The sequence below is a fragment of the Gordionus sp. m RMFG-2023 genome, chromosome 1 (genome assembly GCF_954871325.1).
Source record: "Gordionus sp. m RMFG-2023 chromosome 1, tfGorSpeb1-WG-v2, whole genome shotgun sequence".
Classification (NCBI taxonomy): domain Eukaryota; kingdom Metazoa; phylum Nematomorpha; class Gordioida; order Chordodea; family Parachordodidae; genus Gordionus; species Gordionus sp. m RMFG-2023.
In genome coordinates, this window is record NC_088775.1 from 3,605,152 (window position 1) to 3,749,330 (window position 144,179).

Consider the following 144,179-nt stretch of genomic DNA (forward strand, 5'->3'; position numbering starts at 1 on the left):
ATTGACCTCGCTTCCAGGGAATTTGAGAGATCCTGTCAGGGCGTTTCCCATCAGATCTGAAAAGACCAGAGGGTTAGAGAACAAAAGGAATTTGAGCGGATCTCAGAGCTCTAAGAATTATAGAATTGCAAATGTTATGTCTAACGATGCGGCCTTTACATGAACGACAATGTAGACTATGCCTTCCATTACTCAAAACAGCAGAACTGCAGCCGGCACAGATGTGGGGTTGGGTTACTAAGCAATTTAAACGTATGCCTATAGCATGAGTTAGCTCATTTCGGGTCAATTGTAATTGTAAGTTCGCGGATGGAATGGCTTCGAGAAACTCATTTCCAGAACCATTAAGCAGAAAGGAGAATAAGGGACGGTCCAATGATTGCATACTGGAAAGGAGAGATTCGACGCAGCTTGCAATAATGGGCTTATCCCAGTCCTTCTGCTTGTTCGTTTCTGGAATTGGGTGGTCGGCAATGAATCGAGATTTCCATTCAATGATGGCACTATCAAAGGAAGAGTCAGAATTTAAGGAATTAGGATTGACTAAATTTTTGGTTAAAAGACAGCTCGATATAAAGGCAGTTAAGGCAAGATCGGAAGGGGATCTGATGCCTAGTCCTCCCATCTTGGTAGGAAGGGTGGCTTGTGTCCACGCTAATTCATGGAATTTTAGATTAAGGATACTTTCAATTAGGACTTTAATCCCATTTTCATAAATGCGTAAGGAAGTGGGAAATTTAAAAATAGGCGTAAAGAATTTTTGGGATATTGAAGAAATTTTTCAGGAGAAAAAAGGCTTTATGAGAGGGGAGAAAGGAAAATAGGTTAGCCAACTCATTAAGGGTTTCGAGTGTAGATTGTAGGAAGGATGATATGGCTGTGTGTCCACCAACGGGAGCACCTAAGTGAGATAATTCCTCCTGAGTAATCTGTTTGAAATTATAAAAATTGTTTTCTGATGAATTAATTGTAATGAATTCTGATTTTTCATGGTTGATTGATAGACCAATGGATAGCCCTGCATCCTTGATTATCATTACAGCTTTATTGATTTCGTCGTTTGGACCACAAAGGATTCCATCATCGATGTACCATGCATGCAATGATAATGAACATGCCTCGTTAATAGATTTAACAATTTCATTGATCCCTAAACAGAAAAATAAAGAACCTAGAGGATCTCCCTGTTGTATGCCCTCAATCGAAGGAATTTATAGGTATCAAATTGGAGAGTGGAAGGCTGTTGATAGCATGAATAAAAGAATTTAGTGTAACCAGGAAAGAGAATACTCGATGAGCTCAGAAAGGAATTCCTAGAAAGAGTGTTATAAACATTGTTGAAGTCGATTTTGACTAAAGATTCGTTGGTTGGTTGGGTTTCTAAGTGTATTCTCGTTAGATGAACAACAGCTTCACAGCCGCCAGGTATACCAACACCAAGTTGGAAAGGACTTAGTATATTTGAAGCTTTATGCTTTATTCGAGAGGAAATCATTTTAGCTACTAAACGACGAAAGGAGCCAATTGCAATCGGTCTTAAATCATTATTGGGTTTTTGAAGGGCTATTAGCCTGGCACCGAAAAGAATAGGGGAAACAAAGGTTGGCACATCACCTTTTAAGATTTTGTTGCAAAAGTTTGTAATTTTGGAAAGAATTGAGGTTTGAGAACATATTGAGGGGGAAGTAATGTCCTGGAGAAATATAGGACGGATTCCATCAAGGCCATGTGCTGAATCTCGATGAAAGGAAATGATAGCTTTCCTCTCTTCATCAGTGGTAAATTGTAATGCGCATGTAGAGTGAGGCTGTAGAGATATAGGGGTTATAGTTGTTGAAGGGTGTTTTTTTCAGAGCTTCAAGTATGTGTCGTTTGAAGGTTCGGCGAGGGAGTCTTGAGTAGAAACCAATCTAAGTGCACCTTTGATGTTAAGATTGTCAATTTTTTTAGTGATTAAATTGGCCTTCAGCTCGATAGCAGAGGGTTTCATTTTATTTTTGACAACAGATGCCTTCCCGTGTTCGTATAGATGAGGGACAACTATTGAAGCAGAATCCTTGATTTGCTGGGTTAGGGATTTATGTGAAGTTTTGTCTGGCACCTTGAAAGCATTATAGCCATAGAAAAGAAATTTAAGCCATTCGTTTTCATTACTAAAGTTTAACAATAGGGATGATAGACAGTCTGTAAAGGATTTGGCCACAGTCAATCTTGCACCTTTGGGGATCCTTGAAATAATGTTAGGTTTTGGATGATCAAGGAAAAAATCTGAAAAGCTTGAATTCGAATTTTGAGGAGGCGGAACGATATTTGCGGAAATAAAAGTAGAATTGTTGATAATGGAATGTGGAGGAAGGCCGGAGTATTGACATCTAGCAGAAGGAGAACCATGAATTTGTAAGCATCCGTCCTTTCTAAGATGTATCAGTTTTTGACATGAAGGACAGGTATGCCAAGAAGACATTTGGGATTTAATATTAATTAAATATGTGTCAAAAGCAAATACTTATATAAAATATATTAGTTATAAAATTTTAAGGAAGTGAATTGACGAATATTTAATATTCTAAAATTAGAAAAGGAAATTTATTTTTATTTGGCGTGGTGCCAGCTAGACGTCTTATATGTTAAAAAAAATTTTCATTTTCTTCATTGTTAGGGAGATATTAATTATTATTTTTTTAACCTTCCCCCTTTTCTTATATGGGGGATTCATGTATTTTAACTTATATATACTTTAAAAGTTATTCATAAATAATTTTTGTAAATTATCATTTTTAGCTCCTAAAATCCAAGGAGTTCTTGTATGTTATAATAATGATTGTCTAATGTAAAATGGTATGACAACAATACCTTGGCCCCTCGGCAAATCACTCATATGGGACTACACGTGTGTCTCATCATTCCCTTCAAACATAAATTTCAATTTAATAACACAGGCATAAATTAAAAAGACAAAACAAATACAAAAATTTTAGAAACTTCATATTCACTCCCTTCGCCTTCAACATTTATGTTTTTAAAAAATCTGGGTAATAAAATACGACTTTTCACAAATGAACCCAGAGAATTCCTTTTTATTCGACAAAAAATTCAAAATAGAAATTTTTAGACACAATTATGGTTCCTTTTTGGGGACTCAATTTTAGAATTTATTTTTAATTATATAATTATAAATTATAATTTTTTTTAATTAGGTTTTATGTAAAAAAAAACTTTTTTAATAATATAAAATAAAGAATAAAGTTGAAAAAATTGTAAAATGTAGAGAAGTCAAAAGGACCTTCCAGGCAGCTAAAATTTAAAAATATAAGAATACTTATTTAATAGTTAGAATTTTAACTTATATACACTTAAAAGTTATGCATAACTTATTTTTGTAAATAATCATTTTTAGCCCCCATAGAAGAAAAATCCAAGAAGTTTGTATGTTATAATGAAAATAAAGATTGTCTAATATATATATGATGGAAGGCAACAGGACCTTCCTGGCAGCTAAAATTTAAAATTATAAGAATACCTATTTAAAAGTTTGAATTTTAACTTATATACACTTAAAAGTTATGCATAACTTATTTTTGTAAATTATCATTTTTAGCCCCCCATAGAAGAAAAATCGAAGGGGTTGTATGTTATAATAATTATTGTCTAATATATATATGATGATGTATCAGTTAGTTCTAAGATGAATGAATATATCAGTTCAGTTGTTAGTTATAGTATATATATGATAATGTGTCAGTTGTGTCTAAATTTGAGGCAAAAATTTACTGTTAAGGATCTTGAAACAATAATACATTGCTCTTGATTTTCAGTACTCCAATTTGATTGTTGATTTTTATTATCTTTTTGTTGAATGGTATCTTGTGCAGAAATCTACAAACATAATATAATGTATCAGTTATGTCTAAATTGTAACAAAAATTTACTGTCAAGGATCTTGAAACAATAATACATTGCTCTTGATTTTCAGTACTACAATTTGATTATTGATTTTCATTATGTTTTTGTTGAATGGTATCTTGTGCAGGAATCTACAAACATAATATAATGTATCAGTTATGTCTAAATTGTAACAAAAATTTACTGTCAAGGATCTTGAAACAATAATACATTGCTCTTGATTTTCAGTACTACAATTTGATTATTGATTTTCATTATGTTTTGGTTGAATGGTATCTTGTGCAGGAATCTACAAACATAATATAATGTATCAGTTATGTCTAAATTGTAACAAAAATATTACTGTCAAGGATCTTGAAACAATAATACATTGCTCTTGATTTTCAGTACTACAATTTGATTTGATTTTCATTATGTTTTTGTTGAATGGTATCTTGGGCAGGAATCTAAAAATATAATAAAATAGTAAATTAAATCAAAAAATTTACCATTGCCTTAGATATAACCTTAAAATCCTTTCAAAAATATGAATTCTGTTTCGTGTACCTTCTAAAAAAAATGAAAATCAAAGGAGCCGTTAAAAACTATATATAAATTATGTATAATTGTGTAAAAATATCTATAATATATCAGTTCAGATATATATATAGTGTTGTAAAAGAACGCGTTCAAAATGAACGCGTTAGTGAACGAAGTTGGTTTTTTTTGAAAAAAATAATGAACGGCGTTCCTTTTATTTTTGACGAATTTTTAATAAAACACTTTTTATTTTTATTTATTCGAAAATTAATATTAATCCGAATTTTTTAAGAAAAAAGTATTATTAATATTTTTTAAATATTTAAGAAAATAATATTATTTATATTTTTTAATCGGCTGTATTTCCTTTTCACATTTCAATTTTTTTAACACGCCATTTTTGTAATTTATTAATTTGAATATTATTGTTTATATTTTAGTTTAATAGATTAGCATAAGCATGGATATTATTATTTAATCCTCATCATCTGATTCTGAAAATCCGAAATCAAATAAATTAACATTACCATGGCCAAATATGATAAACGTTTCACAGTAACATCCTATATTGAAGGAACTAATTCAATGCTCACCAAGTGTAAAATGTGCCCAAAAATTATTATATCAATGTCAAAATCTTCAAGTTACAATTTAAAACGACATTTGATTGTAATATTAATTATTTTATTTTATATAATATAACTAAGTAAAATTATTAAATTTGAAGAAAATATGCATTTGGAATGAACACAACAATAACCATAGTTATTTTAAAATTAGAAAAAATTAGTGGCCTCAAATATGGTCAACTATTGATAGACGCAGTATTAAATGGGATTAACAAAAAGTATTAAAGCTATCACTCAAGTAATTACATATATTTTTTCTTTTTTAAAAGATTTGAACATATATATGGTGAATTCCATATCAAATAACAAGGTTTCAACCCACCCCTTTCAATTTTTCTTTAATTTTATATACTGGTAGTATATACTATAACTAAGAAAAAATGAAATTTTACCTTCCAACACTGTTTACCCGCTAAGATATGGCCGTTTAAAGCGCGGAAAAATGGTACATTTTTGACAAAATGCACCTCAATTATTTTCAAATATCTCGAGTAATAATTAAGTTAGAAAAATAATTAAAATTTTATTTTGTAGCTTAATAAAGGTTCTTTAAAATGACATAAAAATAAATATAATGGACATTTTGTTATTATCAAAAACCGGATGTGTAAAACCAAAAATGGCCATAGAAAAAACAAGGTGTTTTTTTTTCAAATTTTTTTTTTGTAGATATCACAATGCTTTATATTTGTACAAAATCCTAGACTGGGATGAACATGGGTTTAGAAGTTATCACTCTTTATATGGCTAAAATTGAACAAATTTAACATTAATATCATATTTTAATTTAATGAATAGTTATGAAATAATGTTAATTTAAAAATTATGTTTTTTATCTTTATAAAAAATTTTGAGAGGTGGCTGGGATAATGAGCTGTTTAAAACTTTAGTTAAATTTTATCTCGAAATTAAAATTACTTGACAATATAATTTTAAATATTTTATTTAGCATAAATTATATTTCCATTTGTTTCCTTCTTTTGTTTATTGGACAGGTATCCTTAGCACCCGGCTGTCCAGGCCTGTCGGTGACCGGGGTGTCATCTCTAAGCTCCGAAATTTATCTTACCATATGTCTTTACATATCAGTCATCGAAGAAAAACTTGAATGTTTTTATGCTCCTTACCAGGATTGAACCTGCGTCCTTCTTTGTCCTTCTTTTTCTAAGCATACATCTAACCCATTAGGCCCTTAATAATCTACCAAAATTGAAATTCAACAATAAATTTTCCCCCAAAAATTAAAAGAAAGACTTAATATATTATTTGACGAGAATTCTATAGATTATAAAACATTCAAACAATGGATAGCAGTTGATCGAAATACCCTCGAAACACTGACAAAATCCGCTGACGAATTTGTAGATTATTTAATTGAATAATTAACAATTTAATTCCTCACTTGTTTATAGCTTCAAGATAATCATTAATTCAAAACTTTTTAAAATTCAATTTAAATGTTGGCGAATTCTTAATTATTGCAGACTTTTCAGAAAATTATGCATTTGTAATGCAGAACCATATACAAGGATTAAATCAGACCAATAATCAAGCCACTATTAACTCTTATAATTTATTACCGTGAGAACAATATAATAAAACATGTAAATTTACTGGTTATATCAGATTGTTTAAAGCACAACGCATGTGCATTTTATTTATTTTAAAAATTGATCATATTCTTGGAGGAAAGATTTAATAGAGTAGCTAAAATTTATTATTTTTCTGGTGGAGCAGTAACCAATATAATAATAAAATATTTCATTAATCTCTACAATCATGAAAATGATTTTGGGATAAAGGCTGAATGACATTTTTTGAAACCGCACAAGATAAAAGTCCATGCAACATTTTGGGGGCCGTTACTAAAGGGTTAGCAGCTTGAGCAAGCTTGCAACGTCCATATGAACATCACATATTGTTTTTTGTCGAGGAAGTAGAGAATGGATTGGAGGAGGATAACTTATCTCAATTTTTTGAAGCAAATAACAAAACAATAAATGTTTTTAATAAATTCCCCACGTTAAAAGAGTTATATATTAAGCATAGTACAGCAATCCCATCATCTACCCTTGAGCGCGTTTTTATTATAGCTAATGCCGTATTAACTGGCAAGCGTTTCTGTCTATCAGATGCAAATTTTGAAAAATATTATTGTTAAAAATTAATAAGAAAAATTTTTTATAAATAAAAATATCATTTTATTTGCTATATTACAAGGCTATTAATATTGTGTTAAAAAAAATAAAAGACATTTATTTATATTAGATTAAATTTAAAAAAAAAATATTATAAAATTTTGAACGGTTCATGAACGTGAATGCCTTCCTTTTTTTTTGAAAGTGAACTTGAACGTGAACGCGTTCGTGTCAATGAACGTTGAACGCGTTCGATATTTTTAGAAATGCTTACAGCACTAGATATATACGATAATGTATCAGTTAGTTTCAGTTCAGTTGTTTGATGTATCAGTTAGTTCTTATTTGTTTTGTGGTAATGGAAGATGAATGAATGTTTAATATGATTTCTGTGGGATTTTTAAAAAGAATGTAAAAATTTTAAAAATATCAGAATACCTAATTAATAGTTTGAATTTTTAAGTATCTACAAACTTTGAATCGTATCTTCTATTAGATTAATTTTGCCAGATTAAGAAAAAAAAATAATTTTGCCAGATTAAGCGAAAAAAACTTTTGCCGGGATTGGAATCTAAGTCCATTAGTCGATTAGATATGTAAGCGACGTTCTTGCCGATTGGGTCACAGGCACTTTTCAAAATTAACGATTTTTTAAAATATATATATTATAGATGAAAGTGTGTCCGTGACAGCGTAACGGTAACAATGTGACAAGGCTAAAAATCACCACAGAATCATATTAAACATTCATTCATCTTCCGCTACCAGAAAACAAGTAAGAACTAACTGATACATCAAACAACTGAACTGAAACTAACTGATACATCATCATATATATCTGAACTGATATATTATAGATATTCTTACTATATAGCTTTTAACCGCTCTTTTGATTTTCATTTTTTTAGAAGGTACACGAAACAAAATCATATTTTTGAAAGGATTTTAAGGTTATATCTAAGGCAATGGTAAATTTTTTGATTTAATTTACTATTTTATTATATTTTTAGATTCCTGCCCAAGATACCATTCAACAAAAAGGTATTGAAAATCAACCATCAAATTGTAGTAGTAGTGAAAATCAAGAGGAAGGTATTATTGCTTCAACATCCTTAACAGTAAAACCATTACCATTTTATACATCAACAACGCATATATACTAGAACTAACTGATATATTATAGATATTCATACTATTTAATAGGTATATATTTTTAAATTTTAATAACATATCAAACCTGGGAGAAAGCCAGACGGAAACAGAAACTTTGTCGAAGCAAGAAAAGGCAAGAGCAAAGTTTTTATTGCTTTAACATCCAACCATTTTAAAGATACTGCAAATAAACAATTAAATTGTTCCACTGAACACCACTTGTGGGCCATTAAATGTTCTATGCTCATATTGTAAATCATTAGATTTTATTTCTGAAAAACCAATAGATGGACAATTTAAAAATTGCTGCCACAAGGGTCGTGTTTTATTGCCTTCTCTACAATATCCAAATTTTTTAAAAGATTTGCTTTCAAATTTGGATTATAAAAATTTCTCTCATAATATTCGTTTATACAACAGTTCCTTGGCTTTTACTTCGATAGGAGCTAAAAATGATAATTTATTGAATAAAGGCCCATACTGTTTAGGGTTCATGGTCAAATTTACATCGAACTTCACATTTATATCCTCCTAATGGCATTTCCCCAAAATATGCAGTTCATGAAACATCTCAGGCTATTGAAAATCGTTTACTTTTAAAAGAAAATTCAGCCTGATATTCATTTTTTAAAAAAAACTTGATATTTTAATTGGTCAAATAAATCCTTATGCTATTAGCTTTAAAAACCGAAGAAATGAAGTCTCAGTTAGAAAGCTGTCCTATATCAAAGGTAAATATGATTTTTCGCCGTGATCGTGCCAATGATAGAAGAAGATTTAATATTCCTACTAGTGATCTGCATAGGGCCTACTTTTCATGCCCGGCCCGGCCCGAAATTTTTTAAATATATAAATTAATTTTTACAATTACTCAAAATAAAAGTTTGCAGATCTCTAATTCCTACTATTGATGAAGGAGCAATGATTTTTAACAACGATGATGGAGAACCACCTTTTCAACGTGATGTTAAAGTTTATCCACGAAATGATGATTCAATTTTAGTCATGTTAAATATTCTTAACAAATTTAGATCCTATGGTGTATCCTTTACTATTTCCTTATGGCATGGATGGCATACTGATACGAAATTTAATGGGCCATTTAAAAAGGGAATAAGATCATAACTATGTTACAATTTAAAATATCAAGATTAGCTATTCGTGCTGACATTTTTTAATGCTGGGCGATTATTTCACCAATATGTTGTTGATTCTAATCTCCAAGTCGAAGCTAATAATTTGAATAATATAAAATTAAACCAACCAATCAAAATTATGTGTAGAAGATTATTCAGGGCTTATGGATCATATTTCTAAAGCATATGATAATATTAATTTACCTATAGGAAAGTGTCTTCTTCTTTTCAGGGGTCTGGGAATTGTTTCCAAGTTTGGTAAGCCAGATTTATTTATAACATTTTCATGCAATCCCAATTGGAGAGAAATCAAAGAAAATATTTATAAAGGAGAGGATTACCTCATGCTCATTTGCTCATTATATTACGCGAAAATAATAAAATTGAAACAGCTGAGTGTATAGATAATTTTGTTCGAGCTTAAATCCCAGATAAAAATGTCGAACCCCGATTATATGATATTGTAACTCGCTTTATGATACATGGACCCCTGTGGTACTTTAAATCCACACTCACCATCCATGGAAAATGGTTCTGCCAAGCGTTCCTTATCAGATGAAAATTTTTTGAACGAACGTGAGAAAGTTCCTTCTTTTTTTTTGAAAGTGAACGTGTTATATTTTTGTCATAAGCGTTAAACGCGAACGCGTTAGTTTTAAGAAATGTTTTACAATTCTACTAATAGTTAATATTTTTTAAAAATTGAAATCAGGAAAAATTAGTTTTCTTAAAAAAAAACGTAAAATAATAAGTAGAAAATACATCCATAATATAATATTTATTAAATAGATGGCGTTAAATATGTTAAGGCTTATTGTCATTTATATATATTATCTAAAGTCTGATCAGTTAGGTTCATTAAAATATTTATATTAATTGATATTGTTACTGTGAGTTACGTTTGTAAAAGTGGATGTATAGCTAATATTTTATAACCAAATAGAAAAAAATCAAACTATATGCCTAAAACAATATTTAACATATAAAATAAGTTCTTAAATAAAATTTATATCCATCTTCAATAACGGATGTTTGCTATAATTCTAAAATATAGAATATTATAATTTTTTTTATCTTATTATAAACTTATTTTCAATAAAATTTATGGCAAATGGCTTTTTTATTCTTAATTACAATAAATGAATATTTTTTTTTAACAAAATGTTGGAGATATTTGAATATCCTGATGTTCATAATTTATTCTCTTCAAAACTTATTATATAAATCTTATTTAAATTAAATAACCTCATCTTGCAAAGTCGGCAGATCACTGAAACTGGATATTGGATGAGAAGATAGTATAATTTGAGAATTTTCAATAATGGATGCTCTAAAGAGTAGTTAAAATATGTTTACTTACAAAAAAACTTATATTTAATAACAAATATTCAAAGCATTCTGGTAAAATTTTAGATGAAGAATTTAGTTTTATTGTAATTACAATAATAAATAAAAAAAATTTACTTTTTTAAGTATAATGTTATTGATTTTTTTTTTGTAACTAGGTATCAATCAATTCCATTTGTGATATTGCATGGAATAAAAGGATTAGTGATCTGCATCGAGCCTAATTTTTCAAGCCCGGCCGGGCCCCCGAATTTTTTTTTAGAAAAGTTTTGCCGGCCCGGCTCGAACTTGAAATTTTTTTAAAAAGTTTTGCCGGCCCGGCCAGAACCCAAATTTTAAAAAAATTTACCGACCCAGCTCGGCCCGAATTTATTTAAATATAGAATTTAATCTTTATAATTACTCGAAATACAAATATAATAAAATATTTTTATTTTACATAAAAAAATGAAATATAAAATTGATAAATTTAAAAGGTCCGACCCGACCCGGCCGGATTTTTTTTTAAATGTTAGGCCCGGCCCGACCCGAACCTGAACCCGATTTTTTAAAATAGACATTTGGATCGGGCCGGACTCAAGCCGGGTACGGGTCTGGCCTGACTTTGCAGATCTCTAATAAGGATACCCAATTATTATTATCATTTTTTTGATGGCGATCTTTCTAAATTTGATCTCGCCTGGCTTGACATGAGGATATAATGTTCATTTATCTTGTCACTTCTTATTTTAAAAGTTTTACAATTAATGTAATCACATTTCACTTTAAATAAGGTTCCGTTAACTTGGCATCTAGAAATTAAATAAATATTCGATTATTAATTCAATATTATACTTTTTTACTATTTTTCGCCTGACACTTTAAGGTGTATGTTTTATGCATAATTATATCAATAATTCCTCGGGAAAAAAATAATAAGATATTAAAAAATTACATAATTAATAAAATAGGAAGAAAAAAAAAATTCTTTATAAATATATCCATGGAATAAAAATCCTCAAACAATATATTTAAAAATTTTGAGAAAATTATTTCCGGAGAATTATTTTCATATTTAATTCTGGTATCCCTACTGTTGTAGCAGCTGAAAAAAAGAAGAAATAAATTTAATATAATATACTAAATGTCAGTCATTTTATGACATGAACAATTAATTTTCCTTGGGGGGAAGAAGGAAGAAGGAGAGATCAGAAGATGCCAGCTGTGCAAGAACAAAGAATTTTGGGATTGGAACTATTTTTATGAATATGAAACATTTGTAAATTATTTTGATGTGAACATAAAAAATATGGTATAACATGAAATTAAACAATGTGGTTGCCCTAGTTGGTAATGTTTATTGTTGGTATTTATTTAATTATTAGAAAAGGATTGTTTGGGATTGATAAGTTATATTTTTTAAAGGGAAGAGTTGAGAGTAAGGGGCATTCTTCTATACCTACATTGTGGAGGATAGGGGAACCAGTTTATTGGAAGCTAGAAATTTATATATATTTTTTCCAATATATTTCTAAGCTGTTTATCTTCTCCTGATTTATCATGATATCCATAGTGTTAAAAGGAATATTATTCTTCTTCATAACAAACACAAAATTAATTTGTTCAAACTACGAATGTTCAACACCAACGTAATAATTAACTAAATCTTATATAGCCAAAAATATGTTAATTCCAGAAATTTTATTAGTTACTTTATGATATAATAAGAGATTTATAGGAATCGAATAGGGCGACAAAAATGTTAATTTAAGATCACATTTGTTTATATATAAATATTGGATAAGGAAGAAAGAAAGAAAAAAAGATATTCTAGGTGCTAGAGGAATATAAAAAAAAACATGTGTTTTTAAAGATTATTTTTCTTAAAAAAAAGAATTGAGAATAGTAAATATTTTATAAAAATTGAAAACAGGAAAAATTAGTTTTCGGTATCTTAAAAGGATTACATTGATTTAATAGGTGAATTGAAAATAAGATAATTAATTTTAGATAATATTATAACAATATATATATATAGATGGCGTTAAAAAATATGATGAATATTGTCACTTATAAATATTATCTAAAGACTTGATTAAGTAGGTTCATTAAAATATTTAGATTAATTTATACTATAATATACGTTTGTGAAAGTGGAATTACAGCTAAAATTTTATAACCAATTCTATTATAAATAGAGAAAAATCCACTATATGTCTAAAACAATATTTAACATATATTAGAAACGTAGAAACATCTAATGATAATATGAGAACGAGAACGGTTTAGAATTTATGATGACAAATCGTCTTTATTTAAAGAATTTCTTCATTTAATCAATTAGATATAAAAATCTGTTACTCAATTTATATAAAAATAACTCATTAATCTTATAAAAAAATAATCTCTTTTTATATATATATAACGTAAATGAATTGTTTCCAATCACGTTATCCAAATTTACAACATGTAATATATTATTACAATCGCCTTAACCCTTATACAATAAAAAAAATATGTTAATATAAACAAAAATACATGGTACAAACATTTAACAACATATAAAACGAGTTTATAAATACAAGGTACCTTATCTTTTATAACTCCTACATAAACACGTATAATTTATTTATATTTAATGTTAAAATTTTTATTGGTTTTCCATGGGTTGTTTATTATTTTTATTCAGGTCCATTCATTTACAAATAAATTTTTTATATTGTAAGAATAATTTTGTGTTTTCTTTATATAAACTATAAATAATGCACAAATTAATTCTAATATTTACTTGCAGCTATTTATTTTTTAGACAATATTTGGTTTTATTTTAAATCAATACACTGTTTATAATTCCACCAGATAAATGAAATTAATTAATAATTATTTAAATTTGTAATATTTTTTTAAAAAAAATTGTATTAAAATATATTTAGATTTTATAATACTTTTTTTTATAAACAAAGGAGGACCCTCCAAATTTATAAAATCTTGAGGACCCGTGGAAGATTTTTCCAACTAGACTTTGGGGCCAGTCCGCCCCTCTGTACCTCTAACATTGTAATTTGAAGTTAACTTTTTAACTTTGGGATAAGCTTTAATTTAGAACTTGAATATAGTTTTCCCAATAAGCGCTGTTTGTCTTCTCCAGATTTTTATCGTGCTAGAATATGAAAGAAAAAAAATATTTCGGAATTCCATATTATCCGTATTTTTTGAAAAGGGAATATTATTCTCTACAAAAAATCGCAAAATTAATTTGTTAAGAAATTCCTTTTCCTATATACACTACTAAGTTTTTTTGGTATATCTTAGCTCTCTCCATTTCCAATTAATTCTGATTTCTTCTAACATGATTTTTTTTTTAAATTGGCTATAAAAAAAAATAAATATATCTCATGATTTTCATGCATTTGTTATATAGTTGCAGTGTGAAGGCTAAAATATCTATTACACTTTTTTTTACTTGGGCCACTTACATTGGAGCTTAATTCTAACAGGCTCTTAGTATTAATGGAAGAACTTATCTATAGATGTATCAACTGAGGAACCAGACATTTCTACGATTCATATTAATGTCTTGATCATCCAAAATATCATGGTTATATGCAAGGTCCTTCTACACACATTTTAAATTACAAAATATATACAACCGTAAAAATTGTTAAATAATTTTACCTTCGACTCAAGGCTCCATGTTATCTAGTAGAGGGTTGCTGTTATCTTCATCACCTTCTAGGTATGACATTTTAGTATTGAAAGGATTATTTTTTTTCTAATTAATAATATGTAAACAATATACAAAATTAATTATGTAAAAAAAATTTATTATTATTAAAATAATTTATAAGAAATAAGTAATTAAAAATTAATAAATAAAATGTATATTTCATTTACTTTTATTAACAATTTTATTTCTATTATTTTAATTAATTTTTTTAGTTAAAATGTATTATAAACAAATTTCTCCCCAATCAATTCATATTATTCAAATTTTATCTTTATTAATAAGATTTAAAAAAAAATTGGTTATTTAAAATAATAATCAATAAGAAATAAGAAATAAAAAAATACTATAAATTTTTTGATTTTATTTACAATTGTAAATTATAGAAATTATTTTGCCAAATAATGTTATAAATATGTTAAAAATTATTTTGCCACGTAATTTTAAGAAAAAATTTAACCAAAATGTTCAAATAAACCACATCCTACCCCCCATAAATATAAAAAATTAAATAACTTGAAACTATAAATGTTTTATTCCATATTAAATCAACCAAAAAAAAGAAAAACTAGATTTTCAATCAGACACTCCTTCGATGTTTTAAAAAATTTTGGTGCAGTATATATGTTGGGGTCCATGTGAGTTTTCGGGCAATGTGTTAGTTTTTTTTTCTAAATTTAAAAATCTAATTTTACTGGAAATAAATTCCGCCATCTTACTAATTTCAGAATATTTTTCCTTTAACTTTTAAAGTCATTTATAATTTCTATGAAAAATCTAGGTTAATGATGCTTACTACCTTAAGGTACTACCTATCAAATTTGAATTTTGTTTATTTTTCATTTGGATAGGCACTACCAAATATATTTATAATATATATATGAAAAATCGTGATTTTTGGAAAGCCTCTATGGCCTAGTAGACAAGAGCTTCGCTTACTATGGTCGCGGGTTCGAATCCCGGGAATGGTCATGTTTTTTTTTCTTAATCTAACTTGGGGTTCCATCCTAGTGGGGATGATATAGAAGGCCGGACTCGACCCCGTGATTTCGTTATAATATATTAAATAATAAGGGTCTTATTACATTTTTATAAATTCTGGTCGGTATTTAGCAAATTAGGTTGGTATTTAGAATATTTCCATTCATTCACTTGGTAGTAAGCATCATTAACCAAAAATCTACGGAAAAACGAATATAAATTATAATAAGTGTAAAAGTTCATGACAAAAGATTTTTAAATTCACAAGGGTAGTTATTCCAAACATGGTGAAATGCATTTCCGGTATAAAATTTGAAAAAAAGCGCGCTCAAAATAAATTTAAGGATATAAAAATAACACGTTGTTGCCCGGTAAAAAAAACATAATGATATTAAGATATACAGTAATATAAATGTGAAAATTTTACTTTTCAAATAGGCTCACTTGATGAAATATAGCCATCTTTAGGAACGCGAGAATTTTCAAAATACACTATATTTAATTTTAAATCCCTCAAAAAAAGAAATTAAGATATAAACAAACATCATTTTGATTACGTTAAATAGCTCTAAATTAGCTCATTAATATGATATGAAATTTACTTAATTGAGAATAAGTCTATTATCAAAAACTGGAAATGACTATAAAATAAAATTTTTTTTTACAGATAATATGCTTTCTTAATATTCGTACAAAATTCCTAGAATTATTACACTTTATTTATAAGAAGTATGGCTTAAATTCTAATATTATACCAAATATAAAGTAATTTATAATCCGATTAATATATCAATTTAAATGTATTATTGATATCATATTTAAAAATTTAGGTCGGACCCAAAACTTTTTAAAAAAATATTCGGCCCCAACCGAAATTAAATTTTACAAAATATTCCAACTAATAAAATATATAAATCGAATGTAGGTTTATACGTAAAAGTATTCGAACCGGTTTTTAGAGGTTCGAACCGGTTTTTAGAGGTTCGAACCGGTTTTTAGAGGTTCGAACCGGTTTTTAGAGGTTTGAACTGAACCTATATTTTTATTTTTTAAGAACTGAACCCGAAATTTAAATCGCTATTTTTGTAACGAACATGAACCAAAACCGAACCGATATTAGGTTCGATTCGGATCTCTGCTGCCAAGCGTTCTTGGCTATCAGAATGAAAAATTTTGAAAAATTTTGAAAAACAAAAGAAAATTTTTTTTTTAAATAAAAATATATTTTTATTCGCTATATTTTATTTTGTATTTATAATTTTGTATTTTTTAAAGTAGCTAATATATTGTGTTAAAATAAAATTATATTAAAACATTTATTTATATTAAATTTAAATAAAAAATTTATTATAAAATTTTTGACCTAACGTGAACGCGTTTCCTTTTTTTTTGAACGTAAACGCGTTCGATTTTTGTCGATGAGCGTTAAACGCGAACATCTTCCATCTTTTTATAAATGTTTACAGCTCTACTAATAGTTTAAAAAAAAATTTTTATAAATTGAAAAGCAGGAAAAATTAGTTTTCCTAATAAAAAAACGTGAAATAATAAGTAGAAAATACATCCATAAGTGAATTAAATATAATATGATATTTATTATATAGATGGCCAAATATTTGAGTGTATATTGTTTATTTATATTATATATTATCTAAAGCCTCTAATAGTTTATGTTCGTTAAAATGTTTAGATTTATTTTATGTTTGTTACTGTTGTTCATATACTTTGTAAAAGGGGAATTATAGCTAAAATTATATAACCGATTCTTATATAATATAGAAAAAAAATCAACTATAAGTATTTAACATTATAAAACAAGTTCATTGTAATTTTGATATATTTCTTTCTTTCTTTCTTTCTTTCTTTCTTTCTTTCTTTCTTTCTTTCTTTCTTTCTTTCTTTCTTTCTTTCTTTCTTTCTTTCTTTCTTTCTTTCTTTCTTTCTTTCTTTCTTTCTTTCTTTCTTTCTTTCTTTCTTTCTTTCTTTCTTTCTTTCTTTCTTTCTTTCTTTCTTTCTTTCTTTCTTTCTTTCTTTCTTTCTTTCTTTCTTTCTTTCTTTCTTTCTTTCTTTCTTTCTTTCTTTCTTTCTTTCTTTCTTTCTTTCTTTCTTCCTTTCTTTCTTTCATTATAATTTTTGTTAAAAATATTTACCCGCTTGTCCCCATTTATCCATAAATTTTGTTTATAACGCGCTCGCCTAATGTTTAAAAATTATTTTAACGAGCTGGTTTGGTTCCCTATTTATTTATTTAAAATGTATTTTTTTAATTAAACATATATATAATAATGCAATATTATGAAATAAAACTATTATTTTTAATAAATAACAAGTCTGTTCCTCTCATTTCCCCTGAATAATATCGAAAACTCACCCGCCCATCACTTTAAAAAAAATTTTAATCGCCCTATTAATTCTTATAATTACTTTATATAAATATTGATAAAGTCGGTAACGTTTTATAATTTCAAATTAGGCAATATTTTTCAAAATAGTTAATATTTTATATTTAGTTTTAATTTCTACGTCTTTGTAGTGGAGTTACTTTATTTATATAATATATAAAAGTAAATAATTTGATCAAATGATGCAAATTTTTTCAAAATAATATCTTTATTAATAAAATAACATTTTTATTTATTAAAATATATTAATTTTATAATAAAAAAAATTTAACGATCTTTTCAGATATAAAGAATATAAACAAAATAAAATATATTAATTTTTTTATGCGAATGTATAAATATGGTTTTATATAAATATGACAAAAATATGGAAAATTAAATAGTTTATAGTTATAATATTAATTATATCTAATTTAAGATTTAAATACTGGAACTTAACGTTTACCGTCGTTATGGAGATATTTATAAAATTGCTGTCATGACATATTATGATTTTGTTTAACCATTAGCTCTGTCTCTAATGTTGTTAGAGCAATCCAATTTCTCTCCTTTCTCCAGGCAGTCCTCATCAGGCTAAAAATGCGATTGGATGAGGCATTAGAATGAGGTAAGGAGAAAACATACTCCATTTTGATAAATTTACTGCCCAAAAATTCATAGCTTTTATAATACTTGATATTAATGAGTTTAAAATTTTTTTAAAAAAAATTCCTCACTAAGTAACAAAAACATAATAATAGAAATTTATACTACGAATCAGATTCTGGAAGATTTTCTGATATAGCTGTTGTAGTAGTATAGTATTTGATAAATGCTGTAATGTTGTTTATTCTTAAATATAACATGTAATTTTTAATAAATTATTTGGACATAAAAATTATTTTCAATAAGAACTGCAATCTTATTCCATTTTTGATATATTATTTGATTGGGATTGGTAAAATTTAATTTGTATTTATAGCCTATTGAATTATGTTTAAAAAAAAAATATAAAATGTTTTTATTATAATTAATCAAATTTATCCAAAATTCAAAATTATCTAAATAAAATAGAATGTGGAAGAGATGGTAATTCATAAATTTTTAATATGTATAAAACTGATATATTATAGAAAATATAAATACCCCATAAAAAAAATTTTAAAATTATAAATAAATATTTGTTAGATGGCGTAATATATTTAAAAGTTAGTTTTTTTATTAAAAATAATCCCGAATACCAAATTTTTTTAAAAAAATGTTTTGCCGACCCCGGTACGTCCCGAAATTATTTAAATAGAGAAATTAATTTTTTTTTATAATTACTCAAAATAAAAGATATGTATTATATAGCGTCTAGTTTCTATATTAATAAAATAAAATATTTTTATTTTACATAAAAAATTCAAAATAATTGATAAATTTAGAAACTTCTCTTCTCTTCTCTTCTCTTCTCTTCTCTTCTCTTCTCTTCTCTTCTCTTCTCTTCTCTTCTCTTCTCTTCTCTTCTCTTCTTCTTCTCTTCTCTTCTCTTCTCTTCTCTTCTCTTCTCTTCTCTTCTCTTCTCTTCTCTTCTCTTCTCTTCTCTTCTCTTCTCTTTTTAAAAAACTTCCAAAGCACGACCCAACGCCCCATATTTTTTTTAAAAATATTATACCCTACCTGGCCCGAACCCGATTCTTTAAAAAAATTATCCCCGAACCCGGCCCGAAACCCGTTCGGTCCAGATCTCTAATTAAATTAATATCATTTTTTTTTTCCATTTATGATTATATGTAAAGGAGTTTTTTTTTTTCCAATCTAATTTTTATTTTATTACATGATTTATACTTTTTACAATTATTGTTGGTGTAGGGGTGATAAAAATTAATTGATTTTTTAAAGATAATATTCCATCTTTATTTTAAAATAAAATTTATAATTATGTTTACAATTTTTAATTTTAAACTCCTACTTTATTAGTTAAATAAATGTATTAAAATTTATTTAATGTGTTCAGTACAAAAAAAGATGTGTTGAATTTAAATTTCTACGCAAGGCCTATGCCATCCCCAATTCTCCGTCACTCCCAAAAATTAATTTATTAATGGGTATATGACCTTTTTTCTTAAAAATTTATTTTATGTTAAAAGTTTGGTAATTCGAATTACCGTTTAAAAATATGGGTCCAAAGTAAAATTGGGTGATGGTGTAAACGGTGAGTTTTTTAAATCTATCTGTGTTTAAAAAGGGTGCTTGTGACAAACAATTCTCCTAAATTACAAGTTTTATCTATACTTATATTGGGTAGGATTATCATTTGTGCATATTTATTTAATGTTATCTATCATGAGGGGAGTATACAAAATAAGAGATATCACTTAATCGGGGCTGTTATCAACCTTTTGTACCAATGGGTATTTAAACATGTTTTTCAAAAATATCAAGAGTTTGATCAGCAAAGTTAGACAAGTATCCTAAATTCACTTTTTACTTAAAAGATTATATATATTTAAAATTAGGCATTTATTTTAAATTTCGAGGGCTTTATCATATCACGATTTTCATTTAGTAATTCTTGGTAGATATTACAAGGCAGTGGCGTAGCTAGGAATTTTCCTTAGAGGGGGTCCATACATATAAAATCCTGGGGGCTTCGCCCCCAGACCCCTTTAACGGGCCTTCGGCCCTTTTGCTCGGCCTTCGACCGGGTTTATCTTAAAAAACCACATTTTCGACAATATATAATAAATATTTTTTTTAAATGCATGAATAATATGTTATTATAATTTAGTAGATTATTCTCAATGACTTTATAATAATACTACCCATAATAATTTCAATAGTAATATAATAATATCCTTTCACGAACATCAAAACCAGAAAAATATAAATATTAATGGTATTTATTTGATACAAAGTCACTTTTATGTCTTTTGATCGTATAATCTAAAAAAAAAAATTTGCTCTGGGAGGGGTCCAAACCCGAAAACCACCCCCGTAGCTACGCCATTGTTACAAGGTGTTTGGTAATTTAACTTTAATTAACAATTGTTTTGAAATTTTTTAAACATTATATTGAAATGAATCGATCCTCTTGGCTTTCTGGTCTAGGCTCCGCAATTATCCTCATAGACTGACTTTTCTCCAACATTTTTAAATTGATTATTTATTACATAAACTTTATTTATTTTTTTTTACCCTATAATGGGTATTAAATCCAAAACTTTTAGAAATAATGATGTAAACCCTAAATTTTCTTTTTAATGTTTACATAAGTTAGTTAGTTTACACAAAATGAGTCAAAAAAAATAATATATTTTTTAAAAACCCAAATATCTAAATAAAAAAAATGACTAAACTGAAAATGGAGCGCATAACTTCAATGATGGAAACTTCAAATTTTTTTTTTACTTTTATGATTATATAAGTTTTTACCAAATAAATTAATCCCATAGCAAAGAATTATGCTTCTATAATTTTTACTATTTTTAATTTAAAAACTAAATTTTATATATGTCACGCCATCTAACGGGATTTTATTTATGATTTTAATTTTTTATTATTGGGTTTTATATTTTTTATATAATATATCCAGAAATGGTCGAAGCCAAAAAATTGGGCTGTCCAACTATTGGGGAGGGAGAGAGATCGACTGGGTTGGATGTACCATGGGTTTTTGGAGAGGGGGACTGGGGGATTAGATGTCATCTTACAATGGATTAATCGCAAATGCATATTAAATTAATCCCCGATGACATATTTTACAATTCTTATTTAATAAAAATTTTGTTGACAATCCATCCTTAAAACTGTCTAGGACCAGTAAATATTTTTCAAAAATTTTATAATGAATATCCAAAAATCTTACCTCATTTTATAAGCAATATCAGTAAATCATCATCTATGTTATAACATAAAAAAAAGTATATAAAACTTTCCTTATAATACAACTTGCACAATCAAACATCATTTTCGAAGGCTAGGGATGCACTTAGGGTGAATCCACCTTCTATAAAAATCCCAACTTCAATCATTCCAACATTTAGACTACATGATGTAATACACAAATCGGTCATCATCTATATAATAACTAATAAAAATTGTGCAGAATTTTAAATATAAATATTTTAATAAATTTAAATTGTATTTATTTATTAATTCATTTAAGATATTGCTATATTTATCACATTTATAACCTTATAATGCACAAAGATGTTAGCTTGATATTTAATGATTTAAATATTTTAAATATACAATAAAATTATATATATATAAATTAAAACATTATTTTGATAAAGTTTACATATAAAATTTATTATAAAGTATGAAATATCCTATTGTTCAACTAGCCCCTATTTTAATTAAAATGTTTTGATAATTTTATAGAATTTCTCGTGAGATACAAGTATAATCATAAATTAGCCAAAGATAAAATATTAATTATAAAATTTATAATTAGTTACTTCTAAATGCTAATATAGTAGAGAATTATAAAGATATCGATACAAAATTACTTTATTTTAAATTTATTTATTATAAAATATAACTAACTCACTATTAACCTAATAAATTCTATATATATACTTTTCAAAAGTAAATAACAATCATTGTAACTATTAGATTAATATTATGTTAAGTGAAAGAAATAATATAACAAGTCCGTAAGGTAAAATTTAAGTTAATATAATTCAAATATATGAACGCTAAAATAATTTTATACGCAGATTTACACCATTGAAATCTATAATAGGATAAGGTTTAAATTCTTAATTTTATGTCTAACATGTCCTGTGGTTCAACTAGCCCCTATATTAATTAAAATGTTTTGATACTTTATAGATTTTCTCGTGAGACACAAGTATAATCATAAAATAGTTAAAGATGAAATATAAAAATTAACTGTTATTGAGTTGAGAAAATATATATAACACACACTATAACAATGTAAACTAAATATAAGATGGATTTAAATTAATGTATATATTTTTTTGGAATATTTAAAGAATACATTTATAATTTTATTCAAAATTTGAAAAATCTGTAATATTAATTCAGAGATAAATCCTTTCTAAAAATAATTCTTGTTGTGCAACAATATAAGTAATTAATTATAATAATACAATAAAGTTTTCTCCAATTTTATTATAAAATTGTTATCATTATAAAACTCGAAAATTAGAAACTAATAATAACAAATAATCTTGCTTGTTTTTTTTAGATACTTGAAGTCCCACTTCCGTTTTTATGTTTTATTTTTTTTGAATTTCCTTATTTATTACATAAATATCCTAAACTAAATTAGTAATTAAATTAGACCGGAACCAGATTCCTACAAAAAACATTTGTAAGGTCTAGCAAAAAAAAAATGAGTAAGACCCTTTATATCCTAATTTACCCAAGATAAGAAATAATTTAAAAAAAAGGGAAATTGTTTATTTTTAAAATAGGATTAGTGAATAAGAAGTTTGGAATGTGACATATGTATACATCGAGCTGTAAACATTTTTAAAAATTAAGGAATTCGTTAGCCATAGTCGTTCATTAACAGCATTGCAAGATAAAAATCATTATATTGTGATAGGTTTGTAATCTGAGAATGGACAAACTTAATAAATTTTCCTATATTTTTTAACAATTATCGATCCTCCTGGCTTTTAATTCATATTTTTAAGATTAATTATGTGCTAGAAAGAGGCCTTCTAATATTTTTATCAAAATTATAAGATTTGTGGAATATTGCTATCTTTAATTGATTTAAAGATTTTATATATATTGATTATATTTAAAAGCAAGGAAGGTCTTGCCATGTGAATTGTTATACTCTCTCTATTAGTCGGTATTGGGAGAAATTAGCTTGTAGAATGGTGATTAGTCTGTGTAGAAAATTTCACTCGCCTCAAGAAGTCAATAATATTGATCTGGAATGAATATATTATAAAACTAAAAAATAATATGATTTTTTTTATTAAGATATAAAACTTATATCGCAATATTTATATAATATACTATATATATTCGGTATTAATTTATCGCCTCAAGTAAACATTTTGTCAAAAAGTAATATAAATTGATTTCGGTAAATAGAAGTGATACTAAAAAGAAAAGGTAATATTAATATAATACTCAAATTGATTAAGAAAACACAATTTGTTACTAATCTGTAACAGATTATTGTCATAATGATGGAAATTTGTATCTAGGTTATTATACCCCAACAATAACACAGATACTTATATGCTGGGAGATGTTCAAGAATTAAAATATTGTCAATCTTTAAAGGATGCTATATTAGATAGTATATTGAAAAAAGGTAACTTAAATTAAATAATTATTTATAAATTAATGGTATAGGTTTCGTGATCTTTATGATAATGACAACATAATTGCTGCTATTCTTCATCCACTATTGAAAACTGGTCTTGGATAAGGCAAGAAAAGAGTAGAACAAAAATGATAGAAATTTTAAATTTAATAAATACTTTGATACCTAATAGTGAATCTAACACAAATGACTCATGTTCGCAACCAACATCATTTGATGTAGTTAATTTTTTTGACTTTATTGATAATGAATTTATAGAAAATTTTATTAAATCCAATAACAAAACATTATCTTTATATGACGATTTTCCAAATTTAAAATTACTCTTTACTAAATATAATGTTGTTATTACATCAAGTGCTCCTGTAAAAAGCGTTTATTCAGTCTAGGGAAGCTCATTTTTGAAGAAAAACGAGCGCGTCTCCTTGATAAAAATTTTGAAATCAATTTGTTGTTAAAAGCAAATACACATTTATTAAACTTTAATTTTTAAGAAAAATAAATGTTTTTTTTTCAATGCAAATATATAGTATATTTTTATTTTATGTAAACATGAATATTCTATTTTCCGATATTTTTTCGGTTTAATTATTTTTTTATATAAATAAATTACAGATTTTTTTAAACAAATGATTATAATTTGTATATCCTAATTTATTTATATTAAATAATTTCGTTCAGTAAATAAATGCGTTATATGAATGATGTATAAAGTAACTTATAATGTAACTAGTTACTTATGAAAAATAACTGTAACTAATAAATAGTTGCATTTTTGCCAATTAACTAGTAACTGTAACTAGTTATGTTTCAAAAGTAACTTTAACAACACTAAAAATTACTATAGACAATTTAATGGATAACATTAAATCTCTTAATATATTAAAGACTTTTAAATAAAATGAATGAACACTATTTAACAACGTTTATAAAAATAAAATTTTAATAATGAAATTTATTTAATTAACGATTTAGTCTGCATTCATAGTGGAGACGGATCAGTTTTTTTACATCCGTTCCGTCAGAAGTCAATCTCATTAAAAATGATATAAATAAATGTTCATAGTACGTCCGTTCCGATACCTTGCGTCTTAAAAGCGGATCCGGCAAATTTATAAGTCAAAACATTTTGACTTTTTGATCCGGCAACGACAAATATTGCAGATAGAAATCCTGAAATCCCTATTTCCCAACCTCATAGGATCATCCTATGCCTATCATTTTTTTCAGTTACTTATAATTTTTCTAAAATGAAAATCAATATATATGATTTAAGCCAAATTTATATATGATAATAATTATATAGATTCAAATAAGAAATCACTATTTTTGGATTAATCTTGGTTTGCAATTTGGTCAATCAGGTATTATAACTTTATAAATATAACATATATAATTTTTTAAGTATATATTGTTATGTTTTATTAAAACTAAATTATCTCATTAGATATTTATATAAGAAGTAGATTAGGCTTAATTTTTTTTTTTGAAATTGGTTTTACAATCAATAACTTTCAATGAAGTAAACTTAATTTTTTAATTAAATTGAACACTTTCAATAATCGAGCAAACAATATGATCATTTATATTATAAATTTTTTAGGTGATGACTTTTAAAGATTCTTATAGATTATCAAAATCAATAATATAAAAAAATAATGGTTTAATATAACTGTTAAAACATATTATAAATTTTTTTATTACAAAATTTTGTATAAACTTTATATTACAAAATATTGAAAAATTTTTATAAAATAAACTATTTAAATTAATTCTTTTTTTTAATCAAATTTATTATTATTTCTTTATATCTAAAAACATAGTATATATATAAAAAAAGTTAATTTGAACATATTAAACAATCAACGTTAATATATTTTAAAAATAAATAATATTCAAATAAGACTAATCAACATTTTCCCTCTTCTACAAAGATCAAAGCTTCTTCTCAGCAGTCATCGAGAGCTTGTTGTCCTAGAAGTTTTTCCTGTTTCGATTGTACTTGGTTTTATCTTGGCTAGCGCATAAGTCTCAAATGTTCTCGTAGGTTTGATTCTATCACGTAGGTTTGATAAAATCGTTTATTAGAGTTGCGTGAGTTTGTACGTTTTTTGTAGGCTTGATATCCTTATCGTATGTTGTTCACATTTCTCAAAATTATTATTATCATGTTTCATAATTAATCCAGTCGAATATTGGAATTTGGAATAAATCGGAATATGTAATTTGAAATAGTTGATCAAATCAAATATATGAATAATATGCACGAATAAAATTTTGAATTTCGGAACAATAAAATATGTAATAAGGAATGATAATTTATGGAATAAGGAATAAAATCCAGAATAAGGAATGATAAATCATAACGATTATTATACTTTTAGCGTTTTAAGCGTTTTATATTTTTAGCGTTTTATATTTTTAGCGTTTTATATTTTTAGCGTTTTATATTTAAATTTTAAGCACGTAATCTTTTAAGTAATCAGGTTTATTTTTAATTCTTATTGGTCTAGTTATTGGTATCTTAATCTCATTCTTCGTGTCCACACTTCCCCCCTTAGAGGAATTTTTAGGGTCAATTTCATAATATTTTAAACTGTTGTAACATTCGCTTTTCCTTAACTGATCAAGATGCCTACTTACTATCCCTTTATCAGTATAAACTTGAAACATGGTGTTACTCTCTTTAAGCTTGATGCTGCCTTTGCACCACGTATCATCACCCTGTTTCTTATACCAAACATAGTCTCCTCTATTAAAAGTTCGATTTCGTGGTAACGACATGAAGACTTCACCAACTTTATCCTCCAAAGGTTTTAATAAATCTCACTTTATTCTAATGTCGCGGTTAAACATTCTCTTGGACGGTGTAACTCCCGTAGTGTCATTCGGCGTGTTTCTATAGTTGAACAAAAATCTGTCCAACGCAGTTTCTAAGTCAATCTTTATGTTTCTTTTCATATGAGCTTTAAATGTTCTCACCATACGTTCAGCTTGTCCATTAGATTGCTGATGGTAGGCCGACGTTAGTACATGTTTTATACAATAATTGCTACAAAATTTTTCAAAATCTTTGCTCGTGAAATTGGTATTATCTGTAACAATGGTTTCAGGTATACCAAATAGTGAAATTGTTTTATAAATTTCCTTTAACGTGAATTCAGTCGTAATACTCTTTACCGGAACTATAACCGGAAATTTACTGTAAGCATCAACGATTATCAACCAATTCTTTGTAAAAAACGGACCCGCATAATCTATGTGTATCCTTTCAAATGGTTTAGTTGCTGCTACCCATGGATTTTGTATTTTCTTTGGATTGTCATGATAAATATTACAATCATCGCAACTTTTGACTTCCAAATCAATGTCGTTGACCATACCAGACCACCATACGATCTTTGGCTAAGGATTTAATTTTACCTGCTCCCAAATGACCTTCGTGTAACGCCTTCAGTATGTTCTTTCTCAGACTTGACGGAATTATTATTTTGTCGCTTTTGTACAGACAATCTTTAATGATACTTAGCTCGTGTTCAATATTTTCATAAATTTTATTTTGGATAGGCACATTATTTCTTATGTCATTCATAACTTGAGATAATTCAAAATCTTTGGATGTTTCATCACGTATTCGGTCAAAACTAAGAGGTATATCGCCAAAGTCATTTATAATCGCGATATCATCAATAACGTCATCATCACTTGTGGTAGTCTTGAGAGGCAATCGGGAACAACATTGTATTTACCAGCTTTATATCTGATGTTAAAGTCGTAACCCCCCAAAATTATACTCCACTTCTGTAACCTTAATGACATGGTGCTATTATCTTTGAGCCCTTTGGTGAAAATATGGATTAGCGGCTTGTGATCCGTTCCAATAGTGAACTTAGTCCCTATCAAGTATTCTTGAAATCTCTTGATAGCAAACATAATGGCCAGAGCTTCACGCTCAATATTGGTACAGTTTGTTTCGGATTTTGCTAAAGTTCTTGATGCAAAAGCTATCGGTTTTTCCTTGCCATCTTTTTCAGTGTGAAACAAAACAGCTCCTAAACTTCTTTTAGATGCATCAGTCGCAATTCCGATAGGTAGTTCAGGATTAAAGTACGTCAAAGCTGGAGAAAGACTAATCAATGTCTTTAGATCATCAAAACTTTTGGAGTGTTCCAAATTCCACTCCCATTTTTCTTTGTTAACAATCTTGTATAAAGGATCAGCTATTTCAGCGAAGTTGTTCAAAAATTTTCTGTAGTACCCGGCCATACCTAGAAACGTTGACAATTCCGCGGCTGATTTTGGTTCCGGCATTTTAACGATCGCCTCGATCTTGTCATGGTTTGGATCCCCTTGGCGTCGATGTCGTGTCCTAAGAACCTTAGACTTTTTTTGAAAAATAAGCTTTTTGCAAAATTAGGCACTAAACCATGAGATAGTATTCTTTCAAAAACCTTCTTTATGTTGTTGAAATGAACTTCGTCACAACTTCCCGTAATTAGTAGATCATCAATATAAAATATAACATCTTTCATATCACTGAAAATTTGATCCATAATTTGTTGAAAAATAACAGATGAAGTCTTTAACCCAAAAGGAAGTCTGGTAAACCGGTAGTACCCCCTGTGTGTAGATATAGTTAATATGTCTCTGCAGGTTTCGTCGATGGGAATTTGTAGGAACGCATCCTTGAAATCTATCTTGGTGAACTTCTTCCCTTCCTTGAGCTTAGCGATAAGATCATTTATTCTTGGAAGTGGGTATCTGAAGTCCTCAAGGGCTGAGTTGACAGTGTCTTTGAAGTCGGCGCAAACCCTAAGGCTTCCATTATCCTTGTAGACAGCGGTTATCGGACTTGCCCATCGGACATCTGTTACCGGCTCAATGACTCCATCTCCTATCAATCTCATAAGTTCTCTAGTAACAGCGTCTATCTTTGAATAAGGTAACCGTCTAGGTGGTATGATTTTCGGTTTGGCGTCGTTACGTAGATATATCTTGACATTCCCTTTATTGATCGGTTTTTTAGTCAGTTTAGATTCGCAATCTTTTATTAATTTCTTTATTTCATCTTCATAGTTGGTATCAATGTTTGCTATAAATTTGTTCAAAATACTAAAGGCATTAATCCACATACGTCACAATAACGCATTTTTATTAGATTTAACGACCACGGCTTGCAAGTGTTTGGTGATACCTTCGTAGGTTATTTTAACTTGAGTGACGCCAATAATTTTGATTAAGTTTCCATCATAAGCTGTGAGTTGTAGAGTGGACTTTTTAAGATCTTTAATAACTATTTGTTTAGCCATATCATGAGGTATAATTGTAAACTTGGATCCCGTATCAACCTGCATAGTAACAGCAGCATCATTTACTTTTAAAGTAGTCATGAACGCATTATCATTAAGTTTAAACTCAGTTAAATTGTTGATATTAAAATCACTACCATTATTATTTTGTGTAGGGTTATTTTTTTTTCAACAATCTCTTCAATGTTCATGTTACAATTTATGTTACTTTGATTCATGTCATTATATTGTAATGGTTTTCTTTGATTAATATTTTGATTATAATTTTTCCACGTATTATTTTCTCCATTATTGTTGTTATTGTAGGATTGATATTGATAACCATATCGATTATTATATTGACTCTGATTTCTTTGATTGTTGTAAGACCAGGAATTGTTTCTCCCATTATATTTATTGTTTTGCCAAGTACCTCTACCATAATTGTTTGAATTGTTATTGTATTGCCAGGCATTGTTTCTATCATAATTGTTTTCATTATTGTTGTTGTGCCACATGGAGTTTCTTCCGTAATAGTTTGAGTTGTTATTCGAAGATTGGTTATTACGAAAATTTCTAGAGTTACCCTCACTGTCTCGAAAAATATTGTTTTGATAGTTTCGGCTAGCACTATTATTAGGCCTAAAATCATTATAATTCCTCTTCTTAAAATCAAAATTTTCCCTAAGAGTGTTACGTCCATTATAATTAAAATTATTTTCTTTAAAATTATTATGTTCATAATCATTAGAATTATTCTCATTATTACTAAAAGTACTTTTGCATGGTATTTTATCCATGTTTAAATTGTAAAATTTTTTATTTTTATCCAATTTTTTATCATTGTCTACATAATTTGTATCGCTAACGTCTGGTTTAATATTGCTGCCATCTAACTCCACTCCTAATTTCATCATCTTATCTAAACCTTCGTGCTTATGTTTATTTAACTTCCTTCTGATATTATCATTTAAAGAACAAGTTATAATTTCTCAATCATTCTTGTATCGTTATCAAAAAATAAAAAGTATGGAAGGACTCCTCGGCACCTTGTACCGCTAAGTTAAAGTTCTTTATATTTACATTAATATCCTCACTTGGAATTAACAGTTTCAATTTACCAAAAACAATATTAAAGTCTTTTAACTGTGCTTTAGAACATATCGACGTAACTTGGTCTACAATCTCAATTGGTAAGCTACATAGTAGTGTCCTAACTTTAGATGAGTCTGACTCAATATGTCCTTCAAAGTATGTTTCTATTAAGTTAAGATAAGTCTCAGATAATTTTCCTGATAACTTGGGAAATTTAGGAACATATTTAGTGTGTGTAAGAGTTAATTTTTCCTCCATGTTATAATTTTATTTGAGTAAAGTAAACTTTCAATATTTAAAATCGTAAAAGCAAAACATTGTAGTTCATTAAAATCAAATTTAAGTTGTCTAAAAATTTTAATTTTAATCAAGAGAATATGGTCCACCAAGTTTTAATAGTTTATCTATAAAAATTCTAATTCAAATTCGTAAAGAGGATTTAATCCACTAAGTTTCAAAATAATTTGTCTGTGAAAAATTTAATACTAATTCGTAACTAAGTTTTAGAAGGAAAATTAAAAAAATTTTATTGATATTCTATAGGTTAAACATCGCGTAAATTTATATTTAATAACGTAATATAGGGAAAATTTTCTTTACCCTATAAATATAGTATGTCAAATATGTAAAGCGTAAAGATATTTAAATTTTAATATTTCGTAATTTCACAAGATATAAAAATGAAATTATTGTCATCAAAAATATAGGGCTTCCCATTTAGAGACATATAAGCATCAATCATCTTTCGTAAGGATTTGAAATAAAAGACAATTTCATTCGTTCTATTATCACGGACATAAGAAAATTCATTACATACTCCCATTTCTTTCAACATTTTATCAATAATAATGCATTGAGGTATATTATAAGCTTTTATAATTTTGTAAATTTGGATAAAATTTTGACTATCGAAAAGAAAAGTCAAAAAATTTTATTTGTCCTTTTATCATCTCCCATATCGAACGACGAATTTGATAAGTAATTCCTTTACCTTTTATTTTTACAAAAGAATTCAAGGTAAGGATATTTTAAATTTTTATTATTTTACTTTGTTTTATTTTTTTTTTTAAAGAGAAAGAAAAACGAAAAAACGTACCACCGTAACCGGGGCACCATAAAATAAACTATTTAAATTAATTCTTTTTTTTAATCAAATTTATTATTTCTTTATATCTAAAAACATAGTATATATATAAAAAAAATTAATTTGAACATATTAAACAATCAACGTTAATATATTTTTAAAATAAATAATATTCAAATAAGACTAATCAACATTTTAATATTTATATATGTAGTTTTTATTATTCCAAGAATCTAGTTGGATTTAATATTTTATGAGGGAAGAAACTTCAATTATTTTAACTTGAAAGTTGAATTTTATCATAAAGAATAAATATTTTATAATTTTAAATATCACCTGTATGGGTTACTATTCTGTTGAATTATTATGTTTGCAACTAAATATAACATATACAAATAGAATGCCATCTATTTTAAATTTAATTATCGATAAAATTATTTATTAACTAGGAAAATTTCAAAAATAATAATGAACATAAATATTTCCAATAAATTAGGGGTATTTTAATATCTTTTAGATAATATTTGTTTGTGCTTTTGTTGTTTTAAATTATGATTCGCATTTAGGAATATTTGTCATATTGGTAGTTCAAAAATAAGATATTCATATTTTGCCTATAATATAAGTCATAATAAAAATAATATAACTATATTATGGTTCTTTCACAAAAAGTTTTCAAATATATTACTTTTTATTTTGAAATATAATAAAATATATGTACTGAAAAATTATAAAAAAAATCATAATAACCCAGCTGAAGACGGAATCTGCAATTCAAAGAAATGTTTTAATTGGATGATATTAATATATAGCTGTACAAGTAAAGGTTAGAAAGATATTAGATAATTAAGAGTTTAAGAGGTATGGGTTAGATAGAGATAAGATATATTTTAGAAGGTTTTAATAAATTCTATTTATTTTATAAAAACTTATATCTGACAGGTCGTGTGAATAATAATTTCCTTAAGCTGGACCATAAAAAGAAATAGTCGTGATTTATAAAATAGAAATTCCAAAACTAATGGAATGGGTCAAACCTAAATTTAAAAATATTAAATGATTTAAGAAAGCATATTTTTAAATGCATACAAGATTAATTGAATCAAATGTCTTATGGATTGTTGGAACTATATGTCTTAAAATAAATTTTTTTATTGAAATTATCGAAGAGCATGACAAATGTGAAGTGTTACCAAATATTTATTATGATTTCACCATTATATAAATATAATTGTAATTATTTTAAGTTTGCGAAATATATTTTATTTATTAGTATTTCATATAATATATTTATATATAATTGAGTAATAAAAGATTGCAAAATGCATCATATGCCAAATATTATATAATAACTATTAGAATAATAAATAAGGGTTTATCATAATTTAATCAAAAACTATAAACTAAAGCTAAGCCTGAAAATTTAGTGTATAGTAAGTGGTGTATTAAAAAAATATATTTGTTTAAATGGTACATTCTGTCTGGTTAGTTAAGGTCAGCGTCAACATGAGCGGAAGGGGTGTTTGCATCCTATTTTTTGAGGGGGTAGGGGGTAAGCTGCTTTAATGGGGGTAGGATAATTTTTTTGGGGGGTTATTTATTAAATTTTGAGATAAAATAGGACAAAATTTATTGCTGTAAAAATTAATACTTTTATTATAGAATTATTATAATACAATTATCGACCAAATCTATATATTGCAAACAATCATACACATTGTTTTCCAGATAAAACTTTCTGCTATCTTTTTAAATGTAATTTAAAAGGTTTAGATATATCAGCAAGCTCATAATGCCATAAAAATTAATTCATTGTAAATAATGGAGGTTTTGATTGAATTTATTATCTATAAAATAAATTCTTTATAATCACAAAATATCGATAGTTGGTAGTAGAGGATAGAATAATTTAAGTTATCTTTATAAATTCTCTGAAGAGAGTATCAATATAATTATAAAAGTCAAAATAAAAATATAGAGACGCGGGGATTTTTTAGAGGGGTAGGTAAAGGTTTTTGAAGGGGGTTTGCATCCAATGAAAATCCTGTCATGTAGACGCTGGTTAAGGTTAATATAAAGATATCAGTTCATAAGAAATACAAATACTTAATTTTATTAGACATCAATCCCATGTAAATTGGGAAAATTTAGATTAATTTCAGAACTCACCATTTGGTCAGTTACAAAATTAAGCCATCTCGCTAAATTGTCATAATTAGTTTATTTATAAAATTGAATATTAAAAACAAATTTATATTTCATTCACATTTTATAAAATATCTATTATTTTTTGCTTGGAAGATTTTTCAGAATCTTACAATCGTCTGCCTAATAGTTTTTCTAGAAATGAATGGATGTTGAACGTGACATTACAAAAGATATGTTGTTTCCCATATCAGAATTCCAGGAACTTAAACGAGTTACAAAAGTTTTTTTTAGCGTATAATAATTTTCAACTTACGAATAATATAAACGCTTAAATTGTAAATTTTTTTAAAAAAATTTTTACATTTCCTTTTATTTATAATAAATATTGCATACAATTCCATATATTCCCATTTGTGCGAATATGAAATTTACAATTATTGGAAAAAAATAATATAATATTTAGTAAATCATAATTAAATAAAGTCATTAATTCTCACTATCATTTATTGATTAAGATTCAAGTCTTTTAGCGTTAACATTATAATTAGGAGCAAAAATAGGTCCAATATGAAATATTTTAAAATAAATTCATAAGGATTCAGTAAGTGGAAGATAATTCGCAGGAAAAAAAAACCGCTCAATTTTTTTTTTTTGCTGAGGTGAGAAGGGTTATTTATTTTATATATTTTTTCGAGGAATTATCTTCGCCGACAGAGATTCATACTACAATATTTCAGCCTTAGATATTCTCATTTTTTTAACACCCAAATATATAACTCACTGAACTCTAATTAATTTGCATATTTTAAAAGCTTATTTTCCAGAAGCTTAATATAATATTGGGTAGATCACTGCAGCCATAATATTGTGATCCTTGTTAAAGCGAAGAAATTCCATATTAAAGAAATGCAATTTTTTTTTTAATTAGGTTTCTAATAAGGCAAAATACTTACCGAGCAGAGAAAAGGATAAAGGGTTTTGTATGATTACGATAATCTTCCCAATTGAAATTTTTAAACGGTTTAGTTCCACTAGGTTTATTTTTTTAAACTCGTTCTTTATCAGTGATGAATACGATTCATTCAACAAATGCATTTAAAAGTTACAGTGATAGGAATCGGCCGTAACGCCATTTATGTGGTTTCGCGCCTCGATTAAATGATATTAATGCGCATTAATATAATGATAAATAAAGACAATTAATCGAAGGACGAACCACAAAATGGCGCTACAGCTGACTCCTATGTATGGAGACACTTTCATTAATGAAACGCTATTTTAGCTAAAATAATAATATGTAAGCAGAGATTTGGCAAATAGATGTCCAAGCATTTCTGGCAGCTATGTGCAAAATCTTTAGGCAAACATAATGTTATTTCGGTGTTGATCGGGCTTTTTAAAAACACTAGTATATACAACTAATTTTTTAAAATTAATCATCATAATTATATTAAATTATATTTTAATTTTACCAGGATTTGGTTTAATTTCTCATATTTTAAAGGACAATGCCAACAAAAAAATTCACCTTTGGCCATTTTAGCATAATCTATGCTATAAACAAAGGTTTTTGGATGCTCCTAGGCCAAATATGGTTAAATTTTAGCAAAAATCACTCGTCTTTTAAGCAGAAAATTAAGAAAGAGAGGGCGCTTAATTTATTATCTTTTTTTAAAAGTTTTAGAGCTAATCAAAATCAATTATTTTTTTTGTCATTTGTTTATTAAAATATATATGTTATGCTACAAAAAACTAGAATTTATAATGTATATACAATTATTCACAAAGGATAATTCATGAGGACATCTTGTTTAGCGAGTTCCAACAACATAGGATCGTCGAAAAATTTGTTGATGCTTACATCCTCACTTAGGCCCTGGATATAAAATTAAAATGGATCAAAAAAGATGATAAATATTAATTTAAACTTTTCTCCTTCTAGTTTTGATCATAAATTCTCTAGCCAAATGAGTCGCCGGTTGAGGTTCCAAAGGCCGAATCACGATCGATTTGTCTAAAGGATCCCCCGGAACTATCTGCATTTTTTTTGCGATACAAAAATAAAATGTAATCGATATTTTTTATACACGTCAATCAGTTTAAAGATGCCAAGAACACGGATCAAGAGTATTTTTGTGTTCGCGTTCTAACGGGTTATGAAGTGTTCCTACTGATTTAAAAAAAATTAGAATCAAAGACTGTGCTTATGCCGGTATCAAATACCGGATATGGGGTCGATATTTACAGTTTTCAAAAAATCGGATTGGACCGTTATTTACAAAAATCTATAAACCGGAAACCCATATTTTAGGCTGCCGTTCAGTGGGGTATGATACTTCCGACGAGATTTAGAACCAATAAATCTAAGAATTATTGATTTTAATAAAAGAAAATTTGATCTCATACGCAGATTTTATTAAAAATCGATCAGCTGTTAAATAGCGCCGAATCATCCCACCGTGAATGACAGTCTTAAAGTTCATTATCCAGAACCGAAAACCGTTTAAAAAATTTCCAGGAAACAGGATTTAACCAAGCCGAAGTAATACTGTTTTAAAGATGTGCGCGATTCGTTTTAAAAGGGGTTTGTTTATTATTTAAATAATTTGATTAGCATTTTTTATTTATTTTGTAAACGAATTTTAGGTCCAAAAAAATGTTTTCCAGCGAGAAATACCGGGAAAAAAAACAGAGACAAACATGTTATAAAACGGAATGAATTATAACTAACTTTCGAATATACCACGTGTTCCAAAAGTAGAATCGCAAGTTAAATATATTAATATTTTTTCTTCGAGTAGTGACGTGACAGCAAAGGAAGAATCATTGTGGATTAGAAAAAAAATATATATGGTGCTTAAGTATAAAACAGGCGCAAAAAAGGAGGGAGGGAAAAAAATAAGGGATTTTCGGAAAGGAAGTTGAGTGATTAAGTTTGGTGAATGAATAGCAATAAATCAGTTATCTGACGATTAATCTAATAATATGAAGAAAAAAAAACCTGTGATTAATGGAACGAATCGAGTTTTAATTTACCAGGAAAAGGGCATCAAGGAATGATTAATATTAAAAATTCAAGATTTCTTGGGTTCTAAGATTCAAATTCCCAAAATCTAGTTTTTGAAGATCGAAGAATTATATAATACAACAGTCAAGAAATATATTACCTGCCAATGATGGAAGATAGAAAGACAAAAGGCCTGTCCTTGGGTGTGAATTCTGAGATCGGTTTCGAACCCGAAGGAATCGATGGCGGGAATAAAGGCCTTGATGGTATAAAGTGGAGAACCAGGTATCGGAGCGTCTTGCGTTACGTGACCCCTTATTAAAAAAATAATAATTTCCTTTAAAAAATATTTTGAAATAATTGTACAAAAAAATATTAGAGAATGGCGGAGGGTTACCTTCTCCTGGCCAGTACGGTATAAATGGCGGAAACGCAATCGGCCGGCGCCTGAACGTGGACGGCCAAATAAGGTTCGGTGAGACGCGGCGCCGCCATTAGGAAGGCGGAATAGGCGGCTCGTCTGGCAGTGGGTATAATTTGGCCTCCGCTGCGATTAACGGGCTCCGCGGCGACGGAAGCGTCGAGCAGTTTGAATTTTACGTTACGCATGGCTAATTTAAAAAAAAAAATTTTAAATAAAGATGGCATGGCTTGATGTATCGGGTAGGATCTCCAATAAATATTAACAATGCAAATTAATATCTTTATTGTTGATTTGGAAGAATATACTACAGAAGAATTGATTTGTCGAAAAATGTATTTTGAAAAAAATGTGGACATAGAACATCATAACACTCGGCCGACGATATATTTAAAGTTTTTATAATAGTTGATCGCTTTTTTAACAATTAAAAAGAGGAAAATAATAAATAGAAAATTCTTTTCTTTCTATTCGATCCCCTTCGCAAATAGGGATTCATTTACATATAGTATCTATTTTATCTAATATATATATATATATATATACACACACACTATATAATATTACGTTCGTCACACAAGGGGCCCTCCCTACTGCCCCACTGAAAGCCTTGAACCACGCTATCCTTAATTTTTGCCAACAAGCCCTTGTCCACTTCGGAAGGAAGAGTGTCGTCCACCAATATGTTAGGTCCACAAGCGGGGTCAGGTCCGAAGGCCCATATGGAGCGAGCGGAAAGCAGATCCCAATCGTATTTAGATTGGAAAAATTCCCCGAGTCGTTTCCTGGTTGGAATCAAACGATTTAAAAAAAATATATGTATTAATAAAATATTAGGATGATCACGTGGTACATATACCAGCGAATGGTATCCAATATCAGTTCAGATTTTAAAAAAGAGCTCATGGTCGAGACTAGGTTTTTGTATATAACGGTTAAAACCTTTTATCAGAATAATGGTAAGGAGAAGCAAGTTTTTAAAAAATTTTTAACATCAATATTTTCCTAAAAAAAAATAAAACTTGGGCAATCAATCAGATTGACTTCTGTCAAATTATCTTCTAAATAGAAAAAATAAAATTAATCGAGAATTACCTACTTACATAGGCTAACTTGGTTAGCTGTAACCGCTAAATAGCGTAAAATGTCTAAAAAAAATAATTACTGTACCAATCAAATGATTACTAATTAACTATAAATGTGTTAAAAGGATATCTAATTTTTCTACACCCCACATCCTCCATTTTGGTTTGAAATAATGCGATAATAAAAACCAGACGATATTTATTAAATTTAAATTAGAAAATGATTGCGGTTGTAAGTTCGTTTATAATATATTTGATAAATGTCTCTCTGCAAAAATAAGGAGTATAAAATGAATGCGTGATTATGTAAACCTGTCCCAGGTGATTTGTACCACTTCATTTTCGATATCCTCGGCTAGACCCTTTTCTAAAGGTTCGGCTATCATCGTTATCTTATTCCTTACATGTAAAAATAATAATATATATTCTTGGAAATCTTAAACCAACCCAAGATTTTGCGATATGATAAATTTAAAAAGGTTTAATTTAAAAAGGTTTTTTTTTTAATACGATAAATAATCAAACGCGTATAAAACTTTTTGTTAGGGGTCTCAGCGAAGCATTTGAGGGAAGACGTTTCGACTACAGTCTCGCAAAACGTTACAACTGGATCTGCCACCTTGATATCTTTATTTTTTATAAAATAATCGAATATGAAGATTATTTTGATATTTCTACCAGCTGTGTACTTTATTTTATGAAACATATCGATTTTTTAAAATAATTCTCCCCTCTACCAAAAAAAATGATTTTTACCAGAGTTGTTAAAAGATACTTTTTAAATGGATCTAGATACAGATACATAGTCTCAAAAGTTATCTAGATACAGATACGAGCGATACAGCGTCTAAAAAGTTATCAAGATACAGATACAATTTTTAAATGTATCTGTATACAGATATATTTTTTTATGCTCTTATAGGTTTGCATAAACCTAAATTAATATTATATTGTGAAAATTCATGAAATGAGCTAAAAATTTATTGACGCGATATAACATTTATCAGAATATAACCAAAATTATAATTTTAATATAATATATGAAAATATATGATTAAATAATTATTAGATTTCAGTAATAAAATATTTTCAAAATTTTGATCATTTAGGCATCCTCGTTTATCTGTGAAGATATTTTTAGCAACACTAAATAATCTTTCCACAGGGGCGCTTGAAGGAATTGTAGTGTTATATTTAATAAATAACAATTTTATATCAGTTCTTTAAAAATGCTAAAATCTCTACATTTATTTTTGAAAAAGTTATTTAAAATTTGTTGATTATCAAAATTTAAATCATTATTAGAAATTATATCTGCTGTAGGGTACTGAAAAAAATCTGAAATTAAATTATTTGTTTTTTTTGGCAGGTTATTTGCTTGCAGTCAGTTGATGACTTTGATAATTCACCAGCTAATCTTTGTATCAATTGTTTTCTTTTATAATGGCTGCATGCCATCTATAATAAAAGCAATAATTAAATCATCTAAAGTGCCTTGAGTTAAAGTCAAAGGTCTTTTAGCAAAAATATTATTGTAGGATGAGCCTTGCCAATATTTTCTTTAGTATTTTATTTTCCTTCCCCTTTTTTATTTTTGTTAACAAGGTTGGATATTTTCTCTTAAAATTTTAATTAGAATTTTAAATATATAATATCTATACCCTTATGTGCTTCATGATATTGCACGTTGAAGTCATACTGACGGATATTTTTGTATTTTTAGGTAGACACGGCAAACCTTTTACCATCAGAGAATTAATTGTTTTCTTTGTTTTGAGATATTATTTTAAAATATGCTCAATTTGGCCATGGTAAAGCAATAGAACTTGTTGCTTCCTCTTCTTCATCGATATAGATCTAAATAAATATATAAACTTAAAAATTTAGTTATAAAATAAAATTTACCATTTCCATATTGTAATATTAAAATTTGTATAGTTTATTGATAAACTCGGACATAATATTTAAATTAATGAATATTTATATATATTTTTTATATATAGTTTTAATATTTTATGTATATATAATTCTTTATTATAGTATTAATAAATATTAATATATAATATATATATTTATTTATTTCATAAGCTCATATGAAATAAAATAAATTTTACAGTCAAATATTTTTATTTACAATAAAAAAAGGGGTATATAAAATGTATCTTAAAAAGTATCTAAAAACAGATACAGATACCTCTAAAAAAATATCTAGATACAGATACAGATACCTTTCTAAAAAATCTATCTTGATACAGATACAGATACTACATTTTTATATCTAGATACAGTATCTAGATACTTGTATCTAGATACTTTAACAACTCTGATTTTTACTAATAGGTAATGTATGGTTGGAAGCGTTACCGAGTTATCAGATGATAGGAACTAGACCTGCCATAGGTCCCGCTATCCTAAAAAAAACATATTGGTAACCCCCCGCAGCTCAACCTCACTAAAAACTTTTTCGGCTTTTTTTAAAGAAATCAATATAGGTCTATGTATCCTAAGCCAATTTACAGGATGCCACAATTACTAGCCCCTTTTGGATAATCTTCTTAAATAATGATTTTTTACAGTCTTCTACTCACGTACGTACCAAACCATAATATCGAAAGAGGTAATTAGATAATTTTACTCTAAATTATTTCTCTGTATATTATATTAATCGTGCAATGGCAAATAGAAAAATAAAATGTATAATTTTTCATCTTTGACATAAAGAATAAATATAAAATATATTTTAAAATTAAATGATTTCAACAAGTCATTTATCGACACTTTATCTTTATAATAAAATGTAAGTTATAAAATTATCGTAAATTGTAATAAATATTTGTTACGGGCATTAGAATATAGCTTTCTTAAATTTTTCCCATTAAATTCATTTTTTAAAAAAATCTTCAAATTTATGGATAAAGACTAACACTAAATCATATATATACATATATAAATTCTAACATAAAAAACAGATATTAAAGATAAAAAACAATGAATAAGTTAAAATTTTTATTTAATAATGTAAATCCGTGTTTTATTTTAAATATAATTCTTGCTTATATGAAGGAAGATTAATTTAAACGTCAATTTGTTTCATAAAATCATCACCTTACTATAATTTTTCCTGTACTATTCTTTAATATCAGCAATAAAAATGTAATTTAGAATAATCCTTAATTTACATTATTACATTGTGATCTGCTATTAAAAAAAATTACATGAAATATGATTTCTTTAAAAATGTGTTTCCTGAATTCATTTATTCTCATCTTTTTGTGAAAAAAAAATTAACTCACTATGGCTAAAACATTGTTCAAATTTATGGCGCAAGGAACTAAGATTGAAAAATAAATTTTCCAAAAAATTATTTTTAAATTTTGCCTGAAAATTGGGATTAAAAGAAAAAATCTTTTATAAAAGTGAATATTTTGGGATTTTCATGCATAAAAATACTCTATGGATTTATAATCACAATTTTTTTTTTCAAACTATGATAAGGAAAATGAGATTTATTTTCCTTTTTGCTCCCAAATAAATAGGAAATTAGAGGCAAAGTTTCTCAAAAAATAGCAGATAACTATAAAATTAGAAATTTAAGGGAACGATGATAACAGAATAAATGAATATAACACTTATTAATTATTATACAATTTCTCTAACATATAATGTTACCACCTTAGAAGGGATTTCGTTAAATAATATATGTATAATAATAATAACTACAAGTGGTAATGAGAAGAAATAGACTAAGTTGGTTTTGGAATGTTGAGCGCAAAAAGATGCATCTTGATGGAAGTAGGAGGATGAAGACCTAGAGGAAGGCCCAAACTGATATGGATAAATGTGATAGCGGCAGATATGGGAAAAAATGAATCTTATAAGTATGCTTAGGATCTTAAAATGAAAAACAAAAATCAGAGGGAAAACTGGCCAACCTGGGTAAACCTGGATATCGCTAATAAACGGAGAAAAAAAATAGGATGGTAATGATGAGCATTAGAATGCTCTCTTAGCAAAATTCTAGGGATAAAAGATGATCCCCACCTTTACAATATAAAAAGCTATCAAGTCCAAAAAAAAAGAAAGACAAACCTATTTCGGAGTACATTTTCCGGAGGTCGTGCATAACGCAATCGAGGTACAGTTCGCCCGTGCCTAACACTATGTGTTCCCCCGATTCTTCTACCTAGGTAATAAAAATTAAAAAAAATATACGTCAATCAAAATGATCCACGATGTCTTTCATAACTTTATGGACTTCTCACATATGATAAAAAAAATGAGGAGGGGGGGTGGATAAGTGAATTTTATAGTCATATCCAGTGTCATTTCGAGACTTTTAGTGGCACAGGGAAAATAAAATACAATTTACCTAAGATTATTTGATGACTTTTTTCGCAACGAGAATTAAAAGTTATGTATACTTTTATAAAAAATTTAATCGTAAATGAGTGGGCGCACATTATAAAAATGAGTAGCCATTCTATTTATCTTCCTTCGCCATTTTTTTATTTGCAAAAGAAGATATTGTGTCAGAATAATTTTAATAGGTAAGGCGATATCATTTTCTATTGAAATTACAGAGGTTAACAAGTCGGTCCTGGTGCCATACAGGATCGTAGCAAGAATCGTTTCGCATTGCGATGGCCACTAAGAGATGCGGCCATCTAGAATTGTGAGTACAATTTCTTTTTACACGCATTTTATCATCCATTTTTTTTTTTTAAATATATAAATCAACTAAACGGGATAAGAATATAACGCAAAAATTAACAACTTGAATGTGTATCGTATGGTAAAAAAACATTATTTAAATTTTAATGATGTAATATATTTACTTTTGTGGTCAAAAGCGGGTAACTTTTATTGGCCTTCCTAAGCCCGTCCAACATCTTCGGCAATTCGGAAGGGTTAACGGGCTCGACCGCTATTTTTATGACCGAGGCCGTATTGAATTTCAGTGGTCGGAAGATGTAGAGCTAATTTATTTTAATATAAAAAATCAATATTACGTTTTAAAAGATGAATTTAACGTTTTTTTTTGTATATAACTGTAATTCAATATGAATATTTTATAAATATATCTATTTTTTTTTTAGATTATATTATTTCGATATCGAGTCGTAGTGTTGCTAAATCACCTAACTTAGTCAAGCTTTTAGCCTATGAATTAAGCCTCTAAGTTCGAGTCTCAAGATTGATTCGAATATTTTTGGATTAAAAAAAATGGCCACGCTGTTTCACAGCTGACTAAAGTTTGGGAGTTTAACGACACTTAATCTACCGTATTCTTTTACAATTGCAGCGAAATTTGTTTGGCTTTGAATTCTTATTGTAGGACCATGAATTTTCAAGTAATAACTTGCATTTATATAAATATATATAAATCTAATTGACGGGCCAAAATCTAACTAAAGGCATTTTAAAAAAAAATGAAAGAATGTATGAACGTCTTCATCGAGTCCAATATCAGCTATGGTCGCCGTTTTAACGATGGGCTGGTCGATGCCTTCTATGAGTACCCAATTACCGGCAGGAGCTCTGCTTATTTCTATCTTGTATCTAAATTTAGTTAAAATTTAATATGTCCATAATTAATTATGGGATGAATTTAAGGAAAGAGACGTTTTATGCCCTATTATAGTTGTACAAATGATCGTTTTTGAAAATCGAGCAGTTTAACAACACTATATTTATATAAAATTCTCAGAAACATGATTTTAAAAAAAAAGAAGAAAATTACACTTCATTGCAAAGGTGGGACTTTACAGACCCCAGTCATTTTTAAACATTGTGTATAAAATTAATTTTGATTTTTTTTCACTACTTCGTGAGTTTGGGTAAAGTCTTACATCCTATCATATTTAACACATTTATTTTGTGCTTCAATTATTCATTTTAAAAATTAGTCTCACTCTTCACCTTGTAACAATTTCATTAAAATGATTTTATATATTCAAATAAGACATGATATATACAATATTTACAAATATTCAAATAAAAATTTTATATAAATATAACGTTTGTTTGATAAATTTTATTAAGATTTGATTAATAAAATATCGTTCAAAGTAGATTTATCTAATTTGGTTCGTAAATAGTTACTAGCAATCCTAGAGCACTTAAGGATCTTTCAACAGACACTTGCAGCAAGGAGCAGCTAGAACTTCTCATAAGAGCCAATCTAAGATGGGTTATCTTTTGGCTAATTAAATATTTAAATTTGTCTCCATGTAGACATCAGATGTCCTAAAATAAATAGATTTATTTAATTTAAAGTCAAATATTGTAAATTTACCCTAGCCAGCAATTTATCATATTTGGGTGGATAGATTCCATTCTGGTAATTAAATCTCGGATCCATGTAGATCCCATTTCTAAATTACATTTATTACCAAACAGATATTTCTGCCGACAACAAAACCCATAAGCAAATAATTAGAGAATTCATTGTTGATTTCCTCTAAATCGTTGAACTTAAGTTTATAAAATATTAGTCCTCTAGTCGATTTACATTTGAGAGCATGGATTTCAAGACGAAAATTAATGGTTTAATAGATAACCAAAAATTGCCATCCGATCAAAATAATTTACAGTATTGGCAATCTAAAAAATTTCAAGATCCTGAATTGTACATCCTCTCGTGAGTAGTTCTGGCGGCTCCTTGCTCGCAAGTATCTGTTGAAAGATCCTTCAGTGCTCTGGGATTGATCGTAACACCTTTACGAACAAGATTAGATAAATCCACTTTAATTTTTTTTTATTAAACAACGTTATTTTTGATTTTTATATCATGTCTTATTTGAATAAATAAAATCATTTTAATAAAATTGTTACGAGGTGAGATACTAATTTTAAAATGACAATTAATTGAAGCACATAATTTTATACACATTGTTTTAAGTACTGAAATTTTTAAAAAGACTGGCGTCTGCAAATAGCCCCACCTTTGCAATGAGGGTAATTTTTTTTTTATATTTTCCTATATTATTTTAAAAATATATGACCGCAAATAATCCTACATCTTCCTGAGTTTAACTCACCTATAAGTCCCCCCCCCCTTCCCCCCACAATATTATAATTAACTTACAACTTAGATTAGGCTGTCACTTGATCGCGTGATACTAAGTAAGTAACCACATGTGCGCGATTTGCGCAATTATCACCGAGTCATTTATGAAAGTGAGTAAATAATAGGTATAATTTATAACGACTTAGTAAACGCGATGAAGGGAGTCATAGGGTTCATGATGAAATTTAAAAATTGTTGCTCAACCACACAGGGAACCCTTTAAACCTCCATTATCGCCAAAAGGTTGCCACTCGCCCGCCACAATGAGGACCGTCTCCTCGATGGGGTGTAAAAACCACCTGAAGGGAGTTGATCAGGAAAGGTATCCGATTGTAAAAAAACCTTGCTACAAAATTTCCTAATGATTAAATCAGAGGGAAAAGTGGCCGACCTGGGTAAACCCGAAAATCGCCCTTAAACGGATAGAATGAGACCCAAGGCTTTTTAGGTAAAACGACTTGAAATTTTTTTTAAAATTCCTCCAAAAACCTAGCTTCGTATATCCAAACTCGTCCTACTTTACAGACCCTGGAATCCTCCTCATCCTCTGGCGTGTAATTTTCTCCGAGAATTTTGACCCTGACCGAACCCTCGAGAGAGGAGGTGAGAGTGCCACTGAAAATTCGACCGAACACGTGAAAGGTGCTGGCGTCGGAGGTGGGGTAAAGTTTGACGGTGTGTATCATGAGTGGGCCCTGGGTAAAAAAAACAATGTATTATAAGATATCTCGATTTTTCCTGTTAAAATACCCCTTCCAAGTTCTATTCGGGTTAAGTAGTGTTGTTAACGACCATTTTGAGCCGATTTTTAAAAACGACTAGCTCAATGGGTTACCAGAAAAAATATGCCTAAGCCTCGAGATTTGGCTACTGGATGCCCAAACCTCTGTTCCTTCTACATACAAAATCTTCAGGCTTGCGCAATAGTATTATGGATGAATAGATTACCGTTTTAAAATCGGCTCAAATTAGCCGTTTAACAACACTAGGGTTAAGCCCATAGTTTAAACGGGGTTAAGTTAGGGAGCGATAGCTACTAGGCCCGATGTAATAAATATGAAAGAAAAAACCTTATATTATCTATTTAAATTGGAAGGTTACCTCAGGATCGCATGCTACTAAAGCATCGCCTATGTCCGAGTCTATGGGTCCAGTGTAAATATGCTCGATTTTGCGCCTCGCGTTTTCGAGAGGGGAAGGTATATGGTTCACGCACATATCCACAAAACCTGCGATGAATATGTGATAATTTTCAGTTTTTTTAAAAAAAAACTTCATAGTAAATCTGTGTTAAAGTTAAGTTAGTTTGTCAATTAGCCAGCTGATTTTAGTTCTCGCACTGTTAAATCTAAGGATATTATGTCTATGCTTGGTGCAGAACCTTGAAAAATTGCAACCTTTCACTTAATAACCTTTTGTGCCGATAACGCAAGTTTGAATTTAGGGGAAAAAAAGGAAAAATGTAATGACTAAATCATTAGTTTCGAATGAAAATATTATCCCCCATTGGCTGCCTGTCCAATATGATTCAGGGTGCGGGAAGAAAGGGACATGCTTCATAATATCAATATAGACATGGAAATAATTGCAATGAAATGTTATGCCAATTCAGGGGATCCACACAAAGAGGTTATCCGTTTTTAAATTTTATTTCATGGATTCTCGAGATATTGAATGGTCTGAACTTCTAGGAGTTGCGACAAGATGACTATCATTAATACCGTGTCACTTAATTATCAATATAAGGGACAATCTTAAACAAACGTGGTTAAAAAATCGCAAACCAAAAATTCAATCGCAAGTGGAGATGTTTTCATTAATTAATGAATTAATTAAGTTACAACCTTTACAAGCTTAAATTATCTATAACCTTTATGGTTCGGTTGTAAAACAAAATCTTATAAAATGTGGATGATGATGATGATCATCATAATAAAATCGTGTCATTTCGAAATGAAGCTAATAAAATTCAAAAAAAAAAAAATCATTTCGTATTTAAAAAAATGAATTTACAAATAATAAATGGGAAGAAAAATCTAAGTATCATGAAGCTTTAATAATAAATTCAATTCAAGGAAGTTGAATTAATAAATAATCAATTTTAGATATAAAAGATATCGAATTAGATAACTTATTTCAGGAATTCATTGCTTCTAAATACATTTTACAAAACAAAATAACGATATATCGCCTTTGGCCTATGAAAACAAAGCCCCTTATTTTCCAAAGAACATCGCGCCAAATTTTGAAAGATAAATAAATATGCAATATTATATTCACGTTACCAATCTGATAAAATGAGTTAACGATAAATGAAATTGGGGAAATTTATTTTGTTTATAGAAAATTCTTTGTATTTCTCGTATAAGTAAAAACAAAATTGAAATGAATCTCCCCAAAAAAATGTTTTTTTCTTTCTTTCTTGCTAAGTTATATTCTAGTTGAATGGAACCGAGATTCTTAAAAATTCATGCTTGTGTTTTAAAAGCACAGTGAAAAAAGGCTGGCAGCAGAATTTCTGGCAACATTATCCTGTGCGTGTATAGTAAATTATTTTTTAAAATTTAAAAAATAGCGGAATGAATTTGATATCAAACTTTAAAAAAATATTTCCCAGCTCTTACAATTCAAAATTGTAATAAAATCTAAAATCTCGTAGTTAACCGGTGAAAGGTCCGTAGAATTTCTGGCAAACCAGTCTTAGCAATGGCACGATGTTCATCTTGCATTCCGTTTTGGTGAGCTTGATGTTTAGATCCGCTAGGAGGGTAGGTAGGGCTGTATCAACGTCTCCTACAACCTTTTAAGAGCATACATACATTCAATTAGCTCAAAAAATTAGGATTAATGTGTTCAAATATCCAGGGTTCTGGCCCCATAGTTGAGAAATTTTAAACTCTATTTAATGGAAACTTTGATAACGGGAACTTAATCGAAAACTGATTATCTAAAAGAAGTCTAACACGCCCCGGGGTCCATATTACTTATGGTTTGATGGAATCCGTATACATCGGTATCTGTTCGGTCAGTTTGTGGTCTCAAAATCGGGTCAAGAAACCTGCAAATATCTAAGTATCACTAATACAAATTGTCAGGAATTCGTTTTCGACTCCTACAAATAGAGGCTCAAAAAAAGGGAACACTTAAAAAAATGAAATATTACAATCAATAATGAATTACGAACAATTTTTAGGCCAATAAGATATATATATATAACATACTTGAGCGAATATCTTGTACATAGGCTCCAAAACGAGCTCTACAAAGCTTCTAGGAGCGTTGGGAACAGGGGGCTTCCTGGAAAATTTCCTCCTTTTTTTCAAAACAAATATATTTAAAAAAAAATTAAAATTTTAAAGGCAAATTATATTTTTATTCCAAAAAGTAACTTTCTTTCTCTTTTTTTTGTTTCTTTCTTTTATTAAGGATCTTGATAAAAAGAAATACCGGTAAAATATCTCAGAATATTCTGTTAAGAGTCTCAAATTAGGCATAAAACCAGGGTTGTGCATTTGACCGGTCAAATTCAAATAAATGTTTTTTTAAGGAAAATTTTTATATTATAATAGTAAACAAAAATGAATCTATATAAATATTAAATTATATTTTTTTAAAAAGTTCTATAATTAATGTTTCGTTCTCCGTGGGCTGAGCTGGTTCTGATTTTATATTCAATATTTTTAATCAATTCCTAGGTCATGATATACCCCTACCTTTCTGGTTGTTCGAGATCTTCTCACATGAATATTCCCCTAAACTGGCCAATTTCTTACTGAAAAAGAAGTGTAACTAGGCAAATGTCAGTAAGTTAGACACTTCTCGTAAATGTTCACGCTGGGCAAAGCCCTATCCAACAACTTGAGCCCGAAATCAGATCGCTTTTCTTTCATATATATGTTGGCTAATTAAATGTACCGCCGTTTTTACTTCTGAAAATTTGTGATATCAACTTAAAAAAATATTTTGATTATCATCACCCTTGTAAAATGACTAATTCTTGTATCAGGTCAGGTGCTTCACCAAACTCATTAATATAGTAAGATGCTCCCCCTTATATTGAGATTTCAATAATAAAATCAGCTATGTGAGCGCATGGATTTTCAAAAGTATCCTGAATTATTATTTTTTTCTTCAAATGGAGAAAATTTTAAAAATCGCGACATGATTGAATCGCGTCGTATCCCAAATTAAGCGTCTCGTTTTTTTTTACGTGGCCGGACTTACAATAGGATAGCTAAATGGTTTAAAGAATAGTTTAAAATTGTTTCTTCATTTAATTATATTATATCATTGGTAATTTCTTTCGGACAGGGCCTTCTCGTGTATTCGTATTTGCTTCTTAACATTTGACGAGATGTCCATCTCGTTTGGATAATTGTACATATTGCTAATATAAATTGGGCAATTAGTAAATTTTTTTTAACATGTTTTAGCAAATTATTGTATAATTTATATATTCAGATCCAAAAAAATGGTAGTGAGAAAAGAAGAAAAAAATTATAGATTTTCCGGCTGCTCGGAGGAATGAACCCATGAAATTAGATTTTATAATCATTAATTTCTATGCGTTGACGCCTTTTTTTTGGGTCTCCTGATTTATTCTTAAGGCTCTGCCTGACTTTTTAATTAGGTTAACAGCATGGCTTCCAAAGGATGTCAAGGTTTGTAGTGACAACTGATACGAATTTATATTTATCAGGAATATCCATATATTTGTTCGTTTTAAAATCTTCTTTGTATTTTAAAATGTTCATATTGATGTTGAAGGGTGATAGGGGGTCAACGCAGAAGAAATCCCACCCTAGAAATCGGCCATTCTCCCAAGGAATTTGTGCAATTACATCGGGCCGTCTCCAATCATTAAAAAGACCTGGGGTTTCTAAAGTGGCAGGAAGGCCAGCGAACTGTAAAGCCCGTTTTATGAGAGCACTGCATCTGTTATGTCGGATTTAACGTCCACTGCTAAAGATATATTGAAGGCAATGACGGCCATTTTGATTTACTAGCTTCTTGCACTTGGTGCACTCATATGAGACTGAGGCTGTCACATTTAAGCGAATGGCTGCTGCAATGCTGAATTATTGGTTTGACAGCTCGAGGTCAAGACTGCCTTTCTTGCCACTTTATAACCCCCAAGTCTCTTTACTGATGGAAGATGACCCGATGTAATCGCACAAATATCTTGGGAGAATGGCTGCTCAAATTTCTTGGGAGAATGGCCGATTTCTAGCATGGGATTTCTCCCCAATATCAATAAGGACATTTTAAAATACATAGAAGATTTTAAAATGAACAAATATCCGGATATTCCTGATAATAAATTCGTATCAGTTGTCACTACAACCTGGAAGCCAGGCTGCTAACCTAATTAAAAATCCTGGCAGAGCCTTAAGAACTAAATCAGGAGACCTAAAAGAAGGCGTCTACTTACGTCAATGCGTAAAAATTCAGATTATAAAATCTAATTTCAAATATTTCATATGTTCATTCCCCAAGCTGCCAGAATAATATAGATCTTTTTCCTCTTCCCTTAATTATTTAGAATTTTTTTTCTTCTTTCTCAAATTAAGTAGTATATGTTACTTTTTCCTCCCCCCCACCCCCCTTCATTTATATTCACGATTTGGATATATATATATAAAAAATTTCTTTCCTTTCTCAATTACAAATTTGTGTATGAATTAAATTGATTTTTTCTTGTAAATTTATAATTAATAATAAATCACGATTTCTTTTCTTTTTCTCTGCTAATTTTTTTTATTTAATTTATATTTTATTTGATATAGTTCTATTTATAATAATTTATTTATTATTTTATACAATCGATTTTCATTATTTTGGTAATTATAATGTATTAAATATAATAATTGTTTTGTAAACAGTAAAAAAAAATTAATTAATATTTTTATATTTCAAAATATAAAATTATAATTAAATAGATGCCTCAGTGATAAAAATATATTTTTAAAATAAATCGTATGCTTTAAATATATATTACCTTAAATTAATCAATATATTTATTCACCAATAATATTTTAGAGTATTTGACTGAATTAGACCGGGCCAAATAATTCTTAGGGTCAATTGACCGATCTGCCAACCCAGCAAAAAACTATATCATCTCAGATACAAAAAAAAACTATAAATTTTATAAAATCATGCTTCAGAAATGAGTAATTTCGCAGACAATTCTATAAAATAATAATTAGGTGTTTTTGTCTCATTGCTTTGATCAGCTGTAATAAGATTTTTTATTTGATATATATATTAAAAAATATGGCATCTTTAAATACGTTTTATTGTTGTAATATATGTCACCCCACAATCTCCTAGCTAGTTCGGTCTCATTGATAGCAGTGGTGGCTAGAAATAGAATAAAGAAATATTTAGAATTAAATTACGTTCCTTTCCTTTTCTTAAAAGATGAGTGGCATTCCTAAATTTTCATCTCTTTTTTAGTTCTATACGGACCCTTTTCACTAATAATGATAAAATTATATGGATATTTACCGAAATATTGGGAATAGGTCCGGGCAAAAGATTTGAGGGTGAAACAAAACCCGAATTTAGCGCTGGCAAAGCAAACGTTTCCGGTTAGCGGGGAGAAATATTCGTTTCCCATTGGTGGGCTGGCTTTAAGAGTGGGCCCTTCCACGACGGTTGTGGTGGAAGCCACTTTTGCCGCTGGTTCTATCCTAAGATTTACATTTGTATATATATATATACACAAGTAATTTTTTTAAAATCATTATGCTAAAAAAATAATTAATCTCGATATTAATTTTCAGGGAGGGAGCTAATTGGTGTTTACCAGGTGATTGACTGAATGCACCTATCCTTGAGGGACCGGAAACCTTACCATTCACTAGTGTTGTTAAACGGCTCGATTTGAGCCGATTTTACTACCATTTATCATTATAAACATAAATATACTTTGCAAAAAAAGAAGTGTATATTAGGGCCAAGGCTGAAAGATTTGGTCTTCAAAAATGGGAAAACTCCTAATACGAAATGAAGGATACCCCTAGAGAAGTGCCCATATATTTTAAAAAAACCTCAAGGCGGTGGCCTTAGTGCCAAACGGGGTGCACGATTCGGCGTGCAAGGCGACGAGGGCGTTCAGCTCGTCGATCACGTGACGAATCTTATAGAAAGCGTCTTGCGGTGGAAGCTTGAGTTCCAGTACGAGCCTATCTATCTTCGCCACACAAAGCGTCAACGCGAGCCCTTCCTGCAATGCGTGCTTGAGCAGGCGTTCCGTGTTTAGCATGCACTTTGATTTTTCGTACATTTAATTCAAATAAAAAAAAAAGAATCACGTGATTCATATAAAAAAAGAGGGAAACGCACATTATAAATATAAACAATAAATCGGAAATGGAATGAAAGAATTTGGTAAACAAGATGAAAAAGGGAAGATAGGTTAGGTTAAGGGGAAAATGAGAATTTTTTTTTAAAAAAACATATAAATGTATACCCCTTCCGAAGCGTCAACAATCAAACATACACCATCGCATATTCGATAAGCGGCCGTCACCTCATCGCTAAAATTTACGTGACCTTTAATGCGTAATATTAAATACTATAAATATATAGGTTTTACTTTTTTGGGGCTAAAATGATATGACATTCAAAGGAACGAACTGTCGTTTGATTTATCATTCGTATACAATTCTAAGTGGACCTTATTTCTATATTTTCCTCTTCCAATTTTATTGTGTGGAGTTTATATATTTTTTAAAATATAAAATCTGATATAATTTAAGCCAGCCTGAAACAGGAAACGGAACCCAAGGAATGGGATTAAAATCAAGAATCTAAAAATTTTCTTAAAATAAATAAAAACTAAAAAAAACCCGATTTAGACGAATAGAAATATAAATAAATCAGCAGTTGTAACCACAATTTCATTGAGTCGAAGACTTCTCAATGGCAAATTTTTTTTGAAAAAATATTCCGATAATTTCGTAAATATATTGGAAGATTAATTGTTCGCTTGTAAATTATACACTCTTTATATTTGTCGAAAAATATTTTTTTTAAATAGCTAAAAAGTAATTCATCAAAAATATGAAACTAAATGTTAATTTTTTTTTTTGGATTTTTGGAATTGACATAAAAAATAATAATCAAATAAAGCCAAAATTCGTGGTAAACTCTTACCAGGTGTGTCATACAAATTCATGAGGTAAGATTTGTCCTTGATGTCCTGGAGCAATAGGGTTATCGGAGTAGCCTTTATACTGACAGCTCGCTTTTGTCATAAATTAGAAATAATTAAGCAAAAATTTTTTTTACATATATTATTATTATTATATTTCTTTCTCTATCTATAGGATTAAAGGAATAAGATCAAGGTGCTAATCCAACAATTCCTGTGGAATTGGATATGTTTTGTAAAACTTATTGTTAAATAAATATAAATTGCTTAAATCAATTAATAAAATAACTCCTTCTTATTAACGTTATTTAAATTAATTTGAAGAAAAAAAGGTGAGCTTTAAATATAATATGTGTAATGAGCTTGTCGCCCTAGTAACGCTCTGGGAGATAAGCAACAAATTGACATGACATTATAAACGCCGCGTTAAAATAGAAGAAAATTTGCCCAAAAACAGCTGTTTGAAACACTACGTTGTTCGAGAATATTTAATCTTTTTTAATTAGTAAGGTAAATAATAATAAATGAATCTGATTAATATTTATGTTGTTACATTTTTTTTAAAATGTAAAATTTGCAATTTACGTTGTTTTATATAAAACGATAAGAAACATTACAATCAGCTGTTACAAATGGCAACCATGAAATAAAAATAGCCTTTTTTTGGAAACATGGCATCAAAGAAGTGAGAGAGGATTATGACATATAATAGATTTTTTTTATAAAGATGGCTGTCAATTATCAAAATTTGATTATACACATCTTATAAAAAATAAATCATGTATCCAGTCCAAAGCTACTTTACAATCTATATAGATGAAACTGTCCAACTTCCTTATCTTTTTCTTTCTATTGTCCAACATCTTAGGATAGTAGAATCAAAAAATAGAATTAAAGCTAACTAAATGGTAAAAGTTTTTGTTCAAAATTTTTCAGCAGGAAATCTTTGAAGATATAAAAATTGAAGATTTTTTTGTTTTATGAAGATCACAAATTTTTTTCAATCACGAAAAGATTCTTCCTTATGCCTCAAAGAATCACAAAAGATTTACAATTATAAAGATAACATTTGATCGAAAATACTGTTCAAGCCATTTTTATAAAAATCTTCATTTTTTAAAAAATCTTCCACATGGATCTATAAATTATAAGAAGAATTTTATTTAAATAATAAAAATAGGGTTAAATAATAAAAATAGGGTTAATTAATATAAATTAGTACTTCCTGTTCGGTGAATAACGTATCAGTGTATTTGAGCTGTAAATTTAAAAAATATATAAATATTAAATTAATTATTTAAATTTATTTTGTTTAATATTATCATTCAATCTTGGCTATAATCAAAATTTGCATCCTGAACTCAGTGGCTTTAGTTTTCGAGTCTGATTACAATTCCTAATTTTTATATTTCTACTTGTAATAGAAATAGTTCTGATGAAATGGTTCAGTTGCACTTATTTTATTTTTATTTTAATCTTTACAAACAAATATATTTATTGTTTTTTTTGTCTTACTTGAAATTCTTCTTTTTTTTAAAAATACACTCCACTTTTTCTTTTTTAATATCTAAATTTCTCCAAAACAACAAAAAAAATTTACAACCAATTTTCTTCCAAAAACCAACAAGGAAAATTTTTTCAAAAACCCGATAACTAACTTTTTATTATTATTTTTTTCTTTATATTCACTACACAAAATTTAAAAAAATAATAATAAATAACAATTATAATAATAATATGCCATCAAAGTCTAATAATAATCTATTCGCAAAATAATATAATATCGAAATTAAAAGAATAATAATAACAATAATAATATTCCGTCAAAGTCTAATAATAACCTATTCGCGAAATAATATAATATCTAAATTGAAAGAATATTAATAACAATCATATATTAAATTATACTAATCCTATTTTAAAATAACCAACTATAATAACTCCTTCTAATGACCATATTATAACTTAATATCGCCAGTCCTCCATGGTCATTCCATTTCTTTCTCCTACTCCGATCTCTCCCAGCCGCATGAGCTCCGCCCACGCCATGGCTTCATCCGGATCTTGTACGGTTTCCACCATTGCTCCCCTCATCTGCTCCAGCGCCAGTGTTCCTGTTCTCCGTTAACCTCCCGCCCCTCTGCACTCTCCTCTTCTCCGACGTCAGATCTTCGGTCGCGCGTCGTTTGCACACTTGCCACCCATTGCTCCTCCATCCTCGACTTCACCTGCTCCTCCAAACTCCCATACAGTTCTTCTTTTTGACCCGCTGTATTTTCCCCCGCGAATTAAGATCTCCTCATCCGTACTCTTCTCGACGTCCGTGTTCTTCTCGATCTCCTTCCGCTACGCGCACACTGAGCTCGTAGGGCCCTGGCTCTCCGCAATTGTAGCACCGTCTCAGATCCACCTGCATCCGCCGAACATTCCTTATGTCGTTCCCCGATCTCGTTCTTTGCCCCCTCCATGCCTCCTGCTCCCTCCACGGGAATCGCATTCTTTCATTTCTCCATTGTTGTCCTTTCCTCCCCTGAGCAATTCTCTCTGGGCTCTCTATACGGTCGTACCTCTAGGGCACCTACGAGCTCAGTGTGCGCGTAGCGGAAGGAGATCGAGAAGAACACGGACGTCGAGAAGAGTACGGATGAGGAGATCTGAACTCGCGGGGGAAAATACAGCGGGTCAAAGGGAAGAATTGTATGGGAGTTTGTATGAGGAGGTGGAGTCGAGGATGAAGGAGCAACGGGTGGCAAGTGTGCAAACGACGCGCGACCGAAGATCTAACGTCGGAGAAGAGGAGAGTGCAGAGGGGCGGGAGGTTAACGGAGAACAGGAACAACTGGCGCTGGAGCAGATGAGGGGAGCGGTGGTGGAAACCGTACAAGATCCGGATGAAACCATGGCGTGGGAGGAGCTCATGCGGCTGGGAGAGATCTGAGTAGGAGAAAGAAATGGAATGACCATGAAGGACTGGGAGCTGGAGCACCTGTTGGAGTTCATCCTGTCGGAGGATGAGGATGACGGTGACTCTGGTTTCATGTAGAGGGAGTGGGGCGATATTAAGTTATAATGTGGTCATTAGAAGGAGTTATTATAGTTGGTGTTGTTTGTACTTTTACAATTACGCATATATATAATTTTAGATACGAGATGTCAGTTAACTTCTACATTATATGTAGTCATACATATATATATATATATATATATTTATATATAGGAGATGTCAGTTATTTTTAACGTTATTTGTATTCATATATATATTTATAATATTATATATGAAATGTTTATACATATATTGCTCGTGGAGCAATTATTAATTATCATTGTCTTGGATTTGCTTTTGTTTTGTATTCGGTAAAATCATCTGGTAATATTCAGAAAATAAAGTAGTGCAAATCAAATATTCTTTTCCGGAAGGTTTGAAAGTAAGTAAGAAAAGGAGGTGGAGAGGTAAGGTAGTGTTTTATTTTGATAGTTGTTGACCGTGAACCAGGATTCGAACCTGGGTTAATGCGGGGTAAACAGGTAAATAAATAATATTTTATGTTTAATCGTATATAAGCAATGTACTATGGATTTTATGGAAGAAAAATGGTATGTTAATTGTGGAAGTATATGAGTATATGGGCCGAAGTGTTGTGAGGTTTATGTATTTTCATTTTTCAATGAGTATTTAAATAATTTTAATTCATACATTATAAGGGAGCTATAGTTGTTCATTTTAATATTTGTATTAAATTTTTTAATTTATATCTTTATATTGGGAACTGGAGATGTAAATTTTTATGAATTTAGAAGTAGGGGAGATTAAGTGTTAAGTAAATAATAATAAAATTGAAAGTATGTAAGGGTCACTAGGTGGCAGGATTGCATTTAATTAAAATAAGTTACACCAACATAAGACCTGGGGGGGGGGTAACAGATATTGTTATCTCGTGTCAGCTAACTCTTTATTGTGTCAGCTACCATTAGATATGGTCAAATACCTATTACCTGACAATTTGGTGTCAGGTATTTTGGGAATAGGTTTTATTGGTGATTATTTTAAGCCTTAAGACTCTTTGAATGGAGGTAAAGGTCTTCCGTCAGAGGAAAATTCAGGACCTAATGATATGCAGGACAGAAAAGATTACTTAATATTTGAATTTTGGGGATTTTAATTAGCAGGAATAAATTTGGGTCTTGCAATGTAAATAAAGAAAAATAAGATACATATATATATCTATACATAAATAATTACTTTTATATGGGTGAGTTTTGTTTAAAAAAGAAGCAAATGTTGTTACATAAATTGGTAGAGTCAGAGTTTTTGTAACAATATGTTTTGGATGATTATTGGAAATTTAATGTGAGGAAATAATTTGTAAATGGTGTACAAATTATGTGAAAAAGAAAATAGGTTTCAGTTGGATACTGGACATGTTTTTTTTAAATTTTATTTTATAAAATATACTTTCATAGTTTTATAACACATCACATTTTATTATATATATTCAATATATCAATAAGAGATTTTTGTTTGGTCTCACATTTTTTTAAATATATTTTTTCACATTGTAAATATTAAATGTATATGAAGGAAGTTTTATGATTAGGTTATTGAGTTGAATGAAGGTTATGGAATAATGTGGATGGACAAAGGGTAAATGTGAGAAGGGATCCATTTACAGGTTGAATTGTTTTTGAACATTATTGGTGATGATATTAGCATGATTAATAGATTTTTTTTTATATTTTATTTTCACAATAAATATGTAACAATTTATGATACTTATTTTATTTGTTTCAAAATTTAAATTTTAGATTGTAATAAATATTTTCATTATGTTTATGTCAGACAATCATATATTTTAATATCTCCACCAATGTTAATAATTGAGTGAAATATTTTGCACTTTATTTGTAAAATCCAAGAGTTTATTAAGATAAACCATCACATTAATAACATATATATTAATCTTCAATATGTTGATATTGTTGTTTTCCTTGCATTATTCAAAAATATTTTTGTAAGTTGGGTAAGAATTATTCTGAGCCCATTTTGATATGTAGTTTTTTAATTCTTGTATTACCATATTCCTGTGGTATCCTAATTGGGGTTAAAATTTATTAAGTAACAATAACATATTTGTAGATCTGTTATTGTTTGTACAATGAAATTTATTGTATCATACATTTTTTTTTTGAAATTTCAGTGGTACGTTCAAATAAAATATTACCATTCATATATTTTTTTGAAAAGATTCAATGTTTTGATTGTTATTTTGAGAAAGTAATATATATAATATATGTCTCATTTGACCCCTGATGTGTTGGAGGATACATATAGTGGAAGTGTGGCAGCAATAATGATCAAGAGCTATGACTCAGACGAAAATTATTATCAAGAGCTATGACTCGAACGTAGATGGAACGATGTGAGCATGATCAAATAAACGATGAGATGAAGCAAAGGGGCAAAATTACATGAAAATGAATCGAACGTATACAATAAATTAAAAAATAAAATAAATAATACTTTTGGGATAATGTAACACCAGGTTTTTTGAAGGGCGGGCATGTTGTGTTTTGTACTTTTACAATTACGCATATATATAATTTTAGATACGAGATGTCAGTTAACTTCTACATTATAGGTAGTCATACATATATATATATATATATATATTTATATATGTGAGATGTCAGTTACTTTCGACGTTATTTGTATTCATACATATATTTATAATATTATATATGAAATGTTTATACATATATTGCTCGTGGAGCAATTATTAATTATCATTGTCTTGGATTTGCTTTTGTTTTGTATTCGGTAAAATCATCTGGTAATATTCAGAAAATAAAGTAGTGCAAATCAAATATTCTTTTCCGGAAGGTTTGAAAGTAAGTAAGAAAAGGAGGTGGAGAGGTAAGGTAGTGTTTTATTTTGATAGTTGGTTATTTTAAAATAGGATTAGTATAATTTAATATATGATTGTTATTATTATTCTTTCAATTTAGATATTATATTATTTCGCAAATAGGTTTTATTATTAGACTTTGACGGAATATTATTATTATTATTGTTATTAATATTTTTTTAATTTCGATATTATATTATTTTGCGAATAGATTATTATTAGACATTGATGGCATATTATTATTATTATTGTTATTTATTATTATTTTTTTAAATTTTGTGTAGTGAATATAAAGAAAAAAATAAAATAAAAAGTTAGTTATCGGGTTTTTGAAAAATTTTCGTTGTTGGTTTTTGGAAGAAAATTGGTTGTAAATTTTTTTTGTTGTTTTGGAGAAATTTAGTTATTAAAAAAGAAAAAGTGGAGTGTGTTTTAAAAAAAAAGAAGAATTTCAAGTAAGACAAAAAAAAAACAATAAATATATTTGTTTGTAAAGATTAAAATAAAAATAAAATAAGTGCAACCGAACCATTTCATCAGAACTATTTCTATTACAAGTAGAAATATAAAACTAATAAACTACAAAATATTTCTTAATAAAACATTTTTGGTTCATTTCCGGTTCACGGATTTCACCGTGTTTTCCCAGATATCTAATTTTCGATTCCAAACTTTTGTAAATATAAGCGATGTAACTTAATTCTCTACAAATTAAACGTTTCCCTTAAAAAAAAATTCAATCGTGCAAAAAAATTATAAATGAACAATATACATTAGAAGTTGGTGGGTGGCGGAAGTGAACCAACCCATTGAAATCCTATAAATGAGTTTTTTTTGGTCTGATCCATGCCATTAAATATTTTTAACTGGAGCCCTTAGTTCGTATATGAAGGAAAACGAAATTTTGTATAACTAGAAGCTCTAAAAGCATTTCCAAAACTTTGGCCAGGTCTATAAAAAAATATTTTGCAACAAAGAGCGAGACAAGACTCTCAGACCAGGGTGTGCCCGACCTCCTTATATATACTTATATAATAAATTCCACTTTTATATTAAAATTAGAACCAGTTTTTCATGAAGGTTCCTATTAAATTTCAAAATGAGTTCCAGTTTCAAAATTCTGAATTTTGATAAAACCTCTCTTGAAATCTGCAAAGGTAAAAAAAAAACGACAAATTTATAATTTACTTCTTTATCAGCATCGTAATAGAAGTCCGGATGAGTCTGTTCTATCAAACAATCAACAAAGGTGGTCTGTTTTTAGAAGAAGAAAAAAAATATATAACATTACACAAAGTATACTAAATTTGATTTTCTTTCTTTAAGTTAGAGTTATATTCAGAATCTTGGAATCTGAATAAGAAAAGATTCAATATTTTTTTTTAAAAGAGTGATTTTGGTGGTTCCTCAAAATTTTGAATAGTGGATTCTGCTTAGAAAAAATAAAAATAAACACACTTCCAAGGGTGTCTAGGTTTTGATGTCAAGCTTCTGCGTTGAAGCGAACACAAAATAAAAATCTATTCTTAAAAAAAGAAGAAGAAAGAAATAATTGGGGTTCCAAATAATTAATTACTTTTTTTTTTAATTTTTTTTTATCTTAATTCAATAAAAGGCCTTAAATTTATAATAAGTATCTACATTCTAAAAATAAATAAATAAATGTTTACTAATGATCTGATTGGTAGTTTAAACAAAAATAATATATATAATTATTATTTACTTTGCCATGAGCTAAATGACCTGCCAAAGCGACGTTTCTAATCAATGAGGGTGAGTCCATCATATCAGCCAAATATCTAAAAATTGAACATTTTATTTTTCTTTATATAATAAACTCTACCAATGTGTTTAGAATGCCCATTTCGAGCTTTTTTCTATCGCACAATTATTTATACATTATTGACCTTAAAATTTCAATCAAATTTGGATATTGCCTAACATTCCATATTTAGTTTTTGTATAATATAATAACTTCATGTGGATTTTTAAAAAATCAACCTAATACCCCCCCCCCCCCAATTTATTTCAGCATAATGGTACCTGTCCTATAGACTTCTGACAATTAAGAAGTAATATGCAAGTTAAAATAGTCTAAAGTTTATAGTGGGGTATTCAGCTCCTTTCAAATTTAAAAAATCGGCCATAGTAAATGGTTCAAAAATTTAGAGATTTTAGAACCCTCATTAATTCCATATACCAATTAGTGTTGTTAGAAGGCTCAATTTGAGCTGATTTTTAGATATGGCTAATATTTTAGCCAGAAAAAATATTGCCAAAGCCTCGAGATTTCACTGATAAGAGGTCCAACTTTGTGAAAATCTGTAAACAAAATCTTCAAGTTTGCATAATTAATTTTCTAGATAAAATAATTGAGTAGTTTTCTAAATAAAGGTTTATATACAGTGAAAAATATGCGAACCAGGTTCAGGTGTCAAAATTTTTAATTTCATAAAAAATGTTTTAATAATGAAAAATCCAAGAGGTTTTTAAATATTTAATGATTTTTATAATATATAAATATTACATATCTTATTATATATATATATTTTTTCTTATACTATTCAAATTTTTTATCATTTAAAAATAATTCTTGAACTCTAAATTTAAAAAAAGGGTTGATAATAAGGGTTTCTTGTACAGGGTTAACAGCCTTGATTGGATAATACTAATCCCAATAGGATATATAAAAACATAAATAAAATAAATAAATGTTTAAATACTTATTATATTTAATATTGAACAGACAAGGATTAATTCAATGTTTTTTGCAATTATAAATATATATTTGACTATTGCTTGTTAATGTTAAAAATATAGCATAAAAAATCTAGACAATAAAAATACTACTTTTTACAAACAAAACCAGGAAATTTTTATATATATTGCAAAAAATTCAATTAGAAATATATCAAATTGTGGTTCCTTTTTGAGAACTCAATTATAAAATTGTATTTTTAATTATGCAGTTTTTTTTTAAATTTTCATTATATATATATTATAATATACTATTATACATTATGAATAGATATGATTATAATGATTAATATATTTAGGACTTAATATAATATTGGGTGAGGTTAACTACATAACACCCATATATCTGGATTATATATTTTTATATCTTGACTTTTATTTGTATGTCTTATATGGATGAATAAATATTGTGTATGCAATTATTCTATTTATTATATCGGCACCATGGATGTAAATGTAATATAATTAATAAATTGATGAAAGATTAAATATCATAATAGTTTTTTAAACATAAGAAAAATGGCTAAATTTTAACCTATCAAACTGATAAAAGAAGTTAAAATAATAATCAAAAAATACTTACAGTGAATTGTTTGATAATTTTGGTTATTTGAAATATTTTTTTATTTAAAGCTAATGAATTTTAGTTACATAATGGTGCATCTCTTATTAAAACATATTTACAGATATTAATATTACTCCATATTATAGGTAGTATGAGGCAAGGCTTGTTCTGTCAACGAATATTTTTTATGCTTTATTGGTGCTATAATTGGTTCTATAAAAAAAATTAAATATTCATAATAAGCTGGATGGAATATATTTAATATTTTAAATTATACCAGTCAAAGCTTGTGTGTCTTCTTCCTGAACAACTGTTTCAACATCTGGTCCATAGACTTCTAATGCAGATGGGTAATATTTTTTATCTTCATGTAAAACTATTTGATTTGAAGTTGCCTCAATCCCATTAGTTATTTCCATTCTCTCGTTCTAATTTTTTTTATATGTAAAATTTATAATAAACTCAAACCTCATCTTGCGCATATTCATCTTCTTCATTGATATCATCTATATCTTTTGCCAAATTGTAAGCTGCATTTGATTCAGGAACTGTTTTATCGTCATCACTGTCACTTTCAAAATCTGGCCCAATATAATTACCAAATTCATCATATAAATCAGCGTCCATTAGATATAGAGAAAATGTGCTTCAAAATTTTTAAAAATAATATACTGGATAAGCCATAAAAGATAGTGATGCCTGTCAATCTTTTTTTGTTTATTAATTTATCTGTCATAAATTTAAAAAAATATAATAAATAAACACTATCTAATTAAAAAACTATAAATTTAAAACCCCATGATAAAAATACAATTTCGTAAGTTCCCAAAATGGAAACAAAGTTATATCTATAAAATGCTACAAAAAAGGTATTTTTAGATAATGTTAGCTAAAAAAAATGAAAGTTATTTTGAAAATTGTAAATATATTTTTTGAGACCCTCGAAATTTTAAAGCCTAGTTATATAACTAATTCTGCATTATTTTGTTATGGTTATATTCTGAAATAATTTTAAAAAAAATTATTTACGAAATTTTTAGTTGTGGCTCTGTTTCGATTCTTTTTTAAGTCTAAAATTACTCTCTTTTTTGTTAATGAGCAAAATTCTTTTATACTTTTTGAAAGATGGCGATAATGATAATAAATTGAATAGTTTCATTTCACATAATTTGATAGACTTTTTTATAAAAATTGTGATATTTATACTTATATATTATTCAAAACACAATTATTAAATCAATTGAGCGATAAATCTTTAAGTGATTTTGAATTCATGTCTTATCTCATTCTCGCCGATGACTTAAATTACTAAGATTTTAATAAGATAATAATTATATAACTATATTGATAGAAGGAGAAAAGTATTTTTTATGAGATCCATTTTTATATATCATATTTAATAAATGAGAGGCTAATTATTATATAAATATAATTGAAAGTAAATTATTTATAAATTAGAGTTGGGAGAATTGCAAATAATGAATTTAAGAAATAAAAAGTTTTATTTCTAAAGAAAAAAAGTATATACATGAATATATATCAAAAGTATACCTCTAAATAAAAGATAAATAAAAATAAAAATAAAAAATTAAATAATATATAAATGCAAAAAAATGACATATATCGCTGCGCTTCTTATTTAATTAATTTTAATTGACGATTCTATACACAAAAGTCTATATGATAGGATTTTTATTGGATGAAAACTCCACGCAAAAAACCTATGCCTACCTACCAAATTATTTTTGCATTCAGTGGGATATTTTAAATAAATTAGAAACCATTTTATATATATTGGTACTCCCTCCAGAAATTTTAAGAAGAATAACTCAAATTATTCGATACTACCTACTATCAAAATATTGTATATATAACGAGTTATTTTTTAGAACATGAATTCAATTAAAAACCCCCTCATTTACTACTAATAAATTGTTATAGTCAATTGTTTAGCTACATATTCTGACATCTTTAAATTACATTTAAAAGGAGATCAGAAAATTTTATTTAGAAAATAATTACTACATTTATAAGCAATATATTGATTTGGTTGATGATTAAATATCATTGTATTAATATAGATCTATCATAAAGTATTATTTTTTACAGTAATATATTTTGCTCTTTTCATCTAAAGATCTAATAGATAACCCCTCAATAAATACATCCTACCCTCATAAAGGCGCGTACCTGCTACACCCCCTTAAAAACATTTATGCAAACAGTTTCTACCCCACCCCCCGCCCCCCTTTTCCTTCTCATATAGATGTTGCTCACAATATATATTTACTTTTTTGAAAATAATAACTTTTACTCAAAAGATGTAGTAAGCTAATTAAAAATTATATCGTTCGAATTTTATATAAAAATAAAAGTTTTGTAGTGTATCTAAACCAATATTAATGACTATTAATAACATGATGTAAATCTGTATATTATTTAATAGGTCGTTTAGTCATTTTATTATTATAATGCTGGTCAATTTTAGCATCAAATATTTAAGTTAAAATCAGCATACACTCTTGATTCCATATGATATAAAAATCCTAAAATCTATGAAAGCTTGGCAAATTAGTAAATTTAAAAGCCCTTTAACTCTGATTCAAAAAAATATTCCAATAATTACTTCACCAAATGATTTACTTATAAAAATATGTGCATCAAGTATCAATCCCTTAGATATTCAAATGAAAGGTTTAATAAATTTATTCATCAATGCTGAAAAACCTTTAAATAGAAGGATATGGACAAAATATTATTCAAGTAATGAGAAAATTAAATGGAATACTGACTGGGATTAAACAACCTGATTTACCTTTAACGCTAGGGAGAGATTTTTCAGGAGTTATATGTGATACTGGCCTAAATGTTAAAAGCTATAAATTTGGAGATGAAGTTTGAATATAATTTATTAAATATTTTTTTTATTATATTAGGTTAGAATTTTATCATTAATTTTGAAATCTAATTAAAAAAAAGGTTTGGGGTACATTAGGAGTTCAAAGAACTTTGGGAACTCAATCGGAATTCACTACAGCATCTTATAAAAGTGTAAGCTTAAAACCAAATAATATTGAGCACTTTGAAGCAGCATCTTTGCCATATATTGCCATGACCACTTTTTCCTCTATTGTTAATACAAATTTCCCATTATCCCTCAAATTATTTTGTAACTATGAAAGTGATAATAAATTTTTCAATAAAACTCATGATAATAGTCAATATTATGACCACACAAAAAATGTAAATGATGATTTAACTGAAGAGAAAGCAAATAAGAAGTCATCTCCAGATTACACATATACAGAAATTATGGATAGTGGGGATGGAAATAAAGATTGTTTAGATGATATTTTAATTAAAAACATTCAAAACAAAAATATTCTTATAAGAGCTGGCTCTGGTGGAATATCAACATTTGTTGTGCAAGTATATTAAACTTTTATCCAGTATAATCGTACTGTTTTCAAATTGTACAATTTAAAAAAAAATTAACAATCGTCTTTTTTTCATTAAAATTAATAATTTTTCTTATTAAAAAAACAGTTAATGAAAGCTTATAATGCTAAAAATATTGTGGTGTTATGTAATCCACACAGCTTTGATCTCATGGAAGAACTTGGTGCTTATCATACTATTGATTATAAAGCCTCAGACGTTATTCAACAATCAAGAATTCTTGGCCCGTAAATAAACAAATTATTTATTTTAAATTGGACCTTTTTTAGGTTCTAAGGTTTAACTTCATTTTTTTAAATTATATATCATAATCAATTTTACATGTTATCAGAGACCTGAAGAGATACATTTTTAGGCTTGGGCCAGATTTATTTTTAATTTTTTATGCCTGGCCTCAAATAAATAATGTTTTTTTGTATGCTGACATCTAATATAAAACTTAGGATTAGTAAAATAAAAGGACACAGATATCTCTATCAAGGGAACTATCTTTTCAAGAAAACGTTCAATCTGATTGGTTAGATATAATTCTCTCGTTATTTCATCGAATGTCGATAAAATGCGGAGTTTATTTTTGTTCTAAAAATTATTTAAATATATAAAATAAAAATATCGACAAATAGAATCTCTTTTAATTCCTTCACATCAAAATTTTGGTGTTTTTTTAAAAAAAAAGTTATGATCTAGTGTACGACGCAATTGGTAATAAATTTTCATCCAGCACTTCCTCGAATCTTGATGATCGGCATTCCATAAAATCTTACATGAATCTCCTCAGGCCTTACAACAAATCGAAATACATTACCGTTTCTTCCCCTTTGCTCAGTAACGCGGATAAATACGGAGTCTTCCCTCTAGGATTGGGCAAATCCTTTTTGGACTATAATTATGAATCCATTAGGGTAAGTTTAAAAAAAAAAATAATTATAAGCTCTCATTATGCAAAGTCGGTTGAATTTTTTTTTTAGCTCCCATCCAAATACCATAAAAAATATTAATTTGAGTTAAAAAGATGTATTTTCATATTTATTATTCTTTATGAGTAGTGTTGTTTAAAGGCATGTTTCGAGCCTGACTCAATATTATATCCAGAAAAATAATACGCAAGCTTGAATATTTTGTTCGTAGAAGAAAGAAAATTCTGGACATATTTTATCGAAATCTCGAGACTTAGGCAATATTTTTCTGGCTAAAATATTTAGCTAGCCGTTTAACAACACTATTTATGATTTTTACTTTGCTCTATTATACTATTATGATCTCCATTTTAAATGAAACTCGCCATACATATATAACATTTTTTTACAAAGTACCATGACTAGTTAAGTATTGTCATTTCAAATTTTCCAAGTATTATCTTTTAAAATGATAATTTACAAGGTAATTCGATAGTTTAAGACATTATTATGAGCTAGTAATTGATTTGTTGTTATTACCAGTTCATGTATTTGGTTAGATTTCCCATGTGACCATAATTTTATAAAATAGGAAATTAATTAATAGTTTTTCTTTAATGGTTCAAATCTGTGAAACGAGATATCGCCAGAAATGGTTTTTAATATTTAAATTATACATTTCAAGGTTTCATGGTGATATTTTTTTATAAAGTTTAAAAATAACATCTTACAAAATAAAAAATGCTATTATTAGAAAGGGATAAACAAAATGTATATTTGTGTATATCATTTTTTTTAAAAGGCTTTAATGAAAGGTAATTTATTCTACTACGGATACTACATGCCAAACGCTCACTTTATGCGCAGGTTAACCCAATTGGTCGAAAGTGGAAAGGTTTACTTTATTACGTATATTTGTTTTTTTTTACCCTAATAAATGTCTATATAATATATCATCGGCTACACTTGTAAAATCTTTTTAAAATACGTTATCGAAAAATAGTAATATTACTATTTACACTTTATATAGAAATTTAATATTGAAAAAACTTGTCAAAATTTCACAGCTTTATAGAGCCAATATATATATTGGTTAACTATGATACCCTGGAAGGCCTTCTTATTGCTTGGGATTATACCTGTATAGATATATTAGCCAATACAAACGCACATGAAAATTCCGTTTCCTGAAAACTGCAAAAGAAATAAATACTCATTCCTAAAAACAATGACCACTTAGTTCCCGTGGTCTCCTTGGAAATTTTGGACATGAGCCCTCGCCTTTTTTAATAAAGAAAATAAGCTTTCAGTTCTATCTAGCGATCTTAAAGAATATTAAAATCTGCGTCATATTGGCTTAGAAATTTTCTGATAAATTTTTTTTACCAATCCATGCTTCTGAACTATTATTATTTTTTAAGAATAATAAAAAAAAATTGGATAATAAATTAAATAGTTTTGATGATTTTTCTATAAGGCAAGAAATAACGTAGATACCTATTATTTTTTTTCAAACAAGAACAATAACAAAAATATATGTCACCATATTTTGTCTCTCCTGAACAATTTTTTTAAAAAATGCTTACGAGTAGTGTTGTTAAATGTGAGCCGATTTTATAAGATACGGCTACCTCAGTATTTTATCCAGAAAAAAATATTAGGCAAGCCTGAAGATTTTGATCATAGATGGCAAAAAGGATTTTGAAATCTATTGGCAAAATTTCGAGATTTACGCAAATATTTTTCTGGCCAAAATATTGAGTTAGCCTTTTTACACTAGTTTGGACATCTATATTTGCTTGGGTAATATCATTCTGAATGAAGTATTGAGTTAGCCGTTTTTAAAAATGGTTGCAGTTTCGCTGAAGTATATAATGGGTTTTTTTTTTAATATTATGTTTTTGTTGTTTGTCCTAATAAAGATAATTAATGTAGTGTGGATTACATATATTTATTATCCTAATATTAAAATTTATAATTAATGATCAAATTATAGCATTTATAAAAGCCAAAAAAATTATTTTAAAATGTATACTAAAAATTAACCAAATTACATTCATTCCTCGTTTTATTCTTCAGTAAATAATTTCCAATTTTTAAAAAAATATTTTGCCAAATCGAGCCTCTTTGAAAAATATTTGTAAATAAGTTTTAAAAGAATAGTAATTTAAATTGATTTTTTTTTATTAGTTAACAATAATATTTATTTTTAATCCACTAAAAAAAAACAAAAGATTAAATTACATTTTATTATTAAAAAAAATAAAAGATTAAGCCAGTTATCGATCGAGTTTTTCGATTCGATGATTTGCCGCGAGCTTACGAATATTTCGGGGATAAGGGCCTATCAAAGAAGGGAAAAATTGTCATCGATAATACAAAAGCCTCGCCGCCAGATTAATTTTTCAATTTTTATAAACAGCTGTTTAATTTATTATTTATATTATTTTCACCCATCCATTTCAAAATTTTTCAGGAAAAATTTTTTTTTATTATAAAAAAATAAAAATTTAAGTATATAAAAAATATAAAAAAAAATGAATAATATATTTATATTGTATAAATTTTATAAATACGCTTTAAATATTATTATTATTTTGTATATCAAAAATAAAAAGAGATAGAAGATAGATATTAGAAACAAAAATAGGAATGATGCCAAATGATAACAGTCAAAAACTTCTTGTTGATAAAAAAAAGAGGGATATTTATGACAATGCGTTGCACCCTTCCTTACCCACTCCACCCCCTTCCTCCATAAATTCCATTTTTTGTTGCTAAATAATATAAGTTTAGGGTGCTAACGTCTAGTCGAGACCTTAAAACTTCGTTGGAAAAAGAATAAATTAAATTTTAATAGGGATTGTTTAATCATTGACAATAAATAATAAAATATAGTTTTAAAAAAAATGAATTACAAATATATGAAAGAAAAGAAAGCGAATAAATAAATTAGAAAAAAAAGAATAAAGAGAATAAATATAAGATTGAAATTGTCTATTCTTTTTTAAAATAAAAAAGATATCAAAAAAATAAAGGAAATGAGATAACATTTTGTAAGTAATGGAATGTTAAAATTAGCGCGTTTAGTTTGTTGCCAAAACGTCGAACTTTGTTTTTATAGATAAAAATATATCAATATTTAAGACAATCAATAAAGGATTTCAAGATAAATATTTGAAATTATAGTATTTGGTTCATTAGATATAAAGGGATATCAATATAACTTCGCAAAGATATCATTACAAAAAAAATACTATATAAATACTTGAACATTGCTGTAATGCTCAAATGATAACTTTTCACAACTCGGAAAAAAAATAAGGTTACAAGTCTTATAATATATTTACAACAAAAATGGCCTTTTATCTTTTCGCATTTAAAATTCGAATCTGTAATAATAAAAAAAAAAATTATTCAAAAATATATAATATGTATTCTTAGGCTGTGTTATTGAGCAGGTACAGGGGAGAAATCGAGTTTAGGCTATCGATATCGGTGTTATTGACGTTATGGCGGGGGCCATCGTAACCCCCGGAGAACGAGTGCCCGCCAAATGAGTTTGAAAAATCTTGTCGAGAGTTGTTTCGTGGTGGGGGTCTGCAAACCACGAGCCTGACCATGTGTTCCCAACTTTTGATGAGTTCCAGGGCTTGGCAATGGGATAACATATGGGTCTTGATCCCGTTAATCTCTAGTATTTCGTCGCCGACCTTTACAAATTAATGGAATTTATTTATATATATATATATATATATATCAATTCACATTTTGTTTTTAATTTTATTATACCAATTATAAATAAATATTATAATTGATAATAAAATCTAAAGTAGAACGTTAATCGATGTTTAACTAATTATAGGCTCTTTTAGTATAATATGGGACATTTGTGTAAAAACTTTTGACCGATAACAAGTCAATTTCACAGTTTACATGATTTACAAGATACTTCGACTGTTTGTCGAAGGACTTTCACAGTTGCAATCAATTTGCTGTCATCGCGTGTCGTTACAAAGAAGAAACAACAAGAAAAACTCACTGTCTTAAATTTTTTTTTACTTAGCATTAGAAAATCAAACTATAAATAAGCATTAAATTTCGTTAATAAACAGTTTACGATCAAATGATTAAAATTAATTTTATCTGCTTAGACGCGCAATTAAATAAAAATAAAATTCCGCTTAATATAAGTGTCGCGTATGAATTTAGTATTTTAAAAATCAAATACCAAATACTAATGCAAAAATTATACTATTTATAATTTAAATCCTTAATATTAATGTAAAAATTATACTGTTTATAATTATTGTTTTAAAAGTCAAATATGTTCTTACTTGATACCTTTGTTCTTATTCTTTAACCTTTTCTTTTTTGTTTTCAAGAAATCTCAACTAATAATTTTTCCCCTTTTTCACAAAACACCTTTGCTATAACTAATATATATCCAATAAATATTTTTTTCTCCCCACTACAACATTTAAAAACTATTCGAATCGAATACAAATAACACCATTCAGTTCGTTTTTTGAATAGGCAAACACCTCATTCATAGCTGAGCGATTTCGCTTGCAAAAAAATACAAAAATACAGTATAGTTTATATTATTCGCTGCGATTTCGGGCTAACCGTGAATGAAGGGGTAATCTCGTGTTATCTTACTATTTTAAAACCTTAATTTTACTCTTTTTTTTAAGAAAAAAATCTTTTTAGAATCTCTTTAAATCATTCATGTTTAGGCTGAGTCATTCCCATTATTACAACCTTAACAACCTTTGGGAATTGTGCATTATCCCTTTTCAAGGAACTTGGCTGGCACATTCGTAAACTTAACGATGACAAAACTATATTTTTTTTTCGTACCTTCTTTTTAACATGAAGTCAATCATTTTCGTTCGATAAATTATGAATCGAAATATTATTATATAAAAAGTGCCGTAACATATCAATTCAGACAATATTTTTAAAACAAAGAATGACTTGGGTGCATGAGAAAATTATAATGCTTTAAAAAAAAATAACCTTCAATTTGCCATCTTTATCTGCTGGACCTGAATCAGCGATACCGTAGACGTATAGGGGCATGTTTTCGAATTCCGCACCCCCTCTAATACTAAATCCAAAGCCCCGCGTTCCTTTGTATAGCTCTATCTTTATGGGAGAACACGGGTCAAAGGCGTTTATCGCCGACGAATTGTGGTTGCGGTTAATGGTGTAAGTTTTGTTATAATTTTTATTGTTCTTAGAAGTGAAAATGGGAGGGTGGGGCATTAAATAAAAAAAAATAAATAATTTAATTTAATTTATCTAATTATATTATGAGAAAAATGTATCATACAAGTATTGATGCTAAGGACGGTAAAAAATGAAAGAGAAAGCTGGCCAACCTGAAAATCGCCATTAAACGAAAATATAAGATCTAATAATCTCTGATAATGAGTTTGTTCTGAGTTCATTAAGTCATGATCAGCATAATGTTAAATAATTTTTTTTGGGTCTAGTATTTATATCATCATGTGAGATAATAAAAATTATTTCTAAAAACATTCAAGCATTGATTTTTTCCACAATTATCTTTTTGTTTGTTTATTTCGTTATTGCCAGTGCATTCTTTTATATCCTTATCAAAAAATATATGAACTGGACCTGTCTCATCAATAAAAGGACCGGCCAAACGATTATAACGGGGTAGGGATAACCGGCAGTTTTTACGCGGTCTAAATGATTTATCCTTTTTAATCTCTTACATGATTTCCTATAATTCGATGGTACTCGTCGAACGTAGGGTAGTTTTGGGGTGAATCAGTGGAAGAGCCGCTGTTATTCGGGCTTTTAACGCTTGAACCCAGATCACTATGCTTAAGGAGTGACGCGGATGACGGGAATTGGTATGCTAAAGGTGACTATTATAAATAAATAATTTTTTTAAAAAAATATTATGATCGATATAATTAACCCTTGAGAGGCTAAGTGGAGTGCATTAGTGATCTGCAGACCCGAAATTTTTTAAAAAAGTTTTGCCGGCCCGGCCCGAATTTATTTAAATATAGAAATTAATTTTTATAATTACTCAAAATAAAAGACATATGTTATATGTCGTTTAGTTTCAATAAATAAAATCAAATATTTTTATTTTACATAAAAAATTCATTATAAAATTGATAAATTAAGATATATTTAAAAAAATCCCAAGTTCCGACCCGACCCGGCACGAATTTTTTTTAACGGACTCGGGCCGGGCCTAACTTTGCAGATCTCTAGAGTGCTTAACTTGTACCCCAAGCATTTATGAATCGTTATTATAATATTCATTTTATCATTTGATGAATATTGTAAGATATCACATTACTCTTAAATTGTTTTAAATAATGATTGACTTGAAGACCTAGTTAAATAAAACTTATTTATAAACAATTCTAATATTTGCTTTTAACTAGAAGATTCGCATATTATTTGTACCCTCAGTTTTAATCCCCTCCCCCCTCCCAAATCATACTTTAGGGTTATCATAGTAGTCATTGGCCGACTTGAGAGTGTTCTTGCTATGGTTGATATCTGTTTTTTTTTAAAATTAATTAAGTAGAACGAAATTTTCAAAGTTAACGAAAAAATATATAAATCTATTCTCATCAGAACATAACATAAATGATTAAGATAATTCATCAATTTGTATAAAAAAACATCTTTTGTTTATTTCGGGTTAATTAAGTTTGATTTTTTTTAAAAAAACATGTTTTTTCGTTTGTTTTTAATGTTTTTTTTTAAAAAAAACCTTTCGTTTTCCCATTGGAATAAGAGGGTTGATCTTCGTTACAGACCGAATTTTTAAGTATCAAGTGCAAAGAAAGGCCAGATCTTTTGATTAATTCCACTATTTGCTGGTGCGTAAAATGGGATAAGGAGGACGACGAATTATTTTGCCCGACACTTTTGGTTTCTGAATCAGCCGTGCTCCTGACATCTATTCCGTTTATGGCCAAGATCTTTTGACCAACTCTTAAAAGAGGACATTTATCAGCAGGGCTATCATCTATGATTTTATCTGGGAACATGCATTTTATCAAATTTTGTTATATGTATTTGAGAAATTAAAAAATTGAACTCATTATAACAGTTTCGATATTCTATCTTCCTCCATCTATATGTCAAAAAGTTAAAATTATTTTAAGAAAAAACGTCAAAAAAAAACTCTTGTTAGTGAAGGCCACCCGGAGCGGTTCAAACCCGCTTCACATTATTTTTAAAAAGTGGTTAACAGCACAACATTTAGATAGATTTCACAAACCAAAATGGAATCTCTTTATTTTGTCGGTCAAATCGGTTGAGACTAAATCTCAATTTCGGAATATGGAGTGGCCTAAACCGACAAGGCAAATTTATATATAGATCTTCTAATATTCACTTTTCTTCCTTGGTTTAATTTAATGATTAAAAGTTTAGGTCATCATAAATTTATTTATTGTTGTAGATTCGAATTTCTATTTAAAAAAATTCCGATTGGCGTTAATCAATCATATCGTTTATAATAAACAACAACGAAATAATGCGAGGCCTAAGTCCAGTTCTGTAACGCTGCGTTTAAAACGTTCGCAATTTTAAAAATTTAACTTTGAAAGCGTTTTAACCGCGGCGTCAAAGAAGTGGGCGGACTAGAGTCAGGCAGGAGCAGGACAGACCTAAAGAAAAAAAAAATAATGACTTTTTGTTTTACGTAAGCGATTTTTTTTTAAATGAATTTTTAAAGCTTCAGATTATTTACTTATATAAGATCCAGATTTCCCATCCAGGGACGACAATATGATGAACCCAAAGCCGTCATTCAGAGTTGAACGAGTCAGGTGGCAGGATATTATTTCGTCTTTCTGCTTTTTCGTATTACCGTTAACTAAACGATCATTAGATTGGCCTCCTTTTTAATGTAGAAACATCGTGGGGGGTGGGGGAAGGAAAAAAAAATTATATAAATGCTTTTTGATTGGTGAAATTATTACGATCCATGTTTACCCAATCACAAAAAAAGGGCGGAACTCTCTGGGTGTTCTTTAAAAGGATTTAGTTAACTCGTGTTTTAATGCTAATATTTCTTTTACGACCTGTAGATTGGACAGAATTAGCTGGGTTTAGCCCATTATCTCAAACTATAGAAGAGAACTATCTCAATGAAATGAAAAGATGCCAATCATTATTAAAACGATGCTATAGGGACAGTGTTCTGAGCATTTATCTCCGGACCCGAACTAAAACAAAATATTAGACTTCTGAACCTCGGATCTAGTCAAGGTTAGAAGAAGTTATATCGTATACGCGAATGGATTACCGCGAATATAATTACGCGTCCTAAACTAGGTATTATAGATATAGACGTGATACGGGCTAGAGTTGTAATAATATATATATTTTTTAAATACTACACAATTTTTATCAACACAAGACTTTATCTCCAACATAAATAAAATTTTTAATGATTAGCAAATATAAATTAATTATTTTTATCAAATGATTTGATAAGAAGATGGTAGCTTTCATATTAAAATTGTTTCTTTCCATTAGATTAAAACACAATAAAACATGCATCTAGAAACAACGCAATATTTCCATTTCATTTAATTTTTAATATGTTTATACATAAGGTTAAAATCGGGGATTTGATCCCAAATTCCATTTTAATATACAAAATTATTTACCTAATTAACAAATTATAAGCAATGTATTTGTCCATTTTAAAAATAAATTTAGTGTTTAAAATATTGTGGTTTCGAAGCGAATATAATAATAGCGGTATTATAGACATGTGCGCCGATAGCATTATTGGCGGCGGGGTTAGCGTGGTCAAAAATCTAAGGCGGCGCACATGCCTAGTGTGGTATAGCATGTTTAATGTCGTTAAAAAAATATGCTTTGTTGTGTTCAAATCTAAGGATGTATTTTGTGAAGGAATTAATTAATTCATAATTACGTTAAATTGTTTGTTTTTTTTTGAGCAAAAAAATTAAGTATATAATATTAGGATTTAAAAGGCAAGACCTGGCATAGAGTTAATTAATAAATAATTAGATGGATAGAGTTTAGATTAATAAATATATTCAATAAATATAAGCTAATTTTTTTTTCTTAAAAAAATGATAGATATTATTTTTTTGGGGGGTATATAAATGTATTATAATTTTGCTATCCTATCTAAAAAAAAACATTAGTAGAACTTGTATCAAAAACTGTTGTAATATGGTTTCGCAATTTGATAACTTATTTTATATTATTTTGTTTTGTTAACCGGATGATTTAATTTTTATTTTAACAAGTGAAAATTTACATAACAACAAGGAATATAGATCAATCTTCGGTCTAGAATTGGAGTGCTCCACTTACGCAAATGTATAAAAAATGAGAAAAAATCAACATTAAAGTTTAAAATCAAATCGAAGAGGGTTGGGGTTGAATCATCAGTTATCTCATATTTAAAATATCTAAGCTGCTGCGTCTAAGGCTCCGCCAAACCTGTCCCCCTAATTTATAGGAAAACCTTTATTGATCAATTTTGACAGAGCTATAACTTTGGCAAAAATTAATATTACTTTTAAATCTAGTTTTTTTAAATTTATATATATACTTTTGGAAAATAAATAATTTATTATCCATTTCTAACTCAAAAATTTTGAAAATGTCGAGTGGAGCACGCCAATTTTAGACCGACGCAATAATATTGATAACATTTAGATTTTGACTTTTTTTTAAATATAATTTTATAATTTTAAGAAATTTTCGTTTTACTTTAAAAATGGAATTGTAATTCGTTATCATAATCATATTTGCGACATCGTTTTATTTTTATAAGTACTACCTTAAAATAAAATCACTATCGAATATTCTGGTTCTACAAGCTAATCAACCGAGTTCGGATTTTAAAAAATATCCGACCCTTGACTCGAATCGAACAGCCCTAAAAAAAATTTATAAGGTCTTGAACCCTGAAGGCTATTTATCAGTCTAAGTGTCACCTCCTAAAAGTCTATTTCTAAACAAAACTTGTTATGAAGCGCTATGGACGCCATTTAATCGTTGATTAAAAAAAAATGGTGGCAAATTTATATGATGCAAAAAAAATAAATGAATATAATATGACGAATTAATTTTACAATGTTTAGAAAATAAATTATTTTAAAAATTGTCACCAGCTGATAGATCGTTATGTATACGAAAATCGCGTATCCTTTCAAAATCGCCCGCGACTATCCTCACTTTATCGTCCCCGTTACAGGAATTTATAGCGGCCTTACGCGCGTGGTCGCCATCTCGACGATTAGCTGAAGCAACTTTTACGGGTGTGTGTGAATATAAAAAACCGTTCGGGGTATTTTTATTCGTATTTTGATAGCCGTTTTTGAGGGAAGAAAATGATTTGGCGGACGGGAAGCGGGGAAGGTAATCGACGTTAGGTAACACTTTAGATCCCTCTTCGCGAGTAATGGCGATATAATTGCCTTTACCGTCTGGCGGGCGATTAAAATTATTAGAAATAAACTTCGCGTTCGAATTCGACGAATCGTGTATTCTCTGATCGGACTTAGATTTTTCGTGGTTCGAAATTTTAAATTTATGTGGCAGGGTTCGGGAATAATAATTATCGCTTTTGCGATTGGCCCATTTTTTTGCGGGATCGATAGTGTTGGCTGTATCGAAAATGCCGGGGGGTAGTCGCAACTTGATACCCCTGCAAATTATGATGTGAACGACACTCTCTGGTTGAAAAGATTTAAATAGATCCAATATATCGGAATGAGAATGGCCTAAAACGTTAACGGAATTTACGTAGACCAGTATGTCGCCTTTTTTTAGTCGATAAAAAAAAAATAATAAATTTCCAACTATAACTTATATTTAAGTGAGTAAACTAGAGCCCCGCCCGGACCGGACCATATTGTGCTATTCCGAACACAAACCGCGTGGGGCCAGAAAACCCGACCGGGTTTGATGTAAAACTTCTTACGTTCAGCGAATTAACATATTACGCGGTATTTGATGGACATTTAATTAATTTCATTATACTTGTTGTTGTTGATATAAATTTATATTATATCAAAAAATATTAATAGCAATTTTTTTTTAAAGTCTTAAAATACTTGTAAAAAAATTTTTTAAGCGTATTAAAAGCAATAAAAAAAAATAAATGAATAAATTTATTTAACGTGTTATTTATTGTTTGAGGATATGCTTTTTTTTTGCAGTAAATTTATAAAATTTTCTTTTCAAAGAATCCCAATTTTCATTTATATGTTATCGGTGTTCACGAGAAAAATATAAATGTCTAATACATTTTTGAGGTTCTAATGAAGATATTATATACTTATTATAATGAACCACGGAATGGATCTATTTTTTTTAGAGTTACAAAAGCGTCATTTAAAAAGGAAACGTACCCCATAGACTACTCACCTCTCGATATATTATGAATCTCACTCCTCCCCACCCCCACTTCCACTCAAAGATCGAAAATCATCCATTTTTGAATTATCTATAAATCATTTTTTCACCTTTCTCCAAATTCCCGTCGTAAAATGCTGGCGATTCGGGTAAGATCTTGTTGACAAACAGGTAATCCTTGTCCCTGTCCGAATGACCGAGTATTGTGAACCCAAAGCCCTTCTCACCTTTGGTCAGATAAAAGCCCAAAAGATTACCGCCGTACGATTGGCTCAAATCATTGGGATCTTTGGTGAATTTGAACACTGAATTAAATGTAAAGATAATAAGAGTATAGAAAGATTCGAAAAATAAGTTGAAACCGGTTTATTCGAACAGTTTTGGTTTCAAATAAATTATTCGTAAACCGGTAGCACCGAGTATTCGGGTTTGGTATTTAAAATTGAAAGTCATGCCCTCAAAAAAAATTTTTTTTTAAGGAAAACGTTATAACCGAGAACATTAACTACTAGAGTCAGCGTAAGATTGTTCAAAAATGGAATCAAAAATAATGATTTATTTGTATATTATGGAAGGAGAATTGTGATACCAAACAGCTGTCATTTTCAAAATTAAAATTGTGCGGCCGAATGTACAGTGAATGAGTATATAATAACTATGATTGGTTAAGTAGCTATATTTTTAGCTGTACGACCCCGCTAAAATTCCTTAATAAGGTTGTGTCTTGATTAGTTTTCTGTTTAGATAAATTTATACAGCTGTTTTGAATAGCGATTTTTTTTAGATTTCAAAAATAGGAAATTTAGACGTATTTTTAAGAATATATCGTCTTATGCAAAATCTGCTATTCTGAATAGTGTTGTTAAACGGCTCTAACTCATCAACATTATAGCCAGGAAAATATTGCCTAAGTGTCTAGATTTTGCCAATAGATGTTCAATCCTATGTGCCATATATGAACAAAATCCGGCTCAAATTGAGCCGTTTAACAACACTAATTCCGAATAGAATTGGAGAACAAAAGTTTAATTCGAGCTAAAAATTAAAACGCTTTATTTTGACCCAAGTTCGATCCTCCAGTTTTCGTTCTTCTTAAAAAAAATAGTTCAATTTTGAAGAAATCAGAAAAAGTTTGACTCTCTCCTCAGTGCCCAGCAAATTTTCTTCGGACAAGGGCCCGTAGATTAAGCCGAGTTAGCTAATTTTTAGCTCATACCCCAACTTAAGAAAATAAAGATGGTGTGACTATCTATTGGTCAATGCGAGTACGTTTAGTATTATCGGATTGTTTTAAGTTTATGATCAAGAGAATGAAATAATATCCCAGCTAAAAAAAAATTTTTTTAAACAAATTATACTTGACAAAGATTCGGGATTATGTCTCAACGTGGAATAGCCATTGATTCCGCATTTGGCATCTCGAATTTTGACGACGTTTCCTCTAATTTCAAATTTTTAAAATAGAGTATATAAACCAAGGCACAAATTTATTCATTACAAAAAAAGAGTAAAATTAATGGCCGTCTCATTTTAATTTTTTTTTTTAAATAAAAAAAAATCATTTCTTTTAAAAAATATTTTTTAATTTTATTTTGCGAATAAAATATAAAAAAATGCGAAATTTTCTATGAAAATAAAAAGCCCAATGGCAATGTATTATTTTTTTTTGTCACTCTCTTAAATTTTAGGTCAAAGATAGTATATTATTTATATCTTTACAAAACATACAAAAATAATAAAGTATCAGGTTTTTTGTGTTAAATTACCCCTAAATGACTTGAAAATATAATTAAAACTTCAAATTTTAAAAAATAGGATACATTAAAATGGGCTGTCCGCCATTTAGAATACTTCTTCCTTTTTTTTGTCACTCTCTTACAAAAATATAAGGTATCAGGTTTCGTATTAAATTACCCCCAAATGACTTGAAAATATAATTAAAACTTCAAATTTTTAAAAATGGGATTCATTAAAATCAGCTGTTCGCCATTTAGAATACTTCTTCCTTTTTTTGTCACTCTTTTACAAAAATATAAGGTATCAGGTTTCGTATTAAATTACCCCAAATGACTTGAAAATATATTTAAAACTTTTATTTTTTAAAAATGGGATTCATTAAAATCAGCTGTTCGCCATTTAAAAAATACGGTTTGGTAATATACAGAACCTACCAATGTATCATGGAAATGTTTTGTAATTAAATTCCGTTCTTATTTTTGTGTTCTTTTAATTGTTCCGTTTAAACTATATCCGGTAAGCCTCGTCGCAAGGATATCTCGGTTCGGTAGAATTTCCGGTTTGTGTTGTTACACGGCTCACAATTTAAAAATGGCTAACCAAATATTTTAGTCCAAAAAAATTTTCTACGCAAGCTTGAGAGATTTTGCTCATTGAAACCTGAAATGTTTGGAACATCTCATTAGAAATCTCGAACCCTTGTGTAATATTATTTTGGCTAAAATCTTAATTTAAAATTGAATGGAGCCATTTAACGACACTATTTCCAGTTGTAAATTTTAAGCTAAAAGTTAAGAAAGGAATGAAAGAAAGAGAGAACCTCCAGTCTCGTGGAATCATATTACAGATACAGCTAAAACTTTTGAAATATATATGTGATAGAGTATTATTCAAAAAATCATTTTTTTTTGCTCAGAGTTCCGGTATAGGAACAGATTCCATCTTTTTTTTTGAACTGGGAAATTTGTATCTACCCAACTTTGTGGACCGATCCTCTTTTATACATATTCATTTTTTTTTTTTTAAAAACGCATAATTAAAAATCCGCAAAAAGTAGGTCCAGCGGATCACGGACCTTGCCAAAAATAATTTATTTCTGGTCGGGCTATGCGGGACAAATTTTTTTAAAAAAAATTGTTCGGAATCGGGTCGGACTTATGAAATATCGCCCGACGCGGATCACTAATTTATAATGTAAAATTATTTTCATAGCGGCCATTTTTAAATGGAGCCTGCTATGCAATATTTTATATTTAGAATGTGAATATTAGTGTATAAAATTAAAGAAGAGATTAATATTTTTAATGTCATTTTCTTGTCCGTAATTGGGGAATATATACGAGTATTTCCATCTCACCCTTTTCTGTTCCCATCCGAGATTTTATCCGATGATGAGGATTTCGACTTATCCAGCCTAGCAACCCCGGAAATGCCATGGTATAAGTTATTTGTTTCTATCGGCATGGCGGAAGCGGAAGAAGAATTTGGTTGGTGGCCTATGGTCAAGGGTTGGTAAGCCTGATGATAGGGCATATTGCCCCCTCCGAGAGACCCGTATTTGAAGCTAACATCGGAACTCCCATCCTCGCTAGAATAATTAGCATTTTTCTTGAGACCATTTCGGTTATTCGGGGTCGCCTTATCGTCGCTATTATAGTCGCCATAGTTGAAATACTTTTTGCCCTCGGTAATGTTGTCACGATTAGGACCGCACTTGGGGACATTATTTTCGCCATTTACGGGGCCGCCCGAGTAATTGACGGGGCTGTTGACGCTGTTCAGCGAATTGATAGAATTCAGGGTTTGGTCGGAAACGACGGAATTTCGTTTATCACGATGTTCCTGAGGGCCCTTAGAGCCCTTATTTTTCACGCCATTTTCGATGACTTTGGCGCCGTTCCTATTTTCGCCGTTACCGGTCGATACCTTAGGGAGGTAAGAGGTCGTTATGGTTGGATTGACGGTCAGGGAGAGGGAAGAAGAATTGCCCCTGGAGTTCAAGCTTTCTTTCGAATTTTGAGAAGAGGAGGATCCCCCGTTAGCTTTATCGTAAGGAAAATTAACGGATTGAATATGGTCTTTTTTGATGGTATTCGAGGGTGTCAGGGAAGCGGAGTTTGGAGTAGGTATCTCGATTCGCAGGGGAGAGTGTCCCCCATTTTTGGTTAGCGAAGGCGGCGTGGAGGAAGTGGAACGAGTAGTGGAAAGTTTAAGGGGCGAATTGGGCGAAGCGGGCAAAGGAGTGCCGTACAAGTTTCCTGGCATAAAATAAAAAAACAACAAAAATAAAATTCAAATCAAAGATCTGCAAAACCCGGATCGGCAACAATTTTAGCACAAGCTGCACTGCCCGTTAAAAAGGAAGGGCCGGATATTTTTGCAGGAAAATGTCCTTTTTCGACAATCAAAATATTCCAAAAAAAATTGTAAAAATATCATGTCAAACCTCCCCCCCTCCCCATTGTAAAATAAAGTATTAAAAAACTATTTATTTGTTTTGCAAGTTCGAAAAATGTTTAAAAAAACCGTCGTAGACTCCGTATTCGATGAGCTGCCCGGATTTTTGCAAATGACAAAATTCGTCGAGCGATAAGAAAATGTAATCTAGGCCGTTAATTTCGCCGGGTCTCGGTTGTCGGGTAGTGCCTAAATTTGTCGATAATTTCGAAAACATAATAAATATCTGTTCGTTTTAAAAAATTAAAAAAAATCCATTGAAAATTTTTTAAATCAAATTAGAGATTAGAGGTCTCCGTAAAGTTGGCCAGTTCTAGGGCCCACTCATTATTTTTTTTAAAATTCTTCTGCTAGCCCTATTGGTCTAAAAAATGTTTTTAAAATTGGCGAGGGAGGGGTTGTAAAATAAATGAAGATTATAGTTGGTTAATGGCTAAATGCCGGCTCAATCATCAGGTATTTGCCGCTTCCAAATTTGAGTCGCTATCTTTTTAAGATAAAACCCCGAGGCCAAAGTGGAAAACTTGGTTTAGCCGATTTTTTTAGCCGGATAAAAATTGGCTTAAACGGCTAAAAAAATATAGTAAAATGTATAACATATCCCAGATTAACTAATGTTCTTTACTCAAAATTAAATACAAAAAAAGGAGGGATAAATTAAGTGGCAAGGAAATGAGAAATGAAGTAACATTTTTAAGTTACTTTTATAGTTACATTTCATTTTTTTAAGGTAACTAGTAAAAATAAAAAGTAATTTACAATTCCCACCTTGTTTCTTAAAAAAAATAAATAATTAAATTATACTGAAAAATTTGTGATAAGTTTAGAAGAAGAAAATGGAGATATGATTGGCAACCGTCAATTATTAAAAAAAATAGAAAAACTCGAAAGTAATGTCACGGGAAAAGTAAAGAAATACATTAATAAAATAGTCAGTCAGTAATTTTATTTTAAAAAAAAATATGTTAATTTAAACCTAGAAGCCTGAATCAGTATCAGCTAGGTATTAGTTGCTATTGTTAACCTATAATTCATAGCGGCGCGATGGCGATCGCGATTTAACAGCTGATCGATTTTTAAAATCTGTTTATATGAGATCAATTTTTATTTATTAATATTAATTTTGTCCTTAATTCAATTCACAATAATGATCTTAAGAAATAATGAATTTAATAAAGAAAAATTGCTCTACATAAGCCGATTTTAAAAAATTGTCAGCTGTTAAATCGCGCCACTATGAATTTAAAGTATAATAAATGTTATCATAAAAATTTTATCGAAATATAATTTTATTTGTGTTTTTTTTTATGTTTTCGTAATTACGATTGATAATTATCCGAAATCAATTTAAATCGATAAAAATAAATCTATTTCCGGCCCCGATCAATCAGGTGATCAATATCGTTTTGGATGAATATCAGAGAATAATCGGATCGGTATAATATATATTTTTTTTTAAATTGCAATAATGGATAGGCATACCTTCCATTTTTTTGGAGGTTATATTCATATACATACGGATTATGTTGACAAAATTATTGCTACAAATAAAATATCACTAGTTACCAAGGGGAGGGGGTATAAACTGACGTACAACTTTCCTAGAGGCCGAATCAATTTTATGATAGTAACCTACAGGAAAAAGGTCCAATAGGGAATATGAAGAAAATTCAATAAAAGCAATTATGAGTCATTCCAATATACTTTTATTGGGCGAAAAGTTTACGAGTAACTTAGGGGTTACTTTTTTTTATAAAAAAGTATACGTTTGATGTAACTCTCTAGAATTTAAAGAAACATTATTTTTGAAGAAAAAATAAACGTCAATCTAATCCTAGCAGCCACATCATGTCTTAAGTTGCCCATTGAGTGGATAGATAAAATCAAATAATTTAATGTTTAGATTAGAACACAAGTATTTTTTTTAGTTGGACAAAGTAATATATAATTATTTGTTTTTTTACTAACCAATAATAAATTTTTACTAGGTATTATTGTGTATTTAGTGTAATAAGAAAAACGAAAAAAAACCTACATGTTTTTAAAGCAAAACAAAAAAAAACAAAACTATTATATATTCTAACATTTCCAACTGTCAATTGTTGATGTTTGGTATGTCTGTCACGCAAAATATTCGATGTTAATCATCGCCTCACTGTGACTTAGTGTGCAAACCGACACATGTAGCTGCGCCATGGGTGCAAAGGTATCCATTTACATTGCAGGACTATATTAATTATTACTGAAAATTCTAAGATACTCCATTACACCAACAGCTGTAGGGCATTTGCCTTACGCAATCATTTTAGGTCAAAATTGAACAATTTTCTAATATTTGAGTAGGGGGGAGGGGGCAAAGAGTTCTCCGTTTAGATGGATGAGGTGAAAACTCTACATGTGATATGTGTTTTATAATAATCCAGGTCGAAGCAAAAGGCTAGAAATTCATTATTTCGGGGTAAGATGGGTCGATTAGGGTAATTGATGGGACTCATAATACCGCAAAAGTTGTATAAAATTTTTGTAAAAAAAATCAAAAAAATAGTTTTTGAAAAAAAAATTTAAATCTATATTTAAAATCAATTAAAAATAATTATGGGGCTAAGATTGTAAAAATATCGTTTTTAAGTAGGGGAAATGTTGAAAAATAAAATAATGTTAACATATTGTAAATTTGATATTTTATTTTCAAACTAAAATAGCTATTGCTATTTTTCAACCGGTTAAGAATTAGCCCAATTTAAAACTCTTAATGATTGGAAGAATTCGCAAAATGTTTTTCATTACGCGATACTAATAAAATAAAATAAGTAAGTAATCAACTCTTTCATCCTTTGTGCTAAACGATACAACTGAACTTTAACTCTCGCTCACTTCTTATCCTACCTTTAAAACCCATATCCTTAAAATTTTACAACTAATGAAATACGGGGGGCTTCTGTATCCAAACACCGACATTAAACCTATCTTGGTAAAGTTTCAAGCAAGATCAGAGCCATTTACTAAATAAATTACTTTTTCGGATAATACAGTAAACAAAGTAGATCCAAATTAATATTCTAAAAAATTACAAAACAACTATTTACTGCATTCTTCATAATCCGCTTCAGTCGAGAGAGTATTCTCATTCGTTTGGAGTTGTTCACTCTAAGCTTAGGAATCGGTTAGGAACCAGAAAAAATAGAAAAATTAGTTTTTTTTTCTTTTTTATTTAAGGAATTAAATTCTGATAACAATGTCGACGATACAAAATCAGAAACCTTTTTTATAATATATCCAGGCCGGGCCGTATATTTTAAAACCAAATATTTGAAATCCCATTATTAGCTATAAAAAACAAAAATAAATATAATATTTTAAAAAAAATCCGGGCCGGGTCTGAAAATATAAAACCCGGGCCGGGCCGAAAATTTTTTTTTTAAAAAAAACCGGGTCTAGTAGCTAGTGCAAATGATACCTCTGCATTTATATATATATGTTTTTTCTTAATTTTACTAAACTAATTTATTATTTTTTTATTATTAAAGAAATAAAAAAAAAATTATATTTTAAAAATATTCTCGTTTTATATTTAGAAAATATTAAATAATTTTTCACACTATCGCGATTAGAAATCTACAAGTTATTTTGTCAAAAAAATTGAAAAAGAAAATAAACCTTTATTGTTGTCTAACAAAGTGGCGATTACCAGTGCAATTTGAATTTATTTAATTTGGATCCTGCTTATCTGAGTTCTATCATTGATTTTTTATAAAAAAAATATCGGGGTGATTTAAATCGGCCAACCCTGATTAATTAACAATTATTTCTTTTATATTACTGACAGATGGAGGACCAAAGATAGAAGTTTATTTGTATTTTTTTTTCAATTTACAATGAGAGAGAGAGAGCTAAGTGAAATGGAAACTAAATTTTTTTTTAATATCAAATTTAATGATTGTATTTTCTTTCGCTTTTTTAACGCATGCGCGAATGATTCTTTGTTAGTTATAGTATTTTTCTTTCTTTCTTTCTTATTTATTATTTAACAATTTAATGGTATATATATACACCTAAGTTTTATTCGTTTTGTATAGTGGAGGATAATATTATCCGAGCATATTTTTTTTTCTTCTCTTTGAAATAGATAAGAAATGGTTCTTCCATTATCCTTTATAAACGATGAAAGAAAAATAAAGATAATTGAAGAGTATTCATCAAAACATGAAAGAAAAATAAGAAAATTTTAATTTTACTCAAAAAAAATAAATAATAAACTCATAATGGTAATATTCTTAAAAAAAAAATCAAACAATAACGGATTCTTTTTATTCCGAAATTTTTTTTTCCCTTAATCTCGTTGTGCCATTGTTCGCGATCAATGACATATATAATACCTAGACAGACGCATTCATTAAAAGTGTACATCAATGCAAATCAGCTGGAGACGCAATCTTGGTTACACTAATCATTATTAAAATTTTAAACGAGAGCCTAATTTTTTCCTACATCTGATGCAAACTTTATTAAAGAATTACCGGATCATCGAGATAATAAGGAAGCAAGTTATCAATTTAATAGTAGTTTTTAACATGAGATTAATTACTATATGTGTTACCAAAATGGCTGGTCAAGCTGATTTGCTTTTAATGACGCTTAAAAATGCATTTTAATGAATGAATCGTCAGTCTAGGTATTATATATGCCATTGTTCGCGATCGACATTCTTTTTGAAAGGTAGTAATAGGCTAGGAGATAGAAATGGGAAATGATTATCGAAAATTGGTAGATATTTTACATGGATCCATTATTTTTTTTAAAGTAATGAAAACTAGGGGATTCGGATATTCAAGCCTTTATTTATTTGGATGAATCGACGGTTAACCAACCGAAGTCGTCGGAAAAAAGTCGAATAAAAATGACGGTATTTTTTTTTTACAATTTTAAATTTTTTTTAAAAAAAAATCGACTAATTAAAATATTAGAATCTTTTTTAAAAAAATTGGGGATCAGTTAGCGATAAATCGAAAACCTACCGCCAATGAGATAAATGAAATAATTTTACCGCGCATACCTTATTTATTCTAGGAAAGATTTAGCAATTTCGCCCGTTCCGTAATAAAAGTTTAAAAAAAAAAAAATAGTTATCATTTCAATATGCCCTTATTTAAATTCTTAGTTTGTTTGTTTTTTTCCTGAAGAAGAAGACAGATTTTGGATCAAATTTTTACCTTAGAAATGTCAAAACCTTTGTAATTTTCGCGCATAAAGAATTGTTTTCAAATTGAAACCTTAAATTACTCCGCTAGTAGTTATATACAAAAGTCGATTAAATGCTAAAAATAAAATAAAGAAGTAATATATATAATATATAATGATTGAAAGAAAAAACGGAATGAAGAGTGAGTCTAGGAAAGATGGTTGGGAAAGAAGACTTCCGCCTGAAGCTTATGTAGTGGTTTAAGGATAGGTAGAATCCTCATCAAGGATCGCTAGAGGGTGATAGTAGATGCGATTTGCTAAAAAAAAGGTTAAAGCAAGTTTACCGAAAGGAGGTTAAGATAGTTTGGATATAATTATAATGAAAATAACCAAAATCGCGACGTAAAATGGTTTTATTAAAACGCAAGACACATATAAAAAAAATTTAAACTAAATTCTACGAGTACTTATTTTTCTGGGCTCCGATCCCTGAAAACCTGGTTCAGAGATTTGTAACTGAACCCGTAACCGAACCCCGTTTTTTAGGACGAGGGTTAACAGTTACATCTCCCGAAATCTAATTAATTAATTATCCTCTTCTTTTTTTAAAAAATTAACCAATAAAGTCGTCTCCCCTTTTTAAACATTTTAGTGTCATGTTGGTGTTTTACGTCAAAACAAAACAAAATTGATTTTGGTTAAAATTGCTATTTTACATTCATTATAATGAATAATTTTTTGTTTTTTATTTACCTTGTGGGAAGAGTTATTGTCAAAAACAATTGTCACAATTGTCGAGAGAGAAGCCAAACCAATTCTGACAATGAATAGAGAATGGGGAAAAGGTGGAGGGGGAGGGACAATCGCGATAGAACGAAATATAGTCGGAAAATATTATTTTTTTTTAAAGATATCTCGATACGTGCCGAATGCTATTTATTCTTAAATAATATATTATATTTATTTTTTATAAACTTGTAAGTGATCGTGATAGGGAGAAGGGGGAAAAATATGACATTCATTCGTATAAGAGATATTGTTTATTTATTTATTTTTTTTAAAAAAAAGGTCAAAAAAAATGAATTTTACATTTTTAAAGTGGTGTATTATATTATAATAATTATGCGCCTTTTATTATGATTGTAAAGAGATGCGGAATATTATAAACAATATATTTTTTTTAAAGAAATGATCGGGGTGAAGGAAATTGATGATGCAAGGAAATGATCAACCAATCATGGCGTCTCTTCCGGTTCGATTACTTATGACTTCCGATTTCCGTATTAGGGCGGGTCTTAGACTAGGGATCAACCATTACCCGGCCCTTTAAAACTGTAAATCATGGGTGAAGGGGCAGGGAGGCAAGGGGTATGATGGAATCCCCCTTTATGCAAATTTTCATTAAAAACTTTTTTTTAGAGAACAGAAATTGATACCTCTCTAATAGCTATACTACCTTGCCCGCTTCCTCCTTAAAAAAAAAAAGAAAAAAATAGGGTAAGGCCCTTCAAAGAAATGACATATAATACCTATGATCCATTCATAATAATGCATTTGAAAGCGTCGTTGAATGCAAATCAGCTGTATCAGCCATTTTGGTAACCCATATAGTAATTATTCTCATGTTAAAAAAACTACTATTATAATTGATAACTTGCTTCCTTATTATCTCGATTATCAGGCTATTGTTTAATAAAGATACCGTCAGACATAGGAATAAATTAGCTTCTCGTTTTAAAATCTTTAATAATGATATGGGTAACCAAAATGGGGTCCGCAGCTGTCTTCATCGATGTACACTTTTAATGAATGCATCGTCAGTCTAGGTATTATTATATGCTATTGCTCCAAAGGGAGAGACCAATATAGACGAGATCATCCCAGAAAAAAAAAACCCCTTCTATATTTTTAGAAAAATTCTAGATGCGCCTTTATATAATTCGGGCGCGGTATTTAAGGTCTGGCCTAATTCTCATATAAATGTACAATATCGGATTTTCCTTAGGGAATCTAATTCTAAAATTTGAATCAGAGTTCTTAAGAGGAATCCCGGGAATCAAAATCCCGGGTATTGTTCTAAATAGTGTACGATAAATTTCAGTTTTTTCATCGGTTTTATAAACAGTTTCGAACCGGAACTTCGAAGTTCAAACCCGCGGCAAATCTAAGTTGACCGGAAGGAACCATTTTTTTAAAAAATTCTCAATTAATTTTAGAAATAAATGGAAATTGGATGAAGGGAAAGCGAGAAGTTATAATTTATTTTTTGTTAATCTTCCATCTTTTAGAAAACTGATACTGATAAGGTTATATCAAAGAAAATAGATCACGTGATATTTATATTCATATTCAGTGATGGATTATTAACCACCCGATCGCATTGATCGGGATCAACGCCGGCTAAGATATCACGAAAACCGCACTGGATTTACCGGAAGCCGTCAAATCGATCAATAATATCGCATTTAGCATCAACGTACAGCTGGGTAAACACAATCATTTCAAAAGGTAAAAATAATTTAATGGTCAAATGGAAAATAATCAATTTAAAAATATATTAATGAAAGATAATCGATGTTTACATTATATATATATATAAAAATAAAATTAATTAGGGCAGTAATTGATCAATTTTTATAAATATTATGTATATAGTTTATAAATACAATTAAAAAATTATAATTACATTTAAAAAAATCATTCTATAAAATATTTACGCACGGGAAAGAAGAAAAAATGCTAATATTTTAAATTTATAATTATTTAATTTTAAAAGGTAATCAATTAATTTAATTTCACGTTTTTAAAAGTTTTTTTCTTCTATAGTAATTATTCCCTTCCTCTTCTCTTTCTTCATTTCTTTCATTCATTTATTTCTTTCTTTCTTTCATTTATTTCAGGCCCGAATATTTTTCTTTTTTTTATCACCACTCATAAATCACTTTTAGATAAAATATTAAAAAAATTATAATATTTTTTAAAATCGACTCAAGCATTTAATGGTTGGTGCCTTCCTTGATTGATAAATAAAAAATTATATATATATACATATTAGTTTTTTCTTAATATATATTCAATATAATTTTTTCTTATTTATTATTAGGAATCAATAAATCATAGTTCATTTTAATATTTATAATATATTTTTTATTATATATACCATAAAATATTTAAAAAATATAGAATGTAAGTATGTGATTATGGTAGTAGTTTTTGAAAAAAAAGAAGAAGTTAAGGACATAAATCGTATAGTTAATTAAAATTATCATAATAATACCTAGACTAACGATGCATCCATAATTAATGCATTTGAAAGGGTTGTTGAATGCAAATCAGCTGGAACCGCCATTTTGTTAACCCGTATAGTAATTAATTTACGTGTTAAAAACTATTATTAAATTGATAACTCGCTTTCTTATTATCGATAATCAGACAATTCTTTATTAGAGTTCGCGTCAAACATAGGAGTAAATTGGCCTCAAGTTAAAAATTTTTAATAATGATATGGGTAACCAAAATGGCGTCCCCAGCTGTTTTTCATTGATGTACACTTTTAATGAATGCGTATTTATTATATGTCATTAATAATAATATAGTACTTCTTCAAAAACTTATTCGATATTTTATTCGTACTCGAATATAAATTAGTAAGAATTATTTGATTCAAAATATCGAATACAAATATTTCATTATTCGATCAATTAAAAACCCTGCCCGGATTTTTTAAAATCACGCCATTTTTTTAGCGCGCATTTGGCTGGTTCCGGGCTATAAAATATAGTAAATAATTGAATGGAATAAGAGATTCTTAGAAGGAGGGACCGAACAGGAGAAAGTGATTCAAGGAATATTTAAAGAAAGAAAGAAATTCGAGATAGTTTGGGGATGTGAGATCAGACGGAGTAGTAAATTAGAAATTTAACGAGAGACCAATTAACAGAAAAATTAAAGGAGCTTGGAGAAATATAATTTTTAAGATTTCTAGGAAACCACCGTCCCCCTTCCTTTTTTAAAATGTCGGAAACTCGTTCTATCAGCTGATAATTGAATCCATGCGGGGCAGTCGCCATTTTTTTTATTTTTAATTTATTTCTTTCTCCTTCCTTGTTATAGTATACCAATGTATATGAAAACGAAAACAAAAATGACGTGGGAAATTATGAGGAAAGGAAATATTTTTTAAAAAAAGAAATATAAGGTTAATTTCTCCTTAATTATTAATTACCTAATTACCATATTTATGCATATGGCGCGAAATTTCACTAAATAACTATGTGTCGAATAGCAAACAACACAAAAAAAAATGTTGAATTAAAATAACATCAAAACAAAAACTAAGATAATATATATTTTTTTTGTAAAAAAATTTTTGAACTTTTTTCTCACTCATTAATTCTAATTCCGCTGTGAATAAACGAAAAATTAATTTCCTTCGCGAAAAAAAATAAAAAAAAACAAAAATTAAAGAGATTGGAAGGACGGAAAATAAAAAATATAAGTAAAAATAAATTGGAAATGTATTTTAAATTTGTAGAAGTTTTAAAAGGGAACAGTCTAACTCGGTCCAATTCTAATTCCGCTGTGAATAAACGAAAAATTAATTTCCTACGCGAAAAGAAAAAAATTAAAGAGATTGGAAGGATGGAAAATAAATAAATGAAATAAATAAAAGAAGATAGGAAAAAATAAATTGGAATTGTATTTTTTTTAAAAATTTGTAGAAGTTTAAAAGGGAACAGTCTAACTTGATCAATGTAAGAATTAATGCGATATAAATAATGTTATTGTTATAAATTCCCAAATGGAAAATATATTTCCCATTTATTTAAATTACATCGACAACGACGTGTGAAACCGAACCCTAGGGAGTTTATTTTTTTTTAAAAAAACTAATTATTTATTACGTCAATTGTGTTTTTTAATACTTTTTTAGTTATAAAATGGTATTCAAAAAAAATGGACATTGTGAATAATCGCAAACACGATTATTCTCAGGGTTGGCAATTTGTCAATTTCAAAGGTCAATCACAGACTAATTCATATTAATACTATCCTAGAGGCAACCAGGCTTGGAAATCGCCCATACTGAAATCTTATTTTAGGCGATATTGGCATACGCCTCTCAAACATCAAATAATTTCGCTCAAATGCGAATTCCTGTCACTTTAAACCAACATATAAATAATTTTCTAGCAATTTAGTACTTAACTTACCGTCACCGGCTGCACGTAACATAAGCCTATATATCTTATTGTATGCTTCTTTGTTTACAACGGGAAATAAAATTAATATTCGATAAATAAAAGGAATAAAGGGAATTTGGGGGGGGGGGGTGCTAAAAAAACTGAAAATTATTCTGCTCATGTTTAGTAAGTAGGCCAATTGTGTTTTAGAAGTTAAATGAATGAACGGTCATATTGTAAAAGGTTGCGAAACTATAGTAGTTTACTATTTATAAGCCCGAACTACGTTTCGGAACCGGAGTTAAAACCCGGAGTTAAATCTAAGGGGAACTAAAACAGCCCCTTAGAAAAATCGTCAGAGCCAGAACCTTGCTTAGAATCCTGGTTCTAAACTCTGAAACAAAGTAATAATAACTACCAAAAGTTTATATTATACGCTGAAACTTACAAGGTACGGTCCTCAGGTACAAATTCTCGCGTATCTGCTGTTGGAGAAGACGTTCTTGGGAACCAATGGCGAATATTTGGGATAAGAAAGTATGAAGTTCCTGCGGAAATCCCGAGTCTAAAATAAATTTTTATTTTTCAATAAATAAATAATTTTCGAAGATTGGAATAGAAAATTTTGTCTAAAAAAGGGTATTTTCGCTAATATATAACCTTTGAATTCGGGGGGGGGGGTGATTGGGTAACGAAATTTCGCCTTAGCTCAAGTTCGTGTCGGGATTAGGACTTTAAAGGTCCTAAACTTTTCTACTGGGGAAGAAGCCTCGAGGAAAATCACCTTAACCTGATAACACCGACAACAAACTAAAGATTTGCGAAATAGCAAATTTTGGCATGTAGTCGCAAAACTGATGCAAATTTGTATAAAAATAAGAATTCGAAAAAATTACACAAATTATTAAGATATAAAAAAAACGTTCATTGTCATTCAAAACATATTTCAAAAAATCGGTAAATATTTCCTTAAATTTTTCTCCAATGACCATCAACAACTGATTGATAAAAAAAAGTTGAAAATGTCATTTTTATATGTCAAAAATGTTTGGTAAACGGATTCCCATTTATAATTCAAATTCAAATAGTTTTTAAAAAAAAATTCGTGCGCATAAAACCGACCCGGCGTTTTAATTGGAATATTTGACCCGACCCGAACTCTAATTTTGAATCGTTCTTTTCAGATTCGGGCCAAGTTTCGGTTTTTGTTATTTTCCGTAAAACATGACTTTAGTGTTGTTAAACGACTTAACTCAATATTTAGCTATGCAAGCTTGGAGATTTTTTGCTGATAGATGACAGAAAGGTTAGAACATCTATTAACGAAACCTTTGAGACTTGCCTAATAACATTTTGGCTAAAATCTCGACTTTAAAATCGGTTAAATTTAGCCATTTAACAACAACTAGACGATTTGAATATATAGATTGGCAGGGTGCCTTCAAATCGCTTTATTTAAAAAAAAAATTTATGATTCAAACGCGAAATTCTATCTTGTTTTTCATCGGTTCAAAAAAATTTAATTGGTCGAAAGAAGAAACACGTGTACTTTTCTTGGAATCACTCTTTGCCGTTGATATCAAATTTATTGAGGAAAAGCATAGAATAATGATGCTTACTACCTTAAGGGATTACCTATCAAATTTGTGTTATGTTTATTTTTCATTTGGATAGGCATTACCAAATATAATTATAATATATTTATTTGAAAAATCGTGATTTTTGGAAAGTTTCTGTGGCCTAGTCGGCAAGAGCGTTGCTTACTATTCCGATGGTTGTGGGTTCGAATCCCAGCAATGATCATTTTTTTTCTCTTAATCTAACTTGGTGGTTCGGTCCTTGGGGGGTGATATATAGGAAGCCGGACTCAACCACGTGATTCCGTTATAATAATATGTTAAATAATAAGGGTCTTATTACATTTTAATAAATTTTGGTATTTGGTAGTATATATCAAATAAAAATTGTAAAATCACGATTCGCTCGGTTTTGCCTTTGGTAGTAAGCATCATTAACCTCAAAAACGGGAAATTCTTATTGTTTTTATTCTAGTTATCGAAAGTTTAAGGGGAAAATACGGTAAAACACTAAAAGCTAAACGGTGATCGGTTCAAAAAAAATTTGATTGGTCGAAAGAAGAAACACGTGATAAATCCTGACAATTATTCGGAGAAACCTTTATAACATTTTGGCTAAAAAAATCTCAATTTTAAAATTGGCTAAATTTAGCCATTTAAAAAACACTACACGATTTGAATATATAGATTCGCAGGGTGCCTTCAAATTGCTTTAAAAAAAAATTTAGGATTCAAACGCGAAATTCTATCTTGTTTTTCATCGGTTTAAAAAAATTTGATTGGTCGAAAGAAGAAAGACGTGATAAATCCTGACAATAATTTTATTCGAGGAAACCTTGAGATTTGCGTATTAACATTTTGGCTAAAATCTCAATTTTAAAATCGGCTAAATTTAACCATTTTAAAAACACTACATGATTTGAATAAATAGATTCGCCCTTCAAAATTAGAACGCGAAATTCATTTTGTTTTTTTCTCGTTACCGAAAATTTAAGGGAAAAATACGATACGGATCAATGAAATGCTAAACAGTGATTGGTTCAAAAAATTTTGATTGGTCGAATAAAGAAACACGTGATTAATTCCTAACAAATAATTTTATTTCGGAAATATTTTAGATACGAAATTTTCGAATAATTTATGGGGCCCTTTAAGCTCTTTGGTAGTTAATTTATTTTTTTTCCTCAAACCCCTTATTTAAGATAATATTTAAGGCTAATAAAAAAAAACGAATTTTTTATATAACATAAATTATTTTAATATATTTTTTTTAAGTTGGTAAAAGCAAAATTTAACAAAATTAATATATTTTTTTTGTAAAAAAAGAAAAAATGTATAGCTAGCTAAATATTTTATTTTTATTAGCATAATCCCCCCCAATAATTGTTAATTAATACAATAATAATAAATGTAAATAATCTATGACTCAAGGCTGTAAACCCTCTTCCTAAAAACAAAGGGTTGAGGGCTAGGTTCTAGTTCAGTGAAATATTCCCTGACCAGGTTGGGATTCAGGGCTCGGGTCCAGAAAAAAAATAAAGACTTATAAAATTTAGTAAAAGTAAACAGAAATCAGTTTTTTTTAAAACTATATTTAGCCCTTATACCATAAAATATAATTTTATCATTTATATAATTAAAATATATGCGAATTACCATGATATCTTCCAAAATCGATATGTTAAAAAACTAAAATTTAGATTCTTTTGATGTCTAACTTTGACAGTTCATTGCAACTTGCATTTAATAAAGCTATTTTAACATTGTGATTATGTGTTTTTTTTTTAAATTTGGTACATTTAATTTTAAATAATCCAACACACAAAAAATATATGTTTCCCAAATAGTGCTGTTAAACCACTCGTTTTGAGCCGAATTTTTTAAAATCGCCAACTTAATATTTGCCAGAAAAATATTGACTAAACCTAGAGATTTCGATAATATATGTCTAGACCCTCTGTGCCTTCTATGATCAAAATCTTGCGTAATATTTTTCTGGATGAAAGTTAGCCATTTTTGAGGTTTAACAACACTATTTCAAAATATATATTATTATATTATAAACATTATCTCTATATATAAAAAAAAAGAGTTACAAAATATGTTTGTAAAAATTTCTCCCAAATTGTTTAAAAAAATTTTTCAGAAGTTTCAAAAACTTTTTCTATATAAAATCGTAAATGTTAATTTTTTTTCAAATTTTCCAGAATTATATTTTTGGCATGTTTTTAAAACAAAAAGAACGCTATCTTTTTGATATTTTGGACGTTAGTCTTAAAAAACAATTTATTAAAGTTATAAACCTAATTTAAAATTTAGGGGTAAAACTAACCCCGTACTAGCTTATTTTACCGTTAGTTAACCCATTCTATCCTCTTTCCTTCTCAGAGAAAGAAGGATTATTATCGCCGCTCCTATAATAGAAGTGATAATATTACGCGGTTTCATTAGAGCGTACGCGGATCGGTTAAAATCCGACCTAACTCAGAGAGACCGAATTTTTTCCTAAAGTAATTTATAAACCTTTTTTTTTATTTTCCTCTAGCTCATATATATAAAGTTTACTCGCTTTTCGAAAAAGTCGTATCCTCGATCCAAATATTTCCCCTTTTAATCTTATTTTTCGAGATCGGATACCTATTTATAAAATACAAATTCGGTTCGAACCCGGATATTCTAAAAAAATATTCGTATAGCCCGAATCAAATATTTTAAAATATCGGGTCGAGCTTTGTTGACGGTAAGTGGGGGGGGGGGGGGGGAGAGAAGAAATAAAGAAAATTATTAAAATTAAGAAAGTTCGATTTATCGTCTTATAAAAAAAAATATATATATATATAAGACAAAATCTTCCATCCATCTTCGTTTAGAAAAAGAAAAAACTGAATACAAATTTGTCAGGAAATTTATTATTTAAAATCTGATCTTAAAGAGTGTTAATATTATAATAAACAAAAAAAATGGTATTGATTTAATAAAGGATAAATTTCAGCGCTTTTGATGTAATGGAGAGAGAGCGTGGTGGGGAAATTAATTCCAATATTTTAACTCAAAGTATTAGTATTTTAATAAAACGAGTTGGAAATTGACATTTTTAATTGTTATTTAGATGAAAAATATTCTCATATTTCCTTTACAATTTTTTTTCTTTTTCATTCTTTCTTTCTTTTTCATATTTTTCTTTCGTTTTTATTTTTCATCTTTTCTTTCTTATTTTATTTTTATTTTCCCCTTGTTTCTTATCTTTTAATTATTTAAAAAGAAATTCTTTTTATAAAATGATAAAAAAAAATATTTTTTTTATAAAAAGGGAAATTTTTATTTTTTACAGATAATCTTCATGAGATTTAAAGTCGCCACTCGTGTCTGTAGAGTATTTTAATAAGCTTTTTTTTCTCTTTAATTCAGTCATTCTTTTCTCTTTCTTTCTTCTATTTCATTTCTTTAATTCTTCCTTCTTTTTTAAAAAAAATTTAAATTAACTCCTTTTTTATCCTCCGAGAAAATAAAAACAAGTAGTGAAATCTACCCTCTTCCCCCCCCCACCTCACACTCCTTTCAATTTTTTTTATATAAATCAGGTAAATTAATATCAATTTGGAACATATGATTTGGCGGTAAACCGAAATTTTTCATTTGCAAATATTAATTTTACATATAAATTAAATCAATAAATAATATTGTATTATTATTTAAAAAATAAAATTAATTCTATTGAAAGTTCAAATTAAATCAAAAAAATTGAAAAAAATTAATTCTTACATAAGATTAAAAAAATTCTACAAAAAAAGCACAAAAAGTTAACTGAAGTATTAATAATAGTATCAAAAAGGCTAAATAAATAATCTTTTTTAGATTAGTAAAAAAAAAATTTAAATTTACCATATTTTTAATAATCTATGATATTGGTTTAAAAGAAAGTCAGCTGACTCCCCCCCCCCCATGTTTAATTTTATCACTCGTATTAGGCCTTAAGAGATAATCCAATACTTTGGATTCTCAAAAATGTCCTCCTGGATTTTTAAATCCAGCTTCCATACAAATCCGGGAAAGGGTAGGAGCAATTTGTCTCATGTATCTTTTTGCTTAGAGGCCGATCTATAAAAATCATAAGGGAGTAGTTTGGGCCCGTGTAACGTTTCAGAGGTAACTCTAGCTAAAAAAAAGTAATCCAATAGTATATTTAAATGGTTTATGGAACAAAAAAAAACATAGCTAAATATAACAATTCTCACATTTTAATAATAATAATGTTTTAAGGTATAATATCAATGCGAAAAAATTGATAAAATTGCATTAACTGCCTAACTGTCATCTTTTTTTTAAATATAATTTAATCTGTCAGGTTTAACAGTTCACGTGATACATTAAATAATCAGCTGACAAGTCGGTCACCGATTAGATTAAAACTCCGGATAAAGATAATGTACGTGATCAAAACAAATTCCATATCTAGTGATCCTTTACGTCATATCGCATCTTCGTCAACGAAGTTTGTGGTTCACAAAATGGATTCCAAATAGATTACTTTTTAAATAACTTTTGCAACGTTACACCAGGGTAATCCATATTGCATCGTTTTATTTATTGTTTATAATGTAATTTTGTTTACTCTTCGGGTGGGTCATTCGAATGGGAGAGTTTAAACCTTTTTTTTTAAATGACAGGATTTGGGTTACAATGAATATAATAATACCCAGACTGACGATTCTTTCATAATAATGCATTTGAAAGCGTCGTTAAATGCAAATCGCTGGATCCTTCATTTTGGCACGTGTTAAAATACTAATAAAGTGATAATTTGCTACCTTTTTATCTCGATGATCAGGCAATTCTTTAATAAAGTTTGCGTCAGACATGGGAATAAATTGGCCTCTCGTTTAAAATTTTTAATAAAGATATGGGTAATTAAAATGGCGCCCCAGCTGTTTTCATTGATGTACAACTTTTAATGAATGCATAGTCAGTCTAGTTATTATTATGTCATTGGTTAAACCCAACCCGCTTAGGATTTCTAGTACCACTCACTCATTCACCAAAATCACTTAGCCCCATTTCTTTGGCATAAGGGATTTATATATAAAACTTGACATTTATATCCATTTAATATTCTATAAATTGAAATTTTATATTTTAAAAATATATTGTTGTATTAACACTTTATGATAAAGATTAGAGATAAATGAATATGAATTGGATGGCTAATAAGAAGATAAACAAACATTTTCTTTCTATTATTTTTATAAGTGATTGTGAATGGCCTATATTTTTATTATTAAAAAAAAAAGAAAATTTAATGTTTTATTTCAAGTTATATATAAAATATACGCTTCTTTCTGTCCTTTCTTTCTTTCTTTCTTTCTTTCTTTCTTTCTTTCTTTCTTTCTATAATATCTAATTTTTAAAGATTTAAATCTTTGAAATAAAAAAAAAATGGGAAATACGGGATGACACTTTATATTCAAATTCTGAATAGATCGGTCCGATCTCGTTCGATAAAAATAAATCTAAAATTTTTCTGTCAAGTCAACCTTTCTTTTCGAAGATCCGACTCGAAACTGATTCTATCCTTCGTCCAAAAATAATGATATAGAAATCATTTAAAATAAATAATACATAATCTTAGTCTAAGCCCAAACGGAATGAGTCCGAAAAAAGTATATCCGGGTTCGATCTATCCGAAATCCGGGGACTATAAGATTAACATATATGTTATAAATGTCAAGATATTTTATTATATACGTATATTTTATTAAATAAATCACCAAATTTTTGAATAAGATTAATTAGTGAAGATAGAACAGAGTAAGGGGGTAATACGTTTCGCCGCCACCTTCCACTATTATTCATGCGATCAAACCTAAAATATATATTCGAAGATACAATTTCCAAATTTGTTCCTATCCTTCCTTTCTCGTTCATTGATTTAATTGGTTTCTTTTTTTAAGGTCGTGTCCAACCAAATGTTGTTATAAAAAAAGGCATATTTTTTCTATAAAGTTTTTTTAATATTTTATGCAAGGCAAACAAAAAAAATAAAACTAGAAAAGGGAAGGGAAGAATCTAGATAGATGGCCCGGGGCGAGTATAGACCTTAAAATATCTTTTGTAAATCACTTGCCGGGTTGAATATCAAAATCTCGGGCAAAACCGGTCCGAAAAATTATGAAATCGGGTTAGGCCTGTAAACGGATATCTTTGCAAGTCTTTGAGTGAAAAAAAAGAAGGAAAGAAAACAGAAATTCAATTTTAGCAAGATAACACTTTTCAAAAATGTTTTCGAGGTCAGTCAGATATGGAAAATATTTTAAAAATATTTAATCCTAATTTTATGCAAATTAAAAATATTCTTGTTTTCTTTAAATGAAAAATTAATTTATAGATTATAAAATTTAAAAAAAATATATCTGTATAATAAAATAAATAAATGCGAGTAAATAATGGAGATTTTTAAACTTTTCTAGAAGGTTCAGGAATTCGTACATTAAACGCCGAAGATGATCGATAATTATTGCAGAAGAGGAATAATAAAAATGGTTTTCGGTTATAGCGGGGGAGGGGGGGGGGGTGTTGAAAAGTTCGAGCTTTGCCATTTGTGCCCCAAAATGGACCAAACAGGGACAGATCCTTAGAAACAAATAAAAAACCTTGAGGGATGATGGGGGAGGATTGAACCTACTAGGGTCTAAGTTTGTTGATAAAAATTCGCGCGAATTAATTCCTGACGAAGAAGACAAAGCCAGCCCTTATCATTATTCGAGATGCCCAGCTAACCGTAAAATAAAATTAACTAATAATTAAATAATATTAGTTAAACGATATTTCTCTACTATAGTTGGGTTAATCGCTTAAATTTTTTGCCATTTTTAGCGGGCTTAAATCTAGTATTAAAGCGGAAAAAAAACGAACAACTAACTCTCCGCTTTTCGGTAGTTTCCTTTTTTGTCGCTAAAAATATAACTCCTACTTTTTAGGGAAGCGTAAATAAATTGACTCGCGAATAAGTATTACGCAAAATCACTCTATTCTATCTATGCCAACTAAAAACGACTAACTCAGTATTTTTTCTAGAAAAAATAATATTGAAAGCCTGAAAATTAGCTTTTTGGCATCTATTATCGAAATCTTGGACTTGGGCAATATTTCTCTGGCTAAAATACTGAGTTAGTCGTTTTTAAGAATAGGCTCAAATTGGAGCGATTTTGCATCGCTACTCCGCGACCTTCGCGCCTTGATAATCAAGATCAAATTAACTTTCATTTTTAGCTATCACCAAATTATAACTCCACTGGCATAATAAATATTATAAATGTTAATACCCTCGTGGAGATTCATTTTTAAAATCTTTTTGGAGGAATGATACAAATAGATAAGGGATAAGAAGCCATACACCGGATATAAACAATCCGACTATTATATATATTTTTGTCTGATCCAATCACGTGGGAGGGGGGATCAAAAAAAATGTAAAATAATGTATAATTTTTAATTATTGTGAGGGTTTTTTTCTATCCGCTGTATTTTTATCCGAGATATTCTACTATTAAATCAGAAGAAGATTATATCTTAGGGTTGATTTAATCCCCAACCCCCCCCCCTCCCAGAAATGGGTTAACTAATGCATTCATTCATCCGTGAATGAATGAATGATCTTAAAATTTAAATCGATATTTTTTTTCTCTGTACTCTTAATCCCTCCCCCCCCCTCCCCCTACGTTTACCTTTCTATAATTTTATTCATAAAACAAAAAAATAAATTATAATAATAATACATTAATAAAATACAAACATCAAACATTTTTATTTAAATTTTTTTCTTTTTTCAAAAAATCTTCTTATTTCTTAACTAAAATAGATTCCAGGTTAAATCCTTAGTTTTTCACTTGTTTTTTAAAAAATAAAATAGAGTTAAGCAGGGTATATATATATTTTAAAAAAAATTATGTATTTTGAATTTAATAAAAGGAATTTATATTATAATGTTTTTAAAGCTATCCCCAACCCCCCCCCCATCTCCTTCCCCAAACTTTTTTTTAAAAAATGGAGTTGAAATTAAACCCTCCCATATCCCATATCAGACCTTAAAGGAGATGATCCAATAGAATTAGGGGATGAAGATTTGCACTTAATAGAAAGGTAAGGGGGGAGTCGAAATTAAACCCTCCCATATCCCATATCAGGCCTTAAAGGAGATGATCCAATAGAATTAGGGGATGAAAATTTGCACTTAATAGAAACGTAAGGGGGGGGGGGTTGCTCATTTTTGTGGAAAGCCCTATATTTGTTGTGGTGCAAAGGCCAATAATACAATGGCCTCGTGCAAATTGGTAAAATTACAGTTTGTCGTTAGCAATCATTTAAGTTTGCTTTTTCAATACCTTTCTTTAATTCTTCGCTTTATAATATTATATATAAAATGTAATAATAAATAACTTACTGATGATCATAAAAAGGAATATTTAGGAAATTAAAGAAATAAGAAGGCAGACGATATAAAAAAGAATATTTAGGCAATTAAAGAAATAAGAAGGCAGACGATAATATAATTTTCAAAGACAAATTTTCTTTTTTTTAAAAAATGCTTATTTAAAATTTAGAATCGACGGATATTAATAAAAAGGCAACCTCGATTTAAACAAGTGATGCGGTTACGTTTTTTTTAAATTAAAAAATTAAGGCAAATCGTAAACTTTCAAAAAAAGGTTCCCGCATGTATAGAGGTACCCCCTTTCCCCAATATTAATATCGACATCTTTTAATTTACAATAGTTAAGGGCTTTGTTTATTAAGCGGATGGGTTGCTAGGGGGGGGGGGGGTAGTTTGAGAATTATTTACAGTTATTATTTAATAAATAATAAAACAATTTAAAGCATAAAAAAACAATTAGAATTAAAGATTAAAAAGAAGAAAAAAAACTTTAAAAATAATATTTTAAGAAATCATATTAATCTCGATATTGTAATTCTATTTTTTCTTTCCATTCTTTAATTCTCTTTTCCAAATTCATACATGTACTTTTAAATTACATTCAATTCTCTAACTTAGGTGTCTCCGTATGCCAATCAATCCTTAGCAATCCACCTAGAAAATAATTAGCTTATTAACAATGCACGTTTATAAAACGAAATCAATTGGCACCAATTCCGATCAACGTGTCCCTTCAATTCATCATTTCAATCTCATGCCACTTTCGCCATTTCTATCTCAGCCTGAGTAGTTAAATTTAGAGCAAAAAATGGCTAATATTACATAATTTTAGTGGAGGAGAGGGGAAGGGACACGACCATTTAGGGTAGGGGGTGAGCTCTTCATAAGCCCTATCGACGATATAGTTTATAGGCATTCTCCTATCTTATTATAAAAAGGTACATTCATTGTCATTTAATTGAATTATTCCCAACTCTGGCTATATTGGCAAACCGTTACCTAGAAAATTATCATCTGCCACAGTGATATCAGACGAATTGTAGAAGTCCTTATTGAATTAGCAAGTTATCTTTTTGCGGTAAATCCATTCTATAGCACGTGCTCAGCGGAAACTTGGGGTTACGCTAATAGTGGAAAATTTTTACGCTAATTATTAAAAAAAAAGACCCTCCATAAACACAAATAAATAGAATCTTTAAAAAAAAATATATATATATAAAACTTGAATTTATATCATTATTTTTCATTGTTTAAAAAGTGACATCATATGTCATAAAAAATAAGAAGGTATATAACAATTACCGAAATAAAAAAAATATTATTTTTTATACAATACGATACTTATAAAACACGACGTTTCAGAAAGAAAGAAAAAAAATAGATTTTGTAGACAATGACTTATTGTTCTTATTTTTACCAGTGGCTGACGATGTGGAACTAAGCCAAAAATTTTAAATTCAATTATAAAATGAATCACTATGGTGAAATTCGTTAGAGAAATTAATAATTTAAAGTAATAGGGCCCACAGCGACCTATATTAAGTGACCATATCGGAATAAATTTCTTTGATTGATGGGTTTCGCTAAAATATGGTCCTAATTTTAAATCAATTTATAGGGGAAAATTACAAGACTAACGGTCAGCTGGTTTTAGAAGGTCGGTAACCGCTAGAAAGTTCGCTGAAAAATTGACAGGTATAAAAAAAAGAATTATATTGCTGTCGCGTGGTGTTTTTTAATAAAAATAAAATCATGATTATTTTCCAATAAAAATCAAAATCGTATATTTTCCAAAAAAAATCATGATTTTATATAAATTTTTAAATAGCACTTATTGTTATTAATCAATTCAAGACAATATAGTGTACAATATAAAGTTGAAATAAAAGAAATAAAAAATGAATGAAGCAGGTGAAGGTTACAAGATTTTAATTACATAAAAAAATATAATATAACTTTAAAAAAAATATATATAAGACATTTGAAAAGAATATTCTAAGGTTTGGGACATTTTAGGGGGGGGGGGGGGGAGGGGGTATAAAAAAATATTTAAAAATATAATTTTAAGTTCGACAGCGATAATAGAAGTAACCCTTTTACGGGGAAAAAAAAATACGCTGGTCTAGGGTCGGACTAAAAAATGCGTACTCGAACTAGGGTCCGACTCGGACAAAAAGCTTTTTAAATTCGGGCTCGGGCGAAAAAATTACTTTGTAGACCTCTACTTATCCTATCAATTCAAAATATGCAAATTATTCGGAATTAAGGCAACTTTGGTGAGCGGATGACATAAATTTTAATGTGCAAATTGCTTGAAATATCCGAATTTTTAAGCGAATTACAATGCTCAATCTTAACTGATCCGATCTCCCTAAACCTTACGTCCCATTCAAGACTCTAAACCTCTCAGGTGATAAAAATATTAAAAAATTAATTCAATTACTAACTACGTGTTTACTAGAAGTTGGCCTGGCGCAAAGCTGGCCAGCTGATTATTGGGCAACTTATGTTAAAACAAATTATGAGCTGGGCCGAGCTGAGCAAAAAATTCTTCTTAAAAAAAGCTGGATTGGGCTGCAACCGATCTTTATTGTTCACTATGATGTTTCATTCACAATGTGAAATTTCAATGACCCTATAATCTTAATGAGTCCTTATTTAGTAAAAAAAATATAAAGATTTTATATCCTATATATGCATCTATATCTAACATACATTATTTTTAAATAATCTGTATCCAGATCCTTTTTTAAGCACCTGCCAAACTCTAGGTGCACCCTTAAATTTTAAATTTATTTAAAGCTAGGATAATTTAATTATAATATTCTATCCTATCATAATTTGAATAAAGTGTAATAATCCGAGACCCGCAGTCAAGGTTTGGTTTTCCCCATTTTTGTGCCACTTCCTCAGCAACCTAAAATATAAATTTTAAAACTAAGAGCCAGGCTAAGTTCTTTTGAAGGTAAATTTAAATTATATAAAATATAATAAACTATTTAATACATTTCCTTCTTTCAATTTCCCTTTGACTTTCTTTTTATTATAAAATATAGCTATGATTATTCAAAATGATAAAATATTAAAAATCACAAAAAGGCTGGGCTATAAAATGATCAAGTCTTAAAAAAATTTAACCACAAAAAAACTAGGTTGCAATGCAAACAATCAATGAATCCATAGATATGGAATATTTCAATCATCTAAATAATCTCATTTTTATAATACATTTTACTTTTTAAATCTTTAATTAATGTTAAGTACTACAGGTATAATATGGATAAATAATATTGTAGATAGTTTATGTTAAATAAATAAAAGCTTTCTTTCACTTTCCTTTGTTTTTTCTTCTGGTGCAAATTTTTTTTAAATCTTGCAAAATTGATTACTTGAATATGTTTTGATTATTTTTAATAAAATTAAATATTTCAAATTGTGCTATAAAAAGGGGAGTTGTGATAAAAGCTTATATATAAAAATGAGTTGAAAATATATTTCCAGTAAAGGTTAAATATTTTGTTTATAAATATGTTACTATTCAAAATGTTAGGAGAAATATTTAATTTGGTTTACTTTCTATCTGGCTAACAAAAATAAGAATTTTTTTATAAATTTCATAAGGAAAGATAATTAATTTGAAATCAAAGTTTATGATGATTATATTTATCCAATCAAACCTCAGGTTAATTAATAAAACAAAATATGTAATTATTAAAATTTCTAAAATAATATAATGAATTTCTAAAATAGTGGCCTAATGAACAAAAAATATTTTATAACTTGAGCTAAATATAAAAAATCATACAACATACCTTTTTCAACAAATTTCATAGTGATATTATTTTTATCTTTATTGATGTATCTAAGGTATTCCATCACATCAGATTTTCTATAGCCACAAATATTTTGATTTTCAATTTCTAATATTATATCCCCTTGTCTGATTCCCAAAAAATTAAAACTCGAATAAGAATCAATAAGGGGAGCCACGGATTCTGACCCAAAAAGAATAAATTGTCCACATTCAGCTCCTCCATAAAATGGAATGATTTTATTATCCTCGCTATAAATCGTTTTACAAATATTTGTTTCTTTGCAAGCACAATTAAAAAGAGAATTTTTATTGAATTGAATTTCACCAGGCATCGTATTATAATATGATAATATTAGTATTGATAATAACCTGCATTATAAAATAAGCAAATTTAAAAATCCCAGGTAAATGATGGAGAAATATTCGCTTCGCGAGGTAACTCTAATTAAATAAATTCTAGAATTTAAGTTTTTAATAACAAGATATAAAATTTAGTAATCTACTACTAAACGATTATATATATAAAAGTTATTTTAAAAAGGAGTAAAAATATTGAAGGGAAGCTTGTAAATTTTTCTTCAATTTTATACATTATGATATTTTTTTAAATTTAATAAAAGTAAATCTTGTGCTTTTTATACATATTTTTCGTGATATTCAAAGATTTTTGGCATATAGTATGGGCGAAAGAAATCTTAAATAAATATATCTTCGAACATTTTTATTTCAAATTCGGAATAAGACATAGGCCTGATGTATAAACAAAATATATAAGTTTTGACTATGATATAATTTAAAAAAATATTTTTTTAAATTATTTTAATTAAAGGCATATTTCTAATGTCTATTAGGCCAAAAATTAAAGAGGATTTTTAGAAAATGTAATTTAAATACAATTTTAAATATTTTGTGTTAAGAATTTTAAATGGATATTATGCCTATTTTCCAAGTCTTTGACAAAGGTATAGTTAAACTAATATCTTTCATAATATTCAATTCAGAATTAAAATTGATTATGATCAATACTTTATTTCATTTTTCTGATAAACCATATTCATAATTTTGATTTTGTATGATGATTAAGATGATATTACATTTATCTAATTTAAATGATGAATTATGATCGCGATATTAAAATATATGTGGAATTAAGAGTACTAAAATATGTAATTCAGAGTACTCTTGCTCAAGAATATGCAAGAAATCAAGTGGGTTCTTTACAATTGAAATGAGAGGTGCAAGAAAATACTTGGGAACAACGAATTTGTTATGCTTCAACTTGCCATTGAAGATCCGTAAGGAGACGCCTTTCAGAAATCTCATCAATAGACTTGATTACCTTATTCAAAAATATTATCGTTAAAACAATTTATCAACTTAAACCGAGGATATGGATGCTTGCTTTATAAAATATTTTATGCGTGATTAAATTAGATATATTCAACACAACAGGATCTAATCAATAGATAATTTGTTTATTTTTTTAAAAGTATTTAAATAATATTTCTATATTGTCATTCAAACCGAATATTGCTATAAAAATTGATATATCACGTTCCATGCAACTTTCAGAGTAAAGCCCATTTTTAAAAGTTCAATCTCGAGGTTGAAGTTGTCCTTTTGGCTTAGTCTAAGTATTTTTTAATATTTTATTTACTCTGTGTTTAAAAAAATTAAGTTTAAAAAAATTAAATTGAAAAAAAGAAAATCTAGATCTTGCTTAAAAAAGAGAAGAAGAAGAGAAGAGAAGAGAAGAGAAGAGAAGAGAAGAGAAGAGAAGAGAAGAGAAGAGAAGAGAAGAAGAAGAGAAGAGAAGAGAAGAGAAGAGAAGAGAAGAGAAGAGAAGAGAAGAGAAGAGAAGAGAAGAGAAGAGAAGAGAAGAGAAGAGAAGAGAAGAGAAGAGAAGAGAAGAGAAGAGAAGAGAAGAGAAGAGAAGAGAAGAGAAGAAATAAAATAAAATAAAAACATAGCCAATTCACCTTATTTATGAAATAGGTAATGAAGGGATTTAGCATAGAAATAAAAATCAGAAGTATCTTTATTAAATCAAACAACTGTAAAATACCCAAAACATAATTTTTATAAGTAAAAATGATTCTCGTTTTACAAATAATATATCTTTATATAAACTATAATTTAATTAATGATATGCATAGTATGCTTAATCACTTAAGAAGACAAATATTAATATATCAATTTACCATATCAACAAGAAAATGTATTAACTTTTACGATTATCGATAATTTAAATATTTGATTTGCTGAGTGTCAATATACAAACCAAACATATATTAAAGATAATATAATATTATTTTAAAAAAAGACCATTTAAATATAACGTAATCAATATCTCGTCAGGTAAGACTCTCAATGACCTCCTAACACAAAAAACTAAATAATTATTTAAATTGTATTTTAACTTTCTACCTTACATCCAATTTTTTTTAAACTTTACTTTACTATAATATAGGAAGGGATAAATAGGAAAAAAGAGCCACAGAATATTGACTTTAAATCTTCATAATTCTAAAAAATACTTTTAGTTTGATGGCATTCATTATTTTGATAATACTCTAGTCATTCCTTAAGACTTCTGCTTAAATCAATTCAAACAAAAATAGGAAGAAATTTTGGCTATTGTTATGATCTTAATTTAAATCAATAAAGAAGCAATCTTATATTTTTTCAGGAGCCTACTTTTTAGGAGTTTTTTTTATATTAATTGTTGTTTAGAAATTCAAAGATCAATCTTAATTTGAAAGGCTTATTAGAATATTGGAAAAAAAAATGATATATAGAAATGTTCCGGTTTAAGGGTTCGAAGAATTGCGTAATCAACATTTTATAATTTTTTTAAAAAAATCTCATCATCGATATTGGGACATTTCACTTTGCTTGAGAGAGTGGGAAAAGAATCGTGTAAAGTGAAGTTATCAACGAATAAAGAAATAATAAACATAAACCAATCATAATTGAGCAAATTTATTTTTCAGATGAAGAAGAATTGATAAATAAAAAAAAGGTCTTAACTAGACATTAAACGACTTTGTAAACTATCATAGGTTTTCTGTTAGTTGACCGCACACAAAAGCGTTTAAGTTTATGTATTAAAATTTGTTTCCTTTTCTGTCCTGAAAGAATTTTAAATGATTTTTATTAAAAATGATAAAAAATTTCAAAGTAGTTTTCAATGTATATGAGTGGTAGGAGCACTTCATTTCTAAAAGCTTTAGAGAGGATGAGGGGGGGGGGGGGTAAAAATGAGTTGCATCTTAGTAATAATTTTCACTTACACGCTGCTCATCTACGTGAAGGTATTAAATAAAAGCCGAGAATATATGAATTAAAATATATAATTATAAAAATACATATCTTTTACACAATTTCTAATTTAAATATAAAGGTTTCCTTAGAAGATTATATTATTTTGATTATTTATATATTTTCCATTATTTAAAACTGTGAATAATCATGGCAATAATCTTTAAAAAGATTAGACACGCATTATCTTTGCTTAATTAGTTCATAATGTTAATTTAACTGTATGATTATTTAGAATATATTCCTGAGGAAAAAAAATGGTCAGAAATGTTATCCTTTTAACTTTATGATACAATTTATGAGTAGCAAGTCAATAAATGGTATATTTTATATTATAATCAATTTTACATTTAACAGATAAAGATATACTATTAACATGGAAACGTATGTCTAAGGAAGTATGGTTGAATAAGGAACATTCGATGATAAGTAATTATAACATGTTTTTATTTGAATTAATTTATTTACTTTTAGATATTATGTTTGAGGAGAAAAAAAGGTACTATAAACATAAAAGAAATAAATTTGCGATAACCCAGCTGAAGTTATAATTTATTACAATTTTTAACTTAAATTTCTTATTTAACATGACTTTGAATTGGGGAACCTTGGCTTAGCATTGAATAGCTTTGCAATGAAATGCTATATTTGCTTAATTTTAATATTTTGGGTGGTTAGTTTTGAGTAGGATTGAGATGCGTCATTTGGAGCTTTGCCTCGAAATCTGTTATATGTGTATTTGAGTTATTTAATTTCACTACTTGTATTTTATCAGAATTTACGTTTAAAAATACTTAGAATTACGGGGATCCGTTATGGGGGGGGGTAAGATTTTATTTTACTTTAATCCTTTATGCTTTGGGTTAATTATCTATTTTATGGATGTAATTTATCTAAGAGTTGAGAATTTTTTTGTGTTATTTATGCTAACTTGAGATCAATGTTGTTAGACTCTACTTTCAAAAATAGCTAACGATTGGTATCGCTATTTTACAAAAAAAGTAACCCGCTATAGCTAACATTGTTGGAAAAAGTAGCGCGCTAATAGCTACCTTTTACGTTTACTTTAGAATTTTTTTTTAAAACATTTTCTATGTATCTCTATTTCCACAAATAAAAAAATATGACTAAAATTTTAAATATTTTTAAAATATTTTTTTTCTATTGCATCTCAATAATAATAACATTTCCATACTGTCATTCCTAAGTCTAGAGCGGCGATCAGAAAGTATATGCTATGACTAAATTACAACATTAGCACTTGAGGGCAATGAAGTATTTAATATATATATTTTATATACCAATAATCACCAAAAATAATGCGTCTAAAGGATTTTTAATAGCATTTATTTTAAACCAACCATCCATAGTAGGTGGCGTTTTTGATTTGGCTAGGATCAGTCTAAAATTGTAATAGTAATAGTTCGAATAAAAATTATATAGAGAATTGGCCTGGCCAACTCCCTTTTTTATCTATTGAATTTCTCCTAAAATTGGTTAAAACGCGAAAGGATTAAAATAAGTATTATTTTTTTTAGCAAGGTTTGATAAAATTTATAAATATTTAAAATAGATGAGTGATTAATTTTAAGCATGTTTAACATCCAGATAATAATTTATAAAATATTATTATTTAAATAGATGAGTCTGAATAATAAAATAAAATGTTGATAATAGTTATTCATTAATTATTAATTTATAATATAATTCTTGAATAATATATTATAGCTAGTTGGAGTGGGCCAGAAAATCATCTTTCACATAAACTCATCTAGCTCAAAATCTATTATAGATACAGTTTTGATTCAAATTTTATTTTAAAGATTAAGGATTGGGGGAGGGGGGGGGGTGTACAAATTGATATTAAGTTTGTTTATTATATAACTTTTAAATGTTTCCTCGATGAAGCTAAATAGTCTTGTTTGATGCTAAAAAAAAACTTTCCGACACATTTTACAATAAAATTTATATTCTGTGTTAATTTTTTATTTATCGTTATTAAAATATTTACTAATTCAGAGGGGCCATTACTAAATACTGCATTATTAAACTGCATTTCTGAACTGCATTGCTAAAAAGCAATTAAAGATAATCAATCAGAATTTTATTGTATAATAAAAATAATTTTCAGAATCAGTATTTTAAAATATATTTAAATCAATATTTTATTGTATAAAAAATTGAAACTAAATATCAAATAATATATATTTCTATTTTTATCTAAGTACTAATGGGAGAAAAAAAAATATTTACTAGCTTATAACTGTTGTAGATATTATTTTTTTATTATTATTGCAAGTCATTTTGAATATTTTTTTTTGTCGATATTATATTTCCGTACCAAACATCCTGGATCCTACAAATTTTTCATTAGATGATGTCTTAAGACCAGATGGTTTAACTTCCGTGCCTTGGTCTTTAGGGGAATCCTTAATTTGGTACTCCACATGCGTATCTTCTCCAAAAAATTTAAATTCTAATCCGGTTGATATAGCCGAGAAAAAAAAACAATAAAATTTTCCAAATTCACAAATTATATTTTTTTACCGATCGTTATCTCTTCCCATGGACATATGCCAAGCGGAACTTTAAAATTCTTAAATAAATATAGGCGATAAGATAAGAGCCATTACATCAGAACCTAAAGAATACTATTTTCTAAAACAAAATCTACAAATAACTATTTTAAAATATAGCTATTCATGTTTTTTGGGAACATGTAGTCCCACCTCCGTTTTTATAAAATAATGTTTTATTTTATTTTATATGTTTAATATGAATATTATTATTTTTATATGAAAATTAGAATATTATTATTTTTATATGAAAATAAAAAAATTTTTTGTCAATATTATTTTTTTTTTGGCAATATTATCTTTTTGTCAAACATTATTTTTTTTGGTGTTATAAAAACCTCACAAAAAGAAAAAAAATTATTATTATTATTTTATTTTTTCGATTTTATTTTAATTTATTCATCTTTTGTACCAAGATTTACTTGTTATACAAAAGTAAGATATATTTATATATTAAATAAAGAGTTGGAAATTCAAGTGTGATATTAGAAATAAAAAATAAACGATTATTATACCAATTGTGAATTAATTTTACGGAGAATTGAGAAAATTACAACTCAAAATTTAACAAATGTTGTATTATGCAAATTTAGTTTAAAAAATAGTTGTACTTATATTTGTTATATGCAAAGATAAATTTTACATTTTTATATTTTATGGAATAACATTAATTTAAATGATGGATTTTTATTTTATATGTTTATTTCTTCGAAAAATTATTATGTTGAATATTCAAATGATTATAAAAAATAATGAACATATATATATGGTTCAATTATTTCAATAAAAATTAATTGGAATTTCATAGAAAAAGGAAATTGTTTTGTGTTCATTATAGAATCCTAATTTATTGATAGAAAGAAAGATTCAGTGTCTTCTAACAAAAAAAAAAGGTAATACAGTTATTTAATAAAAATAAATTAATTAAAGGAGTTTATATCATATTATTTTAGGTTCGTTGAATAGTAAGTGTTTATTAATTAAATTATTATTAAGATTAATCCTTTGTTTATTTTATATAGATTTTATTTATCTTGATTCCTGTTACGCTCTCCCAAATAACATTAAGCCCCTGAGCAAGTTCGGATTTGTAACAACAAATATATATCCATAAGAGGGCGTTAAATACATAAATATGAAATTATCATTTTTAGGTACCCCGCATGATTATTGGTTAGCGTTTTTTTATATTTGGGTGTAAATACATGCGGAAAATTGAAATATTAAAAAAAATTATAGGTTTCTTTGACATTATGAGTGGGTTTAGAATCGAAATTTAATAGAAAACTTGTGAGGAACATATTTCTAGCGTTATTAATCAAAATTTCTTCATTTTGGTTTTATACGCGTATATTTACGTGTTAAGCATTATCCTAAACCATATTACAAAATATTTTGATTTGACCGACTGCCAACCGACCACTTACTAAATATTCGTTTGACCAAATTTGCTAGTTAGTTTAAATTGAAAAATGTTTTCATATAAATACGAGTTATCGGTCAAATCACAATATTTTAAAATATTTTTTTTGGATATTGTTTTTGCATGTATTTATAGAGATATAAAACAAAAATTAACATTTTTCAATTAATATTACTGGCAAATTTTGTTAAGCGAATATTTAAGTACGTGGTCGATTTTGGGCCGGAAATCGGTCAAATCAAAATATATTCATAATATTTTTTTAAGATAATGATCACGTAAATATCCGCGTATTAAACAAAAATGAGATTTTAATTAATAACGCCAGCAATATATACCTCACAAGTTTTCTATTATTTTTCGATTCTAAACTTACTCATAAATTAAATGTCATAGAATATCTTCTTTTTTTTCGATATTCCGCTTGTATTACACCCAAATATAAAAAAGCGTTAACCAATAATCATTCGGGTTTCCTAGAATGATATTTTCATATTTATGCATTTAACGCCCTCTTATGGATATATATTTGTTTACTTTAAAATAAATTTAAAAAAATTTGAGTTGTAATAAGCCAGTAAATATATTTTTTTTTCCATTAATAGTAAATAAAGAAAAGGCTTCTGAAAATTATTTTAAAAAAATTTTATATAGTAAAATTTTGATTGATTATGATTGATTGCTTTTTAGGAATGTGTTATATATTCAAATTTGTACTGTTATTTCATTTTTGCTTTTTGACTTACAATTGAAGATTTTACGATTTCATTTTACAATTCAACTTTTTACAATTCAATTTTATATAATTTAATTTTTATAACTTTACCTATTATTACTTTTGTTTTTCGTTTTGATTATATGTATTCTAATTTATATTTTTAGATAATATATATACATATATAGTATGTGAATGAACATTTTAATAAAGATAATAATAATAATAAATATATTTTTTCGTTTTCGTATTCTCTACACAATGCAATTTAGCAATGCAATATTTAGTCATACTGAATTCAGATAAAATTCCATATTAAGATCATTTTCCAGAAAAATGTCGATATGATCAAAATTATCTTGAATATTAATCTCTTACTGTTAACATTTTAAATTATTTTTTTATAATGCCGATTTTTAAATGTAAAAAAATTAAATTAATTAGAATTAATTATAAATATATTTTAACAATTTTTATGTTTATTTATTATATAAAATTGAAAGTAGCGAGCTACTAAAAAATAGCGCACTAAAGCTATCCCTGCTTGAGATATGTTTCTTTGTTATGGAGTATTGTTTTTGATTATGCTCAAGGCTTTGAGGTGTTTAAATTTTTTTGTAAGGATTTCTTTCTTGGCTTTGAGTTGCTTATGATAAAGCTTCTTGACTTTGAGTTTTTAGGCTCTTAGTTACTTAGTTTTGAGTAGCTTTGCCAGAGACTTATATAATATTATCTTCTTTATGGTTGATGTTTATGGCTTTGGGTTATATCGTTTCGCGATTAATCAGCTGGAGTGGCATTTTATAAAGCCTTGGGTTTGAGTAATTTAGTTTTGAGCTACTTAGCCTCCAGTAGCTTTGCCTGGATCATCTATGCTATATTTGCAATGAATTTTGATTATTGTGGTTTTAGGTTATTTGGTTTTGCATTGTTTGGATAAACTACTAGGATTTGAGTGGCTTTTCATAAGACTTCTTGGCTGTTTTTTAGGATTGAGCTGCTTAGCTTTGAATAAATTAACCATGGGTCTTAGCTATATTTGATTTTAATCTTGATTCTTGTGGCTATGGACTACTTGATTGTGTTGCTTCGCTACACTACTTGGGTTTTGAATGACTTGTCATAAGGCCTTTGGCTTTGTATTGTTTAACCTTGCTTTACATTGAGTGTGCAACAAACTTATGTTATGTATATATTTCTATTTAATTTTTTAATTTGTGGTGTTGGGTGTATGGTTTTAATATGTAGCCTTGAGATGCTTAATCTTCTAATGACATTGTTTAAATCAGTGACGAAGCGTCAAGTTTACTACTAGGGAAGCAATCAAAAAAAAATTTTTATTTTTATTTTAGTCAAACTCAAACCATTAAAATATTAAGATATATAAATAAGTGGTATGCGTCTTTGTTTTTGAGTAAAAGTTATCGCTAGATTTTAAATATTTTAATAATATTTTTTCAATCGAAATCATTGGCTCATCCTGTTTCTGCAATAAGATTTGGTTCTTTTTAAAGATGAAAAACTCCGTTCTGCACTTGCTGTTGTTGAAGCCAAAGTTAAGATGAATTTACATAATTTAAAAAACCTCTTTAAAACTTTTCATCAAATCGGTGCATATATAAAAATTCAAGTATTTCATTAACATTCTTTTTCTTTCTAAATTCAACATCCCGAAACATTACCTTTAATTCGGTTTCCAGCTTGTGTAAGTCGAAAAATTGAGAATAAGTGTCGTTTAAATTATCTAATAAATATTTTAGGAAATTTTGATTATTTGGAATTTACTAATATCTAACAATTCGACGACATATGAAATAGAATTAATCAAATCATTTTGAATATTGCTTGATAGTCCAATAAAAACTGCACTATTTCAAAATAATTTTTCAATAGTAAATTTTCTTCCGCGAGCAAATAAATTAATTCAAATTAGAAGATTCATCATCACCACGGAATACGAGCTCCTGAATTCCAAGAAAACATATAGAGTTGATCAGTATTTTCAATATTTCTCTTTGATTTGACTTTAGAATTATGCTGTTCGATTGATATTTTGCGCATCGAATCTATCAAATTTTCAATACGATTTGGCCAAATGTTTTTATTGAATCATCGACTGCAAATGAGCGGTTTATTCTTTGCCGTCTAACTGTCTTTGAAAAATATATCCGAAAATCCTTTATCATTCCAAACATATTTTTCCTTTGGGAATAATAGGTATGACCAACAATATAGAGAATTAGAAAATTAACATCCAGTGAGCCATTCAATATTTTTCATATTTATCGCTAGAAAAATTACGAATTCAAGTTTTGATTTCTTTTTTTATTTGTAAAATTGGTTTTGGTCTTCCTTTTTCAATAATCAATATTTTCGCATCAAAATTTTTTGAGCTAAATGATAATGTTAATAAATTTTCAATAATACAATTACAATTATTAAACATTAATTAAGATTTTGAAAACGAAAAATTTTTTATTTTAAAAAAGTTGGTAAAATTACACAATACCATGGCATGATTTTCTCTTTCTTTATTAAAAAAAATAAGCAATATTAAATTTGCTTCCCTCAATGTAAATTTTTTTAACGTAGTAAAAATAATAGTAAATTTTTTAACGTAGTAAAAATAAAAGTTTAGTAACTTTTTTAACGTAGTAAAAATAATAGTATTTCTTGATATAGTAAAAATAATATTTATTTTTTAACGTTATAAAAATTTTATTAATCTTTTTAACGTTATAAAAATTATATCAATCTTTTTAACGTTATAAAAATTATATTATTATTTTTAACGTTATAAAAATTATATTAATCTTTTTAACGTTATAAAAATTATATTAATCTTTTTAACGTTATAAAAATTTTAAGAAAAATTTCAAGGGAAGCAATGCTTCCCTTGCTTCTATGGACCCTTCGTCACTGGTTTAAATATTCTTTGTCATGGATTATTGTTTTAGTTATAATACTCTTGGCTTCTAGTTGTTTAGTTTTTTTGTTTGGATATTTTTCCTGACTTTTGAATTTAAGTTGCTAAAGATAAAGCTTCTTGGCTTTGAGTTGTTAACCTTCGAGTAGATTTGCCATAGGCTTCTTTCATTTTGATGTTTGTAGCTTTGGGTTATTCGGTTTAACGTTTTTAGGCATATTACTCCTCTTGTAGCCTTGGGTTTGAGTTATTTAGCCTTGAATTGTCAGTTTAGTTCTAATTAAGAACTACTATCTTTTTAAGAAAAACTCTGAAGCCAAAGTGATAGTTTTCGGTTAAAAACTTGGTTAAGCTGATTTTTTAGCCTGCTAAAAATTGGCGTAAAGGGTTAAAAATATAGTAATTACCCAACTATAGTGATCAGATATCTTTAAAAAAATGTGTGATGTTATAGGGTAGGTATTAGATAACCATCCACTCCGGTTAGAAATAGTGTTAGGTTCGATTTTACGCATGATAGAAATATATTCCAGGGAAAATAGGATTTTTTTTTTCAATATTAAAAAAGCGCGCTAAATAAAGAGTTTTAAAGTTGAAAAAATAACAAAATCAGTTGTTAAGTGCATGAACAATTTTTAAATTTGAAAATCTTATTTTCCCGCATATATTTTTCTAGCGTGGGAAATATAAAACTCCTATCCAAAAATTTCAGTTATTTTTAATTATTAACAGATTTGGGAAACCTAAATTAAAAAAAATGCCTCTAGTTCAGGTTTCTATCATAAAAAATGGGTTCTGAGTTCTAGCACCGATAAATTTGGCGCGGTTCAGAGTTTCCAGATACTGGTTTCCGGTTGCAAGCTTTCAAAGCAATCAAAGATCAATAAATTTAAACAGTAAATAAACCTCTCAATAATAAATCCAACAGCATTTATTTATCTATTTTTCTTTATGAATAATTCGTGAATAATTAAGTATATTTTCAATAACATTTTGTTTCAACCGTTATCATAATTATTATAAATAATTACTTATGTCGAATGATTAAGCAAGTTTATAAAATATATGTCCCAATAAATAAAATAATAAGGGTAAATACCCTCGAAAACAAGGCCAGAATTATTTTTCGTTACATTTACAAGTTACATTCTTAAAATTGGGTTCCAGTTACTTGAGAATTTGCGAATGGTGCGGAATATTATTCAAATTAACCAGTTACTGTTACGTTTTTAAAAAGTTATATGAAGTTGCATTTTATCTAAAAAATGAAGTGGGCAGGAACCTCTCGAGGGGAGGGGATGGTCATAACCTAGTCTAAAAACTAGAGTTACGTAGCTAGGGGATTTTACCTAAATTTTGGGCAAGGCTATCAATCATGGCCTCCAATTTTATGATCGTTAAAAAAGTTGAATATTGACTAGAGAGGAAAAAGAGGATAGCTTGAAAAATGTCTTAGAAAATTTAGGATAAATATCATTATTTTATATATACCACTACTGCAGGAAAACCTAATTCTGGTTAAACATTGTTTCGCCAATTCTAGTTACAGTAAATTATCGTTCAGGAAAATAAAGCTAGTTATTAATGATATAGGAGAGACCGGGGATAGTATATAACCCCGGAACATGTAATTTCTTCTCAAATAATTTTGAAACTAATAAATCTTTGATATTTAAAATCTAAACCATAAACGTATTTTAATAAAATGCTTCGATGGTTATAAAAATGTTTCGTAAAAATATGCTCTTGAAATTTTTAATTTTTTAATACATTTTTCACTAATAAATATTTTTACATTTTTCACTTATAAATGTTTTTTTATATTATTCAGTATTCATTTTAAATGATATATTAATCTCAATTTTATCATGTATAAAAATATTGCAATATTTATGGTGATTTGATATCTTGAAAAAATTAAATTTTAATTAATTGTGAAGACTAGGTGTAGGTTTTGGCGTGGACAGCCGTGTTTTTAAGCATATTTTGGATAAAAAAAATTCAATATTAATTTTAAGAAATCACGATAAGACACTAGTTTGACTAGGACCATGAATTACAATACGAAGATGATTGACTTAAAAATAAACCTAGCTTTAATATGGTTAAAAATTAAAGAAAACTAGATAAAATTGCCTATTTTTAAATATAAAAATATCTTTGAGCCTATCAAATGTTTGTATTTAAAAATTAACGAATGCTTTTTTCTCATCGCTTCTAACATAATGGTTGGTCATTTTGAATTATAACTTAATGCCTAATTAAAATTATTATATAAACCAAATCAATTTTTAATAGCATTTTATTACGTAATTCTTCTTTTTTAAACCATTTTCAAATTTTTAAAATGATACTTTTACAAAGTTTGAAATGATGTTCCAAGTAAAATTTCGATAATCATATAAATTATATATTTATAATTCAAAACGTCCATAAATGTGCTTTAATATTATATAATTCATAAACTAAACACAAACTATATATAAAAAAAAACATCATTTAAAAGGATTATTATTTTATACTCCATTAAATTTTTTAATCTATATATTTGGGCCAGTCAAGCTATAAAATTTTTTCCCCGCTTTAAGGAGCGCCGCTACATTTGAGCGGGAGCGGGAGCAATGTCAGCCATTTTAATTGAATTCTAATTATGCTTTATTAGGAAATTGAATTTGATAATTTTTTTTAAAAATTCCTATAATTTGCCACGTTTTATTTCCTACTAGCATCATGAGAACTCGAAGCAAGCAAGGTGTTTACGGATATCACCTCTATCCTGTTTCGTTTTGTTAAATTGAAAAATTTTGGATAGTGGGGAACATGTATTTTTAATATCAAATTTCGCAGCGCGGGATTACCGAACACTATTATGTAAGGATAAATGATGTGCTTAAGAATCAGGAATATATAAGCTAGCCTGTAGGTAAAGGAAAAAAGGTTCATATCGAAGATTCTATTTTGATCCTTATGGAATGCCAAAGCGGTGATGGGTAATGAAAAGAGGAAAGTGATTATGATTAATATGCCAGCGAGAACCGCGAAATACTTGTACTTTGACGTCGTCTTACTTTTTTTCGCCAGAACGTTGCCCGACGAGTTCGCGTTCGAGACAATTGGACATTTTTTAGATATCAATTTAGCCGACACTTTATTCGATGACTTGCTGTTATTACCAGGACGATTGCGGTTCGGTACATTACATTTATCCTTTTTGTACATCTGGTACCATGTTAGTAAATAGAAAATCATTATGAGAGTACAAGGTAACGTGATAGAGATGACTATTTCTATCTGATAGTACACATCAAAAAAGGGTTTGAATTTCCGGTTTTCCTGAAAATAGAATTTGTTTTTCGAAATGTGTCGTTCATTTTCGACATCAATAATATCCCTGTCTACGAGAAACGGGAAAGACGTTACAAGGGATACCATCATCACGACTAACATTATAATCCCGTCTAAATTTGATCCCTTGCCCAAGAATTTGATCCTGTAAAAAATGGGGCATTTAATCGCGATAAAGCCTCTCAACGACATGATGGCCATGAGCCAATGGGATAAAAACAAAGTATTACATATGAGAAATTTTCTTAACTTGAAGACCAACGCCGCTCCTATGAAACTCATTTCACTGGTAAAACAAGTGGTGGGATATTTCAAGATCCAAAGGGCCCTAAAGGCCGCGTTGAGGCACACAATCGTATTTGCAACAGAGATCCAAATCGGGTAATATCTACTTTGCGCATCGTAAAGTGACTTCATTGTTGAACCGTTCAAATTTTTAGTTTCGGGTACTAAACCGCAAAATAATCAGACCATTACCTAAAATTCCAAATAGGTTTATGATTGAAAAAATGTGAAGGAGTGCTAGGATTCTATGATTAGGGGCAAATTCCGTGAAATTCCCCGAAGAATTACTATCGTTAGAAATGGGAAATGTGTAATTCATCATGGTATAATTACGTGTACATTTAATTTTATTGAAGAAATTTTTTTAATTAAATTTTATTATTTAAAGCTTTGAATTTGATATTGAAAAAAGTACATATACAATGGTATTGGGATGCAATAATAATTTATGGTAAGTCCCGAATTAAACTAAATTTTTCTATAACAAAATTATTAGGGCTATTGAAAATAATTATTTTAATTTTTCAAGAGAACAAGCTAAGAAAAAATTATATAGTAAATACAATCCGTGAAAGTAGCTTAAAACACAAATATTAGCTAATCGTAAATTTTTATATAAAAAATCATTAAATTTTTATTTGAAAACTATTTTTCCCCCATCTAATCATATCTCCTCAGACCTTCAATTACCAACCCTTATCCTATTAATATCTCCTTAATCTTTATATCTTTTACTCTTTAATTTATATCAAGCTATTAAATGTTTTTGATTTTTAGATATATAGAGATAGAGAGATTTTATACCTGACTGAGCTTTACCTATGGAAATCTATTCTTAAAATTAGCCTTCCGTTGTTCATTACACGATTTTGAGCTCATTATTACATTATCTAGAATGAACCTATACTATAACAATAAAATAAAAACAAATACGATTTATGAACTACGATGGGTAAAACAAAGTAATATCCTCATTTTTATCCGACCAAAAATAAAACAATTATTGAGAATTTGAGGAAACTAAAAATTGGTGGGGGAGGGCGGTGGAATTTCTAAATTTCCCGTGATTCCATGTGGCGTTACATTCCTTATGAATGATATATTAGAATATTAGAGAGCGATAGCACGATTCGTACTTTCCAACGATTTAGAAAATGAGTCTTATTGCATTGTTAGAGTGTTTAAAAAACGGCTAACTCAATATTTCTTAGCCAGAAAAATATTGTCTAAGCCCTCAAGTTTTCGCTTGATAGAGGTGTCTAGGACCTTTGTGTCATCTATGAGCAAACTCTTCGGGCTTGTGGCTTGTACAATATTATTCTGGATAAAATATTGAGTTATCCCCTTTTGTAAAAATCGGCTCAAAATCGGGCCGTTTAGCAACACTTAGCATTGTAATATAGAAGAAAAAAGATTTGATTCGTTATTTTAGCCAAAAAAATTTGAATGTTGCCTTAGCATGTCCTTCAAAATATCGTTGTGGTTAGATAAAATTTTTGAGCCACCTTTTAAGCCTATTTTATTGATTCAATGATAATGAATATTTTGTCCATATTTTTTAATTTTTTTTTTTTCGAATCAGCTTATTTAAGTGTTTTTGTTGAATAAAAAAAATTTTTTTTTAAAGTTTTTAAAATAACTAAATATCTTTTTTTTTTGATATTTTTTGTATCCACGTGACTTTTATTACAAATTTTTCCGATTCCTTTCTACGGTTTCGCTGTACAATTCTAATCAGTCGTTGTTTAACCGCTAATTCTGAGCCGATTTTTATAAGGCGGCTAACTCGATTATTTTATCAACCCTTTCGGCGCCCGGAATATTTACCCATGAACAAAAGATATACTTGTACTTTGATCAGGTGTATGATAAAATACGAAATAATCAGATATTGTTTTATTTAATAAATTAATATCTCTAAGTAACCATTGATTAAAAATTTTGAGTGACAAATGGTTTATAATGGAAAAATATTACGCTATGCGCCACAAGATTTTGCGTCATAGAAGGTACAAAGGTTCAAACATCTGTTAACGAAATCCCGGGGTATTAGACAATATTTTTCTGGCTTAAAATATCGAAGTTTTAGCCGTTTTTTAAAAAATAACCGGCTTAAATCGAACCAGCTGTTCAACAACATTAGTTCTGATTTACGTATACGTTTACTTATATAAAATAAATTATTATTATAGTTTTAAATGGAAAGGGGTAAGCTTGTCATAATGCTATTAATTTTTTTGGGGGGGGGGGATACGAATGGTGGCAACGTGCGTCACAAGAGAAATTATATTTTGAATAAAAAAATATATAATTTTTGGTTGCCCGTATCTGTTTAATTTTTATTTTAGGGCTGTCACAAAAAATTAAATTGATAAATAAACAATTTATTTATTTATTTTTTTTAACGAAAGATTTCTCCCTGTATTATACAAAAAGAGAAGGGAAGAGAAGGGATAGAGACAGGGAAGAGAAGAGAAGAGAAGAGAAGAGAAGAGAAGAGAAGAGAAGAGAAGAGAAGAGAAGAGAAGAGAAGAGACATGAGAAGAGAAGAGAAGAGAAGAGAATAGATTTTTACAAAAAATTAACACATAAACTTAGCGTCAAATGTATTATTTTTACAACTTTAAAATCATTTTTTTTGAGCGCGGTTTTAAGAAAAATTTTAAAATCTGATTTTAACCGGAAATGTATTCCGTCATGTTTGGAATAACCTACCCTATAAATTTCAGAACAATTTTACAATGAACTTTAATATTTAATAAAATTTATATTAGATTTTCCATATATTCGATTTTCCATAAAAATTTTTATATGTAATTATAAATGACTCAAAGGTTAACAGCAAAATTGTCTAATATTCATAAGATAGGTATTCCAAACATGATAGAATCCCGGTAGAATCAGATTTTTAAATTTTTTTAAAAACCGCGCTCAAATATGATTTAAAGTTGTAAAAATAACACATTGATGCTAATATATACACACTATTTACTATTGAATTAAATATATATTTTAAAAATAGAAATAAGGATATATTAAAAAATTAAAAATTAAATATAAAAAAAATATGTCTACAATAATCTATGAAGAAAAACGTAAAAAAGAACTAAGAAAAATAAATATATTTAAAAAAAGGTATATCATATCACCCTAGAGAAGAGTGAATGCTTAAAAATTGAATAGAAATCTAGAAGGTAACCACTGAGATGTGTCTCATATTCCTATGATTTTAATGAAATTGAGGGCCTCACTTCCGAACATGCCTAGGTTATTGGTAACGATTGGTATGAACACATTGTTAGTGAGGCCAGCGTATTTGTTTTTGCCATTTCTATGGCAGAAAATGAGAGGTTGGACTTTGCTGCAAGAATCGACACAAGTATAGTGCCCAGTAAAGCGGGAGACCATTAGCCCAGGGAAGTGAAAGGATATACCATCGGGGGCATATGGCGTTTTCACTTGAGAGGAAATAAAACATCGCCCCTCAAAAAAACATAATCCTAATGAAGAAATTTTATAAATTTCATAAAATTTAACATTTTTATTAACGATTTCAAAATTTTAAAATTTTTTTAAAAAAGTTTTGAAACTTTTTGTAATTTGTTTATCAAACATATTCTTGATGATACCATTTATATTAAAGGTAATTCTAATGTACGTCATTTATAACCTTCACGCATAAATCCAGTAATTTAATTAAATTCAGCAGGAAATATAATTCAATCGAAATAGTTATATTTGAGATTTTCACGGGTTCTATAAACTAATCGGAAATAATATAGGGTTATTATGCCAAGAAAATTATTAAATTTTTTTTTGAATAATATAAGAAATTATAATTAAAAGAATAAAATAAAAAAAAATTTTATTATCTAATATTTATTTTTATTCTTCTTATAAAAGCCGTCGCAAAATATTGTATATAACTCTTAGCTGCGGTTAAAAAATATTTTGTGAATTATTTCGTTACGGGGGGGGGGGGTGAGAGTAATCGGGAAACATATGATGGGATTGAGTTAGTGTTGGTGCCGATTTAAAAACGGCTAACTCATTTATTTTATTAGGAAAAATATTGTGCAAGCCCTTAAGATCTTGTTCGTAGGTGGCACAAAGGTTTTGAACAGCTGTTAACGGAATTTTCGAGGCTTAAAACAATATTTATCCGGCTAAAATATTGAGTTAGTAAAAAAATCGGCTTACTTTGAGCCCTTTAACAATACTAGATAGGGCAGGTATAATCTACGCATGCTGAAAATACCCTCATAGCAATATAACCTTTCATTCACGGTCAGCGGGAATTCGCGGCGGTTTATATAATATACGCTTGTATTTTTTTTTGTATTCCAAGCATAGAATATGTCGGATAACTTTCAATGGGGCTGTTACCCTAGTTTAATATGCTCATTTTTTGTATATTTTAGTCACGAATTCGCGTTAGTCCTGAACGCAGTGGCGCGGAAAATATAATGATTTTTTTTTAAAGTTGGAAAATAAATAGCGCAATCAGTTGTTGAGCACGTTAAAGGTCTTCTTTTTTTTTAAAAAAAATAAAAAATTTGAGAATCTTTATTTCACTATGTAAACATACCTTTGAAATCTGATGGCTCTATTTCCGGTTTCTATAATTTTGATTGGCGGGTTCTGGGTCCTGGTAAAGGTTTCCTTAAATTTGGGCGCAGTTCCAAGGATTCATAATGATTCCAGGCTTTGTTTTAAAAGATAAATAATGGCAAATATTCCCTCGGAATCCCTCAGCATTTTAAAACCGTATGATATTAAATTATTTGCACCCTTGTTAAAACCGGCTCCGAAACTTGTATTTGGGATCTTTCAAAACGGGCGGTTTCGGTTTTGTTTTCTTTAAAATTTAAAAGATGGCTCCAGATTCTAGTTCCCTTTCCAAATTTCGGTTCCTGTTCTTAGATTTGTCCTGGTTGTTCCGATAGTTCTAACTTCTGTTTCCGGTTTCAAATAGTTGATATTTTTTTTATTCTAAACGTTTAAATAAATTTATAAAAAAAATTTAAAATAATTAATAAAAGGGGAGAAAGAACATTTTCTTTATGAAAATAATATTTTCTAAAAATATTGAAATAAATACAAAAATACAAATACAAAAAAAATGCATTACTTTTAAATATTTCACATTACTGCCCAACGCTGGCTGCAGAAGTCCCTAAGTCCATAGTCACATGATCGTAAATATGGTTTTCCATCAGCACCCTCTTTAATTTATTCATATATCTCTCTAAATTTTTACGTTTTTTTTTTTTTTCAATTTAAGCTCAAAGAATTTTTTTCGAAATTAATCGAGTCTTATTCATATTAAATATTATCTTTCAAATATATACATGTTGTAGAATTAGATTAGGCAAATTTCGTGGATACATGCATGGCTAGTTATAAAATACGATCTCGTGAACTGACAAAGCACCTCCTCTGAGATCCCATCTCACCCGATCCCTGCAAAATATTTTACGCATTCGAATTATTATTGGTTAGGTTAATAATATTTATAGGCCCATTTAGCATTTAATTGGCCAAGATCCATATTCATCCATTTATTAAATGATAACCCAACAGCAAGAACATACATACCCGTCCCGCCCCCACCACCCCATTATCATTAAATTACTGTAGAGGACCCTAAAAATGTATTAGAACTTTTGATTGGCACGAGGATTGAGAAGCTTAAAAACTAGCAAATATTTAAATTAATAATATTGAAATCAAATTTTTTTTTAAAAATTTCACATTCTTTAAGCTTGAAAGGCATATCCGAGGTTAAAATATTTTATTATATATTATATATTATAATTATATATAATAATTTAAAAGACCCTACAAATAAGATTTAATACTATATAATAATTCATAAAATTAAACAAAAAATTTCGGCACATTTTAAACATCAAAACATCAATTACTATATAATTAATTAAGCTCATATTTCGATACATATATTTGATTTAACATGAAGATATTTATAAACAAATATATTATGTATATTTATATTGAATGAAATTGATCCAAATTTCGGAAGGCCAGCTGTAAAATTGTTTTCTTTTTCCCGTATAAAGCATTTAAAGTTTCGATCATGAGGGTATTTTATCAGCTGTGTGATTTATCACTTCCTAAATTTCAGCCATTTTAATAACATTCCGATTAGGATTTATTAGCATAGAAAGCTAAGGTGCTTGATAATATTAAGGATTCCTGTATATTGCATGTTATATTTGCTAAAATGAAGGGCAAAGTGTTCGTGGATTCTACCTGCTATCCTATTTCGTTTTGCTTAATTTAGAATTTTTTAAATAGTCGGGAATATTTATTTTTAATATCAAGTTTAGCATCGCGGGATTAATCAATATTATTAAATGGTAGCCATATTTATACGGTTAGATGCCTCTGATGGGACCTTATAAGATTCACCCTCAAAATATGCAAAATATTATATATTTTTACTCGATTTAGATAGATAGAAAAATCGAATTAAATTTCCCTTTATTTAAAAACCGCTAATATTTTTGTTATAAAAAAAAGGAAATTAATTTTTTATAATCAATTCATTTCAGGATTTACCATAATTATTTAAATAAAAAAATTAAACACCCTTAACAATATAAATTTTAATTATTATCGACACTTTAAATTTTTTTCTTCTAAAATTAGAGAAATAAATTCTTTAAATATAAATAAATATGTTAGAATACACAATGAATTACACATTTACCGCTTTTAACGACAGTAATTTTTCTGATAATTTCACAGAACTTGTCCTTGATCATAAAGTTTTGTCATCCCGTTACATTTTCTCTATCTTTATATGCGTGATAGCGGCGCTTGGAGGTTTGGGAAACGGTCTGGTTATTTATGGTTTATTACCCGGAACTAAAAACTCGTTTACAACAACACTGAAGACACTATACGATGTGCACAGTAGATATTACCTGATCTTGATCTCTGTCGTAAATATAATAGTATGCATCAACGCGACTTTTAGGGCTTACTGGATTTTAAAGTATCCTATCATGTGCTATAACAGTGAAATGGGATTAATAGGAGCAGTGTTGGCTTTCAAGGTAAGGCAATTTATCATATGTATCACATTCTTTTTGTCCCATTGGTTCATGGCCATCATGTCGTTGAGAGCCTTTATTGCGATTAAATACCCCATTTTTTACAGGATCAGATTTATGAGTAAAAAATCAACTTTAGATGGCGGTATAATATTAGCCTTGATGATGGTATGCTTTGTTATTTCTTTTCCATTTCTTTTGGACAAGAGTATTCACGATGTCAAAGATGATGAACATATTTTGAAAAGCAAATACTATATTAAGGAAAACGAAAAATTAAAATCATTTTTTAACGTGTATTATAAGGTAGAAATGGTCATCTCTATCATGGTACCATGCACAATCATAATGATCCTAAATTTGATGACTTGGTTATTGATGTACAAAAAAGATAAATCTAATATACTTAATCGTAATAGTCCTCATAATAATAGTAAGTCTTCGAATATAGTGCTGTATAAATTGAAAATACCGCCTAATAATTGTCAAAATGTCTCGAGTGCTACCTCGTCGGGTATCGTTCCGGTTAAAAGAAGTGAGGCATCAAAGGTCCGGTATTTTGCCGTTATCGCCGGCATATTAACTACGATCACGTTTCTCTTTTCAATGCCGATCATCGTATTTACATTCCTCAAAAATGAACATGGAGTTTTTGATATTAACTGCTTTTCCCTTCCCTATATGCTGGCATACGTATTTTTCATTCTTAAGTATTTCATTTATCCGTACCTAATAATATTAGTCAATCCCGCGCTGCGAAATTTGATATTAAAAGAGAGTGTTCCCCACTATCTAAGATTCCTAAATTTAATAAAACGAAATAGGATAGAGGTAGAATCCGTAAACACCTTGCCTGCTTAAATTTTATCGATTTTAGCAAAAAATGACACATAAATTAGAGGAATCCATAGTATTATCAATGCACCTTAGCCATTCTACGCTCATATACCACAATTAGAATTATATTTAAAACAGCTGAAATTTATATGTTAAAGCACTCAGTTGATATAGAAGGAAGTGATAACTGAAACTTTAATTTGCTTTAAAACAGGGAAATATTTAATAATTTTAACAGCTGGCTTTCCAAATTTTAGTTCCCCTTAATTTAATTTTAAAATGAAAATTGTTTTAAATCGACCCAAAATGTATATTATTTTTGTGTGTAGAGTGTCTTTTATGTTAAATTATAAAATGTGTCGAAATTTGTGTTTTAGTATATAAATTATATAGTATTTAATCTTAGTTATTAGCTGTTTAGAAATATTATATATATTATATATATTTTAGATAAATAAAATATTTTAACCTCTTAAACGTTTACATTTATACTTAAGCTAGTTTTTAGGTTTATCATGACTCGAAGGAATCAAAGGTGTTAATACATATATGGACCCCCTTTCCTTTGGTAGTAATTTAATGATAAAGATTGTGAATTTGGAATATCTAAAATGATATTTAAAAAATTTTATTATATACCATATTTGGTTAATTAATTTATTAAATTTAAACATTTTTTAAGCATTTTGAAATGATACGCCTCATTTTACTATTTGAAAAGGATTTATAAAGAAGATTTGGCAGATACAATTTTCTCCCGTAATTCATTTAATCTTATTATATATTTGTAACTCAGTCAGGACTAAGAAGAAACCGTAACTGTGGTTAAAAATTAAAAATTAATCAAAAATAAATTGAAATCAATGATGCTTGGAAGCCCAAACATTATTCCATAAATTAATATCAAATCACTTTCTATAATATTTTACTCTTCGATCATCGATTATTTTATGCGAAAAAATTATGTTAAGCAGGCACCTATCGCGTGGAAGGCGAAGAGGGTGGGAGGTGATATAAATTGTATAGATAAGAATGAAGTATAGATAGTAGAAGAAGGTCAATTCTTTGCTAATTTTAATAGGGGTAAGGTAGGAAGATAATATCATCATTGGCTTAGGGGGTTTATAAGTTCCTGCATTGAATGGCCATATATCTTGTGTGAATCTAGTATTTAAAAAGAATGAATAGATAAATAACTAGGGATAATTATCTTGCATCTTTTATTCTTATCAAAAGGATCTCGTACCCTAGATACAAATTATTTAAACTGTGCTGTGTTTCAATTAATTTTATTTCAAAAAAAATACAAATACTTTAATAATACATTTAAAATAACGAATATAACATTTCCTTAAAGCTTAATATGGATGTTAATTTAACATTTAAATGAAATATTTAACCCGAGTTTAGATATTTTAAGATAGGTTAATGATATATGACGCGGAACTTTAAATATCAATTTGCTAAACTCTGTCGGCAATATTATTGCCAATTCATCTATTTTTGCCAGGATCCTTATGAAATTTTAAAAAAATAACCTCTGAAATTTTTTATAGGTATACATTTAATTTAATATATACTGAAAAAATATTTTCATTAAAATATGATTTCATGAAAGAAGAAAAAAGCAATGATGTACCAATTGATTATGCTATTTTCCAACTGTAAAAATCTTTTGTTCAGCGCTCTTTCTAATTCATGAAAAATCTTATTTTATTGGGAATTGTTTTCATAGTATGGGCAGATAATATGTCCCCTATAACATAAGAATCAAACAATTTTGTAAAATATTATACATATGCCTGAATTCAATGAAGATGGTGAACAAGTTTGATCTCACACATAATAGACCTTTAGCACTACTTAATTTGGTTTGTTCAGATGTGATTTTCAGATAATATAATCAAAATATTAATCAATAATCAGAAAAAAAAAACTTTATTCAATTTAAATTCACTTGATTGATATCTATTACTTTTCAAATAGCCAGATTGTTATACCCAATAGTAGACCCGCATATTATGTTGGATAAATGTTTATGTTCTTAGTGCATAAACTCCATTTTAATACTGGAATGGCCGTTTAAGGGCAAAGAGTACGAATAGACAAAGATGCCCCTTTTCTAGCTCTGTACCTTCTATTCCTCTTCTAACAATCCCTTACAGCTCTCTCTTAAATCCTGTGACACAATTATCTGTTCCATATATATCAACTCATGAACATATTGCAACATCAAACATTATTGAATCTAATATCCCTGATATTCATATCACCAATTCCTTTATTGACCTATTCCTCGGCCTTCCCAAACCTCGGTTGATTTCCAGAATTCTAAGAGGTACCAGAATGATAGGCTGTAAAAAAATTTCTCTTCTAAGGATGCATCAGCCTTTCTTTTATTTGGCCCCAAATCTTTCTAAATTCCTGCTGTGAATCGTTATTCATTCACTAGGAATATTAAACTAGCATCTTCTAATATCAATTATGAACCCATGAAATCATTACTCACACCTGCAACGAAAAACAAGATGATTTAATATTCAAGGTGAAGCTAATCGGCAATAAAATAAACTACCTGGACATAAATGGTGCTCCTAGACTAAGCTGCTCTTTTGACATAATTGCTCCAGTGGGCGCGGTATCATAGAATCCCAAAAAATCTGAAGTTATATCTTTGTGAAGCTCTTCCACAATTTCACTTCGAAATAAATGTTTAAAAGTCAGATCTTTTTATAAGGACGCGGCCCCTGGATTTGAAGGCATCTAACCTCTATTTCTTCAAGATTTAACCACCTATCCTCAATAGTCAAACCTGTTTATTGGATAAAATCACTCATTTATGCAACAAGCAACAATGGTGACGTAAATTTGGCAAGGGCCCTTTTATTTAGAACCAAACATGTCGTCCTGAGAAAAAATAATAGTGATATCAGGCCTATTGCCGATGGTGCTGTATATAGGAGATTATGTTCCAAGCTTATACCTAGCAGGATTTTTGCACAAGTTTCTAACATACTTCTTCCTCTTCAATTAGGTGTCGGAAAGAGCTCAGGATGTGAAGTAGCTGCACATATAACTCGTATTCATGTTCAGAATGCTACAATCGCTCAATATCTTGTTAAAATCGACTTTAATGCTTATAATAGCATTTACAGAAAAGTAATCATTTCATAATTCATAAAACATTTTCCAGTTTTTACAAACTATATCCTTTCATCCTATGAGAAACCATCCCATTTAGCATTTGGCCCTTATGTTTTATCCTCTTCTGGAGGTATTCAGCAGGGTTACCTCCTGGGTTCCACATTATTTTTTCTTAGAATCTGGGATTTGATAACTAAAATAAAAAATGACAGCTCAGTGCCCCTACATTTATAAATACATTTATGATGCGATCATCCCCGGTTATTCTGCTGAGGTGGAAAAGGCTGCTAATATTTATAAGGCTTCCTCCGACAGTCTCTGACTTGTAAACCAAAACCGAATATTGCGAAATCAATACAATTCCATTAAACGTTTTTGGGTTTAAGCATATCCCCTTGAAGTATTTATCCCATTGGTGAGGGTCAGTGAATTCTTTTTTTTACCGATTTGGACGATATTTTTGATTAAAACGCATTATTCCCTGTCTCTCGGCTCAAATGCTTTTTAAATTAGGATTTTTATCTCAATATCCTTAAAATTCTTTACTCCCTACCATCGGATCCATTATTTTTAAAGAGGGTGCATCTAGTAAGATTCGAAACCAGTATAAGAGTCAGTATTAGTGACTGCTTAAATATATGTTTACAGTTATCTTGGTATCAAGCCACACTTCCAACCAAACATGGCGGTTCTTGGTATATGATCCCCAATGTCGATTTTAATATGTGCCTTCATTTCTAGCCACCTTCAGACTCGTAGATTTATTTACAAATATCTGTTAGTCCACGATCCTTTTATAAATACAGTTACGACGGAGTGGGCAAAATCCGTCACAACCACAACCCTATTTTTGATCTCTGTAAAACAGAAGGATTAGGACCTTATACTAGTGAAAAACTCCGTTGACTACCTTATTTCAGGTCTTTAATCTTTGGCTGTACCATATAAACTTATCAAAGATCGGGGATATAAATTTTTAGAACATTCTATCTAGCAATCTCAAACTTGAATTGAACAACCACGAACTCACCTATGCTCTATGTAACAGGCTTAATATTCCTTTCTCATTACCATATAAATACAGCAAATGTCATACTGATTATGACAATATGGCGCTGCATTGCAATTGTAATCCGTCGATAAACCTGACACTCGAGGTGCAATCAAATCATATCTCTTGCACTTAGGTCACCTGGTTTTACTACCTCATTGGAGCCTTCTGATCTCTTTTCCGATGGTAGGCCTCCTAATAGAATCACACGAATTCTATGGTCACTAGGAGAGTTTCTAAAATGGTTTTTCTTGTCTGGACACGAACTCCCCTTCCAATTTTAACAAGGAGACTTTGAATAGATAGCAAAATTTTAAGATCGCAAAATACAGCGCTGATTCTTCTAATTATATATTCGAACCGATTACTTTCTCCACTTTAGCAACATATGGTGATGTCCAAAAAGCGTTTTAAAGACGTTGGCCGCCTAATTAGGAAAATTTCTGGGGAGCCTCATGAAGGCTTTTACTTAAGGCAAAGTATCGTAAAAACCATTAGTAAGGCTAATTGTGTTTGTTTTATCAATTAAATCTCTCCTGATGATTTGGGGGGGGGGGTTGAATAAATGTGTATTTAAAGTATTTGTATAAAGGAATGTATTATATTATTGTTAGTAATTAAAAAATTATATATTTTAGTTTAAATAATTTTTATCTTGGATACAATACAAGATCCTTTAGATAAGAATAAAAGATACAAGATATTATTATAAACGCATTTAAGAACTCACTGGCCAAGTGATGGTTATATATCTTTATTTATTTATCGATTCATTCTTTTTAAATATGAGATTCACACAAGAAGAATGGTCATTCAATACATGAATTTATAAACCCCCTAATCCAATGATGATATTACCCTTATACCCCTAGTAGAATTAGCAAAGAACTGACCTTCTTCTACTACCTATACTTCATTCTTATCTATCCAATTTCTATCACCTCCTCACCCCCCCCTCTAAACCTTCCTTGGGATAGAAGTGCCCGCTTAACATCATTTTTTCGCATAAAATAATAAAGGATCTAAAAAATAGAATATTAAAAGTGATTTGATTTTAATTTTTAATTTATAGAATAATGTTTGGGCTTCCAAGCATTATTGATTTCAATTTATTTTTGATATTTTTTAATTTTTAACCACAGTTACGGTTTCTTCTTAGTCCTGACTGAGTTACAAATATATAATAAGATTAAATGAATTACGGGAGAAAATTATATCTGCCAAATCTTCTTTATAAATCCTTTTCAAGTAGTAAAATGTTGCGTATCATTTCAAAATGCTTAAAAATTGTTTAAAATTTAATAAATTAATTAACCTAATATGGTATATGTAATAGTAATCAGAATAATTATCGTACTATTTTTTAAATAGCATTTTAGATATTCCAAATTCACAATCTACTACCAGAGGAAAGGGGGTCCATATATGTATTAACACCTTTGATTCCTTCGAGTCATGATAAACCTAAAAACTAGCTTAAGTATACATGTAAACGTTTAAGAGGTTAAAATATTTTATTTATCTAAAATATATATAATATATAATAATTCTAAACAGCTAATAACTAAGATTAAATACTATATAATTTATATACTAAAACACAAATTTCGACACATTTTATAATTTAACATAAAAGACACTCTACACACAAAAATATTATACATTTTGGGTCGATTTAAAACAATTTTCATTTTAAAATTAAATTAAGGGGAACTAAAATTTGGAAAGCCAGCTGTTAAAATTATTAAATATTTCCTTGTTTTAAAGCAAATTAAAGTTTCAGTCAACACTTCCTTCTATATCAACTGAGTGCTTTAACATATAAATTTCAGCTGTTTTAAATATAATTCTAATTGTGGTATATGAGCGTAGAATGGCTAAGGTGCATTGATAATACTATGGATTCCTCTAATTTATGTGTCATTTTTTGCTAAAATCGATAAAATTTAAGCAGGCAAGGTGTTTACGGATTCTACCTCTATCCTATTTCGTTTTGTTAAATTTAGGAATCTTAGATAGTGGGGAACACTCACTTTTAATATCAAATTTCGCAGTGCGGGATTGACTAATATTATTAGGTACGGATAGATGAAATACTTGAGAATGAAAAATACGTATGCCAGCATATAGGGAAGGGAAAAGCAGTTAATATCAAAAATTCCATGTTCATTTTTGAGGAATGTCAATACGATGATCGGCATTGAAAAGAGAAAAGTGATCGTAGTTAATATGCCGGCGACAACGGCAAAATACAGGACCTTTGATACCTCACTTCTTTTAACCGGAACGATACCCGACGAGGTAGCACTCAAGACATTTTGACAATTATTAGGCGGTATTTTCAATTTATCCAATACTATGGTCGAAGACTTACTATTATTACTAGGACTATTACGATTCAGTATATTAGATTTATTTTTTTTGTACATCAGGAACCAAGTCACCAAATTTAAGATCATCATGATTATGCAAGGTAACATTATAGAGATGACCATTTCTACCCGATAATACACGTTGAAAAAGGGCTTTAATTTTTCGTTTTCCTTAATATAGTATTTGCTTTTCAAAATATGTTCATCATCTTTGACATCGTGAATACTCTTGTCCAAAAGAAATGGAAAAGAAATAACAAAGCATACCATCATCAAGGCTAATATTATACCGCCATCTAAAGTTGAGTTTTTATCCATAAATCTGTTCCTATAAAAAATGGGGTATTTAATCGCGATAAAGGCTCTCAACGACATGATGGCCATGAACCAATGGGACAAAAAGAATGTGATACATATGATAAATTGCCTTACTTTGAAAGCCAACACCGCTCCTATTAATCCCATTTCACTGTTATAGCAATTGATGGGATATTTCAAGATCCAGTAAGCCCTAAAGGTTGCGTTGATACATACGATTATATTTACGACAGAGATCAAGATCAGGTAATATCTACTGTGCACATCGTATAGTGACTTCAGTGTTGTTGTATACGAGTTTTTAGTTCCGGGTAATAAACCATAAATAACCAGACCGTTTCCCAAACCTCCAAGCGCCGCTATCACGCATATAAAGATAGAGAAAATGTAACGGGATGACAAAACTTTATGATCAAGTACAAGTTCTGTGAAATTATCAGAAAAATTACTGTCGTTAAAAGCGGTAAATGTGTAATTCATAGTAAATTCTAACATATTTATTTATATAATAAAACAATTTATAAAATTTTATAATTTAGAAGAAAATTTTAAAGTGTCGATATTAATAAATATTATATTTTTATTAGGGTTTTGATTTGATTTTCAATATAATTATTATAAATCCTGAAAATGAATTGATTAAAAAAAAATTAATTTCCTTTTTTATAACAAAAATATTAGTGGTTTTTAATAAAGAGAAATTTAATTCGATTTCATAATCTATCCAAATCAACATCTCATCAAAAATATATTGAATTATGCATATTTTAAGGGGGGGGGTCTTATAGAGTCGGCGCCATCAGCTGGCACCTAATCGCACCCATGAGGTTACCATTTTTATTTCAAAAAAGATCGGGCCGCTTAAACTACGATAACAAAATCAAAATAAGAGCTCGGTTCTGCGCCATATAAAAAATTTTTTTAGAAAATTTTGACCGAATTCGACCTTTTAGTTAGCGGTAGTCTGACTAACACCAATAATAATTACATCTAAATTTTAAAATCAACTTGGGATTAAGGTAATACTAAGTGCAATTCGAATCGATTTTCAAAAACGGCCCGGTTTCAGTCGATTATAAAAAACGGCCCGGTTTGAGTCGATTTTTTAAAACGGCCCGATTAAGATTTTAGCCAAAATAATATTATGTAAGCCTGGAAATTTTGACTCATAGATAATAGCAGAATAGTTTGGAACTCTCGAATAACTCTAGGATTAATCAAATGCAGTTTATTCTCCACATGGAATACATAATGTTTTATATCCCTCCCAAACTATTAATAATTTTAATTTTTTATAAATCAAAAATGATAACGTTTAAAGGATTAGAAATAATGCTCATATTCTTTAATATCTCGCGAATAATGGTTAAAAATCTTGGAAAATTAGAATCTTTTACAGAATTTCTACTACTTTTTCTTCAAAGAATAGTCAATTGCCTGCTTATTAAAATACATCCAGAGAGATTAAAACTTTTTGTTGGGGGGGGGGGGGGGGTTGTTTAAAAAATTTCTGACAATGATATGGTAGGAATTAGCGAAGAATATCCTGGCATTAAGAAAAGTATATCAAGTCAGACGAGTAAACAAAATGTGCATTCAGCCAGGGTTTGGGCAGTAACTCAAATTTAAATCACTAAGAAAGAAAGAAAAAAATAAAGGAAAAAAAGAAAAGAAAGAAAGAAAGAAAGAATGAAAGAAAAAGAAAAGAAAGAAAGAAAAAAAAAGAAAAGAAAGAAAGAAAAAAAAAGAAAAGAAAGAAAGAAAAAAAAAGAAAAGAAAGAAAGAAAGAAAAAGGAAAAGAAAGAAAGAAAAAGGAAAAGAAAGAAAGAAAGAAAAAGAAAGATAGAAAAAAAGTAAAGAAAGAAAGAATGAAAGAAAGAACGAACGAATAAAAAAAATTTTCGAATAAAATATCATAGAAGATATTTTTTTAAAATATATCTATGGAAATAAGGACAAATAAATTTAGGATTATTATTTTTATTCAACTTTATTTATAAATAATTCCGTTTTATTTTTCGAATAAAAATTTCGGCCCATGCTCTGGCCAAAGAATAACCAAACATCCAAGGACACAGGGGCATGTATGGACTCCAAAAAACTGAATTGGCGGGAGTCTAACACGGGTAGCCTTACAAGCTCTATCCTTAAAAATACTGTCATTAAAGTTAAATGTGTTAATTGCCTAACTATATACCTACAAAATTACAAATCGAATATTTGGATTATTAGAATTCGATTTGTTTATTTAAAGATATAGAGTAACTGGTCTGGACCTGGGTCTGAACCCTGGGTTCTTGCTCAGAGAAAGCCTGAACACAAATTGGGTGCTAAATTTTACGACCAAGCAAATTAACAACTCTAGTTTTAGGTATATTCTTGACAATGTTTAACCAAAATATCCACAAGGACTCACGACCTCGGAGATGGGCTAGTAGACTAAAAATAGCCCTCCTAGCCTTATAAATATGATTTCAAATATGATTTAGAATGATAACAAATATCAGAGTACAATTCGCTTAGTCCGGTCCGGTCCGGATTTTTTTAGAATATATTTTTTTTATTTTTGATTTTTATGGTTAATAATGGCGATTTCAAATATGGTTTTTTATAATAGACGACCCGGCCAGGTTAAATCTGGGCCGGGTTTAAGGGCTGGGCCTGCGAATCTCTAATAAATAGAATTTTTGTTATTTTTTATATAATATGTTTTATAAATTATGAGCTTAATATTTTTGGCGGAAAATTATTTTAAAAGGAAGTTTGTTCTTTTAAAAAGAAGACGTTATCGAAAAATTTTACCTAAAAATTCAAATCATTTTTTTTTTGTAAAATAAATCTTTCAAAAGTAAATCCTTTGCTATTTCTATGCATGTAAAAAAATTTTTCGATGAAATCACAAAATTTTAATTAAAAAAAATACATATTAAATCTTCTATTAATATAAAATCTTCAATTTTAGGATCTAACACTAACAGTTTTTTTTTATTCTTGCTAAACATTTGGCTCGAAATTAAATCTTCAATACGTTTTTGGGATGGTAACATATTCCAGAAATATTGCAGACACTCATGAAAACATTTTAGAATCTAGGAACGTTTTAATTGAAAATGACAATATTACAGTAACGGGGAACTGTATATCTTTGGATAAATGATGTATGCCAATCAAAATTCAAAGCCAAAATTCTCTTCAATACCATTATTGGACCTTTCTTTCTTTCTTTCTTTCTTTCTTTCTTTCTTTCTTTCTTTCTTTCTTTCTTTCTTTCTTTCTTTCTTTCTTTCTTTTTTTCTTTCTTTCTTAGAGAAGAGAAGAGAAGAGAAGAGAAGAGAAGAGAAGAGAAGAGAAGAGAAGAGAAGAGAAGAGAAGAGAAGAGAAGAGAGAGAGGAAGAGAAGAGAAGAGAAGAGAAGAGAAGAGAAGAGAAGAGAAGAGAAGAGAAGAGAAGAGAAGAGAAGAGAAGAGAAGAGAAGAGAAGAGAAAGAATTTTATATAAATATTTAAAATAAGGAATAATGCTAGATTACCCAAATTGTTAACCCAAAATATCTTCATTCCAGGGTGGAAACGTTAATAAAATATTTTATTATTTAAAATAATTTATTATTTTTTTAAATGAAAAATTTTTCCTGGCATAACACAATATTATTTCAATTATAAATATATCCCGCGAAATTTTAAGAAGGCAGGATTTTCTAAATCGAGAATATGTTTCCTGTTTTAAAATTAAATTAAATTATGGGTTTTTATGTATGAAGGTTATGCTTGACGTATGCACTGGATTCATTTTTTTTAATAATGATAATAAATATCATTCCGAATGTATATTTTTGAAAATTGATTAAAAAATAAAAAAAATTAAAACAGATTTGGTTTTATACTAGATATATTTCTAAACAAAAGCTATTCATATCGTTTATACAAAAATTTTTTTTATAGTATCATAACATATTAACTCAAGCATTTATTTTATGTTATATATACAAATTCAGAGTTACAATTATAGAGTTACCCTTACTAAGGGGATTGGATTGATGAATTTATAACTGGATATTTATTTTAAAGAATTAATCCTTTCTTAAGAGCATAAATAAATACATGTTAAATTTTGTCAATATTGCAATATTTTTTTGCATCGCCCCCCTCTGCCCCCCCCTTAACCATCTTTTTCCCAAAAAACGAAAATAAAATTAAGACGAAACGCGCAAAAATATGACACATAAAAAAACAGGATACAATATAAATTAATCGTAAACAAATATGATTAAAAAATTATTTTTCAAATAAAAATCATAATTGTAATCAATCATTATTGTTGTCACACTATACTCAAAAATATTTAATTAACATTAATTTAAGCTACTAATAATGAAGACTAATTAAGACGAGAAATAACAACAACAAAGCTTTGAGTGTCTGGCCAATTGTAGAAAACCCTAAGATAAGATAGGGAGTTGCATAATCCGCAAGAAGTAACTAAGGTAAGGGTATTACCAAATTTTTATCATAAATTAATTAATGTTATTCAGACCTAGAGTTGATTACAATAAAGATTACTATTTTTGGAATCTAGCCCTATTTAGAATATCTATTTTTTGACTTTTAAGCTACTCTACACTAGTACTTATCCCTTTTACTGAACTTCATTTTCTTATAAATATATATATATTTATCTTACTTCTTTCTCTCATCTTAAAAAGAAAACTACACCAAGTTTCTTTTCACCTCTAATCTACGTTCAACTTTAAACTCTTTCGCTCCCCTCTTTTACCCCAGCCCCCTTCTGAATTCATATATCACCATTCTTTACCCAAACACTTCATCTAACTTAATCTCTTATCTTCTACTTTGTGATTTATCTCCTTATATTATCTAGCATTAAATTAACACAATACACCTTTTTCATTCTATCTATGAATGTCCCACTCGGAAAATGTAAAAAATCTACACGAAAGAATATTTTGCAAATATATCCTTTATATATATATTATATCAATTTATTATAAAGGTATAGGCCAGCTTTTAGGTTCAGATTAACGTCAAAAAATATAGCAAATAAAAATCATAATAGAATTGGCTAAAATCGTTTTTTTTTAAATATATGGTCAAACCTATTAAGAAGGGGGGAGGGAGGGTGATATTATATTTTAGATTTAACTTGTATTACGTCCATCTACATATAAGAATTGTACACACACTAGACCATCTAGGTGCAAGTAAGGGTTCTAACACAAATATTAATTACAGCTAAAATTATATAATAGTCCTAGGATTAATGAAGGGAAGTTCTTTTGCTAATATCACGGAACGATTGAGAAGTGTATGGCGTTTATCATAACACTAAATCATAAATTGAATTCCTTACCATCTCGCAACTACAAAAAAAATGTTTAGAATTCTGAAAAATTATAATCCTTACAGACATTCTTCTTCCCCCCTACCCCACCCACCAAATATGGGCGTTTAATTTATATATATTTTAAAATAAAAATCTTGAGCTAGACTACGGGTCAAAAATTAAGAAAAATTTTGGACTCCAGCAACACGACTAGAAAAAAATGATAGATTGTTTACAATTTCAATAAATGACCCTTATACAAGACCCAACTTTGGGGGTTGTTAAACTGCTCAATTTGGGGTCGATTTTTCCAAAACGGCCCGATTAAGAAAGAAAAAATGAAAGAAAAAATGAAAGAAAGAAAGAAAGAAAGAAAGAAAGAAAGAAAGAAAGAAAGAAAGAAAGAAAGAAAGAAAGAAAGAAAGAAAGAAAGAAAGAAAGAAAGAAAGCAAGATTTGGCAAAATAGAGGTTCAACTTCCACCTTATGAGAAAAATCTCCAGGATTACAAAATATTAATTCTGGTTCTTTTTTTAAAAAATCGACCCAAATTCAATGGCATATAATAATACGTAGAGACTGATGAGACATTCATTAAAAGTGTACATCAATGAAAACAGCTGGGGACGCCATTTTGATTTCCCATATCATAAATTAAAATTTTTTAAACGAGAGGCCAATTTATTTCTATGTCTGACGCAAACTTTATTAAAGAATTGCCGGATCATCGAGATATTAATGAAGCAATTTATCAATTTTATTGTAATTTTTTTATCATGAGAATAATTAATATATGGGTCACCTGATTGGCGGGTCCAGCTGATTTGCATTCAACGATGCTTTCGAATGCATTATTATGAATGCATCGTCAGTCTAGGTAATATTATATGTCATTGTCCAAATCGGGTTGTTTGACAAACACTACACTTTCTTCAGGTGAAGTTAAATGCGTTCTCTATCTTTAACTATGTTTATAAAAAATTATTTCTCCTAAAACGGTTACAATATGATATTAGAGTTGGAAAATGAGACTAAAAAAATAGACTCCCTAGTCTTATTACAAATATTCTATGAATGCTATAATATTCAGATCATATAATGATTTATAAATTCTAGAACTAAAAAAATTATCTTTAAATATAAAATAAAGATTATTTTCTAAATACTTTTTTCGAGAATGTTCAAAAAGGCTTTTTATATCAAATTATATATATCAAATCTAAACTAGGTTCAGTTATTTCTAGTGTTGCAAAAAGGCCCGATTTAGGTCAATTTCTAAAAACAGCCAGAAATTAATTTTTAGCTAAAAATGATAGTACGTTGTGCCTAAAGATTTTGACTGACAGATGTCCAAACATATCTGTCATTCCACCAGAAAAAATCTCCAGGTTTACATAATATTATGATTGGCGATCTCAATCGAACCGTTTTTTAAAAATCAAAAATCCTAAGAACCGGCTTCGGCTAGCGGTTTTCTAACAAATTTAGAAGTAATTTATAACATACATTGAACCGATCCTGGAAACCGACCGAATTTGTAACCCTCGAAAACACGCCATATCAAAAACCTGAACTAATCAAAATTTTGTGAACCGGAAGTAGAGACACTTTTTGGTACAGGTTTCTAGGTCTCTGTTCGCAATATTTTCGTCCATCATTGTACTATTCGTGGCATAAATTCAAAATAACTCCAAAATTTATGTACAAGTATTATTCTGCGCATATTGAAAGCGCGTTTTTATTCCTGTACTCAACAATTGATTGCGCTATTTTTTCAACCCTTATAAAAAATCCTTCGCGCGATTTAATTAAAATTTATTTATATTTATTTTATATGGAATATATCTCTTCAAGCATGTGTCGATTAATTTCTACCCAGTCAGAAAGTTAGACCATTTTGTAAAATATTACCTATATTTCGGTGATTAGACACATATCCTGTAAACATAAATAACCCAAGATACTTTTTTGCTCGGAGAGGAAGCGTAATATTTTTGGAGCGACCATTAAAATATTAGCAAAAAATTTTTTTAATTTGGCATTAACCCCCTTATAATTATTTTATATGTTTATGAATCCACCTTGAAATTTCAAATATAATTATTTTTTGAAAAAAATTGTGTTTTATTTTCCTTGTTAAAACTCAATTTAAATTATACGTTTCTTTTATATACGAAGGTTTATGAATGACGTAAATTGGAATTATTAAAATGGCACCCAAAAAATAACAGATTTGGGATGCCATATTTATATTCTAAAACATAATAATATTTATTTTATTTATTTTTTTAGTATGACGCATAATTGATTATTTCATCTTTTCAAAAAAAAAAAAATTTATAAGCATTTACAGACTTTCTCATTCCTCCATTTTTTTTAAACATATGTTTAAAATGGCTAACTCTCAACATTTCATCCAGAAAAATATTGCACATGCCTGAAAATTTTGCTCATAGATGGGGAACAAAGCTTTGGACATCTGTTGGAGAAAATCCCGAGGCTTAGGCAATATTTTTCTGGATG

General features: G+C 28.5%; 3 protein-coding genes across 4 annotated transcripts; 1 reads left to right on the plus strand and 2 right to left on the minus strand.

Annotated features, from left to right (window-relative positions):
• Positions 1-33,077: 33,077 nt before the first annotated feature.
• On the minus strand, positions 33,078-63,407 carry LOC135922448 (116 kDa U5 small nuclear ribonucleoprotein component-like). 2 transcript variants are annotated; one of them, XM_065456821.1, is made up of 26 exons: positions 63,245-63,407; positions 63,054-63,204; positions 62,911-62,989; positions 61,178-61,253; positions 60,643-60,708; positions 54,774-54,809; positions 53,554-53,644; positions 52,868-52,950; positions 52,446-52,663; positions 51,901-52,085; positions 51,684-51,753; positions 48,612-48,702; positions 48,055-48,190; positions 46,492-46,619; positions 45,880-46,085; positions 43,769-43,880; positions 43,157-43,297; positions 42,411-42,504; positions 38,858-38,948; positions 38,634-38,720; positions 37,804-38,021; positions 37,213-37,426; positions 36,976-37,129; positions 35,737-35,844; positions 35,583-35,684; positions 33,078-33,220 (listed from the first exon to the last, which is right to left on the minus strand). In XM_065456821.1, exons 1-25 carry the CDS (start codon positions 63,401-63,403, stop codon positions 35,589-35,591), a joined length of 3,090 nt encoding a protein of 1,029 aa, XP_065312893.1. In that variant the 5' UTR covers positions 63,404-63,407; the 3' UTR covers positions 33,078-33,220; positions 35,583-35,588. The 2 variants fall into 2 exon arrangements, with proteins under 2 accessions (XP_065312893.1, XP_065312892.1); XM_065456820.1 differs by lacking the exon at positions 33,078-33,220 and having other exon boundaries at positions 35,537-35,684.
• A 1,890-nt stretch (positions 63,408-65,297) lies between these two features.
• LOC135930961 (reticulon-4-interacting protein 1, mitochondrial-like) lies at positions 65,298-69,744 on the plus strand. Its single transcript, XM_065467765.1, has 7 exons — positions 65,298-65,470; positions 65,514-65,671; positions 65,756-66,205; positions 66,323-66,462; positions 66,912-67,137; positions 67,934-68,026; positions 69,401-69,744. Exons 1-7 carry the CDS (start codon positions 65,332-65,334, stop codon positions 69,530-69,532), a joined length of 1,338 nt encoding a protein of 445 aa, XP_065323837.1. The 5' UTR covers positions 65,298-65,331; the 3' UTR covers positions 69,533-69,744.
• Positions 69,694-107,258, minus strand: LOC135929549 (membrane-associated guanylate kinase, WW and PDZ domain-containing protein 2-like). Its single transcript, XM_065466222.1, has 13 exons — positions 106,925-107,258; positions 93,556-93,672; positions 82,813-82,932; positions 81,644-82,544; positions 79,908-79,990; positions 78,660-78,854; positions 77,301-77,954; positions 74,891-75,040; positions 73,904-74,173; positions 73,628-73,686; positions 72,879-73,034; positions 72,154-72,372; positions 69,694-70,844 (listed from the first exon to the last, which is right to left on the minus strand). The coding sequence occupies exons 1-13, from the start codon at positions 107,256-107,258 to the stop codon at positions 70,572-70,574; spliced, it is 3,531 nt and encodes a 1,176-aa protein (XP_065322294.1). The 3' UTR covers positions 69,694-70,571.
• Positions 107,259-144,179: the final 36,921 nt, after the last annotated feature.

What these genes read in the sequence shown, in the direction of transcription:
- LOC135922448 (XM_065456821.1), bottom strand. Translation starts at nt 63,403, where the DNA reads ATGGACGCTGATTTATATGATGAATTTGGTAATTATATTGGGCCAGAT. An exon ending in ATGAATATGCGCAAGATGAG is followed by an intron (nt 63,205 to 63,244) that starts GTTTGAGTTTAT and finishes AAAAAAAATTAG; the next exon opens with AACGAGAGAATGGAAATAAC. An exon ending in GACCTATTCCCAATATTTCG is followed by an intron (nt 51,754 to 51,900) that starts GTAAATATCCAT and finishes TTCTATTTCTAG; the next exon opens with CCACCACTGCTATCAATGAG.
- LOC135929549 (XM_065466222.1), bottom strand. Translation starts at nt 107,258, where the DNA reads ATGCCTGGTGAAATTCAATTCAATAAAAATTCTCTTTTTAATTGTGCT. An exon ending in TAATCCCGAATCTTTGTCAA is followed by an intron (nt 78,855 to 79,907) that starts GTATAATTTGTT and finishes CATTTAATTCAG; the next exon opens with TGTTCAAATTCACCAAAGAT. An exon ending in ACATAACGATCTATCAGCTG is followed by an intron (nt 75,041 to 77,300) that starts GTGACAATTTTT and finishes TACATTAAAAAG; the next exon opens with GAGGCCAATCTAATGATCGT.
- LOC135930961 (XM_065467765.1), top strand. Translation starts at nt 65,332, where the DNA reads ATGAAAGCTTGGCAAATTAGTAAATTTAAAAGCCCTTTAACTCTGATT. An exon ending in GCTATAAATTTGGAGATGAA is followed by an intron (nt 65,672 to 65,755) that starts GTTTGAATATAA and finishes ATTAAAAAAAAG; the next exon opens with GTTTGGGGTACATTAGGAGT. An exon ending in AATTGGTCGAAAGTGGAAAG is followed by an intron (nt 68,027 to 69,400) that starts GTTTACTTTATT and finishes AAAAAATAAAAG; the next exon opens with ATTAAGCCAGTTATCGATCG.